Here is a 144,179-nt window from a genome sequence, read left to right as displayed (position 1 = left end):
AATATAATTTAAAGACTTCTAAGTGAAACAAAAAAGTTTAATAATCAAGTCAGAAGGATGCAATCTATACTCTCCTCCCAAATTTCTCTTTTAAAAATTGAGTCTTTTGTTAATGACCTCATTTTACTCAACTTCAATTCTTATAGCAAAAACAATGATAGACTACAGTGTCAGTCTAAATTCCACAAGCAACTTTTGCCATTGTAGAAACACTGATCTTAAGGTCAATCCATATGTATACATTTTATAAGAATTACTAAAGTATAACAAAAGCTTCATCTTTTGATCATAATACACGTACATAATACATTTTTCTAAGCATCTTATCAACAGCAGGTGTCACTGTTTAAATGTATTGGTAACATTTATCTCTCACAAATAAATTGTTTGATAGGTATTAGTATCAATCCCATTAGGTAGGTGAGAAGATAAAGACTTGGAGAAGCCGAATGGCCAGTCCAAAGTCCCATATCAACAAACAAGGGATGGAGTTAGGATTCCTAATTACAGGTCTGCTTTATCTTAGAGGACCTATGGTTGTAGATTTCACAAATGTACAAATCCCTGTGTTTATTACATATAAAGGAGAATGTGGAGTTGAGACAAATACTCAATACTCTTCTTTTTTTTTTTTTGGGGGGGGGGTAACCAGGGATTGAACCCAGGGGCACTTAACCACTGAGCCACATCCCCAGCCCTTTTTATATTTTAGTTAGAGATAGTGTCTCACTAAGTTGCTTAAGGCCTTGATAAATTGCTGAGGCTGGCTTTAAACTCATGATCCTCCTGCCTCAGCCTCCTGTGTTACTGGGATTACAAGCATGTGCCACCACATTCAGCTCAACATGCTTTTTAATCCATCTTTTCAGCGCAATTTTAATTACTGTCTTATTTATTAACATTACTTTTACATTAAAGTAATGATTAGAATGGCTGAAAATATCACCTAAACCCAAAGATAAATTTATCTGAGACAAGCTTGGGACATTTGAGTTGCACAATTGTATGGTATAACCCACCCAGATAGAAATGATTCAAAAACTACTTCAAGGGGTCATCTCTTTGGGCTTCTGAGTCTTGATTCTCCTAAATAGATAAAAATCTGCTCTAGCTGAAGAAGAAAGAGGAAAGAGAAGTAAAAGAAGAATTAGAAAACTTGAGCCCAGAGGGATGAACTATGGTTTCTTGTTTTCTCTCTTCCTGATGTTCTGGGATCTGGGGCCTCACTGACTGAGCAGGGACTGTGCCTCACAGGGTTAGTTAATTCCTAGGAATACCAGACAACTAGGAACAGCTCTCATACTGCAGATCCTGCTGGCATTACTCAAACTACCCAGTCCCAATCCTGCTAACCCTGCCTCGCCCATTCCTTCTGCCAAAACCATGATGCAAGCTGCTGTCTTGTCTTTCGTGTCCTTCCCCTGCCTTCTGACTGACCCTGCTATTTCCCCCCTCAACCGGGCATGATTTCCATGTTTCAAAGGTCACGGATAATCCAGGTATTTATTCCCTGTCAACTTCACAGCCAGGTTCAGAGTTTCTCAAAAGTATTAAATTGAAACAAAGATGGTGTAAGAAAAAGTCTCTATTCATAGAATTTTAAATAATGGCTCATGCAAGTTATAACAGTGATTTGGGATTCTTTTCAGTGGCAGATTTATCATTAATGATTGAAAGAGAAAAAAGAAAATCAACTTACCAGCTGGGGTGGATATATCCTTAATTTGCTGCAAACACAGTAAATGTGGAACAGTAATTCCTCGGAATTTGAGTCAAGAAATAAGGCAAAATTTAACCAAGAAATTTGCCTCAAATTCACCAATAGGTGTCACTGTTTAAATGTATTCCTAACATGTTTTCCTACAGAGTTCTGTGTGTGTGTGTGTGTGTGTGTGTGTGTGTGTGTGTGTATATATATATATATATATATATATATATATATATATATACACAAAACAAACAATTTTGAATAACTTACGACTTGTTCAAACCCACAAAGAGAACGCTTACAAATCCACATGCTTGCCTTCTAATTCAAAGTAGTAACTTCAGTTCTTATTGTTAAATTTTTAGAAAGCCATTATGAGCTTATAAGTGGAGGTATACCTACAAATAATTCAGATTTAACTTCAAAACATTTGCTATATTTTAAGACTTTTTAAAAAAATATAAAGACTCTAATGTGAAAGGTCTACTTTTTCAAGAAAACAATTCTGGGTTCTTAAGGAGGAAGAGAGACAAAGACTGAACTCAGTCTAATTAGTTATTGACTAAATAAAACAAAAATAAAACAATTGTCATATATATATATATATAGTCCATTCAACCGTGCTGTCCCCAAGCCCTCCTCCCCGCATCCCCGCTTGTACGGACAGACCTCCGCATCAGTGGACAGAGATTTCAGAAATGTCAACGTCATGAAAGTCAGAGATTGACGCTCTGACCCACACTGAAGAAGCCCAAGGAGAAGCGACAGGTAAAAGCAACACATTCTGAACAGGAACCACTGCTATAAAGACAATACTGAGACAGCTGGTAACGAAATCGGACCTGAGGATTATCAATGTTAATTTCCTAATTTTAGATGCTGCATTGGGGCATCTAGTCAGTATCTTACTCTTCAGTGATTCGAGGGGAGAAAGTTTTTTTACACTGCACTTGCAGTTTGTTGAAGGTCTTCGATTATTTTGATTTTTAAAATTTTGAGAGAGAAGGGGGGGGGGATTAGGTCACGTAGCTATTATTTTAAAACTCTAAATCCACAATTTGGATTGCATTTTAGAGCTATGGTGCCAGAGTCCTCTGCCTTCTAGGAGTTAATTGAAAAGTTGTGTGCACACGATTAATTGTGGTGATGGGGGGGGGGGGGTAATGAAGATGCTTCCTGATTTTTGTGCAGAGGCAGTTTGTAAATCGCGCTGCAGACCACAATCTTGCCCCGCCCTGCGGGGAAATGGGCCGGGCTGCGCGGGTGCCCCAGCCCAGCTGCGGTCCCTTTCCGCTACGTAGGGTTTGCGCTACCTCTAGTCAGAAGTCGGCATTTTCATTTGGGGGCGTAGTGTGCTTAGTGAGATTCCTATTTGGAAAATAAAATCTTTCTAAAAAGAGAAAAAGGACAACCTACCAGGAGTGGGGTTCGAACCCACGCGGACATATGTCCATTGGATCTTAAGTCCAACGCCTTAACCACTCGGCCATCCTGGTGCAGGCAAAGGTTCTCTCCTCGGCTCTTCCTACAAAGCGTATTCCACCGCCCTCTCGCACCCGCCCTTAGGAATGCTGAGGCGCCTCCACCACCTCTTCCAGCTTTCCCAGCCCGGGCTGGGAAGGCCTCCCTTCTTTTGCCTTGTTTTCCCGCCGCCATAGCTCTTTGTCGCCCCAGGCCTGCCGCGGCCAAGAAGGCAACTGCAGCAGAGCCGCACGCTCTCTGCTAGGGCGCCGGCGACGCTTGGCGGGCGGTTAGTTCAGAGCAGGACTCCGGCTCCGCGATGTTTGCTTTCAGTTTCGAGGTGCGCGGGCGCCGGAAACAAACAAGCTAGCAAACTTCTGGTTTCGTTGGAGGGTGTTTTGGAGGCGCTTGGCCGGTGGGGTAGGGACTGAGCCCAAAGGACTGCGTTTACTTTGTTTTATTCTAAATCGATATAATAAGCTTCAGGGACTGAGTTGCAAGGGCGGCAGTAGAGTTCTTGGTCCCTTGCACCCGTGAGTAGCCTTTATTCTTACCAGATGTCACAAATCACAGGGACAGGAAACTTTGTAGGAATTTGTGTGTATCCTGCCCCACGCACGTGCAGAGGATGTGGCTACCGCCCAGGTTCCCTCCTTGGTGCCTGCAGACACCTTAGCTATGGCAGAGCCTCAGATGCAGTGCGGTGGCTTCCTCTTTTTTGTCTCCAAGGCCCTAGAGTGAGCTTAGACGTCCAGGTTCCTTTATCTTAACTAGTTCATCAGTGCTCATGCAAATGTAAGAGACCTCCTAGACCTGCTGCCTGCGTTTCAAGGAACATCACAGAGTTTTGCCACCAATCAGGCCATCATATCCTCCATGATCAATGGCAATGCACTGTTTGAGTGTGTGTGTGTGTGCAATGTATACGTACAATACATACATACACCTACATGCCTATTGAAATGGTCCTCAGTTTCTTACCCAGGCTGGCCTTGATCTCACCATCAAGTGAGATCAACATGCCAAGTAACTAGGATTACAGGCATGTATAAATACGTCCAGCTTGGATGATATTTTTGTTTAATCCCAGACTTCTCTTCAAACAAACTCCTGGTATAAGACAGTTCTGAATAACACAGCCACATCATAGGACATCTCTTAGAAGCTCATCTTCTAATGCCTCCAGATTATATTAGATTTTTTTCATCTAGGGATGGGCCTAGAACACAAGTTACTTTAATCAAAACCACAGGTAGTTCTGAACTACTGGGAGACAGAAGATATCAGTCTGCTACACAAGCAGAGAGTACCACAATAAAATCTCCCATCCCACATATTCTTCTTCCAGCATGACTCTGACATTTCTCTCATTAATGGGTGGGCAAGTGAGGTTCTGTGTTCTTGCTCACTGAATCTAGAAAGGCTTTGTTTGAAGCAAAGTGACGCTCTGTAACTTCTAAGCCTAGGTCATAAACATGGAATAGTTGGCTGTCTTCTATTGGGAGGCTCACTCTTGGAACTTGGCCACCATGCTGTAAGGAAGCCCAAGTAGCTGCATGCAGTTGTTTGGCTGACAGCCCTCAGCCAGCAACCAACTGCTGCAAATGCCAATGAACAAAGCTTTAGATGGTTTCAGCTCCTCACCTTTGAGTCATTCCCGCTAGATACCCAGATGTCATAGAGAAGAATCAGGTCCTCTCACTGAACCCTTTTTCAATTTCTGATTCACAGAATCTCTGGATATAATAAAATCATTACTGTTTTGTACCACTAAGTTTATATGTTTGTTTTATGCAAAGCAATAGATAATGAAAATTCTTAAACTGATATGGTGGCAGCAGTGCCATGAAGCACTAGGAACATTTAGTTGAGACAGGCTATCTGAGAGCAAAGCCAAGAAGGGAAAGCAGAGTCCAGAGATGAAGAAAGTTCAAGGTCTGAGCCATCATTGGTGTCACCTCCTCCATTCTTACTGCAGACTAGATTTTGAGACAGGCTGTTGTCTTCCAAATCTCCATTTTCTGTGGGGTGTTTGAGTGGAAGAACAGATGTCCCATCCCTGGTTCTAGCTACAAGAGAGCTTAGGAAGCAAAGTTCTGCCTTCTGACTCAGGAAGCAGTCTTCACTATGGAGGAAAATCCCTACCACAGGAAAAGGGCATTCAAAAGATGCTGGCATGACAAATAGCCACTGGAGTGTTGGAACAAAGTGTGAAAAGCACTGTGAAGCAGCATTTGTTATAACTGGCAATATTAGAGAGTAATAACAATATTAAGACTGATTTTATAACATCAAAATGACTTCATGTTTAGGAAACTGCTTTTGACATGCTTTTTGCAGAGAAATGCTTCACACTATTCAAGCTATTCTTTCACTGTGTATGTGTGTTTATTTAAATCTTTTTAAAAAATTTTTTAAAAACATCTCTGGACATTGTACACAGCACCTTTAGTTTGTTTATTTATTTTTTATGTGGTGCTGAGGATCGAACCCAGGGCCTCGCAAGTGCTAAGCAAGTGCTCTACCACTGAGCCACAATCCCAGCCCCATAAATCTTGATATTCTGTATACTTGCGGTGGTAGTTTAAGAAATATGTCCATAAAGGCTTTGATACCCTCTCTTCAATTGGTAGAACCTAATTCCTTTCCCATTGAGGTTGAATGAAACCTGTTGACTCATTTTTAAAGAATAAAATAAAATGGAAATGATGTATGCAACCTTGGAGACCAGCTGATCATCATAAGGCACATAAGGCTGCCATCTTGGTTGCTCTCTGTTGGATTATTCCCTCTGGAGAAAGCCAGATGTTCTGTCATGAGCAATCCTCTGGAGAGGTCCCTAGTCAGTCATCATCAAGGAATGGAGGTCTCTATGAGTAAGTTTGGAAACACTTTTCAACTCAGTCAAAGCTTCAAATGTCTACAACCCTATCCAACAACTTGACTGCAACCTCATGGGACACCTGAGCCAGGTCTACTCAGCTAAGTACTAATGCCCTGATCTTCAGAAACTATATAAAGTAATGAACATATGTTGTTTTAGGCTGCTAGATTTATGTGAATTTTTCCTTAGATTGCTAATACACATCCCAGCCAAAGGTAGTTTCTCTGGCATTGGTAATGTATTCATAAGCCTAAATATTGTTTTTACACGTTTGTTTAAAAAGAATAATCTTGCTGGTTAACATCCAACTTTCCTTCTCCCATTTGTTTTCAATCTCTGGAATGGATAGCCCATACTTTCCAAGTCTACTCATTTATTTTTTGTGTTCACGAGAATCCCCTGTAATATGAGTTCTGTTATTCTCTTTCATAAGTTTATTTTTCCAGAAAATATCTTTGCTAAAATAGATTCAAGTTGTAAAAGTTGTATGAAGTTCAAACAATACATAGAAGTGAATGTAGTCAAATGTGAAACCTCTTGCTCACCACTCCTATAAACTCAGTCCCTTGAAGATACTAAAACAATTTCTGCCTCTCTTCACTTTTTCCTGTGCCTACTTTTCTCTACCTTCCAGGCCCCCCAAGTCCTATCTTGCCACCACACATAAAATTGTAAAGTTAATGAGTACATAAAAGCTACACTTATAAATATGAGGGCATATTAACTCAGGAAGCTTCAAAACAGACCTTACAAGTGTCCTTTTCACTCTGTGTTACCTTGTTTTTTTCTTTTAAATATAAATAAATTTATATATTTTTAGTTGTAGGTGGACACAATAATTTTATTATTTATTTATTTATATGTGGTGCTGAGGATCAAACCCGGGGCCTCACACATGCTAGAGGAGCACTCTACTGCTAAGCCATAACCCCAGCCCGTGACCTTGTTTTATTATAATAAAAACTAAAGTAGGTGATGTCCTTAGAAATATGTTATTCTTGATAATAGTATTGTCCAATGAAGTACTTATAGAATTTAAATTTTCATGTCAATTTTTGTAAAATATAGTTATATCTATCTTGTATCAGAAGCAAAATATAAATTAACCTTTTTGTATATAATTGAGAGTTGTCATTATTACAGAAATCATTTTCCTGAATGATAGATCAAACAAGAGGCAGAAATATATAGCAACATAAAGTATTGTTTATTATGAAATTAATGGACTTAGTTCAAATTTTGATTTTTTTTCCTACCTGTGTAAGCTATTTTTATAACCTCTTCAGGTCTCAGTTTCCTCATCTGTTAAGTGGGGATGAAATTATCTACCTCAGACAAATGTAAAAATTAAATACAATAGTGCATATAAAATAAGCTGCAGGGATTCTTATTTGATTCAGGCAGCAGGCAGAGGCTTCTTGATTTCTGGGAAGGTGGATGCTTTCCCCATCCCTGGGAATGAATCATTAGTAAACTAAACTAAAACTTGTCATCTCATCCCTTATCAATATGCGGTGTTGGGGTGTGGGGAGCCAGAGCAGTTCGTGATCCATTTTAGCCAATGAGAGATTTTGGAAAGTGGGCTGGGAGTTCTTAGGAAAAAAAATTCTTTCTGAATTAAAAAAATGAGCCTTGGGGGGCTGGGGATGTAGCTCAGATGGTAGAGTGCTTGTCCCATATACACAAGGCCCTGGGTTCAAACCCCAGCACTACAAAACAAAACAAAACAAAACAAAACTGAGCCTTGGGAAGTGAGTGGGATCATGTGAGGGTGAAATTCTTGGAACTGTGTTAGCCATGGGTAGGTGGGTGAGGGACACAAGCCTATGGGTAATAAGGAGCTTACACTAACACCCAAAGATGTCAGAATGGTAAATTAGAAGGAGATTTTGCCTTTAAAGATTTGATTGAGTCACATCCAACCACTTACTTCCAGTTTTTCTTTTTCTTTTGGTACTGGGGATTGAATTCGGCGACACTTGACCACTGAACCACATCCCCAGCACTATTTTGTATCTTATTTAGAGACAGGGTCTGCCTGAGTTGCTTAGTCCCTTGCTTTTGCTGAGGCTGGCTATGAACTTGTGATTCTCCTGCCTCAGGCTCCCGAGCCACTGGGATTACAGGCATGGGCCACTACACTGGCTCCGGTCTTCTTATACTGGATAATGAACATGTCTTTAAATGTCTTTAAATGTAAGGCAGCGGTGCTTAAATTGTCTTCCTCCATCAATTGCATGAAGATCATTTTCTGGTCCCACACCAAGCTTCTGAATCTGCATCCCAAAGTTTGGTGATTCTGAAGCATGCTTAAGTTTAGGATCCCCAAGCCCGGTTAACAGCAGGAGTTGGCCAAAGATAATCCTAGCTGAGTGCTCATGCAAATATGTGTAGACTAGATAAAGAATTCACAAGTATTCTCTAGAAGGTGGTTCCTTGATTTAGTCTCTGTTATTAACATGACCTCTTACCACTTGCTTTTTTCCAACAAACAATTTTTGTATGTGTATGTAAATTATGTTTTGCATATATGTAAAACATATTTAATCATATATTTAAATATACAATTTAGATGTGGAACCCTAAATCCGTCTTCCCCTAAGTGGTGCTCTTGTCTTTGATAGAATCTTCATTTTAAATTACCAGAAAATTTTCACTTCCTAGCATCATTCCATACCCTGGGACCTCGTCGACATTAGCTAACCTCCATATTTCTTTTAAACCCATTGGTCACATCAATTACAGTATAAAAAAAATGAGTGCACCACACATTTTTAGAATATTATCACTAAATAGCTTTAGTGCTTGGATAAATTCTTTCCAGTCAAGGTGAAAATGGGAGGCCATCTGTTGCTTACATAGGAAGCTGCGAAAATACTGATTGTACTTTTAGATTCCTGAGCATGCTCTTCTTCTGTTCCAAAGAACAGAGTTGGTGGCTGAGCCTGTGTGATGTCAATCAATGTCATTTGTAGAAAGACTCAACAGCTCTGGGTCCTCTTTGATAGATGTGATAAAGAGATACAAGGTTGCTGGGGACACAGACAGGGGCAGAGAGGAGGGAGTTTTTGCATTGAGTTTTGCCTTCTATCTCCGAGCTATAGAGGATCCAACTACAGTCACATTCTGCATAATGACATTTTGGTCAATTGTGGATAGCATCAGCCACTGTGGTCTTGTAAGATTATAATGGAGCCAGTCACAGTGGCACATACCTGTAATCCCAGTGACTCGGGAAGCTGAGGCAGGAGGATCACGAGTTCAAAGCCAGCCTCAGCAACAGTGAGGTGCTAAGCAACTCAGTGAGACCCTGTCTCTAAATAAAATACAAAAATAGGGCTGGGGATGTGGCTCAGTGGTTGAGTGCTCCTGAGTTCAATCCCTAATCCTCTCCCCACCAAAAAAAGGGGGGGCTAGGGATGTACCTCAGTAGTTAGGCGCTCCTGGGTTCAATCCCTGGTGCAAAAAAGATTATAATGGAGCTTAAAAATTCCTGTGGCCTAGTGATGTCATATCTTGCTGGCCCCAAACATTATTCACATGCTTGTGGTCATCCATCTCATTGTTACTGTATCTCTTGATTGCATCTCTCAGAACATTCCTGGTCCTGGTAATGCATGAATATAGAGAAGTCCTCCTTGGAATTTGGCCAAGGATACTGAGCTTACTTTTTTTTTTTTTTTAAAGAATTTTTTTTAATATTTATTTTTTAGTTATTGGCGGACACAACATCGTTGTTTGTATGTGGTGCTGAGGATCGAACCCGGGCTGCACGCACGCCAGACAAGCGCGCTACCGCTTGAGCCACATCCCCAGCCCCCTGAGCTTACTTTTAACAGGGCTCTTTCCTCCTTCCTTTCCTGTCTCTCCCCTCTTCTTTGTTTTCCAGTTCTATCAAAGACAAATTTTGTTTTATGGAGCAGTGTCTCAGCATCACTTTGCTGTGAGTGATATTTTACATGTATTATCTTATTTATTTTATTCAATTTCCCACATTTCAATTTTAGTGCTTCACTCTTTAAGTCTTCTACCTCAATCTTGTTTTCCTTATGTTATCTTTATTTATAGTCTGTTTAAAAATATTACCTTTGCATCCTTTTGAAATTCTGTGTGCTTCTAGTTCCTTTTAGAATTTTTCTTCCTAATTTCTGTTCATATTTTTAATTGTTTTCACATTTTGTTGCTTTTCTTGTCATTATTCGTGGTACTAGGGATCAAAGCCAGGGCTTCATCCAGGGCTGGGGGCAGGTACTCTACTGCTGAGCTATACCCTCGGCCCCATTCTGTAGTTTTTAATTTCCTTGATCTTAAATCAAATTATCTTATAATAGTTCGCTTTTCATTACATTTATACTTAAACTAACTTTAACTTTATATTTTAATTTTGATATTTCAGGTTTTCTTAATTTTCTCTATTTCTTTTGTAATTTTACTGTTAATTTGTCTTTCTTGCTTAGTTTATTTTGCTTTATGCTTTTGGCTAGTAAGTAAATGACCTTGGGAAGTGGCAGTGAAGAAAGTCTACATCCTCTGTCCCCATGAACTTGACACCAAGGAAGGGGGTAATCTAACAAAAAGCAGGGCCTTCCTGCAGCTCAAGATGGGAGCTCAGACTAAATTAGTTAGATAATCGAGGGCAGAGGGAGCTTAAAAAACCTCTAACAAGGGTACATCTGGATTACATATCATGGATGTGATGGCCTACTATACAGCTATTATCACCAAACATGGACATGTCTGAAAGTGAAAAAGCAAGTTATTCAAAATCATGCTGGGACAAGAGGCCTACAAGAAGCTGGTCTCAGGCAACTTACATATGTATAAGAGATCTGTCTGCAAGTTAGGACCAAAGTTAATTAATATCATCTCTGCAGATGATAGATATTTATTGACTGAATGATCAGTAAGCTCAGGGGTTATTTAAGTATAAAACAACATCCCCTGATGTGTGACTCACTTTCTTTCTTTCTTTTTTTTTTTTAAGAGAGAGTGAGAGATCAAGGAAGATGGTGGCCAAGGGAGTACAGCACACCAGTACGCTGCGCCACTGTGTGGGAGAAAGACGAGGTGAAATGGCTGAAGGCTACCTTGGTGGGAATCCCCAGTGAAATTGAAGTGCTCCAGAATCTAGAGGTCAAAATTCCAGCGCGCGGGATTCGGCTGCAGGGGCTTGGTAGCGGGCGATTTCTCCGAAGGGAGCGAAGCAGTACTTGGTCGGCGGACCGCCCAGTGGATGGAGTCTGGGACGCGCCCGAGTTAATTAGCCTCGAGGTACCAGAGAGGGATTACAGCGAAGCGGATTCTGCAGGCTCCTGCCAGTGGCACACTAGCCGCGCTGAGTGCTGAATTCCAGCTTTGAAATACAGGAGAGAATCGGTCCAGTTCGTTTCCCGACACCGGTCGGAACACGCAGGAGAACTGCGGCCGCCATCATGGAGAGCTGACGCAATCATCCCTGTTTTCTACGATCTCAGCTCATTCAACTACAGAACAGGTGATTCCAGGCTGGTATTTGCCTGCGTCGCGCAGACAGATCGCTCAGGCTCGGGTTTGGAAACTCTGAGGAGAATACTCTTCAGGCCTCACCCCTGGCAAGGCGGGCGCCGGGCTTTGAGCGGCCAGATTCTAGTTCCCCGGGTTGCTTTGGCGCAGGGCGGGAGATCCTTCTTGGCCCGGGGCTACGGAACCCGCGGCGACTGTGTCTTTGACCCTGCCCCTGTCTGAGCACACACTGAGCTGGGAGAGGTTGGAGCTGCCAGGCCCGGGCGGGGGCCGCCTAGGCCTGAGGCTGGGGTACCTCTGTGGAGCCTGCTCCGAGCAGAGTGTGGCAGGGATCGGAGAGGCTGGGTTCTGGCCCTCGTGGCTGCTTGAGCCCAGGGCCGCGGAGCCTGCGGGGACCGCGAGCTGAGGCCAGCCACAAGTGAAACTTGCGACGAGGGGCAGCGGGTCTCTGTCTCCTGGAACAGTTTTGACCCGGAGCTGGAGAGCCCGCGGGAAGTGCGTCTTAGACTCTGCTCCAAGGGGAGCGTACACCGAGCAGGGAGAGTTTGGTGCGGCCAGGCTTAGGCACCGAGCAGGGAGAGTCTGGTGCGGCCAGGCTTGGGCTCCCGGGGCGGCTCTGGCCTGGGTTTGGGGAACCCGCGGCGGTTGCCCTGAGGAGCCTGCTCCTAGCAGAAAGTGGCGGGGATCAGAGAGACCGGCTCCTGGCTCCCGAAGCGGCTCTGGCTCAGGGTTGGGGATCCTACAGGGACTGCTTCTTGGTCCGGGTCCTGCTGGGTACTGCGGGGGCCTGGAGGGCAGAGTGGAGCTGCCTCCTGTGCCCAGAGCAGGCTAAGGGTCCCGCCGGTGTGGTATCGCGACACCCCAACTGCAGCTGGGGCCGAGGAGAGTAGCCGCCCACGCCTGGAACAGGACCAGCGACCCGACGGCAGGGTAGCAAAGTCAACCCACTCGGAGTAGAGGCCGTGAAGAGCTGCCGTCTGACCCTGCAAGGTAGGCAGTCCTGCGTCCCACTGGCAGGACAGGCTCGGCAGCCGGCCAGTGTGGTGGACGAGTAGCATCAAGGCAGTCACGTCACACTGGTTGGAGTGGGGGTTGAACAGAGCCGCCGCCAGCATCCGGAAGGAGCCCAGAGACCCGTTGGAGAGGCAGTTAGGTACCCCCACTGGGAGTGGGGGTTGAGCAGAACTGTAGCCCAGGCCCGCAGGGTGGGCAGATCTGAGACCCACCGGCGGAACAGGCTTGGAGGCCGACCAGCGTGGTAGACACGTCACATCAATTGGAGTAGGGGTGGAGAAGAGCTGCTGCCCACGTCCGGATCAGGACCAACGATCTGAGGACGTGGTAGGAACGTCACCGCAATTGGAGTGGGGGCAGAGTAGAGCAGCCACCCGTGCCCGCAGGGCGGGCAGACCTACGACCAACCAGCGTAGTATATAGATCACCCTGATTAGAGGAGGATCACAGCCACTACCCGCCCTACAAGAGAGATATCCCAAATATACAAGAGCAACAAAAATAAACAGGGGGAAAAATTTCAAAAACACAACAGTTTCACGAAGCAGAAAGAAACGCAAGCAACATGAAAAGACAAGGAAAGAAAGGACCACAAGCAATGCAGGTCAACTCAACCCTAGAAGAGGTAATAGCTGCAACAGATGGAATGTCAGATAAAGAGTTCAGGATATACATGCTTCAGATGATCTGGACTCTCAAGGAAGACATGAGACAGCAAAATCAGACAATGAAAGATCACATTGACAAGGAACTACAGAAACAAATCCAGGAAGTAAAAGATCAATTTCACAGGGAGCTAGAAGTAATAAAGAACAAACAAATAGAAATCCTAGAAATGCAGGAAGCAATAAACCAACTTAAAACCTCAATTGATAATACTACCAGCAGAATAGATCACTTAGAAGATAGAACATCAGACAATGAAGACAAAGTATTTCAACTTGAGAAGAACATAGACAGTTCAGCAAGACTGCTAAGAAACCATGAGCAGAACATCCAAGAGATATGGGATAACATTAAAAGGCCAAACTTAAGAGTCATTGGGATACAGGAGGGCACAGAGCTCCAAACCAGAGGAATGAACAATCTATTCAATGAAATAATACGAGAAAACTTCCCAGACTTGAAGAATGAAACAGAATCCCATATCCTAGAAGCCTACAGGACGCCAAAAGTGCAAAATCATAAGAGATCCACACCTAGACACATTATAATGAAGATGCCCAACATACAGAATAAGGAGAGAATTTTAAAAGCTACAAGAGAAAGAAAGCAGATTATATTTAGGGGCAAACCAATCAGGATAACAGCTGATCTCTCAACACAGACTCTGAAAGCTAGAAGATCCTGGAATAACATATTTCAAACACTGAAAGAAAATGGGCTCCAACCAAGAATCGTGTATCCGGCGAAATTAAGCTTCAGGATGGAAGATGAAATTAAAACCTTTCACGATAAACAAAAGTTAAAAGAATTCGCAGCTAGAAAACCATCTCTTCAAAAAATCCTTGGCAAAACATTACAGGAAGAGGAAACTGAAAATAACATTGAAAACCATCAGTGGGAGATAGGACAGTAAAGGGGGGAAAGTAACCAAAGAGGAAAACTAATCAGGTTTAGTAACATAAATAAACAAATATGACTGGAGGAACAAACCTAATCTCAATAATAACCCTAAATGTTAATGGCTTAAACTCACCAATTAAGAGACACAGGCTAGTCAAATGGATCACAAAACAAGATCCAACAATATGTTGCCTACAGGAGACGCATTTGATAGGAAAAGATATACATAGACTGAAGGTGAAAGGCTGGGAAAAATCATTCCACTCATATGGACTGCGGAAACAAGCAGGAGTGTCCATACTCATATCAAACAAAATAGATTTCAAGCCAAAATTAATCAAAAAGGATAAAGAGGGACACTGCATACTGCTCAAGGGAACCATACACCAACAAGACATAACAATCATAAATATATATGCCCCAAACAATGGTGCACCTACGTTCATCAAGCAAACTCTTCTCAAGTACAAGAGTCTAATAGACCACCATACAATAATCATGGGAGACTTCAACACACCTCTCTCACCACTGGACAGATCTTCCAAACAAAAGTTAAATAAGGAAACTATAGAACTCAACAACACAATTAACAACCTAGACTTAATTGACATATATAGAATATACCACCCAACATCAAGTAGTTACACATTTTTCTCAGCAGCACATGGATCCTTCACAAAAATAGATCATATATTATGTCACAGGGCAACTCTTAGACAATATAAAGGAGTAGAAATAATACCATGCATCCTATCTGATCATAATGGAATGAAACTGAAAATCAACGATAAAAGAAGGAAGGAAAAATCATGCACCACGTGGAGAATGAACAATAGGTTACTGAATGACCAATGGGTCATAGAAGACATCAAGGAGGAAATTAAAAAATTCTTAGAGATAAATGAAAACACTGACACAACATATCGGAATATATGGGACACATTGAAAGCAGTTTTAAGAGGAAAATTCATTGCTTGGAGTTCATTCCTTAAAAAAAGAAAAAAACCAACAAATAAATGATCTCATACTTCATCTCAAAATCCTAGAAAAAGAAGAGCAAAATAACAGCAAAAGAAGTAGAAGGCAAGAAATAATTAAAATCAGAGCTGAAATTAATGAAATTGAAACAAAAGAAACAATTGAAAAAATTGACAAAACCAAAAGTTGGTTCTTTGAAAAAATAAATAAAATTGACAGACCCTTAGCCATGCTAACGAAGAGAAGAAGAGAGAGAACCCAAATTACTAGCATACGGGATGAAAAAGGCAATATCACAACAGACACTTCAGAAATACAGAAGATAATCAGAAATTACTTTGAATCCTTATACTCCAATAAAATAGAAGATAGTGAAGGCATCGATAAATTTCTTAAGTCATATGATCTGCCCAGATTGAGTCAGGAAGATATAGACAACCTAAACAGACCAATAACAATAGAGGAAATAGAAGAAACCATCAAAAGACTACCAACTAAGAAAAGCCCAGGACCGGATGGGTATACAGCAGAATTTTACAAAACCTTTAAAGAGGAACTAACACCAATACTTTTCAAGTTATTTCAGGAAATAGAAAAAGAGGGAGAACTTCCAAATACATTCTACGAGGCCAACATCACCCTGATTCCTAAACCAGACAAAGACACTTCAAAGAAAGAAAACTACAGACCAATATCTCTAATGAACCTAGATGCAAAAATCCTCAATAAAATTCTGGCGAATCGGATTCAAAAACATATCAAAAAAATTATACACCATGATCAAGTAGGATTCATCCCTGGGATGCAAGGCTGGTTCAATATACGGAAATCAATAAATGTTATTCACCACATCAATAGACTTAAAAATAAGAACCATATGATCATCTCGATAGATGCAGAAAAGGCATTCGACAAAGTACAGCATCCCTTTATGTTCAAAACTCTAGAAAAATTAGGGATAACAGGATCATACCTCAACATTGTTAAAGCAATCTATGATAAGCCACAGGCCAGCATCATCCTGAATGGAGAAAAATTGAAGGCATTCCCTCTAAGATCTGGTACAAGACAGGGATGCCCTCTCTCACCACTTCTGTTCAACATAGTCCTCGAAACACTGGCCAGAGCAATTAGACAGACGAAAGAAATTAAAGGCATAAAAATAGGAAAAGAAGAACTTAAATTATCACTATTTGCAGACGATATGATTCTATACCTAACAGACCCAAAAGGGTCTACAAAGAAACTATTAGAGTTAATAAATGAATTCAGCAAAGTGGCGGGATAAAAAATCAACACGCATAAATCAAATGCATTCCTGTATATCAGCGACAAATCCTCTGAAACAGAAATGAGGACAACTACTCCATTCACAATATCCCCCCAAAAAATAAAATACCTGGGAATCAATCTAACAAAAGAGGTGAAAGACCTATACAATGAAAACTACAGAACCCTAAAAAGAGACATAGAAGAAGACCTCAGAAGATGGAAAAATATACCCTGCTCATGGATAGGCAGAACTAACATCATCAAAATGGCGATATTACCAAAAGTTCTCTATAAGTTCAATGCTATCCCAATCAAAATCCCAACAGCATTTCTTGTAGAAATAGATAAAACAATCAGGAAATTCATATGGAATAATAAAAGACCCAGAATAGCAAAAACAATGCTAAGCAGGAAGTGTGAATCAGGCGGTATAGCGATACCAGACTTCAAACTATACTACAGAGCAATAGTAACAAAAACAGCATGGTACTGGTACCAAAACAGGCGAGTGGACCAATGGTACAGAATAGAAGACACAGTAACCAATCCGCAAAACTACAACTATCTTATATTTGATAAAGGGGCTAAAAGCATGCAATGGAGGAAGGATAGCATCTTCAACAAATGGTGCTGGGAAAACTGGAAATCCATTTGCATCAAAATGAAACTGAATCCCTTTCTCTCGCCATGCACAAAAGTTAACTCAAAATGGATCAAGGAGCTCGATATTAGATCAGAGACACGGCGTCTGATAGAAGAAAAAGTCGGCTATGATCTACATACTGTGGGGTCAGGCCCCCAATTCCTCAATAGGACACCCATAGCGCAAGAGTTAACAACCAGAATCAACAAATGGGACTTACTCAAACTAAGAAGTTTTCTCTCAACAAAAGAAACAATAAGAGAGATAAACAGGGAGCCTACATCCTGGGAACAAATCTTTACCCCACACACTTCAGATAGAGCCCTAATATCCAGAGTATACAAAGAACTCAAAAAATTAGATAATAAGATAACAAATAACCCAATCAACAAATGGGCCAAGGACCTGAACAGACACTTCTCAGAGGAGGACATACAATCAATCAACAAGTACATGAAAAAATGCTCACCATCTCTAGCAGTCAAAGAAATGCAAATCAAAACCACCCTAAGATACCATCTCACTCCAGTAAGATTGGCAGCCATTAAGAAATCCAACAACAACAAGTGATGGCGAGGATGCGGGGAAATGGGTACACTTGTTCATTGTTGGTGGGACTGCAAAATGGTGCAGCCAATTTGGAAAGCAGTATGGAGATTTCTTGGAAAGTTGGGAATGGAACCACCATTTGACCCAGCTATTCCCCTCCTCGGTCTATTCCCTAAAGACCTAACAAGAGCATGCTACAGGGACACTGCTATATCGATGTTCATAGCAGCACAATTCACGATAGCAAGATTGTGGAACCAACCTAGAAGCCCTTCAATAGATGAATGGATTAAAAAAATGTGGCATTTATACACAATGGAGTATTACTCTGCAATAAGAAATGACAAAATCATAGAATTTGGAGGGAAATGGATGGCATTAGAGCAGATTATGCTAAGTGAAGCTAGCCAATCCTTAAAAAACAAATGTCAAATGTCTTCTTTGGTATAAGGGGAGTAACCAAGGACAGGGTAGAGACGAAGAGCTGGAGAAGAAGAATAACATTAAACAGGGATGATAGGCGGGAGGGAAAGTGAGAGTTAAGGGAAATTGCATGGAACTGGAAGGTGAGCCTCAGGGTTATACACAATTACATATAAGAGGAAAGGAGGAGTAGGAGAAAAATTATATAAGTGGAAGAAACGATTTATAGTAGAGGGGATGGAAAGAGAGTAGGGGAGGGGAGGGGAGGGGAGGGGTGAGGGGACAGTGGAGAATGGGATAGACAGCAGAATACATCAGTCACTAGAAAGGCAATTTGTAAATCAATGGAAATGTAACTGATGTGACACAGCAATCTGTATACGGGGTAAAAATGGGAGTTCATAACCCACTTGAATCAATCTGTGAAATATGGTATAATAAGAACTATGTAATGTTTTGAACAACCAACAATAAAATAATTAAAAAAAAAAGAGAGAGAGTGAGAGAGGAGAGAGAGTGAGAGAGAGAGAGAGAATTTTTTTTTTTAATATTTATTTTTTAGTTCTCGGCGGACACAACATCTTTGTTGGTATGTGGTGCTGAGGATCAAACCCGGGCCGCACGCATGCCAGGCGAGCGCACTACTGCTTGAGCCACATCCCCAGCCCAATGACTCACTTTCTTGCTGGGTCAATGAGACAAATGCAGACAGGAAATTGTGTTGCCTTTACAACTAAAGTGGTTGGTTTGCATTTTAGATTACTTAAGCACTTATAGCACACAGATGTTAACTTTTTTGGTATTATTTAATTGTATTTGGTTCTGGAGGAGAGGATGGAACCCAAGATCATTCTGATCTTTTGCCTCTAGATAACTGGCAGAATAATGATTCCATTAAGCAGAGGTAGCCCCAAGGATGAAGAACAGAATGCTGAGGTTTTTTTTTTTTTCCTAAATACTTTTTAGTTGTAGATGGACCTTTATTTTATTTATTTATTTTTATGTGGTGCTGAGGATAGTACCCAGTGCCTCATACATGTTAGGCAAGTGCTCTACCATTGAGCTACAACCCAGCCCCCAGAATGCTGAGTTTGAGGAGTCTGTGGGGCATTTAGAAGAGAGGTCAAGTAGATGATAGGATAGAGAAATCTGGAGCCCTAGCAACATAGGCTTTAGCCTAGATCTTTGGATACAGATTATTGAGTGAACAGCTCAGTCAAATGGCCCAGGTGTCACATGGTGCAGGCTGGAACCACGGGAGAGGGCAGCCTAGGATAATGCCCGTGTGATCTCTTGACATCCCCATGACATGTGTGGACAGGTCCCAGCTGAATGCATGGTAAGCTGACCCCCAGCTCCTCAAACCAATCTTTTTCAAAAGTGAGATTGTGAGTGGTCCCATAAGCAGAGCAAAATGAGTCTGGCTCAAGGGCCAGCTGGGACACTGCCTACTCATCCTGATAGCAGGTGGGGATCTGGGGTGATCCTGAGACTGCTAGTTTGACTGTGTCATCCAAACTAAGGAGAACTGTTTAGTCATCTGTGATCAATCTTACGTCCATCAAAGTTTGGAAACTATCACCATAAGGCAGCAACATCTTGGATGAATGAGGTTACCTGAAAAGAAGAGTTAAATGCAGCATTGGCCATTTCATGTGTCCATGAGTGAGCAAACTCATTTGAGTTCATGAAATATATAGAGAGAAACCTGTTTTTTTATGCTCCTGAGCACTGGGAAGCATTAAACGTCCCTCCGACTTTTCCTTGGTTGCTTCAACAATCTGATGACTTATTGCTGCATAGTGTGCAGGTGTAAGTAGCTCAGGGCAGGGCAAGTACTGCCAACCAAGCCCACACAGGGCATGCAGGTCTTTGGCACTTCACAGCTTCTTTCTCCTGTCAAATAAATCACAAGGGGCTGGGGTTTTGGCTCAGTGGTAGAGCGCTTGCGTAGAATGTGCGAGGCCCTGGGCTCCACCCTCAGCATCACATAAAAGTAAATACATAAAATAAAGGTATTGTGTCCAACTACAACTAAAAAATAAATATTAAAAAAAATGAATCCGAAGACTTGCTATTATAAATTTGAATGCACAAATATTTCCTTTTAGTTGTCTATTTCAATAAAGTCTAAGGTGGAATTCAATCACTGAGAAGCTACATAATATATCTTTAACTTTATTTGAAGTATAAGCTATAGTATTTATTTTGTTTTTAAGAATTGCTGGTAGTTTTAAAGATGAAAAAAATGTTTTTGAAATTTATTCTAAATAAAAAAGTAAACCTAGGAAAGAAAAAATGGACTAAATGAAATGAAAACCATCATTCTCTCCAGATTTATCTGTTAAAAGATAAAAAATCAGGAACACAGAAAAAAAGGAATAACATGTATATCTTATCAGACTGTGAAAGTGGCAGGCCTTTAATTGTTTTTTATAAAAAAGACAAAGGAAAATAAATTAATGTGCAGATGAATATAAAAGCTTTGAGTTAGAATCTATAAATGCCTTTAAATGTTAGGCACAATTTCCAAAGTTTTTGTTCTACTTACTATAGATTTATACCATAGATTATCATAATATATAATTTTATCCACTTATTCACAGGGCAGGAAAAAAGAAAATCCACCAGTTTTTGATTATTACCATTGACATGATCTGCTGCCAAATGAGCCCTTGTGATTTCCATTTATTGGTACACAGATGAAAACACATTGAGTTCGTTCACAGAAAGATCTACTTTTAATATTTTCAGCTTCCCCTTTCTACATGTTGACCCACCGTAGCCATCACTGGTTCCTACCCTGTCCCCCTGGGGGTCCAGGCTCTCTTGCTTTCTGACCTACTTCCTACATAGGAACAGTCCTTCTTTCTTCCTTCTTCTCTCCCTCCCTTCTTCCTTCCTTCCTTCCTTTTTTATTTGATTCAGTAACTCAAATTCATTTATATCACTAAATCTATTCCTTCCCAAAATATTTTTTAAGTCTTCTGACTCCGCGTTCTCTCTCTTTCCCCACCCTCCCCTCTCTCTCCCCGTGCTGGAGACGGAACCTGGGGCCCCATGCCTGCTAGGCGAAAGTCCTTCTGTCTCTCATCCAGAAGGAAAGGATTCCTTTACTATTGCCAGGTCCTCAGTGCATCCTGCCTGTGCATGTTTAATGTAGCACTGGAATCCACACTGGTGAGAAGAGAGGCATCTTTTTCTAACAAGGCAGTGGTTTCCTTTTGGAAATGAGAACTGGCTGCAGAGTCGCTTCAAATATTAATAATGGTCAACGCAAGGAGTCAAACGTGAGAGGCTTCTCTCCCAATGGGTGCAGCATCAGCACAGGTGATTTCTTACCTCTCTCAGGTGGCTCCCTCCTCCCAAGAGCGTGTTCTAACATCTTGCCACTAGGTAGCATTTCTTGTTTGACAGGTTCCTTCCATAAACCAGATTACAACGATGAGTGAAGACTATGAAGACAGACTGTTACCTCATCTATGCCCTTTTAAGGGGGCATTAGCCCAGGGTAAACCACAGGGCAAGGCAAAAGAATGAACTAGTCAAACATTCCTACTGGCAAGAGAAATTCCTGTCTTAGTCACATGGAGGCTAAGTAATTTCTTTTTATCTCCCGGTGACATTCCTTGTATTTGCTCTCTACCCACTGGAGAGTCAATGCTTGATTTGGTTAGAAACAGGGTTTTAAAAGAGTTGCAGCCCGGGCTGCTGGCTGCAGAGTGGCACCTGGTGCCAGACAGCAGATCTGCTGGGCCAGGCAGAGTCTGGGGCCTTGCAGCCCAGCTGAGTCCACGATGCTACAAGCAAGGACAGTCTAGAGCTCACCATTCTCCCCTTGTTCTTTAGCCTCTGTGGGGAAGGGACAGCCTTGCAGCTGTTTTTCTGTAAAATATGCCGCAGTGAAGCATCTTTGTATTGAATAAGCATATGGATCCCTAAACAGTGTATGGGGGACGACTACCCTGATATATTCACCTAAATGGATAGTGGCATCTCAGGCTGTCCTCACACACAGTGACTTAAGTGATTGTTAGGACATGAAGTCCAAAGCTGCCACCCTGAAGCACAGCCGGTAGGCAAGTAGCATACATAAATTAAATCTCTTTTTTGGGTGCTGGGGATCTAGTCCAGGGCCTTGCGCATATAAAGCTCGTGTTTTACCACTGAGCGACACACCCAGCCCGCAAAAATCTTTTCAAAAATGTTTCATTTCATTGGAAGGATAAAAAGAAGGAGAATTCACTTACAGATTAAGCATAGTTTTACAACTTTATCTGCAATCAACTGAGTTTATACCTTTCCTAAGATATTTCTTCTAGGACCTGCCTCACAGCACTGTATGCCAGCCTCTGTCCCCAGTCTTGCTTGTGCCTGTGACATTCAATATCTGTGTTCAGCCTTTTCCGACTGCCCGCTTTCCTGAACCACCTGTGCTATGATTTGAATACATCTGTGCCCATCAAAACTTACCTCAAGGTTTGGACCCCAGAGAGGCAGTGTTAGGAGGTGGGGCCTAGCACCATGAGGGTAGAGCCCTTGGGAGCAGATTGATGCCTTTTTTGTAGGAATGAACCAGAAATTCGGTCAGTTTATTATTCAGTGGAAATTCATTCACTGGATTAGTTCTCGCTACAGTGAGTTGTTATAAAACACATGGCCTCCCCTGTCCCCTCTCTCTTTGCATACACTTTGCTGGCTTCCCTTCCACCTTTCTGCCATGCGTGGAAGAGCTGAAGACACTTATCAGAAGCTGAGCAGATGTCAGCACCAGATCTTGTGCTTCCAGTCTCCAGAACTATGAGCTACATAAACCTCCTTCCTTTATACATTATCCAGTCTCATATTCTGTTATAGCAACAGAAAATGGGCAAAGACTGTCTGCCTCTCTCCAGGTACTTTTTTCTCCATTTCCTTATCCCGTCCCCTTGAGGAGACTGACGCCTGTTCCTGGAAACCACCCCCATGCTGGTCCCAGTGTCCCAGCACAGGGATCCTCCATGAGAGGGCAGACCAGATACTGTGCTTTAGGCTATAAAACTGACTCGTTCACAAAGGTATTTAAAAATCACTTATGACAGAAAACAAGTTTCAAATGTTTCTATATCAAAACCACAAATATCTGAACATAGATTATATAAAAGATGTCATACAAAGTGCTAAGATCAAAAAACAAATAAGATGCTTTTTATGGTCCTTAAAAATCATAAAGCAGCCTAGTAGAGGAAGCACCCTAGCATGGTGAAGATGGGTTCATTGCTGGATCTAGGAAGGCAACTGACACAGATTCTGCTGCCATAGAATTAGCAGCGTTGGGGTGCAGGTTGGGGTGGGGCTGTGCTCTTAAATCCATGCATTTCCACTGAGTCCAGGTCTCCCAGCAATGATGGAGCAGCAGGGACACTAAGACACCTGGGAGATAGTGGACACCTGTGATGGTTGACCTTGATTCAAGGACTTACTGATGGCAGTCTAGAACTCTTCCACTTGACCTTCTCCCTCTGGTTTCTTCACTGGGGCCTGTCCTGGGTGGGAGTTGGAACCCACTTTCAGCCCAACCTGGATTCCCATTTCCCCCTCACAGGCATTGACCTTAATAAAATTGCTGCATCTTGACTCCCTCCTGGGGTCAGCTTCATAGAAGACTCTAACAGAGGGGCCACATCCAGAAAAATGGTGCAGGGGAAATAGCCAGCCAAAATAGCCAGAGATGAATAAAAAGAGAGTGTGCAATGAGATGTGTAAGGGCGAGGCTGAAAGCAGACAGGGATTGAATCCTGCAGGGATTCAATCCAGCCTCTCTAAGTTAGAGTTGGGATTTTATTCCAACAGCAATGGGCAGCCATCACAGAGTCTTAAGCAAATGACTGCACTATTCACAATAGCAAAAGGTAGAAGCAACCCAAATGTCCATCGACAGACAGAAGAATGGGATAGATAAAACATGGTACATATATATATAAATGATGGTTACTCAGTTTTAGAAAGGAAGGAAATTTGAATATGTACTGCAACATGGATGAATCTTGAAGGTATTTTGCTAAGTGAAACAAGTTAGACACAAAAGAACAAATATTGTATGATTCCACTTCTATGAGGTAGCAGAGTAGTCAAACTCCCAGAGATAGAAAGAGGGATGGTAGCTGCTGCCAGGCGGTAAGGAGTTGCTGTTTAATGGTTCCAACTTATCATGGCTCAACTTCTGACTTTTTGACTTTACTATGGTGTGAGATTCATCTGCATTCAGCTGAAATCATACTTTAAATTTGAATCCTTACCTGGGCTCATGATACAGGGCAGTGGCCATGAGCTGCCCCTCCCATCCAGCCACACAATCACCAGGGAAAAACAACCCAAATTCTATGGTGGGTTGGGTTACTCAGCTATGATGCTTAGAGGTTATGTGGATTAAATGCATTTTCTACTTCAGGTGTTTCAATTTACAATGAATTTATTGGGACAGAATCCCATCACACTTTGAAGTGCATCTGTGTAGAGCTTCAATTTTGCAGGAGGAAAAAAGAGCTCTGGAGATTGGCTGTTCAACAATATGAATGTACTGAACAATGGAACTGCATACTTAAAAATATCTAAGATGATAAACTATGTTATGCACATTTTACCTCAATTTAAAACAACAACATTGGTGATGACAACAACAAAAAAACACCATGACCATAGTTTGATATGGAGAGTGGACTGCAGGGTCACAACTAGAGGCCAGGTGGAAGCTTCCACGCAATTGTGATCAAAATAACAGAGGCGAGAGGAAGACTGTCTGACCTGGGTGAGTGGGTAGGAGGGAGAGCATGCATGGATTTTAGGAGAGAGAGGTAGGGGAGAAAGGAGGCTATAGCAGGTAGGCTGGTTTGGGCAGTGGAGTAAAAAGTTATCAGTGCTGCCATTTGCAAGGTAGGGTAACCGGAGAAGCAGGTGATAGGGGATGATGGTGGGGGTCTTTAGATTTAGATAAATTGTAGACAGACATGTGAGTGCATGTATATATATAATCTTGTATGCTCTGTTATTTTTTATTTACTTTATTTTTCATTGCTAAAAATCCAATTCATGGTTCTGCACACACTAGGCAAGTATTCCATCTCTGAGATAACCTTTCAGCCCCACATACTCTGTTGTTTTTACTCACTATTGAATATTGTCGGAAGCTAGGATATAGAGCAAGGGATATATCTCGAGAGTTGGCTGTAGGCCTGCTGTGGTGGTGAATGCCTGTAATTCCAGCAACTGTGGAGAGCAGTGATTTGAATCCTGGTCTTTCTGACTTCCTCCTGGCTGCATTTGCACTGGGAACTGCCTGTTCAAAAGTGCAGTCAAGATGACCCAGTTGCTATGGTGACACCAGCCAGAGGAAACTCTATGCAAAGTCTCAGAGTTATCAGTTGGGACCTTGAGTTTAGCCACCAACTCCCAGGGATAGCAAGATGACCCTGATGTCTCATCAGTCCTACGTCCTTCAGATTGCCTGCTTTGCTGAAACTTTCCCATAAATAACCTTTTGATGAAACCTATGTAATAGGTGCTGAGCTAGCTCTGACTCACTGCTTCTCAGTCAGAGAGCAGTGTCTCACCTGGCCCCACCTTTTTCTCTCTCTGTGTGTGTGTGTGTGTGTGTGTGCGTGTGTTTATCTTTTTTTCATCCCCCATCTCCCCTCATCTGGTATTTCCTTAATTAATGGCCACTGGATGAGAGAGATAAGAGGGCCGCAGGCAGGCAACTCAGGAGGCTGAGGCAGAAGGATTACAGGTTCGAGGCCAGGCTCAACTGAAAGAGACCCTAAACAACTTAGCAAGACCTTGTCTGAAAATAAAAAATAAAATTTATAAAGGAAAGAGGATGTGGCTCAAAGGTTAAGTGCTCCTGTATTAAATCCTTTGTTTAAGTCAGTTTTTTTTTCTACTGTGACTAAAATATCTGACCAGAATAATTGTAGAAGAGAAAAAGCTTCTTAGGGGTCCATACACAGCTAGCTCCATTCCACTGCGCTTAAGGTGAAGCTGAGCATCATGAGCATCATGGAGTCAACTGTTAACTTTGATTATAACTGGATGTTTCAAACTATCATACTGATTAAAAATGAATGGAGTACTTGATGTAGTTGGGGATACTTTGCATATTTCAACAGAAAGCAGAAATATGTTTAATGGTAGATGATAGAATGCTGAGATTTATTCTTAATAACAAGACCATCATTATTTTGTGGTGTGGTAAAGGGAAGTAGCTCACATGATAATCAGACAGCAGAGACTCCACTTGCCAAATACAAATGTATGCCCCAAAGCCACACCCCCAATTCCCCACCTCCTCCAGCCACACCCCACCTGCCTCCAGTTACCACCCAGTTAATCCCATTAGGGATTAATTCACTGATTAGTTTAAGGCTCTCCCAGCCCAATTGTTTCTTCTCTGAACCCTCTCACATTGTCTCCAACATGAGCTTTTGGCGACACCTCACATCCAAACCATAATATCTCTGGTAGAAAGAAAAGAAAAGAAAGGAAAGAAGGAAGAAATTATTTTGGAGGCTTAAAGTTAAAATAATGACAGAAAGTATATTGTATTCTTTAGAAAGACCATTAAGAATTTTCAAAGGATAACATTGAGGTCTTGATACTCATTTTTTTTTTCCCCAGGATGCTACTGGTTTCAAAGCATCCCTTATAGTCTCACTCAGAATATCAGTTCAGAACATCTTCTTTCTTACCAGTAAACAGAAAGTAGAAATAGTTGATAATAGATGCTGAGATTTATTCCTAATAACAAGACCATCATTATTTTATTATTTAAAAGATATGCACAGTATTCAGTAGTTTCTTGTCAAGATTTGAACTTTTTATGGTACAACTGGAAAAATATTTGTATATGACATTGAACTTACTCTTTTTAAGTGTAAAGGCATTGGGTTAAAAAAAATGCACTATTCTCTTTCCATGTTGTTATCTTGAAAGGTCACAAAATTATTCCTATCATGTCATGGACCAAATATTTTTCAGTGATCTGTCATCTTACCCTGAACACCAATACATCTTAGGTGAGCCCCTTTCCCTCTCAGGATGTTTCTGGTGTTGTCATCTACAATCCATGGCTTGGCCATGGCTGTAAGGTTTGGCATTTGGCTAATTGGAAGTAGTCACTACATATGAAACACCTTTAGAAGATTTCCACTTTCTGCTATTTAAGATAGGCTGCTTTTTGTGATTGTTTCTTGTCCTACACTAAATGATGTTTGTGTTTGAAATTTGTACAATTTCTCACCCAAAGTCACCCTTCAGAGATTCATCAAGTGAGCCTCACATGGTTGGGGAAAGTCAACTCTGCAGCATCTCTTGGTGACCCTAAAGTACCTTTTCCAGAGGAAAAAAACTGGCATATCACCTGCTGCCTGGGTTGGCAGTCAGAGCCTGGAGGATTGGGCAAGGGTTTGGGCTGGGACAACTGATGCCTTCTCCATGAGTCTGTGATCCAGCCTTGACAACCCAGACCTTCATCAGGGACTCTCTGACTCACATCTTGGGAAAACATTAGGAGAAAGCACTTGGCCAAACTGAGCAGAGTAGCTCCCTTCTGTTTTCCTGCTTTCTATGGAACATATTTCTTTTTCAAACATAGGAGTGCAAAGGACTTCAAATACCACTATGAAATACCATCATTAAAAAAAAAATTTATCATTGTAGGGAAAAAACTCCAATGTTCAAATAAGATAGGATCTTGGGTTATTTATTCCATTTTATTAAAGACTGTTAACAGAAGAATAAGTTCTTTATTTTTTTTCTTCCAAACTTCATACCTATTTATTTACTTGGGTCACTAAGAGCTCTCTCAGTTGAAGAGAAAATTCTGTAACAATAATGAAACACAATGTTTAACATGTGCCAAGCACTGTTTTCCACACTTTTACATTTTTGGTTATTTACTTCTCATAACAGCTCTGTTAAGGTAGGTGCTATTATTCCCATTGTATTGATAGGAAACTGAGGCTTGAATAATGTGCTCAAGTCATATAGCTAGTATATGGCAGTCAGGCTTTAAACCTCAGCATGGGGTCCATAAGCTATAATACTACCATCATGCCACACTCAGGTGGTTACTAACCAGGACAAAGAAAAATCCTTCAATTTCCATAGGCTACAGTCTTCTCATTCTCTTGGTACAATCAAGTGAAGCCTTTACTTAATTCTCCAAGTTCAAATGAAGAATTTTAAATAAAGAATTTTAAAAATACACAGAGCCTAAACATGTTTACTTTTTTCTATCAATAAATATTTATTGAATTAAACAAAATATTTGTACATCACTTTTAACAATTTTCTTTTTCCAAAATACTCATTTTGATGGAAAAAAATCTTGTTAAAGGTATTATTTTTAAGAAAAACTGAATATAGAAAATGGACAGCAAAAGATCAAAATGCATCTCCTGTCACTTGATTTTGTGACCACACAATATTATTTTGGGAGCACAAACATTGACACTGTATTCAGCAAATGTATTTATTTTTCTTTAAATGATCCTGCACATTTTTAAAAATCCCATATTGATAACTCTATTACTTTTTTTTTTACAAATGCCTATTTATAGGCATTACTTGTGCCATTTAAAATTTCAGAAAAATAATGTCTGCATTTCTGTCATCTCTGGATCAATTTGTATCAGCAAAGACAAAATTAGTGAAACTATTTCTATGAAAACTGAAGCCACTGCTAGTATTGTTTTGTAATGAATACTTTGTCCTGTCTGGAGTGAACAACAACAACAACAGACGTATACAGTAAATATTTAAAAATATAACTTAAACCCTTAGTAGTTCAGAAAGTCAATCTTTCCAGTTTACTATAAGAATTAGGATAATTCATATAAATACATGATTTACAAATTATAAAATACTCTAACATATTTACTTTTATGATGATTCTAAGCAAAAAAATTTTAGGGTTTATATATTTTTTTATTTTGAGTTTTATTTATTTATTTATTTGCAGTACTGGGGATAGAACCCAGAGCCTCCCTCATGCTAGGTATATTAGGGTTCAAATGAGTTCAGTGGGAAGAGGCTGGAGGTCTCCATTTATTTTATATATGTATAAAATTCTCCATTTATTTAATATATATATATATATATATATATATATATTTTTTTTTTTTTTTTTTTTTTTTTTTTTGGTCTACAGTGAAAACTACCACAATGGAACTGTATGAAAACTCTTTCCCTTGCTCTAGAGAGGAGGGTATTAAGTCAAAGGGGAAACATATCCTTGGAGTTAGCTGGAAAGAAACTGAGAGAAATCTGAGAAAAGTTTGGTGGGACCCAGTTTCTACAATTGTCATATTTACACCATGAAATATGTTGTAGGGCTAGACTTACCTGGTCTTAAGCAGGTCAGGCAGTGAGCCCCAAAGAGTTCACATTCTACTCTTTCAAAAAATCTCGTCTTTTGGAGGGCCTGAGAAATATGACTGCTGACTAAAATTGCTTCTGTATTAAATAAGGGGTAAAAAGAGTTAAGAGTTGACTCAGAAGAAACACTAGAAGCATGGTAAATGAAACCAAATCTCTAAAACCTGATGACTTTGCTAAGCTGTTGTAACTCAGGAGAGAAAGCAAGACACCTGTAGCTAAATTCTTTGAGTTTATCATTTCCCCCCTGTGCTCAGAGATCCATCTAGATGGTGTAGCCTCAAGTAGCCTAGTGGGGGAGAAAATTAGAAATAATTGAAAAAGTAAGCCGAGATTTAAATGGTCAAGATACAAATGTTTAAAATGGATATTTATGTTTTAAAGTTTACTTGAAAAACAGAATTATTTCATTTTAAATTACTCCATCTTAATGTACAAAAGGAATGGTCTACCATTAAAACAAAAGTACTATTTCCAAGAACATAATTTTATTGTCTCTGGTTCCATATGTTTTTAGCCTTTAACACCTGTCTTTACTAACATAACCAACGCAGAGTTTTTCAAAATATAATTTGGATCCAAATTGGACTATGAAGAAGCAGATTGGAGGGAGATAAACTCAAACAAGCAAACTAACACCAACAGCCAGGAAAAGTGTTTTTCTTAATATTTATATACATATTTACAAAATAAAGATAAAGCCAATTGGTCATTATGTACACGTTAGTGAATATTAGTATTTTACATTTACATACATTTGTGTATATGCAATCAAGTAAAAAAAGTAAATTTTAAATAAATCTTATCTGTGAAAATACATAAAATATGACTGATATATACTTCTATTTGAGTGCTTCTTGAATATTCAGTGCTTAAAATTATTTGGAAAAGTAATCACAAAATCTATTGGGTGGAAGGTATTAAAAGAGAAAGTTATGGGATAGTAAGCGTTCCATGTGGGTTTTATTGATAGGGGAGGTGAGGAGAAAGGTCTACCTCTAGGCCCAAATCATATATCATAAATCAGATGAAATGCAGAAAGCCCATTTTTTTCCCAAGATCAATTTCACCGGAAATTGGACAGAACCAACACTTTCAGGACAAGACAAACGAATTTAAGTTTTGATGATGAGTTCATACTGTGAGTGGATGTAAAATCGACCTTCTCCTTGAGCTTCAACAGGAAGCGTGCTTTGGACATCAACCCTATTGTGAGCTCCAACTGACGTTCCTTAACCTTTGGTGGGAGAGGAAAGATGCAGTGTCATTTAATAATGCAGTGTCACACAACTTCACTAGTAATCTGTCTTTACCGAAAAAACCTTGGAAGGTATCAGCTATCTCCTTCCGCAAGAGCTGGGTTCCAATTCTTGAGGCTCTCGTTTCTTCTTTTCTAAGGATTTGGGAGCCTCTCAGCCCAGTGCAGAGGACCTGGCCACTGATGGTCCTTTCCAGGGTGGCTCGGGCTAGGGATGGGTGGTGGAGGTGTGGGCCAGCTGCTAGTTGAGGCACGGGCAGCAGCAGCAGCAGATGGTCCAGCAGGGGGCCTTCCTCTTGTACTGCAGGGTCTTCCGCACCTGCGCCTTGGCCTCGCCCGTGTAGTCCAGAGTCTTCTGCACATTGAGCTCGATGACATTCAGCGTGTCTGCCTGCTCCTCCACCAACACTGCCATCTGCAAGAAGAGCTCATGCACGTCGCGGATGCGGTTCTCCAGTCGCAGCAGCTCACGGTGGCGGCTTTCGATCTCGTTGAGGGCCGCCCGCGCGCCCTTCACATCGGCCAGCAGGTTCTCGGAGAACACGTCCCACTTGCCCTGCTCAAACATGTCCTCGATCTGGTCGCTCGAGACGTCTTTGCCCATGATCTCCAGCTGGCGCTGGATGCGGATCTTGCAGTTTTCGCGTTGCTTCATCTCCGCCTGGTTGTACTCGTGCATGGCCTGCTGGAAGGTGCGGGTGAGCGCGCTGTACTGCGCCTGCGAGATGCGCGCCACCGCTGAGTTTGCGCCGTTCTGGGCCTCGGCGGCCTGGCTCAGCTCCTTCATGGCGCGCAGCTTGCGGTGGATGCTCTCGCCCCGAGTCTTGATGGCCTTGGCAATGGAGTTGGTATCGCGTTTGATGCTGCTGAGGCGCCGCATCGACGTGAGGAAGCGGACATTCTGCTTTCCCAGCCGCTTCACGTCGGCCATCAGCAGCTGGTTTTCATCCTGAATGTCCTGGATGTCTCGGTACAAGGACTCCAGGATGTGGTCGGTCTCAAACACGAAGTCCTCATGGGGCAAATCGAACTCATCATCCGCATCTGGGAACTGCTGGTCATAACTCTTGGACAACTCCAGAAGTTCTGCTAGCCGGTCCTTCATGTTGCCTGCAAAAAGAGAGGCAGAGGTTAAATTCCTCTAGCTACAGTCAAACATTTGCATTCAGGGGACTTGAAGCTTAAAGAAAAGTTCTGATCAGTGCTCCTAATTCAGTGCACCGAAGAAGCTAGATGTTCTCTAGCATTTTGCTCACAATTAAAAAAAATATATGACTCAAAGGCATGAACAGTTGTGTTTTTACAGCCTATAGGCTTCTGCAGTTCAATATCACAGGCCAGCAGAACTCAATCAGCAATTGAAAATTTTAGATTGCTTTGGGAAACAATTTCTTTTTCTTGCCTTCCAATCATTGCAATCAAAACAGATACAGAAAAAAATATGAAAAGTCTTGTAAACATAGGAATATTTCCCCCTCCTTTTTTCTTCCTTTCCTCCTTTCCATCCTTCCTTCTTCCTTCCTTCCTTCTGCCTGCTCACTCTCTCTTTCTCTTTCTTTCTATTTTACCCCCAGAGCCACTAGCATGCTATGCAAGCACTCTGCCACTGAGCTACACCCAAGCCCCACTGGGACTTTTGAATAAGAACAATTTATAAGGTCTTGGGACCAACACTAAATGTTCCTAATTTTGTGTTAGTATTAGTGAGCATTCCTTCCTGTACAGAATAACTCTTAAAGTAGTTATCATATAAATCACAGCTTAAATTTTTTTCTCTTAAAATATTGTGAAAGTGAAACATTCTTGAAGTAAAACAACAAAAATGTAAACAGATGAAATCTAATAAGAAAGTACAGTACAAAATTTGGAAATAGATGCCAGGTGTGCGCTGGGGATATATAGCTTAGTTGGTCGAGTGCTTGCCTCACATGCACAAGACCCTGGGTTCAATCCCCAGCAACCCCCCCCCCCCCAAAAAAAAAAGCCAGGTGTAATGGCCAACACCCATAGTCCCAGCATCTGGTAAAGCTGAGGTGGGATTAGTGAGTTTAGGCTCAGCCTGGCCAACATAGACACACACAGTATCAAAAAAAAAATTGACATTTTCTTACCCCTGACCCTAATATCATTCCCTAATTCCCTAATGATAAACATCACTAACAAAAATGTTTTTTAGAAAAACTTTTTATATGAAAACTTCAATCATATATAGCCTTACAGCAATAATATAACCACTCTCATTTATACATCATGCAGCAATATTTGCCTACTTTTAATGTTTTTTTTGTAACATAACAAGTTGGCAGCTCAAGCAGAATTTCTGATAATTTCCCTGCTTGTCAAGGCAAAAATGATATTCTCTATATGCATATTTTTCTAGTGAAGTAACAAACTTTTATTTTTAGTACCCTGTATATATGCCAAAGTAGGAGATATTTGGCCCTCATACGTGAGACTTCATGGCTAAAGAGATTCTCTTACTATATAATTTGCAGGAAAAAAAAAGGGGGGGAAAGTAGTAGTGCTTAATGGCTGTAAAATCTATCAGCAATTTTGATCTCAAATTAAAAGCTTCTTTCAAGCTGAGGTAATCAATTTTATATAGCACCACTAATGGAATGCTGACAAGCTGGATTTAGTGGTAAATGGAAACTTGTGACATATTAACCACAGCCTCCCATCTACCATGATCATTATTTACATAAATTAAGCAGAAGCGTTATTCTATGGTAGTGATTTTAAAGGTAATACATTTTCCTGCTTAAAATGTCATTTCTGCTATCTGGTGACTAAAATCAATACCAGACCATCTCAACAAAGGGGAGAGCAACTCCCATTTCAGTCTGATTGAGAGGGGGAAAAAAAAACCCAGCCTGGGCCAAAACTATGCCTTATTCTGACCTGAATGTCTTGATATTAAAATATTTTCTCACTTGGAACAAAAACATCTTTTCTCTTCCTAGATTTTTTATTGTTGCATTATAATTATACACAAAGATGGGATTTGTTGTTACATATTCATACATGCATATAATATAATCTGGCCAATATCATTCCCCAGCACTTCCTCTCCCCTCTCCATCTTCCCCCCATCCCAGGTTCCTTTCCTTTACTGAGTTCCTTTTGATCTTCACGAGATCCCTGCCCTGTACCTTTCTTTTCTTTTTTCCTCTCTAGCTTCCACATATGAGAGAAAACAGGACCCCTGGCTTTTTGAATTTGGCTTATTTTGCTTAAAATAATGGTCTCCAGTTCCATCCTGCAAATGAAAATTTCATTTTTCTTTATGACTGAATAAAACTCCATTATATGTGTATATATACACATATGTGTGTGTTATGAGTGTGTGTATGAAATTTTCTTTGTACTTGGAACAAAATTTAAGCAAATCAGAATTTAGAGGGAAATGATAATATGAGGCAGATAGTAGGTTAGTTTGCTTAACCCATTAAAATTATTTTTTAAATTTGTTTTTGTTTTTTTTCTAAAAATTTTTTTTAGTTGTAGGTGGACACAATACCTACCTACCTTTCTCTCTCTCTCTCTTTCTTTCTTTCTTTCTTTCTTTCTTTCTCTTTCTTTTCTTTCTTTTTATGTGGTGCTGAGGATCAAACCCATTGCTTCATATATTCGAGGCAAGCACTATGCTACTGAGCCACAATCCCAGCCCTAAATTTATTTTTAATCGACACATTACATAATGGCTTAATCAATTTAAGCATATGTATCTCCTTAAATAGCATTTCTTTTTTTTAAAGAGAGAGAGGTAGAGAGAGAGAGAATTTTAATATTTATTTTTTAGTTATTGGTGGGCACAACATCTTTGTTTGTATGTGGTGCTGAGGATCGAACCCTGGCCGCACGCATGCCAGGCGAGCACGCTACCGCTTGAGCCACATCCCCAGCCCTAAATAGCATTTCTTTATGGTGAAAGCTTTCAAAATCCTTTCTTCTAGTTTTTTTAAACATAGAGTACGTATTTTTTTTAAACTAACAACAACAAAAAGCCCTAAAATACCAAGCACTTGTGCAAACACAATGCGAAGACATCTCATTTTAGGAAGAAATGTAAATGACAGAGATCATACAAGTAGCTGATACTTACTGTGTGCCTGGTACTTTCTGGGTACTTTTCATGTGATACCCTCCTCAGTCTTCATACAGACTATGAAGTAGGTCATAGTTAGTATCAGAAGATTCAGGAATTAATCCCAGGTCACCAGTAAATGAACAGTCAGACTCCAGGATAGTTCCACCTCACCATACACAAAAGAATCTTTGTAATGGTTAATTTGAATTGGCAACTTGATTGGATTAAGAGATGCTGATGGTTAACAGGCTTCTGGGGGTGTCATAAGGCTGTATCTAGGAATGACTGGCATGTGGGATAATAAACTGAAGTGGAGACCCTCCCTAAGTGTGGACAGCACCATCTGATAGGATGGTGGCTTGGATGGAATAAAAAAATGGAAGAACAAGGAAGCACAGCAGATGATAGCTCAATTCTTCTTGAAGGGGTTCTTGATTGCTGCTGCAATTGTCTGAGGATATCAGACTCTTGCTTCCTCACTTTTCCAAAGTGGACTCTGCCAGTGATTCTTGAGGGAGCTTCCAGAAGCCTTCAGTATTGAACTAGGGTAGCACTCTTGATCTCTCTTGTTTGGGGGCTTCAGCCTCTTGGATTGTGCAGCTATTGGTTCTACCAGCTCGCTAGCCTGTAGGTAGCCATTGTGGACGATCCAGCTTCTGGTCACCTAAGTCAACCTAATAAGCCTCTTTTTATAATCATATTTCCTGTTGATTCTGTTCCTCTAGAGAACCCTGACTGATATAATCTTTAACAAATGTATAAAAGTGCATTCATAAAGAATTTCACTATTAAACAGGAAATACAACTTAAATAGTTGAGAGACTTTTTCTTTTTTCCCCCACCAAATTAGCAGGAACTTTTAAAATAAAAAATATATATATTTTAAATGGGTAAGGATTCTGAGAACTCTCAAAAGCTTGCTGACAGGAAGGTAAATTGACAGAAACTTCCCAGAGGATGGCTTATCGATATGTACTGAAAGCTTTGAAAGTGTGCATTTGTTTTGACCTATGTGCAATGCACTCCAAGGTTATATGCAAAGAAGTGTGATGTTCATAACTATAAACATTTTTATCACCACGTTGCTTTTATAAAAATTAAAAAATGGGCTGCAATATAGCTCAGTTGGTAGAGTGCTTGCCTTGCATTCACAAGGCCCTGGGTTTGATCCCAAGCACCAAAAAGCACCACAAAAAAAAGAAAGAAATTAAAATGATTCAATGCATAATAATGAGACTGCTAAATGAATTGCAGCGTTTAGAAGGCTAGCTAATGACATGGAAAGCATAAATACTCTCTTAGGTAGAAAAAGAAATTAATCAGAAGAGAATGTGGAGAACTCCCACACATGTATTCTGAAATAAAGGGTTAAATAATACACATCAAAATGTTAATTCCAATTTTCTTTGTGTCACAAAATTCTAAAAGAGATTTTAATTATTTCCTTGTGCTTTTCCATACTTTCAAAACTTTTATGTCCATGAAGATTTCATAATTAGGGATAACCACATAGAAAACAAGAAGTTCTATTTGTTTTAAAGTTGAATCATTAACTTCTTCTTTAAGGTGTACACATTACAATCGGGTCCACAACTATGGTATCTGGAAAAGAACATTGGCTAGCTAGCATGGAGCTGATCTGCATGCATCTGCTTATGTTAGCTTCCAATACAGTCTATTGCTCGACAGATGGAAGGAATGAAATTTTGACAAACAAGGTAAGAATGGATGACAGATGCCTTCCTGACATCCTGGCCAAGGCTTACAAGGCACAACAATGGAAGGTAATGGGTGGTGACGGGGCAGTGCTACACACCAGGACAGTGAGGATCTGTCTCTAGCTATCCTACTGGTCTAGCCAGGTCCTGTGCTTTCTGCTGTTCTTCTAAATCCATGAAAAAGTTAAGTGGGGAAATCATCTCATTAACATTATAAGGAGCAAAGTACAGTTCAAATCATACAGAAAGTATTCTTGGAAGATGTTCAAGGGCAGTCAATCATTCCTTCTTGGGGTCTAACAACCCTGCCACTGTTAAGTCCTCAATCAGGTGAAGCTTAGGTTCATCTAAAGGCCCAAGTCCATGACTATAAGGAGAGAGAAAGGAAGGGCCAGGGGATATGGAGATCCTCTAGGGAAGTGCAGGCCAGGAAGAGGCCTTCCTGTTGCCTTCCCCTGCACCCTTCCTGGCCCAGCTCAACCCAGCCCCAAGGGAGTGGGTCTCACATACATAGAAGGTCTCCTGCTTGCCAGGGAGTGAACAAAAGGAAAGCTACTAAAAGCCACCTGATATTTCTGAAAATCTCTCCCAAAAAATTAGAAATATACACCTTGCTAAACTTATACCCCAAATATAGAAGTGGGCACAAAAAGAATATCAAAACAATGGTCATATCCAGCAGCTTGATTCTGTACTGAGATACTAAAAAGAGAAATATGGTAAATGACAAAGAAAACCTGAACGAATCCATTGGCCTGCATGTCTCATGTGATAAAAGACGATACAATAGACTTTGGCAAACTGTCTTCAAAGAGTTGCTAAAACAAGTCCTGTTTTGATTCACATGGAGGTGAAGAATACAAAAGAGTGTTGAGAGCCAACTGCTAAATCTGTCTGTGCTTTCCAGTATTCTTCTTAAGGACACATATAAGCTGTCTTGAAAACTAGATCCAATGGGAAGGAAGACAAAATTACTTAAGCCTCCTTTCTTTGAGCAATAAAATTTTATGTAAGAGAAAACAAAGGAACAAAGGGACTATGGTAGCTAAGTGGCTTTCAGAGCTTCAAACGCATCAGATGCCTGTGCCACCAGCCCTTCTGATCCAGTAGGTCTGGAATGATCCTCAGGTGATTCTAATGCGCACGTGAGCCATTCCACAGATACCCACTGTGGCAGACTTTAATCCTAAATGTCATGCATTTATGAAGAACTTTAATAGTCCCCAGGCCAGGCGCCATCTTAATGAACAGAGAATTGATAGGAAAGCAAAGGGGCAGAACTACTGGCCTTTCTTTCCTGTGAAAAGCCAGTGGCTTTCATAACAACTGTCTCCTTGCTCCTTGGGATGGACAGAGGGTGGATTACAAATCAAGGTCAATTGAGAGCTCACTTTCAATCTAGTGAGTCATGAAGACAATCTGAAGACCCAAAGGGAGAGTAACCAAGAATGTTAAAGAGAGTTTACTCCAACCCCTTTTTATGTACCAGTGATGGAACCCAGGGGTAATTAACCTCTGAGCCAGATCTCCAATGCTTTTTTATATTTTATTTAGAGACAGGATCTCACTGAGTTGCTTAGGGTCTCAGATAAGTTGCTGAGGCTGGCTTTGAACTCATGATACTTGTGTCCCAGCCTCCCGAGCTGCTGGGATTATAGATGTGCACCACCACGCCCAGCCCAACCTCTTTGTTTTTGAGTGAAAATTTGTAATTATTGCGGATGATGACCAAAAGGAACTATGAACAAAATTGAAGGTTGGGCTCTGCTATCACTCATTATGGTGTCTGAATAAGTTCTCTACCCGCATCACAGTGAACAATGATGGATGACAAACCCCATTAGCTAAATATACTGGCCTAGGATCTTGGGATCTAGATTCTGCCAGGAAGAATCTACTGTGCTTGGCACATAAAATCTTGATCTTTTCTTGTTTTTTTTTTTTTTTTTTTTTGGGGGGGGAGCAGTGCTAGAGATGAAACCCAGGGCTTCATGCATGCTAGGCAAACTCTCTACCACTAAGCTAAAATTCCAACTCTGTTGTGACATCTTCTTTCACATCAGGAAGAAAAGATTCAGAAAGCAAGTTTCTACATACCTTTGAAGATCAATGAATGGGGGTGATAACTACAAAATAACAAATACCCAGGATGCCACAAAGACCTACTGTAAAAGCCACTGTTCCCAATTTATCCCTAAGCAAACCACTTACAAACACTATGTACAGTCATATTTCTGATCATAAAAGAGACACTATGTGCCTACTTACTCTAGAGGAACAAGAAAAAAAATTGCTCAGTGCTGGGGTTATAGCTCTGCAAGCCATCACTTACTGTACCAGAGGCCCTGGGTTTGATATCAGTACTGCCCAAAACAAATGAACCAAAAGCAGAACAAGACAAAACAAAAATGGGAAGTGGGGGGGAGAGAAGAGGGAAAAGAGGAGAGAGAGAGAGAGAGAGAGAGAGAGAGAGAGAGAGAGAGAGAGAAGGAGGGAGGGAGGGAGGGAGAGAGAGAGAAAGAAGGAGGAGGAGGAGGAGGAGGAGGGGGGAGGAGGAGGAGGAGGAAGAGGAGGAGGAGGAGGAGGGGGAGGAAGAGGAGGAGGAGGGGGAGGAGGAGGAGGAGGAGGAGGAGGAGACTGTTCATATATTGTTACATGGTAAAATGTGTCCTTTTACTCCATATCCACCCCTATTCATGTGTAGAAGACCTAAGACTGGTATCTCATATGTGATTGAGGCCCAATACAGTATGATTATGTCCTCATAAGAAGAGAAAATTTGGACAGATGTGCACATACAGAGAGGAAGGACCATGTGAAGACAGAGGGGAAAGTGACTATTTGTAAGCCATGGAGAGAGACCTCAGAAGAAATCAACCCTGCCAGAACCTTGATCTTGAATTTCCAGCCTCCTGAACTATGAGAAAATAAATTTCATTCTTTAAGCACCCAGTCTGTAGTGATTTGTTATGGTAGCCCTCGTGTTAGAGTCTGGAAGTGAGGTGTTCCCTAAAATCTCACATGTGAGACAATGTAAGAAGGTTCAGAGGAGAAGTGACTGGGCGGGGGTGGTGGTGGTGGTAGTTGTGAGAGTCTTAACCCAATCAGTGAATTAATCCTCTGATAGAGATTAACAGTGGTAACTGAAGTAGTAGGGTGTGGCTGGAGGAGGTGGGAATTGGGGCGTGGCTTGGGGTATATATTTGGGTCTGGTGAGTGAACTCTGTCTGCTTTCTGATCATCGCGTGAGCTGCTTCCCTCTGCTACACTCTGCTGCTATGATGTTCTGCCTCACCTCCAGGCCCGAGGAATTGAGCCTGCTGTCTGTGGATGGAGACCTCTGAAACCGTGAGCCCTCAAATAAATCTTTCCTCAACATTTGTTCTGGTTGGGTCCTTTTGTCTCAGTGGTGAAAAAGCTGACTAAAACACCTAATAAATTAATACACACATTAAGTAAAATTTACCTAATACTAAGAAATAAATGTTTTCCCTGTTCCACAGCAATTTGTTGAAGTATTTTATAGTAGTGAGAAACCTCAGACATGTGGATATATGATGCAAAGCACAGCAAGGCACATATCAAATGATGGGAGGTTTGTTTCAGAGATCAATTTGTCGATTATAGGAAGTAAAAATAAACAAACAAACAAAACCCCCCAAAGCATGTAGAGTCCTTTCTTTCTGTATTTATGATAAAGAAATATTTTACATTTTAGTTTTCTTTAAGTTCTGAAAGTTTAGGATTCTAGTTTTAACAGGAGCTAAAGTGTACATTTAGACACACACATATCCACACGTGTGTGTTCTTTGCATATGGAATTGAGCAATGTATGAAGCAGAAAAGGTCTTTCCCCCAAGATGTATTCTCCATTGAGCATCTCCCAATACTGTTCATGTTCTGATTTTCAGATTCCATGATATGTGTCTCATAGGTCCTTATTTTATACCAATTTTCAGGTATTGTTAAAAGGGAATGATGATTACAAATCAGAAGGTCCACCACTTACCCATAGGGGCCTCTGCAGACCTTTGTGTGTAGGGCTTTGATAGTATTCCTGTGAAAATGACAAGAATACCCCTTTTTCTGGGTGGCTGAACCCTGGATCAGGGCATATGCCTGGGTTGCTGAACATGGTATGAATCACCAGCCTTTCCCTCATTGAAGAGATCACAACCTGTGTGGCTCTTTGTGGTCACTCTGTGTAATATATCTTAATCACCTGGTCCAGTCCCTCCTGCCTAACCATCCCACCACAGTGTCTGGTAGAGAATGGGAAATTCCATAGGTACCATGTCACAGTAACTTAGCAGTTACTTTTCAGCACACACCACGGTGACACCCTTAAAGGACAATGAATGCACTTTCCCTAGCATGCTGATTCAGATCCATATGTAATAATTTCATTCAACTGAGTAAAATTCAGTATTTCACCTTGTTCCTTGATTTTTAAAATAAGTCAGATCTAACAGACAAAAATTGTCCTTTGATCTTCTAAAATTATAGAAAAAAAAAAGAGCTCCTAAAAAGTCTTATTTTCTTCCTGCTCTAAAATAAATTTTTTTTAAAAATCCTGTGTTAGATCATAAAGTTCATTGGGCAAGAACACATTTATTGTTGGTGAGAATGTGGGTAAAAGGCACACTCATACATTGTTGATGGGACTTCAAAGTGCTGTAACCACTCTGAAAAGCAGTATGGAGATTCCTCAGAAAACTTGGAATGGAAACACCATTTGGCCCAGGTATCCCACTCCTTGGTTTATACCCAAAGGACTTCAAATCAGCATACTATAGTGACGTAGCCACATCAATGTTTCTAGCAGCTCAATTCATAATAGCTAAGTTCTGGAACCAACCTAGGTGCCCTTCAATAGATGAATAAAGAATAGAGTATTACTAAACCATAAAGAAGAATAACTTTATGACTTTTGCTGATAAATGGATGAATGTGGAGATTATCATGCTAAGTTAAATAAACCAATTCCAAAATAAAACAAAGGTCGAATGTTCTTTCTGATTTGTGTATGCTACACATAACAAGGAGCAGGAAAATAAAGTTCAGTGGATTAGATAAAAGAAAAGGAAGAGAAGTGAGGGATGGGAATGGGAAAGACAGTGGAATAAATGGACATAACTTTCCTATGTTCATATGAGTACACTACAGTGAAACCCCACATCATGCACAATCACAAGAATGGAATCCTAATTAGAATGAGTTATACTCCTTGTATATATGTCAGAATTTACACTCTATGGTCATGCAGATCTAAAAAGAACAAATAAAAAAAAGAACACAATTGATGTTTTCTTAGGATTCAAATTCAAGCACAATTTGAGAGTTTAAAGTGTTAATTGAAATGCATTATGACTACAAAAGTCAGAACTAGAAGAAATAATAAACGTCTCTTTTTTAACTCTTTACTCTGAAGCAACAACCAAGAAAGAATTCTTCAAAGCAGTCTCCACCTCTGCTCACTTGATACTCCCTGATGTTCCTACCTCTGAGTTCCTAGAATCAGAAGTGTCTGCCAATGTGTGAGCAGAAGTCAGCAGTATATTATGCAGAGTCAATAAACAGCCATCGAGCAATCAGGCTTTCACTTCTAGCCATATGCTTTCAGACACACTTTATAGAAATGCATCTTACATCAAAGCAGCTACCCAGTATAGATTTATAATTTTGCTTTATAGCTAATGTTGCAAGAAACTGTAAAGTGCAAAACAGTGATAAGCATCATGCAGATAGTAACTCATTTAACCCTACGAAGTATTAACATCATCCCCAGTTTACAGGTGAGGAAACTTGAAGCCTAAGGGGTGCAATAAACAATTTTCCTAAAGTCACACAGTTCATAAATGTGGAGCTGAGATATGAATTCTAAAAGCCTGACTCAAGAGTCCATCCACAATCCACAAAACCATGCTAGCTTATTTTCCTGAGACATCTAAAAGGTTTCCAAAATCTCTAATCTTAAGGGAACTTGTTCCCTGAGGTTTTATATTTGGAACAATTAGCAGCATCTAATAACCTAATCCAGATTATCATATCAAAACACTTTCGACATCAGAATCACTACTTTATTCTCTGCCCTAATTTCTTCATATGGGAGTTTCCTCAATTTTGCCACATTTCAGTTGTTGGGGCCCTCAGTCAGGCAATATGTCCCCACAACTTTCCAAAGCCCACAAAATAATTCTGAAATAAGAAAGGACAAACACTTGGAGATTGAAGTTTCTAAGTGAGGTGCACAGAAGTGATAGAGTAAGTGAGACAGTAAAGAGAGGCACAGCTTGGAGGTCAAGGCTCAGACAACCTGTATAAGTTTTTCCACTTTTACATTAGTATTTGAAAACAAAAAGAGTTGTATCTTCCATCTGATTTGGCTTTGGCCCTGGAAGTTGAGGCAAAGTATTGGTTGGAAAATAAAGAGATCTATGTAGAAAAAGCAATGGTTGGAACACACTTAGATTTCTGTTTGAAAATTGTATACCTTTAACTCATGCCACTGTATTTCATAACTATTCTCCAGAGTATCTCTTAAAAGAAGAGTTCAAAGGAGATTTCAGAATCATCAATTATCTTTTTTCTTTTCTAACCTGTAATACTAGGTAAGGGAAATTTTACATTCCTTTCTCTATTCCCCTTCCTCTCAAAGTCTTTGAGCCATTAATCTAACCTTGTTATTAAGATTAATCTAATTAATCTACCTAATCTATTCTGGTCATTCCACCTAAATTCTCCAAAAATAAAACAAATATTATTTTTGGCTGATAATTTTTACATGATATTATCCAACATCATAAATGCATGAGTTTTTTCCTTAGAAGTGACTTACAAGCCCTAAAGTTTCCTCCTTCAAATCTCAAATCTCTTCAAATCTCATACATTTCATTGCTTCCTTAAAGAGTGGACACAATTTATTGATAACTCTAATGGTCATTATTAACATCTTTGAACTGTGGGGTGATGCAGTTTTGTTTGCTTTCAAATGTTTCCCTCTCTCCAGAGTTAAAATGTCCACCACTGTCTCAGTTATCTCCATATACCAACACTGAGAATCTTCTCCTTCCCCTTACAGATTGTGGCAGGTTAACATATTAGATCAAGCATTTAATTATGATGAATTAGGACTGGACCAGCAACCCTCAAGAATCAAGCTGCTACCTAAAACAAGGAAGGAAAAACACTTGATTCACACACTGAATGTCCACTATGAACCAGTCACAGGGCTGGACAGTTGATGTACAATCCATCAACAAATTTCATGATAAACCTGTAAGGAGGATAACATCATTTTTAATGTACTATATCTGGGTCCCAGAAAGTTAAGTTCTTTTTTTTTAAAATTTTTTTTTTAATATTTATTTTTCAGTTATCGGCAGACACAACATCTTTGTATGTGGTGCTGAGGATCAAACCCGGGCCGCATGCATGCCAGGCTAGCGCGCTACCGCTTGAGCCACATCCCCAGCCCAGTTAAGTTCTTTATCTGGTTCACTAAGTAAGAAAGGAAGAACACTCTCCGACAGACTGCAACAATAAAACAGGTCTGTGTCTCCTAGGCTCTCCTAGGCTTTCCGGGGGAGGGAGTAGAATCAACCTAACAAAAGAGGTGAAAGATCTATACAATGAAAACTACAGAACCCTAAAGAGAGAGATAGAAGAAGATCTCAGAAGATGGAAAAATGTACCCTGTTCATGGATAGGCAGAACTAACATCATCAAAATGGCGATATTACCCAAAGTTCTCTACAGGTTTAATGCGATGCCAATCAAAATCCCAACAGCATTTCTTGTTGAAATAGATAAAGCAATCATGAAATTCATATGGAAAGACAAAAGACCCAGAATAGCAAAAGCAATTCTAAGCAGGAAGAGTGAATCTGGAGGTATAGCGATACCAGAGTTCAAACTGTACTACAGAGCAATAGTAACAAAAACAGCATGGTACTGGTACCAAAACAGGCAGGTGGACCAATGGTACAGAATAGAGGACACAGAGACTAATCCACAAAGTTACAACTATCTTATATTTGATAAAGGAGCTAAAAACATGCAATGGAGGAAGGATAGCATCTTCAACAAATGGTGCTGGGAAAATTGGAAATCCATATGCAACAAAATGAAATTGAATCCCTTTCTCTCGCCATCCACAAAAGTTAACTCAAAATGGATCAAGGAGCTAGATATCAAATCAGAGACGGTGCGTCTGATAGAAGAAAAAGTTGGCTCCGATCTACATATAGTGGGGTCAGGCTCCAAATTCCTTAATAGGACGCCCATAGCCCAAGAGTTAATAACAAGAATCAACAAATGGGACTTACTTAAACTAAAAAGTTTTTTCTCACCAAGAGAAACAATAAAAGAGGTAAATAGAGAGCCTACATCATGGGAACAAATTTTTACCCCTCACACCTCAGATAGAGCCCTAATATCCAGAATGTACAAAGAACTCAAAAAATTAAACAATAAGATAACAAACAACCCAATCAACAAATGGGCCAAGGACCTGAACAGACACTTCTCAGAGGAGGACATACAATCAATCAACAAGTACATGAAAAAATGCTCACCATCTCTAGCAATCAGAGAAATGCAAATCAAAACCACCCTAAGATACCATCTCACTCCAGTAAGATTGGCAGCCATTAGGAAGTCAAACAACAATAAGTGTTGGCGGGGATGTGGGGAAAAGGGTACACTTGTACACTGCTGGTAGGACTGCAAAATGGTGAGGCCAATTTGGAAAGCAGTATGGAGATTCCTGGGTAAGCTGGGAATGGATCCACCATTAGACCCAGCTATCGCCCTTCTCGGACTATTCCCTGAGGACCTTAAAAGAGCACACTATAGGGATATGGCCACATCAATGATTATAGCGGCACAATTCACAATAGCTAGACTGTGGAACCAACCCAGATGCCCTTCAACAGATGAATGGATAAAAAAAAATGTGGCATCTATACACAATGGAGTATTATGCAGCACTAAGAAATGGCAAAATCATAGAATTTGCAGGGAAATGGATGGCATTAGAGCAGATTATGCTAAGTGAAGCTAGCCAAGCCCTAAAAAACAAATGCCAAATGTCTTCTTTGATATAAAGAGAGCAACTAAGAACAGAACAGGAAGGAAGAGCATGAGGAAAAGACTACAGTAAACAAAGACGAATGGGGGGAGAGAAAGGGAGAGAGAAGGGAAAGCATATGGAAATGGTAGGAGACCTTCAATGATACACAAAATTATAAGAGATTATGAGGGGCAAGGGGGGGGGGGAAGGGGAGAGAATTGAACAACAGCAGAGGAGGTAGAGAGGGAAGATGGGAGGGGAGGGGAGGGGAGGGGGGATAGTAGGGGATAGGAAAGGTAGCAGAATACTACAGTCACTAATATGCCATTATGTAATATTGTGAGTATGTAACAGTTGTGATTCTGCAATCTGTATCTGGGGGTAAAAATGGGAGTTCAAAACCCAGTTGAGTCTAATGTATGAAAGACGATATATCATGAGCTCCGCAATGTTTTGAACAATCAATAAAAATAAATAAATAAATAAATAAATAAAGCTCAGGAAAAAAAAAGAAAGGAAGAAGCCTGGGATTTAAGCTCACATATTTCCAGGTCCTGCGTTCATGTCCTTGCCACCTGCACTGCAGCTGTGTGAAGATAGAGGGTGTGCTGTGTCAGTCACATTCTTCCCTGAATTTCCTTCCCATGTCTCTCTCTCTCTCTCTCTCTCTCTCTCTCTCTCTCTCTCTCCACATCTTTTTGCCAAGAGCAATGGAGTCACTTATCTCCAGGATGGATCTGGGAGAAACAGCCCCTGTTAGCCCAGCCTCTTCTTTCTCTTAGAAGTGGCTACCACACACCTGTGTTCCCCTCTGCTCTACTCCTGGTAAGGGTGGGAGAAGTCATCTCTGGCCAGAGCTACTAGGGGAGGGTAAGTCCATGGAATTCTGAGTTCAGGATCTAAAGCACATTTTCAGACATAAGCCACATCCCCCAGCCTGTCTCTCTCAGTAGCAAAGGTGGCATCTTGGCCTCCAACTGCTTTCTTCCTTCTCATTTCTCAACTGGAATGGAAATGGGGCAGGTAAGGATGGATACTTAATATTGTTCTCTCCTCAATCAAGCCAATAACCAAGCTGAATAAAATCAAAGAAAGTCAAAGCATAAAAAGACGATTATGATTATCTTGCACTGTGCCTTGATTTGAAAATGTGGAAAGAGAAGGTTGTTGCATTTAAGCAATCTACGAAAAAATGATGGAACAAGATTATTAGTGAAAATAGTCTAGAATTTTCATTAATCTTAAGTTAAGTAGGGGAATAATGGAATAGTATTTCCATTTGTAGCAATAAAATTTGAATATGGATAAAACATTTCATGAGGATGGCACATACTGGGATTTCAATAAATGACAACTATTATACTCAGGTAGTATACAAACCAGGAGGGCATCAGATTGTTTGACTATGTCCATCTATTTGCTTATGTGATGACCATAGATTTATATCCTACTTCCTTGAGCTGGTTCCCCAGTGCCCTGTTCTTCCTCTCAACCCATCTGTATGCACTTTTTGTGAAATCTTTCAAAAAGGAAAAGAAAGCAAGAAAAGGACTTAGTACGCAATCTTTGCTGCTCCTCTGATGAAGGGTGAAGATCTTTTTTCAACTTCCTGAATTTGAGGGTGGCCACAAGAGTGGGACTTGCTTTGGTCACTCATGTTTGTAAATGTAAACAGAGGTTTGCAAAGCACTTGTGTTAAAGGGTTGCTACTAATACAACTCTAAGAAGAAGCCTGGGCTAACCTTCAGGAAGATGCGGCCCAGCTGTGTCTGTGATCCAAGCTGAGCACAGCTCCAAGCATGTCCACCAAATGACTGAGTGTGCATAAGTGAAGGAGAGACCAGCATAGTGCCAATCACAGCACTGTGAGAAAGAATAAAACATATTTTTGGTTTGTTTTGGTACCAGGGATTGAACCACTGAGCCACATGCTCAGCTCTGTTTATGTTTTATTTTGAGACAGGGTCTTGCTCAGTTGCTTAAAGTCCTCACTAAATTGCTGAGGCTGGCTTTGAACTTGTGATCCTCCTGTCCCAGCCTCCTGACCACTGGGATTACAGGTGTGCACCACCACAAAACATTGTTTTTTAAGGCACCAAGATGCATAGCAGTTTCTTATGTGGCAAAAGCTAACCAATACAGAAATTGGTACTTAGAAGTGGCATCTAAAATATCTAAGACATTCAACATTGGCTTTGGACCCTGACAACTGGTGAAATGTTCTAAGGTAACTGTCAGCAAAAACTGGGAAGATGGCATGCACACTGTTAGAGCAGGCTGGGAAAGAGGTGAGGAGATACTAGAGCAGCCAGGGCAAAGGTAGTTGATGCTATGGTTGAGCAAAACAACTGGACATGTGGTCACCTATGGCATTGTGTAAAATTTGAAAATGCACAGTGAATTTTGATCAAGCTGCATGGATCTCCAGACTATTGAAAATGCTAATTGAGTGCTTCTAGCTACATTTAAGGTTCTGCAAGAGAGAGATGAGCTAAAAATTGAATTGTCTAGTTCATAAGCATTAGAGAAAATTGAAAGGAGCCAGACTTCTAAGATCGTAAAATAAAGCCATTTTAACTCTCCAGTCTCTTCAGCAGGAAAAGATTCTCAAAGTAAGAATGGGCCGCAGAGTGAAACCTTTGTTAAATTTAACGTAGACCATTGCAGTGAGACAAAAGGGGTTCTAAGACAAAAGTTGGGGACCTTCTTTTCAAAGGGCCTCTGGGTCCCCAAATTTTTATGAGCAGGAACTAATCCGAGGAAGCTGTGTAGAAACAACAATAAGCCATCTCTCCTGGGAGAGGAAGAGTGTCTCAGAGGGCAGAGTCAAGAGTCATAGAGAGGGGCTGGGGATGTGGCTCAAGCGGTGGCGCGCTCGCCTGGCATGCGTGCGGCCCGGGTTCGATCCTCAGCACCACATACCAACAAAGATGTTGTGTCCGCCGAGAACTAAAAAATAAATATTAAAATTCTCTCACTCTCTCTCCTCTCTCACTCTCTCTTAAAAAAAAAAAAAAAAAAAAAAAGAGTCATAGAGAACCTGAACCAGTGAGCTGCTTCTGAGGAGCCCAGCTGGATCCTCATCCAGGAGCCTCTCTAGGCCGAGCGGTGGGGCCCTGGCAGCACCTGCACATAACTGCTGTGGACCAGCTGTTGCATCCTATCCCTGTTCAGCTGTGTGCTTTCTCAAACAGAGTGTCTATTTTGGTTATCCTTTGCTCTATTCCTCCTTAAGTTCTGGGTGGATATGGGGGATGCAGCCTATCTTTTTAGTGTACCATCTCAGAATCAGGAAGCTCTGCATCTGAAGAGCCAGGTCAGAGGAGGTCTGTCCATATCTGGATCTTATGCAGTCCCAAGACAAATAACCCTCTGCATCTAGAGGCTAATACCATAATCACATGAGATTGTGGAAATTTTAGGATGGGAATTAGCATTTTTTTTTTCTTTCAGGAAAAGTGTGAGTAATTTTTGCCAAAGGCAGAATACACTTGACAAAATACAAGATCACAAATTCTTAGCAATACATCAGCCCCCACTTATCTGTGGGAAATGCATTCTAAGTCGTTTTGCAGATGATCAAACTAGAGTGTAGCAAACCCTTTATATACTCTATCTTTCCTATGTGTACATACATATGATGAGATTTAATTTATAAATGATACACAGGGAGAGATTAACAATAGCAACTAATAATGAAATAGAACAACTGTAACAAAATTGGGTAATAATAAGTTACTGAAAACTAATGAATTATTTATTTCTGGAATATGCCATTTGATATTTTTAATAGACCACACTTGATTACAAGTACTGAAATCATTGAAAGAAAAACTGCAGGTAAGGGAGGACTTCAATACCTCCCATCAAAACAAAAAACAAAAAAAACAGTGTTAGTTCCTCTGTTCTTTGAATCTGGATTTGGCCACAAAACTTGCTTCAACCAAGAAGACAGGAGAACTCATACATGATGCAAACAGTTGCTTAAATAGTACAAGCACGTTGGGGCTGGCCCCTCTGACCACAGGGAGCACTGGAAGGAAGCTCAAGTGAGGTTCCTGGAGGAAGGGGACCACATGGAGAGAGAGGCCAGCCCCCAGCTGGCCCCTACTACAGCACTATGACTAAGCCCAATTGAGGCCAGGACCCAGAGCCTGCTATCTGCCAGATTCTACTGCAGATGCCTGATGTGGATCATCTCAGGATAAATAATGAATTGTTATTTGGGGGTGATTTGTTATGCTAAGAAAGCTAATGGATGCATCATCTTTGGGTTTCTCTATAAGATTGCTCTATAAGGTTGCTCTGTAAGATGCATTCCTTAAAGAAAAATTAAGAAGCTGATATGAATCATTGGACAAAAAACTTAATTTTTTTGGAAATTATATTCTCATGCATTTTAAACAAAAGTTTATTGCTACAATTTAAACAAACAAACATAAGCAGCAAGTGCCAAATAGTTGTCCTAATGGTGTATGTTACCTACCTGCTGATTATGGTCTAAATTATATATCTGATTTTAATTCAGTATGCATTTATTATATTCTATTCCTATTTATGCAAAAGTTAAAATGAAGCATATCCTCTTTTTTAAAGCATATGTTTCTTAAATGTCTGAGGACAGCCCTTCCTTTCCTTTAGAGGATTGTGTTCAATCATGATGAACAGCTAAATAATGATGATCCCACACACAAGCACCCTCCACAAAAATGCTCTGAGAGATTGTTTGATGTACAGTATGTTACAAAAGATCCTTGAGCTGTGGGGTCAGGATAGCACACAGATACCTGGTGGTTTTAACCTTAGCCAAGGTTCAGTCTGATAAGAGGTTTTGAGAACTCGAAGAGCCAGCTTTGAAAAGGAGGTGGGTAGGTTCAAGTGTATCACAAGACTGTTGCTAGATCACCCAAATATAAAGAGTAGAGGACAGGCACAGTGTGACTTTCTGATAAAGTGTCTCTACTGCCATTAAAAACTGGGCCACAGAAGTTTTTTGCCATCACACCATAAAGAACAGAAATTAGTGGATGTGAGCTAGCTGGATGAGGAATGTCATGGGTTGATTAGGGCCTCGTTCACCCTTCAGAATGTTACAGGGAATCAGGACACTTGTTTTTAGAGCTGTGGGATCTACTTAGAATTCTAAGCCTACTCAGAAGCAGAAGAAAGTGGCCACAGATGTAGCCTAGGGAGGCATACAGAGCCATATTCGGCCCCACCCTGCCATTGTTGGGCCTCACCTGGGTTTCTTGGCTGGTTTCAGGGATCCCATAGTTAGAGGGAAAATTCTAACAGAAAGGTGTGATTCTTAGTAAATTAGTGCTTTTCAAGCCTGGGCTTATGCCACCTTTCTTTGTAAACCATCTTCTCTAAACCTGGTCTTTTCTGTGTACCTGTAGCTGTTCCTGGCAGACAGTAACCCCTCTGTATATGCTACCCAGTCTCATCTACTCATATGATTTTAATACACTCAACTAATGTAGTTCCAATAGCCACCTGCATAAATAATGCATTTTTTAATTAAATAACTTCTTTTCCAATGACCTTATGTAAAATCCTTTCTGATTATAAAAGCAATCCATGCTCTTTGTAACAATAATAAATCAAATAACACAAACTTGTTTGACATGAAAAGTAAACATTTTCCTTACTCCAACACAATGATGCATAGTAACTATGAAAGCAATCAATAATAAAGATTGAATATATTCTTCCAGATTCTTTTCTTTGGTAGCAGGTTGTAAACAGGTAAGAGACAGTAGTCACAAGAATGGACCCTGTTCCTGTGAAATATAGAACATTTTCCTGGAAAACCACAGTTCTCAGGTTTCGCATCCCTCAGAGATATAGGGCCACAGAAAAAGTCACACTGAACATTCTACCAATTAAATTTTGTGAAGGTGAAATCACATAAAAAGAATACTGAGGGCAACCAGGAAAAGAAAAATTCTAGAAAAGAGAATATTCATGTGTGCGTTCATGTTTAAGAATCTGAGGGTGGTATCCACAACTCTGCATACCTCAGAATCACAAAAATATCTGGAAGAGCCTCAGCCAGTTTGAAGACTTCATGTTTAGTACTTATGAAGTCTAGGACTAGGGTTTCTTTTGGGAGGAGATTAACAATTTTAGCTTAATAGGCATCTATAAGATGCATTCTTTAAAGACAAACTAGGAAGCTGATATAAATCATGGGGAAAAAATCTCCATAATTTTTGGAAAGTAAATTCTCATGCATTTAAAACAAAAGCTTATTGCTACAATTTAAACAAAAACAAACAAACATAAGCAGAAGTGCCAAATAATTGTCCTGATGGTATAAACATCAGTGCCTCAGAAAGGGAAGGTTCCCCTCCCACCCAATTAATTAATGAGGATTTATTGTTAGTGGCTGTATATGGTGCAAAAGTAACACATAGTCAGTAGAAACAGTACTTTGAGTTTTGTATTTTGGTCTTTTTTCAGGCTAGTTCTATGCAGTACCATTGTCCCTCATGATGCTGGACAATGATAGTGAGCCATAGCTCCCAGTCAGCCACAGGGTCATGCATGGGAATAACCCAAATTCTAAAGATTCTTGCAGTGCTAAACTGCAATGTTCAGTAGGTCATATGTGCTAAATGCATTTTTGACTTCCGGTATTTTAACTCCATTGTAGGAACCTAACCCCATTGTAGGTTGAAGAGCATCTATGTTTTGAACTCCTGCCATCCACAACAGTTCCTCTCACTGGGTAGTTTATTCACAATCCTACAATTACTCTTCCTTTGGAAGAATGCACAGACCCTATGATCTAAAATGATCCTATGAAACCAAATCATTATCGCTATTCTGTTTTCAGTTTCCGTATTACTCTTCTAACTCAGGTGACAGAACATGAATGTCCCATATTTAATAAACACCTCGGGGAAGTATAAGTTAGATGACTTGCACAAAAGAGGGTCAAGAAAACAAACTCACTTATCAGAATGACATTTTAATTTCAAAGTGAATGTCTACTATGATACCCATCAAAGAGGACAGTAAAATTGCTCTTTATAGGGAGGAAAAAAAACCCCTAAAATGCAACAGCTGACCAAATTTTATACACATGACCTAAATGTACTCTGTTCCTTGCAGCAATCGTTCTGTTTAGAGCTATATGGAATTAACACCTATGGGTGTTGGGGTTGGGGGGTGGAGGCAACACCTGTACACTATGTAAACTTCTATTTTGGATAAAAGGATGGATATGTTTGCAGTGGTATTGGCAATGTTCATAATAGGAATCAGTGAATAACTTCCTATCCATCTGAAGGCACAGAAAATCCTTGTAGCTAAAGAACAGGTTATGAGTATCCATGCAGAATAATTCCTACCAACCATGAAATGCATACACATCAAACATCAGAACTCATTTTTCTTACTGTTGAGTAATCTTTGTAATTAGATTTTAACACAACATTAAAATACCTCAATTTTATCAGCTAAAATATGTGCAACAGCATAGAAATAAAAATGTAAAATTTTCAATAAAAATAGAAATTAAAATGTTAGAAGTTTAAAATAAGATTGATGAAATATTTAAATATAGACACAGCTGAAACTAAAACTGACTTATGTAACTTCCCCATCATCAACTGCCTAGCAAAGGCTTACAACACAGTGAAAGACAACTGGAAAGGTCACGGGGTTACATACCTTCAGTTTCCTGTGTATTTAGAAGAGATTTCTTAATTCAATCATCTAATAGCTTCAGGTTTAAATGAGGCTGCTGCTGGGCATGGCGGTGCGTGCCTGTAATCCCAGCAGCTCAGGAGGCTAAGGCAAGTTCAAAGCCAGCCTCAGCAACTTAGCAAAGCCCTAAGCAACTTAGTAAAATCCTGTCTCAAAATAAAAAAAAAATAAAAATAAAAAGAGCTGGGGATGTGGCTTAGTGGTTAAGTGTCCCTGGGTTCAATCCCTGATATAAAAATAAAATAAAATAAATGAGGCTGCAAAGTCAGAAAAACCAGCATGAACTCCAAGTTTTAGGCAAATTAGAGTAACAACAAGTAAGGACCTCAGGAGGTCCCTACTCACAGTGTGTGACCCACAGTGTTGGATTCTCCACCAGTGCAAGTGGTTCCTTAGATAATGCTTACATTTCTACTCATGTTGATAAATTCGAACATTTTCTGTGAACGTTGACAGGTAAAACTGCAAATGACAGTTGAGTCACACGCATCCCCCCAACCCCTTGATCCATTCTCCTCTAGAAAAATTCGATTCTGGATGTCACCTCATCCTGCTTTCCTTCTGAAGGTGCCCTCCAAGCAGAGATGCTCTCGCCACCCCTACTCCCTGGTCAAATTCAACCTTGCCCACTTAAACATCCCAGTCCTATGTTTTGTCCTCTGTGTTTAAGATAATAAAGAACAATTTGGGGAAATATATCTGCTTGTATACACAAATAGCATATGTACTACTGTACCCAGAAAATAAGCATGTATTTGTAAAGATGCCTTTCTCTATTCTGGGTAAAATGGCAAACTGGATGTTACTTTTGCTCCCATACAAAACCCCACTGAGGGAACTCTCTCAAAGGTATAAGCCAATAGGGATTTTTAAAAAATAGGAGAGAAGAGAGTAGCAACACAATTTTGGAAGTTTTAAGGCAAATGAACAATTGATAACTAATTTAGTAGCTTTAAGAAAGCTGAATCCTCAGCTAGCAGTGGAAAAGGACAAGAAACAACCTAAGTTACCCAGGAATCAGAATGAAAGGCTGGGTGCCTATGGGAAAGGGGTGAAGGTGGGGAATAACAAATTGGTTCAGTTAGAGGCTTTGTTAAGAAGTGGAACTGTCTTCCAACCCCTGTTCCACATGCACAGAAAACTATATTCTGAATAGGGTAAAAGAGAATACTGGGGTAGACATACTCAGCAAGAGACAGGAGGCTTAACTGGATCCATGAGATGTTGGACACCAGATATGTTTGGGGGGTTGGGGGATACCAGAGATTGAACTCAGTGGGAATCAACCACTGAGCCACATCCCCAGCCCTATTTTGTATTTCATTTAGAGACAGAATTGAATTGCTTAACACCTCGCTTTTGCTGAGGCTGGCTTTGAACTCATGATCCTCCTGTCTCAGCCTCTGGAGCTGCTGGGATTACAGGCTTGCACCACTGCGCCCGGCTGGCACCAGATTTTTTTTTTACTTATTTTTTATTACCTGTAACTTTGAGGCAGGAAAATAAATGTTCCTCGTCTATAGAGCAGAAAGACAGAAAAAGAAAGGTAAAGAATGTGGAGGGCTAGTTCTTCACGTTCAAATTCTAAATGATAAGAATTCCAGGGAATGAATATCCTATGAGAAGGGGAAAGAAGAACAGAGAGGAGAGGGGGGCAGAGAGAGAGAGAGAGAGAGAGAGAGAGAGAGAGAGAGAGATAGGGGAAAGAAGAACAGAGAGGAGAGGGGGGCAGAGAGAGAGAGAGAGAGAGAGAGAGAGAGAAAGGGAGAGGGTGGAGAGATGGAGAGGGAAAGGAAGACAGAGAAAGGGAGGAGAGAAAAGAGAGAAAGAGAAGGGGAAAGAAAGAGGAGAGAGAGGCAAAAGGGGGAGAGGGAGAAGAAAAGTGAGAGATAGAGGGAGATCTTATTTGTAAACATTAGGAGCCAAAATGCCTTGGATTTATACAAAGCAACATTGGAAACTAAAAAATAGTTTAACAATGCTTTAAACTTTTAAGGAAATGTGTCTCCAACCCAGAATTGTATACCCAGTCAAGATATTAAGCAAATGTAAAGACTGAATAGAAACTTCAGATATACCGTCTCAGAAGATTTTACAACCTATGGTAAATCATAAACTTTTTTTTTCTCAGAAAAAGAACAAGCAATGCTTTTCAACAAAACAAGGAAGCACAGCAAAAAAGATACAAGGTGTAGAATCCTAACAAGAGATGCAGGAGGGGATGCATATGCCTCTCAGGGTGATGGAAAAGGGAAACTCTAAAGCCACAGTGGTGCACTTGACCAATAAGACTACTGTCCAGATGAGGAAGGAAGTTACAGATTTGTTCAGAAAGATGAAATTGATAGAATATTCCATGCATCAAAATTTCTGAAGAGATTTACACAATCTGGAGTTGATGAGTTTATAGGTATGACCAAGTTAAAAAAAGAAAGAAAAAAAGAACAGATAATTAACTTCCAGGAAAGAAAAAATATTATGTAGTTATGGGAAACTCATCATAGTACAATGCATAGCTCAGCTGTAATTAGTATTTTCATAATAAGAAAAATGTGATCATTCAAGATTGATCTAACTTAAATTATGATAGAGTTGTATTGGCGGGATGGGGCAGGCAGTGTGCACCCCATATGGAGAAGCAATAGCTAATGCCCAGCAATGAATGACCAAGAAATAGTTAATAGAAGGGTGTCACTTAGAGATGTGAAGTACCAAGATGGTTGAAGAGTTTTGCTTTTCATGAGGTGGAAATGGGAAAGAAGGTTGACTTTTTTCCTTAGACTTTCATTTTTCGCTAAATGTCTTACAGAACGAAGTATACATAAATTTGATAAAATTAAAAACTAGAAAGAAGAAGAACAACCAAACCAAAAGCAGCAGCAGCAGCTGGGCCTGGTGGCACATGCCTGTAATCCTAGCTACCTGGGAGGCTGAGGCAGGAGGATTAGAATGTTTAAGACCAGCCTCAGCAATTTAAGGGAGACCCTGTCTCAAAAGAAATAGAAAGGGCTGGGGTTGTAACTCAGCAGTAGAGCATCCCCTGGTTCAGTCCCCAGTATGTGGTGAAGCCAGCAGCAGGGGTTTTCTGGAAACACAAACCACCAACCACAAGAGCAATCCTGTGAATTTTGGCTTGGGGGTAACCAAGAATTCTTTAGGAGGTCTCTGTCTCTCTGTTCGTTTTTCTCTCTCACATTAATATCTCTTTACAGATTCCACTTTAGAATTAACATGTATTCATATTTACAAGTGGAATCGGAAACTCTCCCCAAGTTAATTTTTTGATTAAACTAAATCCAAACTTTCCACCAGGGTTTAAATAAAACATCTGAAAAAGAAAACGATCCTAAAATCAATCTCAAATAATAAGTGATTCATTTTTTATAAATTGAAAAGAACATAGTAATGGCAAATTGAGGGAAGTACTAGCAGACATTAACACTTTCATAAAACAGTAATAAAAATAATAAAAATGACACTTCGGCAAACATAAAAATAATAGAGACAAACAGACATGAATAAAACATTGAAAAATAGACCAATTTAAAATGTTACTATATGTCAGTATAACATTAAAAATGTTAGTATATGAACAAGAAGCCATCAAAATAATATGGTAAAAAAAATGTAAGCAGGGCTGGGATGGAGCTCAGTGATAAGAGTGTTTGCTTAGCATGTGTAAGGTCCTGGGTTTGATTCCCAGTCTCTCTCTCAAAAAAAAAAAAAAAATATATATATATATATATATATATATATATATATATATATCAATGCATATGCAACCAAGCTGGCTTATTTAGTTAGACAAAACTTCATTCTCTTTAATCCTTACCATAAACCCATAATAAGCCTCAGAGTTATCAAAGAATTAAAAATGCAAAATCAATAACAAAATATTAATAGAAAATAAAGGCAAATTTACCAATATTTTAGGAAAATAATAAGTTTCTATGAAATTTGTGGCTGTGGAAGATATGTCAAAGAGAAAACCAACCAAATTCTATGCATAAAATTTGAAATTTCTGTGTGGGCATGGTGGCACACAACTGTAATACCAGTGACTCAGGAAGCTGAGGCAGGAGGATCACAAATTAGAGGCCAATCACAGCAATTAAGTGAGACACTCTCAAAATAAATAGGGCTGGGGATGTAGCTCAGTGATAAAGGGCCCCTGAGTTCAATTCCTAACACACATACACTCAAAAATTGAGATTTCTGAACAACCAAAAAAAAAAAAAAAAAGAATACATAACATTAAAAATTAAAGGAGAGATTGAGAAAAAAAATGTTTTTACCAAAATAGACATAATGAAAATAATCACTATTGCATAAAGAGATAATCCCAACTAATAAGAAAATTATATAATAATAAAAATGGGGCAAATATGCAGAAAGACAATCTTTAAGAGACAAAATAGTCTCAAAAATGTGAAATATTATCAGCTATTTAACAAAGAAATATGAATTAAAAATAAGATCCTAGTTTAGACTTACTAACTTAGCAAAAAATGACAAAATATGACCAGAATGACCAGAATACACAATTTATCTATGCTTTAGTTGCTGGGACTAGATTGAAATAATAAAAACGAATATATTTATTGTGTTTATGCTGCTGCTAACAGTGGTGGGTGTATTTAAACTTAGATGTCAACAGAAAGGAGAAACGTATAGCACCCAAAGTTTCAGCATAATTAATAACTTGAGAAATCTTCCAACTAAACAACAAAAATATGCTGACTAAGCAGGACTTTCCTCTGCCAACAGTTAATCTTTTCAGGTGAGTTGACACTACTATAATCTGAGTCCTTGATAAATACGCTCCATCCTCTAAAGTGCCATGCATTTTCAAAGAGAAAAGATTCCATTTTGCCACCACAGCCTTTATCAAAAAGTTCAAATTCAAGATTTCGACTGGATTCAGAATGGCTAAACCCATTACCCTAGACTTTAGCAACCTACACACAATAGAAAATTTAAGAACAAATGTCTAGAATTATTTCCTGATCATTCAAATGCTCCTTTTATACAGTATTTACAATAAAATCAAGACATAAGAAATAAGACCATAAACTAAATAATACTTGAACTAAACTGAAGGAATACGTAAAGGATGGACAAAAGACGTGCAAATCCTTGACAGGCCATAGGACAGCATGGAAAGGCATCCATTCACTTAACGCATACTTCGAGGCTGACTTACACATCCTCTTGCCTTCTGTTTTTTAATTCCATCTTTTGGGTGTCTGTTCTGGAGATGCTGGAGTTCAAATTGACTTACATGGGACACAGCAGAGCATTACACACCCCTCACCTATGCCAGCAAAGTGTGGCTTCATGGTGACTTCATCTGTGCTTACCTGCGATTAGTCAACTGGGAAGTTTTCAAGGTAGAAAATCAGAGATTAAATATGCACATGTTAGCAGTTGGCATATTCAATTTGTGATGTCAGGTTAAACAAGAAATGTTTTTGTTTGTTTGTTTGTTTAGTACTGGGGATTTGAACCCAGAAGCTCTCTACCACTGAGTTACATCCCTAGCCCTATCTTTCTACTTTTATTTTGAGATAGGGTCTAGCTAAGTTGCCCAGGCTGACCTCAAACTTGTGATCCTCCTGCCTCTCAGCTCTCGAGTTGTTGAGATTATAGGCATGTATCACCATGTCAATCTGGTTTCTTTTTCAACCCAAGGGCTGCCTGTTCATTTAGATAGTAACTTTAGGATTGTTCATTTATTGAATATAATAAATGTAAGTACATTGCAACAAAAATACTGCAAAAATTCAAAGGTTAAAAAAATCAAGGATAAGGAAAATATAGGTTCATCAAAATACACTATTCAGTCTCTCAGAGGGGGGAACCTCCTATCATTTGTGACAGAATGGATGAACCTGGAGGACATTATGCTAAGTGAAAAATGTCAGGCACAGAAAGAAAAATATCACATGATCTTCCTTATATGAAACCTAATACAATTGAACTCAGAAATAGAGCAGAGTGATGGTTAATGGATCCCAGGGAGGGGGAAAATGATGGAATTGTTGCTCAAAAGGTACAAAGTTCCAGATAGACAGAAGAAAGAGGTTTTGAGATCTTGTATGACTATAATCAATAATGTATTGTGTATTCAAAATAAGAGAGCAAATTTAAAATGTTTCACCATAAAAAATGATAGGCAAACAAGGTGATGGATCTGTTAATTAGCTTGATTTACTCATCCCACATTGTATACACCTATAAAAGTCACACTATGTCCCACAAATGAATAAAATATGATGTGCCAATCAAAAATAACTTACGAATAATATTTAATCAAAAAGTTAAATCCTGCTGGATGCAGTGGTACATGCTTGAATCCCAGTGGCTTGGGAGGGAGGCTGAGGCAGGAGGATCACAAGTTCAAGATCAGCCTCAGCAACTGAGTGAGATTCTGTCTGAAAATGAAAAATAAAAAGAGGTGGAGATGTAGCTCAGTGTTCAAGTGCCCCTGGGTTCAACCAAAAAGTAGTTGTTCCTATACCCAATTAAGCTTACAACTTACTGTGAGAAATAAGAAGGAATAATAATAATAATAATAATAACAGAGCAAGATGTGGTCACCAAAGGAGAAAAAGGAGCCAGCGTGAGCTGCTAAACTGGGTGGAGACTATGAATTGCTACACCAGTGTTGCTGCCTCTCTCAGGAAGCATCGGAGGTGAAGTGAAAAGATGAGAAGTCAGAACAGACACCCTCCTCTGAGTAGATGTGCTTCCCCGATGTCCCCCAACAAAACCCAAAGGCTGATCTGTCAAGCACCTTCCTAGGCTGAACAATCAGATCCTTAAAATTAATTTTCTAAAATCTGTAATGAAAGTTTATATGTTCAGAGCTGTCAGTTTATTTTCCTGCACTGCATATTACATATTGATGAACAAACTCACTTCTAATAATGACACAAAAATTGAGCAAGACACACAAAAACTCCTTGTTTCTTACTGTCGGTTTTACTCAATAAATGGAAGAGTCCTTTTCTTGTTGTCTCCTTGCCAACATGTGTGCTCACATACTGGACACTTACACGTGAAAGATTTATCAATGTTTTTGAACTAGATAGACCCAAAGATCTTCCTTTGTTAAAAAGAGGTCCCCTGATGCTGGTTGGAGAGACACAGACCTGTAATCCCAGCAACTAGGGAGGCTGAGCCTGGAGGATCTCAAGTTCAAAGCCAACCTCAACAACAGTGAGGCACTAAGCAACTTAGTGAGACTCTGTCTCTAAATAAAATACAAAATAGGGACTGGGGATGTGGCTCAGTGGCCGAGTGCCCCAGTTACCCCCCCCCCCAAAAAAAGAGATTCCCTGTCTTGTAACAAAAGTCAGCCTCCTAGCTTCTATTTTGATATAAGTTATGTTTCATGAGAATGAGACATTTTCTTCAACCTTAGGCTAGGCTGGGTTCCCAGCTCTACAACAGCATAGTGTCTTCTTAATTCTTCTTTTTTTTTCTTTAATGCTCACCCATAAGCTCCCCAGGGGCAGGGGCTGTACCTGTTGTGTTTGCAATGCACTCTAAGCATCCAGTATCTAGGAAATCCTCAATAGATATTTGATGAATAAATATGCTCACTGAATGCTTATTTTCATTTAATTTTTTATGAGGCTAGTTTTTTTGTACACAGAGATGAGAAAGGCATTCCTTGTCCTCACAGGCTGGAAGGGAGAATAATGATAATAAATGCAATAATAGAGAGATCTATGGGAGCACTTTGACAGCTCAGTGGAAGACGTCAAACTCAATCGCCCTGATGGGGAGGAAAGCTTCCTAGAGAAGATGGTGTCTGAGCTCATTCAAAGTGTTTTAACAGGCGTTAGCTGGGTAGAGAGAAGGGGAAGGGGACCCAGACAGAGACAACCTGATCAGAGGCATGAAGCATGGAGGGAATAGAAACGACAGCAGTTTGGTGCTGCAGAAGGGAATAAGACACACCAAAGTGTGCTAGCAGTTTATCAGATTATTCTTTGAGTAACTAACATTTCCTGCAATGATATGACTCAAAATTGACAGGCTTAAGTGCTTTCCCCTTTAAAGAAAAATTATTGCCTATTTCAGTGACTTAGACAATATATTTGCCTGCATTTATGAATGTTTAACCTTCCTTCCAGAAGATTCGCTGATCCTATTAGATGGTCATTGAAGTTTTATGATAATACCTCAAAACTTCATCTGGCTTAAGAGTTCCCAGAACCTCCCAATACTCTAGAAAGTTTACTAATTCCTGTAAATTCCCCTCCTTTGTCTGCAGCCATTGGGCAAGTCTTGTCCTGCTACCCAAGATAGTGAAAGGTCAAGCCAGGGGCGAACCTCCCCATCACCTCCCCTCCCTTCCTCTCCCCCCTTCCTCCTCCTCCTCCTCCTTCTTCCTCTTCTTCTTCTTCCTATTCCTCCCCCTCCTTTTTCCCCTTCCCCTCCTCGTTCTCCTCCTCATCCTGTTGCTACGGCTTCTTCTTCTTCTTGCTAGCCAAAAAATTTGGACTAGACTCTTTCTTGTTCACTTCAGGAATTTGAATGGAAAGCAAGGGACGACTCTCACTGTATCAAGCCTGCTGGAACTCAGCAGGCTCAAGTCTGCTCCTCTGTTGTCCCACAGACCCCAGGGCTTCTAGGCAATTTGAAAAATCCCAACATGCCTGGCTGTCATCAAAGGCATAAGGTTTTAGAGCAATAGTTCTCAAATTAGAGCATGTGTCAGAATCATCTGGGGAAAACCTGCTGAAAATGTGAATTCACGGGCTTCACCCATAGGTTGTTCCAGTGGATCTAGAATGTGGCCCTGGACTTTTGTTTTCTGGATTTTTCTTTCTCTTTTTGTTTGGTATTTTAGTTTTTGTTTTGAGATAGTCTACGTAATTCTGATGTTTTATAATTTATAGGTTACACACTAAGATTCACTGGACAGGTTTGGGACCGATCAAGGGTTTAGGAAAAAAGGGGTTGAGGGGGGGGGAGAACTGTAGCCTAATGTAGTTATACACTATCTAACAACATTTTGCTCACAGACAGGCAGCTGTATGAGCATGGTCCCATAAGATTACAATGGAGCTGAGAAATTACTACAGCCTGGTGAGCCTACAGCTGAAGCAGAAGCAAAGAGAAAAGGGAAATGCAGAAGAAAAGAAGAATCACCAAGAACATTCACAGTAAATGGTATATAGAAGCTTCTGCAGACCTCAACAGGTCCCTTAAAAAAGTCTAAAAATATGGACTCCAACATCAAAAGGCTTTCATTAATAGAGAGGAATGTTCATGGTACACTATCTGCTTTTGAGCAAATCTATGATTAAAACAACAAACCAACCAAGCAACTCACCACCAATGTATTTCTGATAAAAGTAACAATATCTCAAGAACAGCCTTGGGAAGATCCTTCAGCAGGAGCTTCAGAAGAAGGCCTTGTGACCATAGCAGGTGACAGTTCCAAGCCTGTCATTGCCCCTGAAGACCTTCCAGTGGTATAAGATGTGGAGGTGGAAGGCAGTAACAGTGGTGATCCCAACCCTGCCCAGGCCTAGACCAATGTGTGTTTGCATCCTGGTTTTAAACAAACAAACAAACAAAAATTAAACGCCAAAAAATAAAAATAAATAAACACAATAAAATTAAATTGAAAAACAGAAATAAAGCTTATAGAATGAGGCCATAAAGAAACAAATGTATACAGCTGTACCATGTACATGTGTTTTAAGCTGTTATTACAAGAGTCAAAAATTGTTTAAAGATGTAAAAGTTTATATTAAAAAAGCTACAATAAGATAAGTTTAATTTATTGTTGAAAGAAGAAAAATATTCTAAAAATAAATTTAACGTCTGGGTGTGGTGGCACATGCCTGTAATCCCAGCGCCTCAGAAGGCTGAGACAGGAGGATTGGGAGTTCAGTGCCAGCCTCAGCAAAAGCGAAGCACTAAGCAACTCAGCGAGACTTTATCTCTAAATAAAATACAAAAATAGGGCTGGGATGTGGCTCAGTGGTCGAGTGCCCCTGAGTTCAAACCCTGGTACAAAAAATTAATTAATTAATTAATTAACATAGCCTAAGTGCTATAGCTTCTTCTTCTTCTTGCTAGCCAAAAAAAACTGTGTTTGTAAAGTCTCTGGTACATCCAGTCACATCCTAGGCCTCCATATTTGCTCACTTGGAGCAACTTTCAGTCCTACAAGCTCCATTCACAGCAAATACCCTATAAGGGTGCAGCGTTTTAAAATCTTTTATCCTGCTTTTTTACAGTTCCTTTGTTATGTTTAGATATATAAATACCCACTATTGTTTTACAATTGCCCACTGCCTACAACATTCAGTCCCATAACATGATATACAGGTTTGCAGTCTAGCACACTTGCTTCATGGTGGCAAAACAATTCTGAAGGCCATCCCAGCCCCAAAGCTTAGAGTTGTGCACACACTGATATTCCATTTCTCCCTCTAAGCAATCCTTCCATTTCCCCTCTCTATCCTGTGTCATCCCCAGATCATTTCCTAATAAAAACTTCCTATGCAAATCTCAGAGTCTCATGGTGTCTGCTTCCTGGGAACTTGTCCTGCAACAGTGAACTTGCCCCTTTCCATCAAGAACTGACAGAATAATGTAGCTGACCTCTGCACACAACTTCTAGGGTATGAGGTGGTCACTCAATTTCTCTGGAGCTTCCTTCCTCTATTAAACATTAATACAGCCACAACAACAACAATAGTAATACTGTTTTTCAGGCTGTTATGAGAATTAAAAGAGAATACATATGGGAAAAGTTTGTAAATAATATAGACCTATATAATATTGTCACCTAAACATATTATGTTGGTTTACCATACAGTGATCAGGGAATAGGGGAGGGGGAGGGGGGAAATACAGAAATATTATGAAATTCAGTTTACACACTATATCTTACTGTACCCCAAATCAATAGATTTGTGTCACCAATCAATATGACAAGTTAGATAGTAGAAAATTATAACTAAAACCAGGAGAAGAGATGTGCATGACTGTAAGCCTAAAATGGAGAAACAGACAGAACAATACTTGTGTCACATGGAAACTCTCAGTTTCCATATGAAGAGTAATTTCCACTATTCCAAAAAGCTGAAATTGTACATCATTACCCAATAAGTTACGCAAGGAACATTGCTCCATATCTTTGGATAGGGAAACAAGTAGAACACCTGGGTATATGCTATGGAATTACTACTCTGGGAGACTTGGCACCTGAATTATCTTAGTATTCACTAAAAAGATAAACAAACAACTTTCAGTTAAAAAAAACATTTAATTATCTCAAAGGTAATTGAGAATTACCCATTCTAAAACTCTGATTTACACTAAAAATTAGGAAATTATGAAGCTTTACAAGGAACCTGAGTGAGACACACAGCCAATGGATGGTATTGAGAGGTTCAGAAGAAGTGGACCACAAGGGCTCAGCTGACAGAGCGCTTCACTGCCAGGGAAAATCATAGAATGGTTAGCACTGGGAGGGGACTCAGATCTACCAGAGTGCTCAATTCCAGCAATTCCCATCTCTCAGAAAAACCAAAGAAGTGAAGAAGCAGGACAAATCCACATGAAATATTGGCTGAAACCTTTCCCTTTCTTATTATCCAAGCACTGAATGGATTATAGCTGGACACACAGAATCAAAACCGAGGGACAGGTGTGTGGATCACCCCAGAAAGCTTTCTGTTGCTCTCATACAGTGGGCAATTAACAACATCTTGATCTCCTGGTAAATCTGAAGAAATGTCAAATGAAACACGTAATTCATATGAGAAGAAAACTTTTAAAACTTTAAGTTTTAGATATCTGAACATTTTAGAGCTTAAAATTTCCAGCAACTTTGCTGATTCAGTTGGGGTACAATATTAAAACTCCTTTTAAAAACTCCTTTTTTTTCCGTACCAGGGATTGAACCTTGGGGCGCTTAACCACATCCCCAGACCTTTTTGTGTTTTATTTTGAGACAGAGTCTTACGAAATTGCTTAGGACCTTGCTAAATTGCTGAGCCTGGCTTTGAATTCATAATCCTCCTGCCTCAGTCTCCTAAGCCTATTAGATTACATGCATGTGCCACCGTGCCCAGCCATTGTTTATAATTCTTAATTGGTCCAAACTGACAGTCTTTGAGGAAAAGATAATCAGACCCTGCTTTCTGAACAAAAATCAGGGTGTCAACCCAAATCAGGGTAGCTTGAATCATCAAACAGAATAGTGATGAATTTGGGCTAGACATTTTGATGGGTAGTGGGAGGGATAGGGTTGTTGTTCCAAATGCCTTTTGGGGGACCAAGGCATCTACTTAGATACCTCAAATAGAAATCAAGACCTGATTTGAAGTTGGTGTGTCCCTACCTACTTTTGCTAGGTGACTCTTCTACCAATAGCCCAATCCATAGATTAATAACCTCCTGTCCAGCCAGCCTTCCTGCCTCCCTGTGGAAGAGCTTAGCAACAAAATACACCTAAGAAACACAAAAAGCTGCCAGCTAAAGTGAACACACATACATCTCTAATCCCAGCCACTCAGGAGCTGAGACAGGATGATGCAAGTCTGAGGCCAGCCTCCGCAACTTGGTGAGAGGCTAGCTCAAAATAAAATAAAAAGATCTGGGGTATAGCTTAGTGGTCGACAGCTTACCTGGCATGCACAAGACCCTAGGTTCAATAGACAGTACCCCAAAAGAAAAAAGAAACATCAAGAGCTGAACATACAATGCTGGGAAAGTATGGTAACCAAGACAGCCCTGTGGAAACAATGGTTCAAGTTCTGGGAAACTTCAGGTCCTGTGAGTCTCCATTAAAATGTTTAAATTCCCAGGAGAAATTTCTGATATCTCCACGTTTATTCCTAGATCAATTGTGTATTTTTTGGAATGATGGTGATGAAGGGGTGCCATATGGCACAAGAGGGCCTCTGGGGGCCCATCTTGTGTATTGGGGGTATTCCCGGCAGGGGAAGAATTGCTGGGATGAGGAGAATGACTCCAACTTGGGTTCACATAGTCCAAAACCTCATTTGTTCACTGAGAAGCATATTAGAGCAGAGTGGTTAGAATGCATGCTTTGGTGCTTGGGATCAATTCCTGGCTCTGTCAACTATTAACATTGCACTTTTTCCAACCGTCAAGGTAGCTTCTTCTCTCACAGGATTCCTGTAAGGAGTAAAGGACTTAATCCACGTAATGAACTTAGGACAGTATCTAGCACAGGTATTTAGCTATTATTAACCATCCAAAACTGCTTAAGGAGAGCACTGATTATATGTCAAGTACTGTGCAAGCTACTCATCATCCACCAGCCCAAACCTTTTCTTCCACTTAATAGGATGATCCTATCCTGTCATTAACTAGAAATACAGGTACCATCTTAACTCCTCCCCCTTTCTCACTGTACACTTTAAAACTGCAACTGGGTTCTACCCATTGCACATCTCTCAGCTCCTTCCCCCCTTTTCCATTGCTCACTGTCACTGCCTCATTAAAGCCTTCTTTAATTTCTCACCTCGGATATTATAATAATGTAAGGTCAAGGTCACTTTCAGCTATTCTACTCTATGCCTTATTTCCCTAAATTGTTTTGTTTTTTAAACATGTGTCTGACAACACCATCCGTTTGTTCAAAGGTATCTAGGATAAAACCACAGCTCTTACCTGGCACATGGACCTTGGTGATCTGGCCCTGCCTGTCTCTCCAGCCCTCCCCCAGTGCCCACAGGCTGGAGTTTCCTGACCACACAATGCTGTTGCACTCTGCTGTACGTGTTCTTCCTTCTTTGGGGTCTCCTACCTCTCTATCTACCAAACAGCTCCTCCTCTCATGTAAGGTTCATTATTCAAATCAATAAATACTTCTTATACCTGTCATGACTCAGGCCTTTGTCAAGATCAGGGAGCACAGTGATAAATAAAACTCTTAACCTTTTTTTTTCCTCATAGAAAATGTAACTTTGAGAGTCTCAAAGGAGAAATTAAATGTGAAAATTTAAGTAAAAATTTAGCATTGGTTCCTCTTCTGGTTGACTATCTCAGAGAAATGGGAAATTTTAACATATAGTAGTTCCATTTATCCTTGAAAAATATGGTCTGAGGACTCCCAGTGGATGCCTAAAACTGGATAATATTCATCCCATATATACTGTATTTTTATACACATACTTATGATAAAGTTTAATTTATACATTAGGCACAGGAAGAGATTAATCATAATATTAAGGTATTATGATACCTTAATATTATGATAATATTGTAATAAAATTTATGTGAATATGGCCTCTCTTCCTCTCTCTTTGTCTCTCAAAATGCTTTATTATTTGTGAAGTTTTATTTAATATTTTGGAGCTCAGTTGACCCCAGGGAACTGAAGTCATGGAAAGCCAAACCTCAGATCAGGACAGACTTCTGTACAAGAATAATGAGCATAAAGTTGCTTCAACATAGTGTTATAAAGTTATAAGCTATTAATTAGTCACTCCGTTTGTTAAAAGGCACATAACTGAAAGTGCCTGCAATTATCCAGGGGTGATAATAGATGGTATATTTTTATATGGTCATTAGGTATTATGAAATATGGTTAACTCAAATTCCTTAAAATCATACCTCTCAAGTGTATTTTTAAACCACTTGTTGAAGGAAGAATAGGCTGCCTACAAAGATAAGCTGATGACTCAACTAAAACCTTCCCTGTTCTTTCAGCAATGACCTAATGCATTCCAAATCCCAGAACTGCAGAAACATCAGTAAGACTGGGACAGAAACTCCACGTTGGTTGTAGACTTATGATAGCACCCCCCCTTGCTATATTGAATTTTCCAATATAACTTGCCGGACTTCCCTGAATCTTTAGGCCCTGGGCTGGTTGTACAACCAGAGCTAGGTAAAGAAGCTGGCACAGAGGGTGCCTGGGAACTGTTGTCTCAGGTGGAACTCAGCTCAAGTCAGCTCCCAGGGAGTTGACAGTTCCTTCTCCCTACTGTGTGTTGACATCCTGTAGGGTCCCTTTCTAAAAGCTACAGTGGAACTTGTCTGCTTTAACAATTTAATTTCTCAACTCTGATATCTACCTTCTTCAACAATTTTCATGTGATTCTAGCACCAATTTAATAAAGACAAACTGTCTGAAATATCTGATTTCAGAGGACTTACAATCACTTCATAAAATGACTTATTTTTACCATACTGTGAAGTAATAGTAAAACGGTACTAAATGATGAAATTAATTTTCTCTTGGGCTTTGTGGCAAAGCACATGATTTTAAGAGTTATCTTAGATCAGCTTAGTGACTGTAGCTGGTATGTTGTCCCATTAGGCACTTTGAGAAACTGAAAACTTGAATAGTTACTTTCTACCCGGCCTGCCCCAGTTTGGCAGCACAGGTATTTCACATCTGTAGTTTTATTTTAAATATGGTTGTGGGGGAAGGGGGGAAGGAGATGAAGCACGGAGCACAAACTTTTCAAAAGTTCATTAACAAAGTCTCACAATTAAGAAAGCAGTCCTGTGAGTCATTTTTGGATACTCATGTGCAAATAACAACTCCTCCCTTTGCTGAGAAATGGCTTGAACAAGTGCGTGAGAACCACAGGAAGTCATGCACATCTCTGCTGTCAGTGGAGAGTAGAAAAGGAGAGAATTCCCTCCCGGTACAATGTGGTTCTAGGCGCTGCCACTACTTCTCTCTATTAACGAAAAAAAGGCTTTCTGTGGAAACTGTTTCAAGGCCGTATCAATGTCTCCGTGTTTCCTGGTTCCTGAGTCATATCAAGTTCATGTCAAGGAGTATTCACTCTGGTGTTTTTGAGAAAGAGCACCCCATAGGAAGTGAAGATGTGATCGAACTGAAATGCAGTCCCCCTTAATTAAAACAATAACACTTCCACCTTTCAACTTAAAATTGGTCTTAGTTAGATGCTTAAGAAATGCTGCCTCTCAACAGGTAGGCTTGAAATAATTCCTACGAAGCACTAAATCCTCAATCCCTTGTCCTCTATAATTTAAAAATAATAATAATGAAGATTTAAAAGGCATTCCTCTCTACAGGAGAAACCCAATGCCGTGTGTCCCCAACATACCTAGAGGCGGCGTGGGGACCTGGCAGATCCGTAATCCTACCTACCGTACAGCATCCGGTACCCAGCAGCTGGAGTCCCGGCCGCACCCCGCGCTCTGCGCTCAGCGGGACAGGCGCGTCCTGGCTCCGGGCGAGTTAGGGAGAGGAAAGAGACCCACAAAGAAAAAAACCAACCACGATCCGGGGCGAGCGTGCGAGGCGACAAGTCCGTGCTGCTCGGGCGCACGTCCCGCGGTGGGCGCCGCGACGCCGGGGAAACCTGTTGCGCGCCTCCCCCCCGCTCCGCTCTTCGTGACTCCCGCCGCCGCCGAGGCTGGGATCATCCACTGCCGCCCGAGCTCCGCGCCACCGCGGCAGCATCTGGGCGCCGCCGGCCCAGCCCCCGCCGCTTGGGGAAGCCACCACAGCTGGGGATCAGGCCCCGCCCCGGGACGGCAGCGCTCTCCGCGCGCCGGTTCCCGCCCCAACTGCAGTCAGCGCCCTGCTGACTGCCCGGAACCCCGGACACGCGGTGGCCTCACCCGTGCGCCCCCAGACGCTGCCGTGGGCGGCTTGGTCAAGCCCGTGAGAGTGTTTTCCGCTTCAGGCATTCCCTCCCCTCTTCTCTAGCGCCCAGGCCAGGAAGGTGGGCCCGATCCGGGGCACTGGACTTGCCCGGGGAAACCCCGCTGAGCTGGTGACATTTGCAGTCCAGTGCGTTTCTGTGGCCAGGACGCTTGAAACTGTTGGGAGGTGGGTGTGGCTGTCAGAGGCTGTACCCGGCCCAGAGTCAGCCCCGACCTGCGAGGCGGAGGCCCGGGAGGCGGGGGTCACAGCAACCTGTATGCAGCCTTCCCATGGCCAGCCTAGAACAGGCCAAGTGAACCTCGATACCAGCCCTGTCCATTCATTCACTGGATAACACTAAGGCTGCCACTGTGGTAAAAGTCCTGCCAAGATTTCCCCCTCAAGGCTCTGGCAGTAAATTTAGTGTAGAGAGAGAAACAGAGAAAGTGTGTCTTATGTAAAACACACACACACACACACACACACACACACACACACACACACACCCTGCGTTGATGGGGGAATGTCAAACCACGCAGGGAAGGACTAAAAGAGCTCCTGTGGCCAAAGATGAGAACAATTTGTACACCGGATTGCAACTCAACGTAAAAAATATTCGTGAGTCCATTTTCATATGAATAAATTATTGAATAAATAAATGGGAAGAGAAGACACCCCCCCCCCAGAATTCCGAATATTTTCTGTAGATACTCTGCTCCTAAGGAAGAGACTCTCCATTCTAAGTTTGGGCTGTGCATAGTGTCTCCCTCCAAAAACTACAGCATGGAAAGGATGAAAAGTAGTTTTACAGGAGAAACCCGAGAAACACTACCTTATCCAAGTGCTCGAGGTCAACATCAACTGCCACAAATCATATTGATGCTCTGTACCTTTGATATGGTGAGGAAATGGTACTTTCCCTCTATGGTCTTCCTTCCCAAACCCATAACCCTGGTCTTATGAGGAGAAAAAGTCAAGTACCCAGAGGGAAGCCCTTTAAAATCCCAATCAATATTCCTCAAAGATGTCAAAGTCATCAAAAACAAGGAAAGTCTGAAAAACCACCACAACCTAAAGGACCTGAAAACTAAATATAATGTGATATCCTACATGGGATACTGGGACAGAAGGACATTAGGTAAAAAGTGAGGAAGTCCAAATGAAGTATGAGCTTTTGTTAATCAAATATCATGATTGGTTCATTCGTGTGATAAGAATATCATACTAAGGTAAGATGGTAATAATAGGAGGAACTGGGAACAGAGTTTATGAGAATTCCCTGTACATTTTGCATTATTTTTGTAAATCTAAAACTGTTCTAAAATACAATTAACTTAAAAGAAGGAAAATATAAGGGGTGAGGAGTGCTACATTTTAAAAATGGATTTATTGCAAAGGCCTTTAAGATAAGAAAATCATTGAGGGAGGAAACAGTGTGCATTTTTGGATTAAGACCACTTTAAGCTTACAGGTATGCAGATATAAAGACTCTGAGGCAAGAGCCTGATTGGCTTTTTGGAGAAACATGTTTGGGAAGAATAGAGTAAGAGAGGGTGGGGCTAGAGATGGAGAACCTAACCTATAGGGCCTTAGTGGTCATGGTAGTTTTTAAATTTTACTTTAATCAAGGTAGGAGACATCTAGAGAATTTTTAGCAGAGGTGTGACATGATGTGTCTGAACTGTTGTAATGAGGATAGACTAAGGGACCAAGATGGAAGCAGGTAGCCACGATAATTTTATGCATCAACTTGACTGGGCCATGGCATGCTTAGATATTTGGCTAGACATTATTCTGGGTATAACTATAAGTGTGTTTTTGGATGAGATTAAAATTTGGTAGATTTAGTGAAGCAAATTGCCCTCCCCCAAGCAAGTGGGCCTCATCCAACCCACTGAAGGCCTGAATAAAACAAAAAGGCTGAGTACAGGACCATGCATTCTCTCTCTGCCTGTCTTTGAAATGAGATGTCAGTCTTCTCCCACCTTGGACTTGGACTCAGACTGAAACTTATACCATTGGCTCTCTTGCTTCTCAGGCCTGTGGGCTCAGACTGGAACTCCACTATCAACTCTTCTGGGTCTCCAGCTTGCTGAATGCTGTCTTGAGACTTCTTGGCCTCCATAACTAAGCCAATTCCTCATAAATACATTTGTATGTGCATTAGCTAGCTAGCTATTCTCTTGATTGTTTCTGTAGAAAGTGCTGACTAATATGAAGCCATAATAGTGGAGCTGAGAAGTGGTCAGGTTCTGCTAGGACTTGCTGATCAATGAAATGTAGGATGTGATAAAGAAGAGTCAAAGAGTTAAGTTTTTACTCAGGGCAGCTAGAAGAAAAGAGGCCCTTATGTTGAGATGGGGAAGACCGCCAGAGATGTAGGTAATGGGGTGGTGGGAGGTGGCAAGGAGAGGATTGCTGGGAATTAAGAGTTCTATTTCTGATACTCTTAGTTTGAAGTTGTCAGTAAGGCAGTTTGCTACCAAAATCCCTGGTTGGTCTTCTTGGATTTTTTCTTGGATTTTTTCTGCATTTGATTTTGCAGAGATGGCATAGAACCCATGGCCTTGTGCATGCTAAGCAAGTGCTTCACCACTGAGCTTCACCGTCAGCTTGTCTTCTTTCTTATAAATTTTGTTGAAAAGTTGGCTCTTACCTCCAGTTTGGTTCTTGGTCTTATTGTTGTTTTGGTTTTTGTTTTAAGAAATGGAAACTCATGAGGACTATAGATAGTTCCGCAAGGCCAACACTTAGAGAGGGACATGGTGCCATATGAAAACTTGTCATCATGGACACCATTGGCATTCCAAATTTTCAGGGTTTGTAAAGCCATCAGATCTCAGGAGTGGGAGGTCATTTAACGAAACCACCCATCTGAACTGCATGTGACACTGCCACAGCCTTCAGCCAAGTGTTAATCCTACTTCCCCACACCATGTAGTAATCATCAACTACCATTTTGTTTGTTCCATGCTAGAGAATGTGTTTAACCTCTCCTCTTTTATTCTGATATATATATATATAAAATAAATTTCACCATTGTAACCATTTATGATATACAATTCTACAGCATCAAATCCATTCACATTGTCAGGTAACTGCCACTGCACATCTCCAGAGCTTTTTCATGCTCCCCAACTGAAACTCTGTACCCATTAAATACCAACTCCCTATTCTCCCCACCAACCCTTCACAACCACCATTTTACTTTGGCTCTATGAATTTAACTACTTTCAGTACCTCATATAAGTGGAATCATATATTTATCTTTTTGTGATTGGTCTACTTCGTTTAGCATAAAGTCTTTAATGTTCATCCACATCATAGAATGCATCAGAATTTGTTTCCTTTTTAAGCCTTAATAAATATTCCATTGTCTGAGTGTGTTTGTGTGTGTATAATCTTAATTTTATGGTATGTATATATATTTTTGTACATATAAATATATGCTATATAATACATATATCATATATAAATATAAATATATATGATACATGTATATTGTTTATGCATTCATCATCAGTGGACACTTGGGTTGCTTCCATCTGTTAGCTATTGTGAATAATGCTGCTAAGAACATGATACAAACACCTCTTTGAATCCCTGCCTTCATTTCTCCTGAGTACGTACATAGAAGTGGAATTGCTGGGTCATACAATAATTCTACGTTTAATTTTTTGCAGAAGCATCATACCATTTTGACAACAGAAGCACCATTTTCCATTCATACCAGCAAGATGCAAGAGTTTCAATTTCTCTACCTCCTAACACTTGTTATTTTATTAGCCTGTCTTTGATTTCTCCCTATTTGATACCCTGCACAGCACATGATGTTATGTGTGTGAGTGTGTGTGGGGGGAGAAATGGTTATCAACCCTGTCTGAAAGGAAAGGAAGTTAAATGAAGCAGCTGTGCTCAGCAAGCCCCAGCTAACATATCTTGTTCTAGATCTGCACTGTATCTTACCATACCCACATGTGGCTAATTAAATTTAATTAAACTTAAACAAAGTTTAAAATTCAGTTCCCCAGTCTCATTAGCAGCATTTCAAGTGCTTCATAGTCCCCACCATGAGTGGCTACTATTTTAGGTAGTGCAGAATAGAACAATTCTTTTAATGTGGACAGTTCTTTGGCTACTTTATTGGAGAGTTTTCTAGATCCTCGTAGCCATACTGTCTTGTCTCACAAACCACATTTGGATATATTTTTCCAGAACAGGCTTACTTAAAATTTGAGTTGAAGATGTTTCTTTTGGGAGGGAGGAAATGCACTGCTTAAAAACCCTTTGTACATTGCTGGCTGCTCTGCAGTTCTAATTTTTATGTGTAAATATTATACTTGGACACTTGGTGGTCCCGTGTTCTGTAGCACTTGATGGGGACCTTCATGAATCCAATCTATGAAACTATTTAAGTCTTTCGCTGCATCATTTGCCTCCCTTACCTACTAGACTATAAACTTCAAAAGGGCAGGGATTGTGTCTGTTTTATGTACTACTTTTTTCTCAAAGCCTCACACAATGCCCAGATATTGGGGACTGTCAATACAATTTGTTGAAAAAGTTGTAGATCTGCGCTGTATCTTACCATGGTCACATGTGAAAGAGAGCTTAGGGCCCTGAATGCCTTTTTAGAGGGACATACTCAGACCTAATGAGACGTACAACTATCTCTCTCGCTTTCCTATAGAAAACAGTCTTTTATTTTTTATAGAATGTAGACTTTAAATTCCTAGTTCCCTCTCCCCATTGTTCTTTCCTCTCTGGTAAAGACAAAAACAAAAACACCTTAAAACTAAATTTCTCTGAAGATCTTATACAGCGCATGTTTATAAACACTTGCCAATGCTGAATATAGGGGGAAAATAAATCCTATATTTCTATAAAATGCTGGCGTATAAAAAAAATGCTGGTGTATGAGTGACATCTTCTGCTTGCCCCTCTAAATCCATCTTGTCCCTGCCTCCACCCGGCTTTTGGCCCAGGGATGCTGATCTGAATGGGTTATTCTAACGGGTACCTGTGCCCCATGGCTTCCGTTTGGTTTGGCCAGTAGAGAACTCTGGCAGGAGGACAGAGGCACGGGTTGGGCTCAGGGAATCAATTTCAAACAGCAGGACCGCCTGTGCCCCTCCATAGAAGGTCAGGGCTTCTCTGAGCTGGTCTGCTGTGCATGACTCTCCTCCTCCTGGTTCCAGAGATCCTTTTCCAGTGTTCCACTATAAGCCTTATCCCTGATTTTATAATAGTCCCCTTATTTATAAACCATGCTTCAATTATCCAAATTAGAATGTGCCATCATTTCCCTTTGGGATCCTAACAGAAGCAATATCCTTAATTAGTAGCAAGATTATATAGTCTCTAAAGCCCATCTCTGAAAATTTTCTAACTATGGTCCTTACAAAAAGGTTCCTTGATAATATTATCATATTCTTATGTCAATCCACTGGTTATCCTTATGAAGCAACCATATTGTGTGCCATATAAGATTTATATAAAATTTTCTCTAGTCCACTCAGGCTCAGAAAAATATCCACAGACAAATTCTTTTTGTATAGAACTTCTCTACACATAATGTAATTTATGGCAATACAAAAATGAGAATTGTGAAGCAGGTTGTTAAGGTTTTAAGTATTTAAATATCTAATAAGCTTTAAAGTGTTTATAGATATGTATTGAAATCTGCAAAATCGTCAGTACTGCAAATGAACCATCATTATTATATATAGCCTTATCAGAGAATGCAGATTCTAAAATTTGAAGTGCAAAATTTAAATGTGAATGTATTATTAGCAAATGCCAGAATCCTAAAAAAAAAAAAAAACTCAGAATGCTAATGCCAATGTTAAAGCTAGCAATACTTGTTGTTCCCGTACAGTGTACCAAACACTGCATTCACATTTTCATATAACATCTCATTTAACTCTCTACAAATTTAAGAGGCACATAAAACTCAACCCCATTTGACAGAGGAGTAACTGGAGCCTTAGGGACACCTGTCCACCATTCAGGCAAATAGACATACTAGATTTAAATTCAGGGTCTGACACAAAAGTCCGTGTTTTTAACCATTAATAAAGAATCCAAGAACACCACCAAAGATTTACAGAAGAACCAAAACCAAGGACTTTCCAAAGCAAATTACTTTTATCTTGTTATCTGCTCTCAAAGAACATTGTGGAACACTAAATAGACTGGGAAAAGTTATTTTAATACAAAGATGGATACAACATATTTCCATGAGATATTTCTATGAAATAACTCTCACAGTAAAGCAAATTTCTTGTTGTTTATAGGAAGCTCATTTTCTTTGTGCATGGTACACAAAGAGGGTTAGAAAATGAAAAGTGGAAATTGTTTTATTTTTGGTATCCATTAAATTTTATCCCTGCATACAAATCCCTGAAATGACACTCAGGACTTTTTTATTTGAACCTAAATTTCAAGTAAATGAAAACTCTCCTCCCAAATATTTGCATACTTGTTTTAAGAGACCTGATGTTGAATACATGCTGGCTGCTCCATGCATTCAAACAAACCAATCCTCTGTGACAGAAAATGGGTCAAAAAAAAAAATCAAGTCCAGAGATAGTATAGTCAATCTGCTAAATAATTCTTCATTGAAACCAATTTTTCTGCAACTACGACTTTACATAACAAGTTGCTAGCATATTTTAAAATAAGACTGTTTCTCAATAGTCATTTCTGGTAAACTTTTTGCATCATTGTCCTCTCCTGCGGAACTGATAAAAAGTGAAACAGAAAAGCATACACAAACTGTAACAAAGAAGTCATGCATTTTGCAAAAACTATTTCAGTCTTCAGACTCTAGATGCTGGCTTTGCATAGGAATAATTAAGTTAGCTCTCAAAAGGTGTCCTTTTCACAGATAGGGTAAAAGTTTTTATATCATTTTGTTCATTTAGATGAACTCACGGCACCCATTGAGAAAGGATGCACTCTGCACCAAAAAGCCTTACCCTGAGGCGGAGACCTGGTTTTCCTCTCTTTTTCCTCCCCTTCTTCCATCTCATCTCCTTGCCGCAGTTCCATCTCTTTATTCGTCTCTCTCCCTTTCACACACTACTCAGATGGACCAATTCTTTCTCCTCTGATGGTTTATCATTTCTGTGAGTCCATGGACCACAGCCTGTGAGCATTACTTCTGTGATCCTAAAGAAAATTTAAGAGTATGGTATTGGCACCACAAAAACCAAAAGCATTTCAAATGAGGAACTGATTAAAAGTGACATAATGAAACAGGTGTCTGAGCAGTGAACTCACAGTTGTAACCCGGAGAGTCTTCCCTGGATGATATCTGCCTGGGGTGATGATCTTGTGGAGAAGAACTTAAGAAGCAGATAGGCGTACGTTCCCCTTTGTCCCCTGTCTCCTTACCTTACTCCAGTGCCCAAGGATGAGGAAGAAATCTGTGGAAGGGGCTGCCTGGCCTTATGTCACTAGGGCTGCTTGTTGAAAGCGGACTGTCCCGGTGAGATTGCTTGAAACCCGCTGTTCTCAAGTGGGTGATGGACAAAGATAAATTATGAAACAGGAACTTTTGCTACAACTCTGCATCCCTAGTTGCAAAGGAACATTTACAAAACAAAAGTCCTCCCCCATGCAAATCAGAATGCATAACTGATTGCGCTGCAAAAGTGGGTGCTGCAAATAATTTATTCATGCCTTATTTCTTCCATGAACCTGGTACAGCATCTCTCTGACTTAATGGATGATCAGGAACTTCTTCAAAGAAATATATATATATGGCTATGGCACCCAGTGTTGTTGAATCATTTCTACAATAATGTTGTTTTAATATAATGTAAATACAATGTCACTTAAATGTAAATATTTTATAAATTCCTTATGGCTACAGATCCTTTAAAAAAACCATAAGATCCAAAACACACACACACATTATACTAAGTGAAATAAGCCAATGCAAAAAAAAAAAAAAAAAAGGCCAAATGTTTTCTTTGATAAGTGAATGCTGATCCATAGTGGGGGGGATAGGGAAGAATGAAGGAATTTTGGATGGTGCAGAGGGGAGGGGGGAGGAAGGCTGTGGGGATGGGGAGGACGGTAGAATGAGACAGACATTATTACCCTGTATACATGTATGATTACACTACTGGTGTGACTCAGCACCCTGTACTGCCAGAGGAATGAGAAGTTGTGCTATCTTGGGGTACAACGTGTCAAAATGTATTCTACTGCCATGTATAACGAATTAGAACAAATTAAAAAAAAAAAGGTACCTCCCCTTTCCCTTCCCTTCCTGCCCCTGATCTCCTTGTTCTATTGTACTGGTCTCCCTTCTATTTATTTTTTTAAATTTGTTTAACATGTACACTCAGAAAAATGAGAAATTATACCCCATCTATGTATGATATATCAAAGTGCATAAATGCATTCTACTGTCATGTATAACTGATTAAAACAAATAAAAAAAGAAATTGATGAAATTATGTTGTTTTATTGTGTGCACATATGAATATATTATAATAAATTCCACTGTTATGTATAATTATAATGTGCCAATAAAAAGGAAAAAATACACACATTAAAACTACAAAATTACTAATATATAGTATCAATTTAATGTCATTTTGATGAATCAAAATCACAAAGCTTTGTCCTAAAGGTAGAAAAGCACTTTTGGACATTTTTGTATTTCACTTGTTGATGATTTATTTTTTAGTTTGAACACAATAAACACTCATTTGAGTGATCCCTCTTTCTCCTTGTCATGGTTTTTCCTTTTAAACTATAGATTCATCTTGAATCATCCATCCATGATTTATGAATGAGTCCATTATTAATTAAAACTCTCCCTGTATTAGCTTTTCATTGCTGTGACTGAGATACCTGACAAGAACAACTTAGAAGAAGGAAAGTTTATTTTGAGCTCAGGGTTCAGAGGTCTCAGTCCATGGTCATCTGACTCCATGAGGCTCTGGGTCTGAAGTGAGGCAGAGCAACATGGCAGAAGAGAAGCACAGTGAGGAGCCATGGACAAGATACATAATACCCAAGGGTATGCCCCAGTGACACAGTTCCTCCAGCCATACCCCTCCTGCCTATAGGTACCACCCAGGAATCCATTCAAATTATTAATTCACCAAGTGGATTAATCCACAATGCAGTTACAACTCTCAGAACCTAATCATTTCACCTCTGAACATTCCTGCATTGCCTAACATGAGCTTTTTGGGGGGACTCCTTGTATCCAAACCATAACACTCCCTAAAACAAAATACCAAAATAAGTTTATTTTAATGAAAATGTTTTTATTGAATAATTCCTGTTCTAGTCAGCTTTTTCACTGCTGCAACCAAAAGGCCTGAAAGGAACAATTAGAGGAGGAAAAGTTTATTTGAGGGCTCATGGTTTCAGAGGTCTCAGTCCATAGAAGGCTGGCTCCATTCCTTAGGGCTCAAGGTGAGGCAGAACATCATGATGGAAGAAAGTGGTGAAGGAAAGAGACTCAGGCATTGCATAAAGGAGAGAGAGGGAGAGCAAGGGGGTGAAGGAGGAGGAGGAGGAGAGAGAGAGAGAGAGAGAGAGAGAGAGAGAGAGAGAGAGAGAGAAAATAACTCTGTTCAGATATATTTTTTTTAATGTGGTACTGGAGATTAGAACCCAGGGCCTTGTGTATGCTAGGCAAGCACTCTACCAACTGAGCTATATCCCCAGCCCAAGAGCACTCTGTTCAACAAGGACAAAATACAAACCCCTAAAGCACACTCCCAGGGACCCACCTCACCCAGCCACAACCTATCTGCCTACAGTTATCACCCAGTTAATCCCTATAATGAAATTCACCCACTGATTATGTTAAGGATCTCATAAATCAGTCACTTCACCTCTAAACCGTCTTGCATTGTGTCACACATGAGCTTTTGGGGGACACCTCATATCTAAACCATAACAGATACAATCATATCTTGGGCTAGAGAACTGAAAGACCGAGTATGACGCATCTCCCCTCCCCTCTCTCATTGTGATTTCAACATAGTTCTGAGGCATAAGTTCTATGTGTGGTTCACACCTACCTTGGTATGAGCTGTGTAGAGGCTCAGCTGGACCCCACTTTTCTTTAGGCTACAGGTAACCCTGCAATCATTTGAACTTTAGTTGGAGGTCAGTCTTTGATTTGTTGCTCTGCAGTTGTCAACACAGATGCTAATGGTGAGACTACATACTTAGAAAGTTGAGTATGATGATAATCCTGAGTTATAATTATTTATATTATTATCAAAATGAAATTTCAAATTTGTAGAACAATTGGATCCCTGCAAACGTCAATAATAGTTGGAAACACTGGCCTGGTATATGGTTGTGCTACATTGAAAATGACGGTACAGAGGAAAGGAGACTGGATTAGTGACTGAGTTCTCACCTGGTATTCCAAGACTGCCATGGTCTAATCCCAATGCATCTGACAGAGAGGCAAGACATCAGCCAGGAATGGTGGCCTGTAATCCCAGGGGATCAGGAAGCTGAGGCAGGATGATCATGACTTCAAAGCCAGCCTCAGCAATGTCAAGGTACTAAGCAACTCAGTGAGACCCTGTCTCTAAATAAAATACAAATTAGGTCTGGGATGTGGCTCAGTGGCCCAGTACCCCTGAGTTCAATCTCCGGTAATCCCCCTGACACCAAAAAAAAAAAAAAAAAAAAAAAAAAAGGGCAGGACATTCTAGCAGACAGGAATGCTGGTCTGGAATAAGGCCGCCTGAGTTTGTATCTTGCTCATGTGTTCTTGTGAGAAGGACTGGATGCCCAACTGCTGGAAAGCAAACAGAAGGCAGCGTCTAGCTGTCAGTGCCCTCTGTCTGCTCAGCTACAGAAGAGATGCTTCACCTGAGATTACACTGTCCCTGTGTGTCCTGTGCTAGAGATGAAGGCCAGGCCATTTCCACTCTGTGCTGGACACTATGATAAGCACTATTTGCTCTAGAGCTCCTGGCCACGTTCATCAAGGCGCTGTCAGGTCTGCACCATGTTTGACTTCTTCCTCTGCCTCGTTCTACTTTTGGTGTCCTCCTTTTATGGGTGCTTATCCCTAATAAGCATCCTGCATCCCAAATTCTCTTTCTGCAGATTCTTCCGGAGGATCCAATCTGTGATACCACATCACAACTTTTTGATTGTTTTAATTTGACCAAGTTAATCAACCTCTGTGTGCCTTGATTTCTTAATCTGTAAAATGAAAATGTTAATATATTTTAATTAATCAAATGATTATTAATATATTGTACATAATGGTAAGAGGCACCTCTACATCATATGGCATTAAGAATGAAAAAAACTGCCAGGTGTGGTGGCGCACACTTGTAATCCCAGAGGCTCTGGAGGCTGAGACAGGAGGATCATGAGTTCAAAGCCAGACTCAGCAATGGTGAGGCACTTAGCAACTCAGTGAGACCTGTCTCTAAATAAAATACAAAATAGGGCCAGAGATGTGGTTCAGTGTTTGAGTGCTCCTGAGTTCAATCCCCAGTAACAATAACAACAAAAAAGAATGAAAAAAAACCTACCTGAGGGAGTTCTAATGAAAGACCTCTGTACAAAGCTGACACCAGAGTAAAGAAGAAATAAGCCCTTCATACAGAAGAGAATAATAGGGAAACACTTGATAGAAACATGAAGGAGAGTATACCAAGACACATAGCAACCAAATTGTTCAAAATCAATGACAATTTTGAACAACCAATAAAAAAAACCCAATGACAAAGAGAACATCTTTAAAGTAGTCAAAAGAACAGACACATTGTATAAAGAATAAAAAAGATAAGATTGAAAGCAAACTTCACATCAGAAATAATGCACCAAAGAACCTGTAATACTAAAAAAAAAATTACTAAACGAAAATAAATTGTCAACCTATATACCAAGTACACATTTCTTTCACAAATTTAGGTGAAATATTGATACTCTCAGACAGACAAAAAAAATGAAAGAATTCATTACTAACAAACTCTTACTATAAGATAGGTTAAAGGAAGTCATTCAGGCTAAAGCAAACTGATACCAGGTGGGAATATGGATCAACACACACACACACACACACACACACACACACACACACACACAAATGGAGACACCAGAAATGGTAACCACATGGGAAAATATAAATATTGTTTTCCTTATCACTAATTTTATATTTATTTATTTATTTATTTATTTATTTATTTATTTATTTATTTATTTATTAGTTTGGTACCGAGGATTGAACTCAGGGGCACTTAACCACTGAGCCACATCTCCAGACTTTTTTTGTATTTTATTTAGAAACAGGATCTCACTGAGTTTCTCAGGGCCTTGCTAAGTCACTGAGGCTGGCATTGAGCTTATCATCCCTCCTGCCTTAGCCTCCCAAGCTGCTGGGATTACAGGCATGCACCACCATGCCCAGTTCATTAATTATATTTTTAAAATAGTTAGCTTTTGGGAAAAAAAACCAATAAATGTAGTGTGGGTTTATAAACTATGTTAACACTAAGTGTATAAAAATAATAGTATAAAGTCTAGGATTGCAGAAATAGAAGCATACTACTATAAAGTTCTTATCCATATGCAAAGTGATAGTATATCTCTTAAAGGTAGATTTGGGGAAGTTAAACAGCAATACTATAAGTCCATAAGCAGTTACCAAAATGAAAAAATACTGAGTTATGTGTTAGCTTTTTATTTCTGTGACCAAGATATTTGACAAGAACAACTTAGAGGAGGAATTTTTTTTTTTTTTTTTTTTGGTTTTGTTTTTGGTGCCAGAGATTGAACCCAGGGTGGCTTAACTACTGAGCTACACCCTACCCCCAGCCACATCTCCAGGACCTCATTTTCTAAATTTAGAGACAGGATCTCACTAAATTGCCTAGGGCCTCACTAAATTATTGAGGCTGGCCTTGAACTTTCAATCCTCCTTTATCAGTTTCCAGAGCTGCTGGGATTACGAGCATGAGCCACCACACCCAGCTGGACAGGAGGGAAACTTTATTTGGACTCACGGTTCCAGAGGTTCAGTCCATGGTTGGCTGAGCCCATTGCTCTGGCCCTGAGATGAAGCAGAACATGATGATGGAAAGGCACAACAAAAGAGTGCTGCTCCATTCATGGCAGCCAGGAAGCAGAGAGGGACAAGGGACACCTCCTCCTGCTACACCCCATCTGCCTGCAGTTAACACCCAGTCAGTCCACTCAAACAAGGACTGCATTATGGTTTGGATGTGAGGTGTCCCCCAAAAGCTCACATGTGAGACAATGCAAGAAGGCTCAGAGGACAGATGAATAATAATCAGTAAATTAATCCCCTGGTAGGGATTAATTGAGTGGTAAGTGAAGTGGTAGGATGTGGCTGGAGGAGGTGGGATTTGGGGGCATGGGTTTGGGGTATATATTTGTATCTGGCAAGTGGAATCTATCTCTACTTCCTGGTCACCTTGTGCACTACTTCCCTGTGCCACACTCTTCCGCCACTCTTCTGCCTCAACTCAGGTCTCCAGGAATGGAACCTGTTGTCTATGGATGGAAACCTCTGAAACCACAAGCCCCTAAATAAACATTTCCTCCTTTAAAATTTTTCCAGTTAGGCACTGCTTGGCTGACCAGCACGGAAGCCAGGGCCCAGGGTAGGCCCAAGTTCATCCTACCACCTGCAGACCCCCTGGAGCTCAGGCCCCTATAACAACCTGTGTGGGAGCCCAGGCCCAGCGTAGGTCTGGGTCTTCCCACCCCACCACCACCTGGGAGCCCAGGTCTAATCCACTTCCATCTTGAGACACTGCAGCCATGCCCATAGCCTTCCCCACACAGTAGCCTCTACCTTGGGACAACAGACAGGGCCTAGAAGCAATGTCCATCCTGAGACACCAGCACAGTCTGGCAGCCTAACACTAAGGTGAGGTAGAGATAATCTGCACAGATATTACAAGATGATAGGGTAGAAACTGTAATACCCCAGATCCACATTGCAAGAAAGGAAATCACACAGACAATATGAAAAAACAAGGGAGGAAAGTGCCCCAAACAAACCAGGACACTACAATAACAGAACCCATGAACAGTGCAGTTGATGAGATGTCACAGATGGAGTTCAGAATGTTCATTATTAAAATTGTCTGTGAATTAAAGAATGACCTAAATGAGCAAATACAGACAAACATTGATCATTCCAAATCAGAAATCCTAGAAATGAAGGAAACAATAAACCAAATAAAAAACTCAATAGAAAGCATCACAAGAATTCTGTAAGATCTTTAAAGAAGAACTAATAATAATACTACTCAAATTATTTCATAAAATAGAAAAAGAGGGAGCACTTCCAAACTCATTTTATGAGGCCAATATCGCCCTGATTCCAAAACCATGCAAAGACACATCAAAAAAGAAAATTTCAGACCAATATCCCTCATGAACATAGATACAAAAATTCTCAATAAAATCCTGGCAAACTAGAGACAAAAACATATAAAAAAGATAGTGTACCATGATCAAGTGGGATTCATCCCAGGGATGCAAGTTTGGTTCAACATACAGAAATCAATAAATGTAATTATTCACATCAATAGACTTAAAGATAAGAACCATATGATCATCTCAATAGATGCAGGAAAAGCATTTCACAAAATACAGCACCCCTTCATGTTCAAAATGCTAGAAAAACTAGGGATAACAGGAACATATCTCAACATCATAAAAGCCATCTATGCTAAGCCCCAGGCTAACATCATTCTAAGTGGAGAAAAAATGAAAGCATTCACTCTAAAAAGTGGAACAAGACAGGGATGCCCTCTTTCACCACTTCTATTTAACATAGCTCTTGAAACACTGGCCAGAGCAATTAGACAGATGAAAGAAATTAAAGGGAAACAAATAGGAAAAGAAGAACTTAAATTAGCACTATTCTCTGATGATATGATTCTATACCTAGAAGACCCAAAAATTCTACCAGAAAACTTCTAGAACTAGTAAATAAATTCAACAAAGTAGCAGGATATAAAATCAACACCCATAAGTCAAAGGCGTTTCTGTATATTAGTGACAAATCCTCTGAAAGGGAAAAGAAGAAAACTACCCCATTTACAATAGCCTCGAAAAAATAAAATACTTGGGAATCAACTTAACAAAAGAGGTGAAAGACCTCTACAATGAAAACTACAGAACACTAAAGAGAGAAGTGAAAGAAAACCTTAGAAGATGAAAAGATCTCCCTTGTTCTTGGACAGGCAGAATTAACAATGTCAAAATGACCATACCATCAAAAGCACTATACACATTCAATGCAATCCCAATCAAAATCCCAATGACATTTCTCATAGAAATAGAAAAAACAGTCAGGAAATTCATCTGGAAAAAATAACAGACCCAGAATAGCTAAAACAATCCTTAGCAGGAAGAGTGAAGCAGGTGGCATCACTCTACTATACCTTGAACTTTACTGCAGAGCAATAGTAACAAAAACAGAATGGTATTGGCACCAAAATAGACTGGTAGACCAATGGTACAGAATAGAGGACACAGAGACAAACCCACATAATTAAATTTATCTTATATTAGACAAAGATGCCAAGAACATACATTGGAGAAAATATAGCCTCTTCAACAAATGGTGCTGGGAAAACTGGAAATCCATATGCAACGAAATGAAATTAAACCCTTATCTCTCACCATGTACAACACTCAATTCAAAGTGGATCAAGGACCTAGGAATTGAACCAGAGACTCAGCATCTAATAGAAGAAAAAGTAGGCCCAAATCTCCATCATTTTGTATTACACCCCAACTTTGTTAATAAGAGTCCTAAAGTATAAAAATTAAAATTAAGAATCAATAAATGGATGGATTCAAACAAAAAGCTTCTCAGCAAAAGAAACAATCAGTGAGGTGAATAGAGAGCCTACAATTTGAGAACAAATTTTTACTACACACATGTCAGATAAGACCACCAATCTCTAGGTTATATAAAGAATTCAAAAATCTTAACACCAAAAAAACCAAATAACCCAATCAATAAATGGGCCAAGGAACTGAACAGATACTTCTCAGTAGAAGATATACAATCAATCAACAAATATATGAAAAAATGCTCACCATCTCTAGCAGTTAGAGAAATGCAAATCAAAACTACTCTAAGATTTCATCTCACTCCAGTCAGAATGGCAGCTATTTTTTTTTATTGGTTGTTCACAACATTACAAAGCTCTTGACATATCATATTTCATACATTAGATTGAAGTGGGTTATGAACCCCCAATTTTACCCCAAATGCAGATTGCAGAATCACGTCGGTTACACATCCACAATTTTACATAATGCCCTATTAGTAATTGTTGTATTCTGCTACCTTTCCTATCCCCTGCTATCCTCCCTCCCCTCCCCTCCCATCTTCTCTCTCTACCCCATCTACTGTAATTCATTTCTCTCCTTGTTTATTTTCCCATTCCCCTCACAACTTCTTATATGTAATTTTGTATAGCAATGAGGGTCTCCCTTCATTTCCATGCAATTTCCCTTTTCTCTCTCTTTCCCTCCCATCTCATGTCTCTGTTTAATGTTAATCTTTTCTTCCTGCTCTGTTCATAGTTGCTCTCATTATATCAAAGAAGACATTTGGTATTTGTTTTTTAGGGATTGGCTAGCTTCACTAAGCATAATCTGCTCTAGTGCCATCCATTTCCCTGAAAATTCTATGATTTTGTCATTTTTTATTGCTGCATAGTACTCCATTGTGTATAGATGCCACATTTTTTTTATCCATTCATCTATTGAAGGGCATCTGGGTTGGTTCCACAGTCTAGCTATTGTGAATTGTGCTGCTATGAACATCGATGTGGCAGTATCCCTGTAGCATGCTCTCTTAAGGTCTTCAGGGAATAGTCCGAGAAGGGCAATAGCAGGGTCAAATGGTGGTTCCATTCCCAGCTTTCCCAGGAATCTCCAAACTGCTTTCCAAATTGGCCGCACCAATTTGCAGTCCCACCAGCAATGTACAAGAGTACCCTTTTCCCCACATCCTCGCCAGCACTTGTTGTTGTTTGACTTCATAATGGCTGCCAATCTTACTGGAGTGAGATGGTATCTTAGGGTGGTTTTGATTTGCATTTCTCTGACTGCTAGAGATGGTGAGCATTTTTTCATGTACTTGTTGATTGATTGTATGTCCTCCTCTGAGAAGTGTCTGTTCAGGTCCTTGGCCCATTTGTTGATTGGGTTATTTGTTATCTTATTGTCTAATTTTTTGAGTTCTTTGTATACTCTGGATATTAGGACTCTATCTGAAGTGTGAGGAGTAAAAATTTGTTCCCAGGATGTAGGCTCCCTATTTACCTCTCTTATTGTTTCTCTTGCTGAGAAAAAACTTTTAGTTTAAGTAAGTCCCATTTGTTGATTCTTGTTATTAACTCTTGTGCTATGGGTGTCCTATTAAGGAATTTGGAGCCCGACCCCACAATATGTAGATCGGAGCCAACTTTTTCTTCTATCAGACGCACCATCTCTGATTTGATATCAAGCTCCTTGATCCATTTTGAGTTAACTTTTGTGCATGGCGAGAGAAAGGGATTCAGTTTCATTTTGTTGCATATGGATTTCCAGTTTTCCCAACACCATTTGTTGAAGATGCTATCCTTCCTCCATTGCATGCTTTTAGCCCCTTTATCAAATATAAGATAGTTGTAACTTTGTGGATTAGTCTCTGTGTCCTCTATTCTATACCAGAATGGCAGCTATTAATAATACAAACAACAATAAGTGTTGTCGAGGATGTGGGGGAAAAGGCACACTCACACATTGCTGGTTGGACTGCAAATTGGTTCAGCCAATCTAGAAAGCAGTATGGAGAATCCTTGGAAAACTGGCATGGAACCAACATTTTACCCAGCTATCCTACTCCTTGGCTCATACATAAGTTCCTTATATTGGTGCTATCCATTTGTTACAATTGATGAGCCAATATTGGTACAGTCTTATTAACTAAAACCCATAACTTATGCTGGGCTCCACTCTTTTGAACTATATTGTATATTCTTAGGGGTGTGTGTGTGTGTGTGTGTGTGTGTGTGTGTGGTTTTTCTCTGGGTTTTACAAATGCATAATAACACAGTAAAAAACAAAAAAATAAACAGTACAATCACGCATACAATATCATAGAAAAGAGTTTTGCTGCCCTGAAACAGTCTATTATGCCCATATAATCATCCCTTCTTTTTCCCCCCCAAGAATCTGTGACACCCACTGGTCTTTTCACTGTCTCTACAGTTTTGCCTTCTCCAGAATGTCGTTGTGTAGCTGGAATCATACAATAGGTAGATTTTTCACATTGGTATCCTTTATTTAATAATATGCATTTTAAGTTCCTCTGTGTCTTTTCCTAGCTTGAGAGCTGATTTATTTTTCATTGGATGATATTCCATTTTGTGAATGTTCCTCAGCTTGTTTATCTATTCACCTACCTAAGGACATCGTGGTGGACTCCAGGTGTAAACAATTATGAGTAAAGCTGCCATAAACATTAGCGTGCAGGTTTTTGTATGAATGGGTTTTCTACTCATTTGGCACAATACCAGGAAGTATGATCACGGCATCATAGGGCAAGCATATGCTTAGTTTCGTGAGAAACTGCCAGACTGTCGTCCCAAGTAGTTGTACCATTTTGAACCCCCCAGTAAGCAACGAGTGAGAGTTCTTGTTGTTCCACATCCTTGTCAGCATTTGATGCTGTCAGTGGTTTGGATTTTAGCCATTCTAAGTTCTAAGCCATTGTAGTTGGTTTTAATTTTAATAAATAATATTAATGTCATTAGGTATTTTGAATTTTTACATTTACCTCATTTATATATTTTCTTTCTTGTTTTTTTTTTTGTTGTTGTTGTTTATTTGTTTTGTTTGTTTTCGCAGTACTGGGGATGAACTCAGAGGTGCCCTACCAGTGACCTACCTCCCCAGCCATGTTTATTTTTTATTTTTATTTTGAGATCAGGTCTCACTAAATTGCCCAGGCTGGCCTTGAACTTGTGATCCTCCTGCCTTGGCTCCTGAGTTTCTGGGATTACAAGTGAGTACCAGTATGCCCAATTTTTACATTTTTATAAAAGTAAATTTTGAATATCCTTACTGTTCACTTTTAACACTTGAGATCATCATGAATAGAACAAAATTGTAATTTTGTTGTAAATCTTATTATAACTAATATTTTGCTTAATGAAGGCAACAAAAACAAATTTATGGACTGGAGATGTAGCTCAGTGTATACAGAGTATGTGCTTTGTATATCCAAGGACCTGAGTTTGATCTCTAATACTACATACAAAAAAAAAAAAAATTTAGTGGTTTTTTATATTTTGCCAACTTTTAGTCACATATTTTCTAGTTTTATCATTGGGAGATCCTATTTGGCCAGGCAGAATGAAGACTATATTTAACAATTTCTTAGTTTTTTTTATAAATTGAAAATATTCAAATTGGCCTCTTTTTGGACTCTGGCTTCCGGCAGTCTGTGGAGGTAGAGGGATATCACAGTATTTTTGAGAATCATTGAGGACGTGGAATGTTCTCATTAGAAACTTGCACATGCAGAAATCCAGACAAAATTTTGTTTCCATTTCCAGTATCCATTCCTAAAACTCCATGCACCCCACAAATCCATCCACTGCAAGTCAGAAACCCCTGCTCCAAATTCCCTGCACATAACCCTATGTACAGTGGTGAGATTGTCCCCTCCTTCCTTAAAGGGGCTTCCATTTTTTAACCCCATAATTCCTCTGTCTTCTATTTAAAAGATTCAGCAATGTCAATTCAACTCACCTGTTAGACTCATCTCCCTAAATTCCCCGCATGTAGCCCAGGACTAAGTCACTGTCTATTCAGGTCACCTACTGTTCTCCAATGTATCTCTGGGATCCTGGCTTTTTCTGACTTTATATAATTTTTCCACCTTAAATTTCTTTATTCCCCCCTCACTTCTGTTCATTGGCACTTTACCATTATGAAAGGCTCCTTGAGTAAAGCTTTTCTTCCTACCCTGTTGACTCTGAAATCATCTCTTTCTCTGACATTTCTAAACACCTGTCTGTATACTCATCCTTCTTTCTTCCTTCGTCCCTTCATCAATTATTCAACCAACTTTGCAATCAACTTTGCAAAGTGTGTGTACCAGGCACTCTAGGGATCCCATATTTGTGGGAGCACATCTCAGGGGGACCTGATGAAGGCCTGGGCAGGAGGGCAGTCAGCAGCAGGGGCTGACAGACTGCCCAGGTTCAGAGCCTGGCTTGGCCGGTACTCACCAGGTGAGCTGGCTTCCCTTTGCCTGTTTCTTCACGGGTAAAATCAAGATTTTAAGGACAACTATCTCATAGGGTCTTTACTATATAAAGGCCTGAGAATAGCATTTAGTGAGTAGTCAGAACCCAATAAATACTATTATTGTCACTGTGAATGGTGAGAAAGAGGCAACTGAGTAGATGGTCCTGAAAAAGACAGCTGTTGCTTGTCTTCCCTGATCATTCTCAGTCAGTGTACCCAATGCTCTGAGGCAAAGGAGGCTGTGGCAGGAGACAGGTGGGTAGAATGAAGGTAGGCCAGGGTATTTCTCTGCTCCTTTCAGGTGACACCAAGTTTCTGGCATGCACTACTTCCCTGGCCACTCCAGCTCCTCTTGCATGGGCCTCTGGGGATAAAGACCTCCTGCTATTTATACTCTACTCTGCAGTGCTTGATGGAGAAGATTAAACAGACAAACACAGGCTTTTGACAGGACTCATTTTGAGCTGATTTAGGAGCTTGTGTGTGTTCAGGTGCATCTGATGACTTCTGACCCTGTAGTCAATTTATTGTCTCTTGACCTGAAGAGTGGCTTAGAGATCCTCACTCCTACGCGTTTTTGTTGTTGTTTTATCACTGTGAAGCTGTTTGCAAAAAGATTTTTAAATCTCTAAAGGCTATTTTATAAAGTTATATGGACACATTCCCCTTAGAAGCAGAGCATTCCCAGGAGTGAAGTCAGAAATTAGAAGGGCAGTATCTCAGGACTGACAGGTCATAGATGCAGTGCTTGAGTATAGAGTATAGGCTACTCAGCAAGAGTATAGGCTACTCAGCAAGCAAGCGAATGATCTTTTAAGGCATTTTCAAGTATTTAATTGAAGTAGGGAGAATTTGAAAGCAAGTGATGTGCTTTTTTATTTCATGGGTTGTGTCTTTCTAAGCTGAATAGAGTCGGGACCAGTTATGTCAACTTCCTGGGCCTCAGTTTCTCATCATCTGCATTATGGGAATAATACCTTTGTTTAGGAATAAATGCGTCAGTAAATATGAAAGTGCTTGAAATGGAGAGAAGAGGAAAGTAGGAAGCCCAAATTTACTGCAAATAGCCAGTTCTACATCTGACATTTTACAATGATACTTAAGGCAAGAGTGTACTTGAGTATACTCTTATTTTCTTGTGGCATTGACTGTATGAGTTTAGATCCACTAACTGTTCACACTAAGTGCTGTTAGGCCTTTGGCTTGAGCTGCTTGCTCTCTTTGAATAACATTAACTCATTACATACTTTCACCTTTAGAATAGCCAAATTGCATTTTCAGTGCCTGACTGTGAGTTATTGTGACTCAGAACACTTGAAGAAGTTGATTAACATGCAGAAAATTTATGAGTAACAGAGTGAGAATATGGCTGATTTCCACTTCTCACTTCTATTGAAAACTGAGTCAATCTTTGCTATGAAAGTAACTTACAGGGCAATGTTCCATTTGAGGAAAAAAAAATGTAAATTAATGGTATTTGTCAGGATGATGATGAATGTGCTTCAACATTAGTGACAAAGAACAAGGAAAGTGTAAACCCTACACCAGATTATTTTCATCATGACGATTTCAGGGTCTTTGGTAACATAGCAGTTTGGCTGATTTAGACATGACTCTCAGTACCAGCTGCTGCTTGTCTTCCCTGATCATTCTCAGTCAGTCTACCCAATACTCTGAGCCGAAGGAGGCTGTGGCAGGAGACAGGTGGGTAGAATGAAGGTAGGCCAGGGTATTTCTCTGCTCCTTCCAGGTGACACCAAGTTTCTGGCATGCACTACCTCCCTGGCCACTCCAGCTCCTCTTGCATGGGCCTCTGAGGATAAAGACCTCCTGCTGTTGCTTCTTCTGAGTACATCAGCTGTCCTTCTCAGTTTGCTTCAGTTCAACTTCTCCTGTGTATATTTAATAGTCTCCAAAATCACACCAGAGAAGGACTTGCTTTCTGTTGGGGGTCCAGCCAGTTATCTTCCCCATTAAGCAAAGTCTGTAAAATTTCTGGGCCACAGATCCCACAGTAAACTTCATCTAAGTCCATCAGACACGTGCGCTGCTTTTCCCGATGTCTTCAGACATCTTTAGCATCATGTTTGCTCTTAAAAATTTGCTAAAATAAACAGATCCCATGCGATGGCGGTGCCAGGTAACCTTTCCTGGAATTCCTTTTAGCGTACGTTTCTGATGAAGGAGGGCCACAGGGGAGTCTAGGGTAAAATCTGGAGGAAATGAAGCAGTGGAAAGTTTTTGTAGCTGACACCCATAGTCCTTCATCATCTGGGTCACATCTTTAATGTGAGGTGCAGCCAGGCCTTCAGCTGCTCCCTCTTTCCCGGGTTCCCCCTTTACCTGATCCACTTCTGAGACAGGAGTGTGTGTTTGGTTCCCTTACCAGGGATCTCGGATTCTGCAGGACACCCAGGCCACAAAGATCAGAGGCAGTGGGAATTGACTCTGTGTGTGTGTGTGTATAATAAAGGTTAATTGTTCCTTACTTGTTCCTCCCCTTTAGCACTTTAAGATACCCTCTGTTCCATGGTATTGTGGCTTGCCGGTAAAATTTTATCCTCTTCCTCTGGATGGACTGGACCTTTTTCTATAGCTACTTTAAGATGTTTCTCCATATTACCAACTTTCAGTAGGCAGATTTTGATAGACCTTGCCTTTTTGTTTTTGATTTTTTTTATTCTTTGCAATAGACCTGGGCAAGGAGTCTTGAGACACGTCACCCAAAGAATGACCCATAAAAAAGGGAATAATATCATAATTTAAAACGTCCATGCCATGGAAGATGTTGTGAAGAAGAATGAAAAGACAAGCCACAGAATGGGAGAAAATATGTGCAAACTATGCATCTGAAAAGTCCTATTATTTAGAATATAATAAAAACTATCAAAATTCAACAGCAAGCAACCCAGCTATAAACTAGGCAGAGGACATGAATGATATTTCATCAAAAAGGAAATAGTGATAGCATATAAGCACACAAAAAGATGTTCGCCATTATTTACAGTAAGGAAACAGATTAAAATCACGATGAGATCTCACTACATGCCTAAAATTAAAAATAGTGTTAAAAGCCTACATTTTATGATTCCAGTCATATGAAATGTCCAGAATGGACAAATATGTAAAGCAAAAATATATAGCTGGTTCCTAGAGTCTTGGGAGCAGCATGCCAAAGCTGCTAGTGAATATGGGCTTCCTTCTGAGGATAATTAAAATGTTTTGGAATTAGATAGTAGTGGTGGCCACACACCTTTATGACTACTGTCTTTACCCCTTTATTTTCTAATTAATTTTTGCAGTGCTTGGAATTGAACCCAGAGCTTTGAGCATGTTAGGCACTAGCTCTACCATGAAGCCACCTTCCCAGCCTCCTGGTTGTCCTCTTTAAAAGGATTGTGGCTTGTCATGCTATGTAAGTTATATTACAGTTAAAACATAATGACAATACCAAATGCTGGCAAGGATACAGAGAAACTGACACTTTACTTGTGGGAGTGTCAAATGATGTTGACATTCTGGAAAACACATTTTCAATGTCTTACAAAAGGAAATGTGTAGTTACCATATAACCCAGAAGTTGCATGCTTGGGAGTTAATCTTAGAGAAGCAAAATCCTACATTTATGCAAAAGTCTGTACTTGAGTGCTTATAGAAATTTTATTCATGATAACATAACTATGCAGAAAACCCACATCCTTCCTTGGGTGAAGAGTTCAACAAACGTATACATTCATAGAATGAAATATACTCACTAATTCAAAGGAATGAATGATCGACACATGCAACCACTTGGTGGACCTCAAGGGTAATGTGGCCAGTGGAAAATGTCACTCTCAGAAGGTTACACACAGTATTCATTCCATTTATAAAGTACTCTGGTAATGACAAAACGATAGGCACGCAAGAGATTAGTGCTCTCCAGGGCACAGGGAAGAAAGTGGAGGGATGGAATAGGTGAGTGATAGATGCAAATACCAGGTGGGAGGTCATGGAATCATTCTGTTTCTCTGCTGTGACACTGGTCACATGATCTGTAGATGGAATAAAATTATACGGAACCCTACAGATATAAGAGAGAACGGAAATTTTTTTAATGCTGAAGAAACGGAATAACAGTAGACTAGTTAAAATTAAACTTACCAATGTCCATTTCCTGCCTTAATACTGTACAGTTATATAAGACATCACAATGCGGGGAGGGCACATGGGACTCTGAGCTATTTGTGCGACTTCCTGTGAGTCTATAATTATTTTCTTTAAAGAAGTTAAAAAGGAAAACACTATTACAAAGTCATATCCCCAGGAATTAATTACTAAATTTGAACTTACAGAGTCCAAATACACTCATGTATGTCAAATGATTGATATGATATTTCAAACCCCAGGGGGAAGTGTGTACTATTATTCTTTCAGTTAACAGCATTAACTAGGTAGCCTGTGGAGAATAAAATGAAATGAAACAAACACTGTGTTGTTTTTTCATTTCCTGTAACAAAATGTAGAATGCAAATTTCAGAATAGGTGGTGACTACATATCTGTTGAGTGATGGGTACGTGCTTTAAATGTGTAAAAGGCATGCAGTGGGTTTGTTGTTGCTGAGGGATTGTGGCTGATACAGAAAGCTGACGTCAGCAGGTGTTAACCGCTCCTGCATGCTCCCTTCCAATGCCTCCAGCTCTGAGGGCAGCCCCCTGTCCACTGCCTCCTGAAGAAACGAGAGTCTAGACATCAATTTCACTGTAGGACAGGCAGGAGAGAGAGCTGGGGTGAGTCCAGGGTTCTTGGAAAGAGGCTATTCCTGTCTCAGAGATCATCAGAAGAGTCAATGAGATCATGCATAAAAAGGTGGTAGAGCATTTGCCTTGCCCGTGTGAGGCACTGGGTTCCATCCTCAGCACTGCATAAAAATAAATAAACAAAACAAAGATATTGTGTCCAACTATAACTAAATATTAAAAAAAAAGATTTAGCAAACTGCCCCGGGGCATAAGAAGTGGTCATGATAGCTCCTGGAGCACCTTGTCTGTCCCCAGAATTAGGAACAGCAAAAACACCATCAGTTTTGTTGATGCATTTGAAAAAGCAATAGCAGCATGAACAAATAAATGAGTGGACAAGCTTTTGTGGGAAAATATGTCTACGTGAGGATGTACACCATCTCACAGGACTAGGTAGGTCTTGAGGGTGAGGTCTTTCTCATCAGAGGGAATCATAGGAGCAAAAATGTAGGAGTTGGGCAGGTCAAGTGTGAACACTTGTGATCCCAGAAGCTCGGGGGCTGAGGTGAGAGGATTGCACATCCGAGGTCAGCCTCACAGGCTCACAGCCTTGCAGCTCAGTGAGACCCAGTCTCACAATTAAAAACAGAAATGGCCGTGGATGTAGTTCAGAAGTAAAGTACTGCTGAGTTCAATCCCCAGTACCAAAAGAAAAAATTTTAAAAAATAATAAATTTGAAAGGTTAAAGTTGCGACAGGGCTGTGGGCATCTTTGAGGGGGTGATATCACATGCCTCTTGTTTCCATTCCCACTCCCCCATATCAGGCCAAGCCAGACTGCCACAGTAGCTACTAAGGTGGGTCTGCCTGAAGCTGCCTGTCACCACTCCAGCTCTTTCAAGGCAAGAGAGAAATCTGTTGCATTAGATTATATTTGTAATTTGATTCCTACTTACCACCTTGTGGCTCTTCATAGGTCAGATATGGGTGGTATATTAATTAGGATTAGTATCAACAACAAGCTACAGAAAGTTCTGATAACCATGGGTTAAGCAACACAGCTTTTTCTTTCAGATAAAGTTCCTGAGGGTCTGGTATGGTGAGCCAGGCACTGGGGTGTCAGGATTCTTCTAGTTTGTTTCTATATCAGGCTGGGCTTCCATGTCTGAGTTTACCTCATGGCTCAAGACGGCTGCTCTAGTTCTAGACATCATCTACACTTCCAAACATAAGAAAGGAGAAAAAAAATTTTAAAAAAAGCAAATCTCTTTCTTGAACATCATTCCACAGAGCATACACAGGCTATTTCCATTTATATCCATTGGCCAGACCTCATTTCCCACCTACACTATTTTCCATAACCACCTAAAGGGTCTGTCTTCCTACATGCCCTAATTCTCCTAGGTCACTGTCATTAGTTATAAATTTAAAATACATGTTTAGTTAAATTACTCTCCTGACCCACAGTCTTCAATGCGTCCCATTTACTTGTAGATTGAAACCAGCCACTTTTGCTAATGTGGTTTTGCAAGTTCTCCACAGCAGCCTTTCAGCTTGATCTTGCCCCTCACCTGCCCTCCTGTCCTCTCTCCTCTTCTCTACTGCTGGCCACCCCTTCAATACCCCTGGAGCCTTCAGTCCTCCCTGACATCGCTCATGACAGAACTTCCACTAGAACCATCTCCCTCAAAGGCCACTACCAGCTTCCGAAACACACACTGACTTCCAAGCCCGTCCAGTGTTGTCTCTTTTATCAACCCCTTTTTATATATCTTTAGAAATAGTCCACCCCTGCCCTGACTAGGTACCGCTTTTATGCTTCCTTCTGTTGTAATAAATTATAAAATTTGCATGTTCCTAACCACGATCAGATGGTATACTATATATGTTCACTACATATTTATTCACCTTCATAGTCCTGGGAGTGCCTAGTCCCTGAATTTTTACCTAAAGGCTCCATAAAACGTATTTATTAAGTGGAATTGGTATGTAAGCCTTGAATATATAGAAGAAAAAAGAAAACAGCTCTCTTTCTAGGAAGCTTCCATTTAAACTGATGAAAGTCTTTATCAACAACCTCGTATCATTTAGCACACAATTCTCTATACATGCACTCATTTGCAATTGGTCTGTGTTAATAACACAAGACATAATATGGATTGGCATCAGAAAGAACAACTTGCAAGGGCTATTTTCAGCTCCAACACGGAAGTGACAGTTTTTCAATTTTTAGTAGAAGTGTTAAAACTTATCTCAGTCAAACATTTGTTGGGACATTTACTGTCACATGTGTTTTTAACTTTCTTTTTTAACCTCTCAGGACTATATGAAAATCAGAAAGAAAAGTACAGTTTAGATTGCTGCCAATTTTTCTGTGACAGAAAGCAAAAATGTTTGTTTCAATACTGAGCTGCCTTTCTGATAAAAGATGACCCCAGTTCTCTTACATTTGAATCTTTAGTCCATGTTGGCCAAATTCATTACTTCTTTATTAAGTTCAGACAGGAAAAAAATATTGCTATAGTATTTGAATTAAACAATAAACTCTCAAGATTAAGAAGTTATCAGAAAATAACCCACACATTGGCCTTATAAAGTCATCTTTTTTCTGAAAACTTGGACTTCATATTAACTCCTTCATGTATAGGTTACCTGCCCCTTGGAGCATCTCTTTTCTGTACCCTCTGATCCCTTTTTGTATCCATAGTTCTTTTTGTTTGTTCGTTTGAAGGTATGGGGATTGAACCTAGGGTGGCTTTATCACTTAATCACATTCCCAACTCTTTCATTTTTAAGACAGGGTTTCAAAACTAAGTTACTTAGGGCCCTGCTAAATTGCTGAGGATAGCCTCGAACTTGTGATCCTCCTGCCTCAGCCTCCCAAGCCACTGGGATTACAGGAATGCACCGCTGCACTTGGCTTGTAGCCATAGTTGTTTTTTCTGAGTGGATTGTAACTATCTCCTGTACTTTGTGCAGACCCTGGTTGTATGTGAAGAACTGGAACATCCATCAGAGGTCTTAAGGAAGCAGTCATGCCTAATGTAATGTTTTATGTTTAGGTCAATGCTGGTCCCATAAAATTATAATGAAGCTGAAAAATTCTTCATCACAGCCTTCATAATGTCAAAGCACAATGGATTCCTCATGTGTTTGTGGCGATGCTATCAAACAAACCTACTGATCTGCCAGTCATAAAAGTAATGCACATATGTTTATGCTTATGTTCAATACATAATACTTGATAGTGTTTATAAATGACCATGTTACTGGTTTATGTATTGACTGCACTCTCTCTCTCTCTCCATATATTTATGTGTGTGTATATGTATATATATGTATATATATATATTGGGGCGCCAGTACTAGGGATTGAACCCAGGGATGCTTCACCATGGAACCACATCCCAGCTCTTTTTATTTTGCTTATTATTATTATTTTTAAATTTTGAGACAGGATCTCACTAAGTTGCTGAGGGTCTTGCTAAATTGCTGAGGCTGGCCTCTAATTTGCAATCCTCCTGCCTTAGCCTCCCCAGTCGCTGGGATTATTGTAGTGCACTATTGCACCAGGCACCATACTATATTTTAATCCTTATTTTAGAATGTATTCTTTCTACATTTTAAAAAGAATCTCACTGTGAAATAGTCTGCTGTGTTACGCCCACAGCAAGCTCACGCATCCTGTGTTTATCACAACTCTGGACGGTGTCATTTTCTCTTGGTTAACTTAATCTCATGTTGTTTTGTTCATCATGGTCCTGGGAACAACAGGCTGTTTCACATAAATGCCACACAGCCTAAGTGTGCTGTGGCTCTGCCCTCTAAGTTGTGTGAGTGCCTCTATGATGCTCATGTAGCAACATCATTGCCTGGTGACCCCTTTCTTAGAACATATCCCATCAGCAGAGACTCAGGGCTCTACATTGGTGGAATGAAAGTAAACTACAAAGCTTATATTTTGGATTCTAACTCTATATCCAATGTTGAGTCGTCTTTTAATATAAGGATAGTTAGGCCAGACATGGTGGTGCACACCTGTAATCCCAGCAACTCAGGAGGCTGAGGCAGAAGGATTGCAAGTTCAAGGCCAACTTTGGCAACTTAAGCAACATAGCAAGGCTGTGTCTTGAAATAAGAAATAAAAAGGGCTGGGAATGTTAGTGGTAAAGCCCCCCCTTAGTTCGATCCCCAGTACCAAAACAACAGCAACATCAAAAACAAACATCTTTTGCAAAAGTTGTTTTCGAATACTGGTTTTTCCAGGTCATTTCATCCTCCATCCAAATTGAATAGGGATAGGAATTTAATAAAAAGTAATGTAGATTTTTCCAGAGACTCTGTCATTAAATCTAAGAATCTGTGAGAGTGTCTGGGAGCCAGAGTATTCCTTAAAATGTTAGTAGCTGAAATTTATATTTAAGGACTAGAGGTGTGGCTCAGTAATAGAGCATCTGCCTAGCCTGCATGAGGCCTTGGATTCTACCCTCAGCACCACAGGAAACAAATAAAAAAATTAATTGGCACCCTGGTGACAGAAAGGCAGCAGGGTTGTGGCACTGTTGAAGAGGTTAAGTGGAGGAGTTTTGCACCCTGCTGGGTGGCCTTGGCATGGTAGCACTGTAACCAGTGTCCCCAGACTTTGCCAGCCCTACACTGAAGATAGCCTTGGAGAATTTTAGGAGTTCCCAGAGGGCCCACACACTTCTCATCAATGTCTGCACCTGGACCTCCACCCAGGTCCTACAGGGTCCTAGCGCTATCTACCACGTACTTTCCCCTACAGCTGTCCCCTGTCAAGTACAGGCAATGACACCTTCAAGATGGCACAGCTGTTGATGTTCTGTGTTCAGTGGGAAGAACTTCCCCCCCACTATCCACCCCTGTTTCTGTAGAAGGCTTTGTTAGAAGAGTTCCAGAGCTGAGCTCCTCATTTCAGGTATATTTGAATCCTAAATAAATGCTCTTTTTGATTTTACCTATTTCCCCGAAACTTCTTCCATCTCAGACAGTCGAGCTCATCATGCCTGATCCTTGGCTCCCTTGGCATGACTTCTCTGCCCAAATGCTTCTTAATGCCAAGACATGAAGGAAGAGACTGCTGACAGGTCTCCTCTTCAACTTCACCTCTTTGAACCAGTCCAAACGCTCATGGCATTAAAAGAGTGTGATACACGAAAAACGCCGTCTCTGTCTGTCCCAGTGGCTGTAACAAACAGCACAGATTGTGGGGCTTGTAAACAACAGGAATTCATTGCCCATAGTTCCACAGTTCTGGAGGCTGGGAAGCCCAAGATCAAGCAGATTCGGCGTCTGGTAAGGACTTCTTTGTCATTGATGGCACATTCTTGCTGTGTCTTCTCACGGGTAAACGGGCGTGGTTTCTCTCTGAGGCCTCTATTATAATGGCACTAATTCCATTCATGAGGGTCTTCCCTTGTAATCTTATCACCTGTTCAAAGTCCCCAACTCTGGATGCAGTCACATTGGGCATTGAGTTTGCAGGGGGGAAACATTCAGACCATACTAAGCACTATAGTGTTTTCACGAATATTTGTAAGTAAGTGAATGTGTGAATCTCTGTAGATGTGTCTTCTCTGAGGAAGTTCCTCAATCTCTGTGCAAACAGGCTTCTGACAGGCTCAGTCAACTTATTTTCCAAACATCTTGGCATGTCTAAATTCCACTTACATTCAAGCCGTCAATCACTTGACTTCATTTACTTTGCAAATAAATCTGTGAACTATGTATTGATATCATTGATACCCAGTTCTATAGATGAAGGATACTTTGAAATGTTCGGGATCGGCCTCATCCCTAAAGCTTTCATCAGGCCAATGCATCACACCCCCACCCCAAGTTGCTTCAACCACTGGTTGCCATCCACTCATAGGTGCCCTTTTTTCTTCAGAGAATCACCCCCAGTTGAAGAGGAACCACCTCAGTGCAGAATTTAAATCCTCCTGGGCTGATAGCAGCCAGTGACTAACACCAGGATCCTAAGCCGTGAGTCCCTGCCTCAAGGTGGACAGAGCTCCCAGAGGATTAGGTTGAAGGCAATCCTCAGGAAGACTACCTCCTTGCTTCGCCTTTCCACTTGTCCTCACACCACTTTTTTCCTGAGGACACTGCTTCAGTAAATCTCTGCACAGGATCCTTGTCTCAAGCTCTGCTACTAGGAATCTCAACCTAAGATAATTGGTCCCGCAAACAATCCTAAACTGCAGACTCTGGGATGGGGGCCCAGACAGCAATGGGAACCCCAGCACTGGTGTAGAGGGCACAGGTAGCTCCTGGCAGGGGATAGAGATGAGCTTGTTAAGAGTTGTGTCTGTCGTGAATTTGATGGGATATAAAAGGAAAGCGCTACACCAGTCAGTGCATTGTCTCTGTAATTTGAGAATTATGGGAGAAATAATAACTAGAAGCTATGGGAGCGGGAGCCTACTGCTAAGTGTGACTACTACACTGAAGAGGAAAAAAATCATTGGTTCTAATGTATTAATCAGCTATTTAGAGCAAAGTGGGAGAGTCTGCCAGAATTTCAGGAGATTTTCATCTCTTGCAGCCAGAAGGAGATAGAGCACAGGGTCTAATGGTAGGAGGAGCAAAACTTCAGAGAAGGCTGAATTCACAGCCTAGCCAAGTGTCCTACTCTAGGGTCAGGGTCCTTACAGGAAAGGAGTAGGACCCTGAGGGTCTGCAGGACCTTTCTGGACAAACTCACAGGAGCATCTTGAGTCTCCATACTCTTCTTAACTCTCTGATTGTGTACAAGGGGCCAATTTTGCTTTGTTGGAAGATAGAGGCCATCTCTTGAAGATTTGGCAGGTGCCTCCAATGAAAAAAGATACCTTAAAAGACAATGCCATTGTATTCCTTAGAATCTGTAATCACCGGCCTCCCTGTCCCCCTAAATGATAACAAGGGCCAAATGACAACAAGACCACAATGAGAAAATATGCTAATGAAAGAGAGACCCTAGCACCAATGTTACTATAGAACCTTGCTAATGTGAACTGGTGGGAACGGGTAGAATGTGCCTGGGGTAAATCCAAGTGGTGCTAGATAGAGGTGTGTGTGTGGCGGGGCAGGGGGAATATAAAGCTCATTAAGAAAGAGTTTAGAAACATAGAGGCACTCCGCCAGGTCACCAGGTTTAGTATCCTCATTGGGTCCAAGGAGAGGGTTCTGATACCTAGCTGGGATAGACCCTGGGAGACTTTAAAAGCAATGGGACAACTTACATCAAGCAGAGGCACCAGAATTGCCAGGTAGACTGGAGGGAAGGTTTGAAAGACCCAGCAAAGTGTGAGTGCTCCAGGGTCTACTATATGAAACTGGGAAACTTAGCTAACTAGGGTCCTCAGAAGAACATGAATGGCTTTAAGATTTAAGACAATAAGGAAGTGGCAGAGAGATAGCACAGATCATTGCAGTGGCTCTCTTCTCTAGGCCAGAGTTGATGAGAGATGCTGCAGCAGAACCAAGACCCTAGTAGTCACGAGGATGACGGGGTCCCAGAGTAAGAGAGGCCAGAACATTTTACCACCCACACTGAATGGATGAGATCAGCTCCAGAGTCCTGAGAGTCAGGAGTCTGACTGGGCCAGTTTCCTCCTATAAAAAATGGGGATACCAGAGTGGATGGAAGGATTAAACGAGTTTCTATAGTTGCTTGATTTCTCTCTTGAGCCTTGTAGTAGGTAGAAGTGTATCTTCAAAAAATACATCCAAGTCTTAACCTCCAGGCCTTATTTGGAAGTAGGGTTATTATTAATGTAAATGTAAAAAGATTTGGTCAAACTACATTAGTATGGGTGCTGAATCTGATGGCTGGTATTACTAAAAGAGAGAAATGTGTACATACACATGGTGGTTCTCATTATATCCTAATATATTTCACCATCCGTCCCTGAAAAATCAAGTGAATCGGAGAGCATGACACTGACCTACTACAAACTTCTCCAAGAAGTGACCTTAGCCACATCTGCTGTATTAGATCTGTTATATTTAATCTACCAGATTAACACAGCTTCGGGTATGTGGTTTTGTGGCTATTTGTCAACTTTCTTTTCACTGTTTAAAAGAACAAAGAGCCAAAGCATGTACACTGGATACCAGTGTATATTCATGGTCTTGCCAAGTGCTATGTCAGTTCTCTTGTTTTTCTAGTTCTGGGCCATCTGAATTCAAGAGAACTTCACGTTGGGTCACTAAACGGGCAACATCATATTGTTTGGACTTATGAGGAAGAAGTGACAGTTACTCAGGAGGCCTTGCTAAAATATGCTATCTACTGGGCTCAATGGCACATGCCTGTAATCCCAGTGGCTTGGGAGGCTGGGACAAGAGGATCACAAGTTCAAAGTCAGCCTCAGCAACAGTGAGGCACTAAGCACCTCAGTGAGAACCTGTCTCTAAATAAAATACAAAATAGGCTTGGGGATGTGGCTAAATAGTGTGTGTGTGTGTATAATCTACTGAGATTTGGTGGCCTGACACTTTAATACAGTTTTTAGGTGTCACCACTCTGGAATACACTAAGACATCCCTTTCAGAGCAGAGGACAAGTTACTGTATTTCACACCTTGCTTTAGAGGACATTTTTGGTTTTAGAAGCAAAATATACCCCACCTGAAAATGCTGCTCTGATCCATGGGTGGAGCAAGTTGGAAAAGTGCTGTTTTGAGCTGGGCCAAGTAAAAAGGACTTTGAAGCAGGTCCCAGCTGTGTTGCAAGCAGCCCTGCTGATTGGGTCCAACTCGGTAACTCGCTCTCACCAGGGTCTCATCTACCTACTGCTGTGGCTGAATGTCCCACCTTCCAGCAATAGAGTCTTATGCTGAGTTCCTTCCTCTTCTCCCTGGCTTTACTGGGGTATGATTGACAATAAAATTGTGTATATTTAAGATATACAACACAGTGACTTTATATATATATATATATATATATATATATATATATATATATATATATGTGTGTGTGTGTGTATATATATATATAGAAATAATTACACAATCAAGCTAATTAATGCATCACCTCCCAGAGTTACTTTGTGTGTGTATGTGTTAAGAACGCTTAAGGTCTACACTTTTAGCAAATTTCAGGTATACAATACAGTATCCATTATAGTCACCCTGCTGTACATTATTACAACCCCAGAACTTATTTATTGCTCTCCAAGGTAACTAATAAGTCATTTGATGGCATTCTTCTATTATATCAGTTCCCTTCAACTCTGGAAAAGAAAATCTGTCTTGAATTGGATTGAAATTTTGGCCTTCTTTCTTATATTGCCTCAGCTGTCACACAGCTTTACCACTATGTGAAAGCTCATACAGTATATCATCTATAGACCTAAGATCACACCTGCCTGTCTTTGGACCAAAGAACCTTCTTTATAGCAAAGGTTGTCTTCATTCGTTTTGTATTGCTATAATAGAATCCTTGAGAATGGATCATTTATGAAGAAAGAATATTTTTCATAGTTCTAGAAGCTGAGAAGCCCTAGACTGAGGTGTCTGTATTTGGTGAGGACTGACTTTCTGCATCACCCTATGGTAGAGGACAGAAAGACAGGGTGTGGAGAGAGAGAGACATAGATGGAGACAAAGAGACAGAGACAGACCAAGAGAGAACCAAATTTTTTTTACCATCCACATTTATGATAACTAACAAGTTCCACAATTAACAACATTAATTAGTTCACAGGGCAGATTCATCATGACCCTGATCATATTGAAATGACTTGCTGCTCAACTCTATTCATTGGGGATTAAGTTCCAACCCATGAACTTCGGGGGACACCTTCAAGCCATTGACACATGACCCTGGATCATGCACCATCCAGAAACTGCCAGCTCAAAGAAGACAGTGAAATAGCCTCTCAAAGATACAGCTAAGGCACCATATTGGAGCTGGAACCCTGCAAAGGATGGGGAGCTATCCTTCAGGACAGACTACACCTTCAACCATTAGCCACCATATGATGCTGTTCTCCCAGCATGTAGAATACAAGGGTCTGGGAACTGACAAATGGAAGTTGGAGAGCTCCCATTATTACTCCCAGTGACTCACTGGGGAAATTATGCTTCTCACTCCCACAACTCCAGGCTGTGCTTTGGGATCATCCCAAAGTATTTTCCAAAGTGGCTGCACAATTTACAATCCCACCAAAACTTAGAATTCTTCACCAATACTTGATACCACGAAACTTTAAAAAGTATGTTAATATGGCGAGCATCCAGGAGCATTTCACTGCTTTAATTAGTGTCTCTCTGATTACTAACTATGCTAAGAACACTTCAATGTTTATTGACCATTTGGGTTTCCTCTATTTTGAAATATATAATCAAGTGACTTACCTATTTTTTCTATTAGATTTGCTGCCTTTTTTCTTTCCAATTTAAAATATATACATATGTATATACATACATATATATATATATTATACATGTATAAATATTATAAATATATTCCAATTCCATATGTATATTTGGAAGCAACCTTTTTCTTGTTAGTTGGTTACATAGGGTACAAATATCTTTTCCTAGTCCGTTGCTTGTACTTTTATTCTTCTAGTGGTATTTGTTGATGCACAGAAGTATTTTGTTTTAATGAAATTAAATTTACCTGGCTGGAGTTGTGGCTCAGAGGTAGAACATTTGCCTGGCACGTGTGAGGCCCTGGGTTTGCCTCTCAGCACTACAAATAAATAAATAAGTAAATTGACAGATAGATAGATAAATAAATAAATAAAATAAGGGTCCATCAACAACTAAAAAACATATATATACATATAAAAATTTACTATCTTTCTTTTATGGTTGGATACTTGAGTGTCTCATTTAAAAAAACTCTTCTCCACTCCAAGACCATGGAGATAATCTCCTGTTAATCACCAAATGGCTTTATAATCGGTAGCACACTAGATCTCATGTCCACATGGTACTGGTTTTGGTGTGTAGAGTGATTTAGGAATCCAGGATCCTCTTTTTCCTGTGGAACACAACTGTCCTTGTACTAGTTACTGGGGGACTGTATACACTCCACTGTCCTGCTGTGTACCTTTGTTGTGAACCAAGCATCCATTTATGTGTGGTCCATTTTATTCTTCTGTTGCTGAAATATAAAAATATTGTTACTTTCTCTTTTTTGACATTTTTTTTATTTTAAATGGACACAATGTCTTTAATTTATTTGTTCATTTTTATGTGGTGCTGAGGATCGAACCCAGTGCCTCACACATGTTAGGCAAACACTCTACCACTGAGCCACAGCCCTAGCCCTATTACCTTCTTATATTGATTTTGTATCCAGCAACCACACTTGAATATTTTGAACTGCATTAATGGGTTCAATATATTCAATTTACTTTTAGCATTTCAAATGCCTGACCAAGTATGATCTTAATAAGAAAAACCTTCCAAAGTGTTCCAAAGTCTTTTGTAAATCTAAATTTAACTTATAAATTTAGCAAACCTATTTCTCTTAAATGCTAGAATGGCTCTGACAGACTTGTTCACATTCATACTTTTTTAAACGTGAAACTATAAGCCAATTATGTTTTTAAATAAATGAAATCATAAGACATTTGTCAGGTAGTCTAATATGCCTGTCTTTTAAATATTTCAAACAGTCTGAATAAGAGCATTAACAGATTATCCCCAAGTCTAATATGAAAATATTAATAGCAGTGATATGATTTAACCATTTTTGTATCTAGTTATAAATCTTTGGTTTATTGTAAAGCACTTACCTATTCAAATAGCTTTAACATCACAGGTAATCAGAAATTGCATTTCAGGAAAAAAATAAGTTATTCCCAGGAGCAAGTCATTGTTACTAAGTATATAACTTATGATCATAAGATTCCTACCAGGAAGAAACTTGAGATAGAGATAGCAAGATGGAGAAAGTTCAGGAACAGAGTTGTCTTTTCTGAACCACGATTAGACACCTAAGTCCATTTAAAAATCATTTCTTAAGAGGGAGCTCTAAGCCCAAACCATTTAAGTGGAATCTCTCAGCCTGCCTCTCTGAACTCACAAGTTAAACATCCCAGCCCAAATGAGTCCCCCAGCTTGCTGCAGGCCCAGAGGTGCACAGCAGCAGCAAAGCATCCTTTGGGCAGAGAGACAAGAGAAGAAGCCTGCAGGGGCTTGGAAGAAGGCTTGGGGCCATTGGAATTTGTTTCTAAACTACCTGCATGTGGGGGAGCCAGCAGTTAGGGGAATAGGCAGCAGTGTGTGGGTTGACTCTAAATAGGTATGTCCCCTTGACCTACAGATTTTGCAACCAGAGGGGAGCCACAGCAGGTCCCTCCAAAGTGAGGGGTCCAGGGCAAGGCCCATGCTAACCTTTGTCTCAGGGCAGAATTGCACTGAAACTGGGATGAATCTGCAGGTGTTTTTCTTACTTTGTAAACTAAAAAGATCAAGGCAAACACAGGGACCACCCTGGGAAAGCAAGAGACATAAAAACAGGATACAAGGGTACACCAAAGCAGGATTTTGCTATCTTGAGGACCCTCCAGAGATAGGGCTCTGACTGGGAATATTTTTATATCTGTCACAGAATAAAGCAGTTCCTCAAATAAGTATAGTGGTTAACTCACCAAAACTCCTTGTTAGACTAGTTTTGCAGCCCAGAGCCAGAATTTCTTTATTAAACAGACTTAGAGGCAGATATTTACTCAGAAGTAGGGAGACTTGAAATGGTTGTGCATAGAGGTTGACATAAGCTGTGGAAAATGCCCAAAGACCGGGTGGGGAAGTAGCACCAGTGGTACTTAGCCGTGGCTCTGTGTGCCAATCTGCCTCACCCCCAAATTCTTTTCTGGATTTAAGTTTCCATAAACAAATGAAGGCAGTAAAAAGATCAAGTTTGTTTCTGTGTCATCGTTCTTGGGGACCACTGAAGACAGCACATTGAACCCAGATCGTTTCTAAGTTAGAAAACCATGTGGAACAAATAAAACACAAATAAATAAACTCACAAAAGTACAGGTAGATTTTGAAGTATGGTCATCTTTAGAAAGAAAGCATAGCTGGTGAAACATGAAAGCAAGCCCCCTTTAATGAGGATGTCCCTGTTGTTGCTTCTACACATGACTATCAAAGAACTTCCCTGTGTTGACTTAACGGAATGACATTCAACCCTCTCTGAAAACTAGGCAAAGTTACACCTGCCCAGATTCAAATCAAAGAAAAGGTGTAAGCTCAGCTGTTTTCTCACGGGCCCACCTGTGACTTTTACCCTAGGCAGACAATAATGAATGACATGTTAAAGTGCATACCTGAAGTGGTCAATATTTGCACAGCAGAAGATCAGTCCCATCCATTAAAACTCTGTTCTCACATCTGTATTCCCATTTGTAATCACTACTATTCAAGGCCCTGAGCTGAACCAACTTAGCTATCAAAGTCTATTCCATGAAAGCTATATAACTACCTGACGCAACTCCATCACAGTGGAAATTCAGTGTGTTCATAATTTTGTAAATTCTTGTCATGGATCTTTTTCTCTGATGTTAACTCCACAGGGCAAAAATGTTTCCTTAAATTCCACATCTCTTAGGCTTAGGATACAGGGTGGTAGAGACTTTGAAGTGATTAACTCCTGGGGCTTGCTTTGAAATTGAGGTTATCTCCCTGCCTAATCCATTCAGAGAGCAATATTCTAAGTCACAAGTATATATTGAGTGCCTACTGTGGGAAAGTCAGTGTGCTAATATAATGGAGAACACAGTTTTAAATTGCACAGACATTTACATTCAGATCAGGACTAGTTTATAGGGGAGAGAAATCAAGGAAGTATTCAATAGGAAGTAAAATGCTAAAGTTGAGCCTTGAAGGATAACTAGAATTTTAACAGACTTTTCTCAACACAGGTTAAGACCATGAGAAAATACTGGACATTTTGTGTGGAAAAAAGAAATAATCCGCTCTGTGTTTTCTATTCTGATTTCAAGTTGAAGTATGACATACGCACAGAAAAGTGCACAAATTATAAGTGTACAGTCTGAAGAATTTTTACACAGTGAGAACACCAGCGAAACCAAAGCCAGACCAAAGAAACAGAACATTTCCAGTATCCCAAGGCCTTCTTGTGAACTAGTCACCTAGGCCCTCTCTTAAAAGTAACTGATCTCCTGAATTTATCACCATTCATTAATTCTGATTATTTTTTGAACTCTGTGTACATGAAATAATATAGTAAGTGCTCTTGTATGTCCAACTACTTTTGAAAAAACTTGGTTATGAGATTCAACCATATTATTCCAAGTAGCTATTGTTCATTTACCACCGTTACTCTGTATTATTCCATTGTATGAATATACCACAATCTATTTAACCCTTTTGCTGTTCATGGACATTCAAGTTGGTTTCCTTTGGTTTTCACATTCTGCTATGAATAGTTCTGCTATGAATAGTCTTGCTTGCTAATTTTGGATATTTGTGCACATTTGAGTGTATTTCTGTCAGTATATTTACTTCAGCTTTCACAGATACTGTTAAAAAAAAGTTCCAAATTGTATGAAAGTTTCAATTGCTCTACATTTTTGTCAACACATAGTATCATCCATATTTTAAGTTTTAATATGTTTTGGATGGTGTGGAGTGAAATTACTTTTGGGTTTTATATAATATTTTCATTTGATTTATTTTTCTTTGTTTCAAAGATAGGGCAAGCTGATTGAAAAAGATTAAACATACACATACACACACACATACACACACACACACACACACACACACACACACACACACACTCATACCCTCAATCTCCATCATTCCTAGAGGGAATATGTTAATAATTCCTCCAAACATTTTCCTCTGCAGATCTGAGAGTCTGGGAGGGCATAGGGTGGCTGGGTGGGTGAGTATGTATGTCTAAAAAGTGGGATTATATAATTTTCTTTAACTTCCTTTCATTGCTTAATATAAGTAAATAGCTTTTATTTGTTTATGAAAGAGCATTGCAGACAGGAGAAATGAGGAACAACCTGTGGTAGAGACACGGCTGCCCAGTGTGTCTGGAACAAGGGTTGGTCAATCATAGGACATTCTAGTACATGCATCTTTACACAAACCATGATGTAGGTAGTCTCTTCTTCACCCCCAAGACCTCCTTCTCTGCATATCAGGCCTCACAGTGCTCCTCTGGCTTCATATTCTACCTTTGCTTCCTCCAGGGTGTAAATTCAAACATGACTCTGCATTAGTGGCCCCTGCTCTCATCTCCACCCCCATCCAGTGGCACACTGTTTCCCTGTCTCTGTCCTCCAGTTACCATGTAGCTCCTAGAACACTTCAAGCTTCTCCCCACCCAGGGCCGTTGTTCTATGCCTGGAATGCTCTTCCAGAGTTCTTGGCAATTCTGGCTTGCTCTCACCCACAGGACACATGTAAATGTCACCTTCTAGAGTGACGTTGCCCTTCCCTTGAAGCCTCCCAACCCCCTTCCCCTCTATCATAGCATCCTGTTTATTCCTTCACTGAAGTTGCAATTGGTCAAATTCCCTTTTCTGTACCTGAAACAACAACTTCTTCTCCTTCTCCTTCTTCTTCTTCTTTTTTTTTTTTTTTTTTTTTTTGTACCAAGGATTGAACCCCAGGATACTTAACCACTGAGCCACAGTCCCGGTCCTTTTTGTATTTTATTTAGAGACAAGGTCTCACTGAGTTGTTTATGGCCTTGCTAAATTGCAATCCTCCAGCCTCAGCCTCCCCAGGTGCTGGGATTATAGGCCTACACCACCATGCCTGACTTGCACCTGAAACTTCTTACTGTCCATTTAATGAAGATCTCTCCTAGGAAAAACTGAAAATGACAAATTGTGGCACAACCATTTGCTATGGTGTAAATATTTGTGGCCCTCCCTCCATTCACATGTTGAAATCCTAACCCCAGAGTGATGGCATTAGGAAGTGGAGCCTTAGGCCAGTCATTAGGTCATGAGACAGAGCCTTCACCAGTGGTATGAGTGCCCTTAGACAACAGGCATAACAGAGACCCCTGCCCCTTCCACAGCTCTCTCTGAACCAGAAAGCAGGCCCTCATCAGACATCAAATTGCAGGCACCTTTATTTCACCCTCCAGAACTGTGAGAAATAAATTGCTGTGGTTATGAAGCTACCAGTCTCTAGTGTTTCATTATAGCAGCCTGAGCTAACTAAGACACTGTTGTTCCAATAAAAATCCTACCATAAAAAGTAATTTCATGTGACTGAAACAAATAGGACATCTGAAAAATGTTTCAAAATACCTCTGTAAAATTTATCCCATAAGAAATTGCTCAAAAATGGTACCAGCTTGTGATTTAACATTGTTACTAAAGAATGAGAGAGGTCCATCTATTAAACCTCAAATGAGTTTGGGAATAGATGTCTCAAATATCCACAAGAGAGGTGATAAAAATGGTCTATGCAATTTAATCTGTATAGTATAAACTCATTTAGGGGCAAAAACCTCCCTCAATTGAGAGTTTTAGATCTGCTTGGGTACATGAAATCCATGATAACTGGGAAAAGCATAAGCTAAAGATATTGTAACCATAGAAAAATAAAATCATAGCTAGCAAACATCTTTTTAAAATTCTCTACGTCAGGGCTGGGGATGTGTCTCAAGCGGTAGCGCACTCGCCTGGCATGCGTGCGGCCTGGGTTCGATCCTAAGCATCACATACCAACAAAGATGTTGTGTCCACTGAGAACTAAAAAATAAATATTAAAAAATTCTCTCTCTCTCTCAAAAAATTCTCTACGTCAAATTCCACATCACAACTTACTCTAAATAATAAAATTTGTATGATGACAAGGAAATTGTAGTTCGCTTTTCTTCTGAATCATCTGTCTTAGCTGCCTTTAAAAACCCAGCAAACCAGTTGGTCTCGGTGGGGTGGTGCACTCCTATAATCCCAGTGACTCGGGAGGCTGAGACAGGAGAATCACAGCTTCCAAGCCAGCATCAGCAATTTAGCTAAACACTTAGCTAATTAGTAAGACCTTGTCTCAAAAATTAAAAAAATAATAATAATAAAAAGAACTGGGGATAAAACTCAGTAATAAAGCACTCTTGGATTCAAACCCCAATGCCAAAAATAATTTTTAAAAGCCCGAAAACCAAAAAAACTCATCAAGGCAAGGTCTTATCTTATGCATCTCAGTCACAGGCACCTTTCTGATTGAGAAAGAAACTCAAGAATGCCTAATTATAAAAATGTGTTGAACCACTGATCTATTTGTTGGCTTTACATGTTGTTTTGGCGACACCTAGTGGGAAACATTGTACCAACACTCGCACATATTGAAAATCCTTTTACCATCTGCAAAAACAAAATTCTAAAACTTTTAGAAAAAAATAAAAGAAATTCTTGTTATGATCCCATAGTAGGAAAGGATTTTGTTTGATTTTAGTTTTTTAAACCAAATGCAAAATGCACAGACCATAAAGGAAGACTGGTAAATTTGACATTAAACTCCTGTACAACAAACGATATCATAAATGATGTTAAAAAAAGAAAAAAAGGCCAGCTGGATAAAGATACCCTATTGCATATAACTGGCAAGCCTAATATTCTAAATATCTAAAGAGCTCCTAAACATTAGTAAGAAAAAGACAAATATCCAATAGGAAATGAGCAAAAGATATGAATAAGCAATTCACAACAGAAAATAATAGGCCCATAAACAGGGATATGCAAATAAAAATTAACAATGAAATTTCATTCCATCCATGAGATTTGAAAAATTTTAAATATCTGATGACATAAAATATTGAGGAGTATGTGGAATAAACAAAATCCTCATTCTGTTGGTGGGAGCCCCGGTTGGGACCACCACTGTTAGGAGCAATTTGGCAATGGCTGGCAAAGCTTGAATATATCCCTAGCTCTCAACAATTTTATTCCTGTATATATGCTCTGAGAAACTTTCACTTGTATAAAAATATATCTAGAAGAATATTTATTACAGCATTCTTTTTATTAATATGTGTTAACTGTACATAAGAAGGGGTTCAGTGTGTTATTTCCATATCTGAATACAGTGTGCACTGACCAAACCCAACCACCCTTTTTGCGTTGTCGTCCTCTTCCCAGCATTGTTTCCAATAACAAAAATATGGTGGGAAATCTATTATTAAGATCGGATCAGTTATAGTATATTCATTCAGTGATAAAAATGAACTGAATAAACGTGTCAACAAGGATGTTGTTTAAAGGAAAAACAACTTTTGTAACAACATAGTATTATTTTTATAAAGCATTTTATCACATGCATAACAACATCTACTTATAGATACACAAACTTTTGATTAAAAAAAAAAAAGCCTCCAAATTCTGGATAATCATTCTGAGGGGACATGATTAGAGGCGTGGGGAATAAGACTTCAATCTTATTTGTATAATTTCCTTCCCTCCCTCCCTCCCTCCCTCCCTCCCTCCCTCCCTCCCTCCTTCCTTCCTTCCTTCCTTCCTTCCAGAGCAAAACAATCACATTGGCAGAAGGGCAAGGGGTGGTACATCTAGATAGTGAACTCGCAGTACGACATAATATTCCCTACATTTTCAGAACGAAACGTTTATTGTAACACAGTTTAAACAGAAGAATAGAACTACTGTATTTGGAAGTTGTCTCTCTCCTAGAGTCCCTTCTCTTTGGCTGTAATTGCTCTTTACCTTCCATCCAACAGTTTTTGGGACTACAATCTCCACCAGGTTATACGGATATCATTAAAGGATATCACAAAAGCAGCATAGGATTTTTTTTCCGCCTTTCAAGTAGTTTCTACGTGTCGGAAGAAGTGCTTAACTCCCCCAAAAAAGTAGGCCATAAAGCAATAATAAGGAAGAGACGCAAGACATGAAAAGAAGAAGAAAGCTTTACATCTGTCTGCAGGAGTCACCGCCGACTTCAAGGAAAAGCTTGTGAACAGCCTTAAAGGGAGTCGTGTTTGCCACGGGAACAAAGCTTTCCAGGTACAATTACAGGGGGTCAGCTCATAGGAGGAACTGGGGGCGCGCAGCACTCGCTACAGGCTGGGGCTGCAGAGGTGGGTGAAGAGCCCGGGGGCGCACAGCAAAGCGGGTGGAGGAGCTGGAGGTGTGCTGTGCTTTGCTTGCAAGCAGGAAACGATGGTCCTACTCCAGTTTTTGCTTATAAACAGGGGTCTCGCTGTGTTGCTCAGGCTGGCCTCGAACTTGCAGCCCTCCCACTCAGCCCGGAATAGATGGGATTGCAGGCGTGCGGCACCACAACCGGTTTCCCACCCTCCACTACCTCTAAGAGAGCAAGCCGGGACCAGAAGGCACATAAGCTGACTTTAAGGTGATCCATCCCTAGTTGGAAAAGACCACCGTGCCGCCAGGATACCGCCCATGGTCGGGAGCCCTGGCCTATGGTGTTTCCCATTCCTCAGCTCCCAACCGCCCGGAGATGCTCCCCACCTCCCGCACAGCCCTCCGCTGGGCCGCCAAGTCCTCTTAAAACGCGAGGGAGTCCCAGGAGCCTGTGCACGCGAACTCCCGCGATCACGGGTCTTAGTAAACCCGGTCCAGGTTAGAAAAGCGCCACCCAGTGGCCAATAAGCGGACCGTCAGGCAACGCTTTCAAGAAGGGACCGCTAGGTGATGGGGCGGCACAGTTGCTGCTGTCGTCTAGGCAAGTCCCATTCCGTAACGGAATGCACTTCCGCTTCCGCCTCCGTGCCCGACGGATGAGCGTTCACGCAGCGTCGCCTCCGTGACGCCATTCTGCTGCGACTGCGTGAGTGCGGGGCTTTCGTGTGGTGGTGTCCTCCTTGGCGGGAAACCCGAGAGCGGCTGTCTCTGGCTTTCGTCCTCTGATCTGAGCGCCGAGGGAAAAGTGGCGAGATGACCGACCGCTACACCATCCACAGCCAGCTGGAGCACCTCCAATCCAAGTACATCGGCACGGGCCATGCCGACACCACCAAGTGGGAGTGGCTGGTGAACCAGCACCGCGACTCGTACTGCTCCTACATGGGCCACTTCGACCTTCTCAACTACTTCGCCATTGCCGAGAATGAGAGCAAAGCGCGAGTCCGCTTCAACCTGATGGAGAAGATGCTGCAGCCTTGCGGGCCGCCGGCCGACAAGCCCGAGGAGAACTGAGCCCGGCGCCGGGACCTTCGCGGCCGCACCGCTCCCTGCCTTCTCCAGTTTGCTGTGGTTTCCTGCGTTTTCCCGCCTCCAGTGGGCAGAGTCTTTCCGTCTCGTGCTTTCGGTGCCAGAGGGGTTTGTCCCGGGGTGGCCCTCCTGACCCGCCTAAACGTGGACCCTTCAGAACATGGCATTGAGACACCGTCAGGACCCTGAGAACTGTGCGAGCGGAGAGGTCCTAGAGCCGACGAGCATTAGGGAGGACGACCCTGGAGTGAAATGGGACTTGGCTAGTTGTCTGTCATCGGTGCTTTTTCCATAAAGTTTAGAAATTGTCCTGTCTTTTGGTGTGACTCCTTTTGTTCCGGTGGAAGGGTTCGGGGAGAGGTTTGGGGACCTGGATTTCAGAGTTCGAGTAGGAATTGGTTCATTATCAGGCCCTTAAATTCTCTATGCAGACCTTTGTAATATTCCCCACCCTGAATCCCCAAGAGCGTTTTTTTTTTCATGCTTACAAGTATTGAGGTTTATGATTAATTTATCCCACCTTTTTTTCCCTCTCATTTCAAAATGGTTTGCTTTCATTGACTCCACGTCTCTGTAAATTGAATCCGCTCCCTTGGAATTTGTGGCCATGTCTTAAGAAATGACAGCTGGTAAAGGAGTATGTTCTTTCATACAACAAATTGTGTGTGTGTGGGGGGGGAGGGTCCATCCCCAGGTAGGGGGAATTAAATGCAAGGGCGCTTTACCACAGAGCTACATCCCCAGCCCTTTAAATTCTTTGACAGGGTTTCCCTGCTGGTGCTGGCCTAAAACTTGTGATCCTTCTGTCTCAGCGACCTGATGTTTGTCATTCTCAGAGGCAGGCTTTTTTTTTTTTTTTTTTTTTTTTTTTAGACTTTGGGGCTTAAATTATGCTAGTTGGAGAAGAGGGAGGCCAAACAAACTAGACATAAATGTTAGAAGATGCTGGTAGGTGGGAGCAGTTAGTAGGGTCACAATTTATATATATCATTCTCATATTTGGTTATTGAGATGATGTCATTTGAGTCCAGATTTTTTTTTTAAAGGAATTGAGAGAAATAGCCATGCAGAAAACTGGGAAATTGCTTTCATATAGAGGGAACTACTGGTGCATGGGACTAAGGCCAGGACAGTGTCTGACTAATTGTAGGTACTACAGAGAGACAAGTGTACTGGATGGAATGCAGGGACAGATAAAGGAGGGAAGAAAAGAGTAGATCTATGTAGTCAATACAAGAAAATCTGAAGAAGGTAGGAAAAGAAGCACTGGAGGGTCTCTAAGCAGAGAAGTGACATGATATGGCATTTAATTTTGCAGTGCTGAGGATCAAATCCAGGGTCCCATTCATGCTAGGTAAGCACACTACTGCCGAGTTACACTTCCAGCACCTGATATTTTAAGTCAGTGGTTCTCAAAATTTGGGTCATGGGATTCTGTTACACTTTAAAAAATGATCAGAGATCCCAAAGAGTCTTTGTGTGGGTGTTATAACTGTTGATATTTACCACAATTGAAATTAAAGCTGGGCTGGGGTTGTGGCTCAGTGATAGAGTGCTCACCTAGCATGTGCAGGGCCCTGGGTTGGATCCTCAGCACCACATATAAATAAAAAAATAAAAGGTATTGTGTCCAACCACAACTAAATAAAATATTTAAAAAAGAAAGCAGAAATTTTAAAAATATTTACTAAATCATTTAAAGTAACAACAAAAATTACATAATAAAACCATTTTTATGAAAAATAGCTAGTTTACAAAACAATTTACTGAAAAGAATGACTTTTTAAAAACATTTTGGAGAGCTCTTTGATATTTGGCTTAATTGTTGATTGGATTCTTATTCAATTCTTCATTCATTTATACTGTTGGGATACAAAGTTTTTGGTTTAAGTATGAGAAAATCCACTACTCATAAATCAGTAGTATGGGAAGAATAGTTAGCTTTATTAAATAATTATTCATTGATATTCTAGCAAATCTATCCAGTGGTAGTTTCTTAAAGATAGTTAAAACAGGGAATCTGAAATCAAAGTCAGTTAACTTTACAATTCTGTTACATTAAAATTTATTCACCTGCTGGGTGTGGTGACACGTGCATATAATCTTGGACAGAAGGATGCAAGTCTGAGGCTAGCCGGGCAACTTATAGAAACTCTGCCTCAAAATTTAAAAAAATAAATAAAAAGAGCTGTGAATATAGCCTAGTGATATAGCACCCTGGGTTCAATCCCTGAGAGAGAAGAAAAAAAGACACAGAAATTCACAATTGTGCCCATGTTTATAGCAGCACAAATCTCAATAGCTAAACTATGGAACCAGCCTAGGTGTCCATCAACAGATTAATGGATAAAGAAAATGTAAATATACAGAATGGAGTTTCATTCTGCCATATAGATAAATGAAATTATATTATTTTCAGGAAAATGGAACTAGAGACCATTATATTAAGCAAAATAATAATCTCAGAAGGTCAAGGATTTCATGTTCTTCTCTCATATGTGGAAGCTAGAGAGCAAAAAGGAAAAGAAAAGTGGCAGGGCTGTGGTGGGGATCTCATGAAAATCAAAGGAGATTAGTAGAGGAAAGGGACTAAGGGCTGGGAGGTGGGGAGTGAGAGAGTTAGTGGGTGGAGGGGGAGTGATGTTGGCCAAATTACATTGTTGCATTGTGTGCATGTATGGATATGTAACAATAAATCCCATAGTTATGTATCATTATAATACCCAATTTGAAAAAAAAAATGAGTGGGATGGAGATACATCTCAGTTGGTAGAGTGCTTGCCACCCCTGTACAAGGCCATGGGTTCAATTCCCATCATGGAAAAAAAAAAAAAAAATCAAACTGGGGGAAAAGAGGAAATTCCCAATGGTCTTTAGCAAGTTTAACTTTACTTGGAAGCTTGAATCTGATTACTGGTAGTAGATATATAATTCTCCTTGAAATGACAGGCCCATTTGCTTCCTTTTCAAGAATATGTCTACCAAATACCCCAAAACTATAGTTTATTGTCTGAAAACTATAGTTTATTGTCTAATGTGAACATAAGGAGTCTTAAAAAAGCAGAAGTTGAGTTCAGTTTACAATTCAAATAAGCACAAATGTTTTTCCTTGAGAAAACCACCATTCTCTGTAGGCAGCAGTAATTTTTTTTTTTTAAAGAGAGAGAGAAAGAGAGCTAGAGAGCGAGAGGGAGAGAATTTTTTTTTTTAAATTTTTAGTTTTTTGGTGGACACAACATCTTTATTTTTTATTTTTATGTGGTGCTGAGGATCGAACTCGGCGCCCCCCGGCATGCCAGGTGAGTGCATTACCGCTTGAGCCACATCCCCAGCCCACAGCAGTAATTCTTTATGAATACTACTAATTTTGTTACATGGAATATCAAACACATGACTTCAAGATTCCACAAAATCAGTAAGTGTTACTACTTCATTAAGACATTCTTAAGTGAAACAGTTTTTTGACTTTGTTTTGAGAGGACATGACAATACAATGATAACAAGTACAGTTTTGTGCCTCCACCTTGATTCATGTTAAGTGCTGGTAATATTACCACTCTAGCTTCTGGAACATCTGTGCAAGTGTTAACAGTGAAAGAGGCAAATAAAATCATGGTATTATGAAAATTGTTTTGACTTTATGGATTCTCTGAAATTCCTGTCCCACTTTTTTAATTAAAAGAATGATTTATAGTAGATTAAATTATAGTTATTTGCACTTTGGTATTAGCTGTTTGCTCAAAAATTAATGAAATGGACCATCTCTTTAAGAAAAGCAGATGAACTTCTTTACCAGCGAATCCTTCCTCTGGCCACTTTGTTGGGAATAGATGATGTAAAAAAAATTGATTATAATTATTAGCAATTAAATAAAAGTGGTGGCACTAATGTTTGTTTTCCCTTTTACCTTAGAGAGAAGTTAAACTGCAAATTACCATTCTTATAAAACTTAATAAAGGTTTACAATGTGTTAAGTTCCTGCCCCTAATAGGAGGCTGTAGCAGAAGACCAAGAAAGACATGTCTTTCATCAAGGATAAAGAGGAAAGGACTGAGTCTGTAGTATGGGATAGCATATTTGAGGAACTGAGTAATGTATACATTAGGAATTGCAAGACTTGAGAAATAAATTAGTAATGTAGAGAAAGAATTCCACAAACTCCTTAAGTTATACTGTTGGGTTACATAAGGGCAAAGTTATATTTTTTTGTTTTGTTCTGTTGTTGTTTTGCAATACTGGGAATAGAACCCAGGGGCCCTCTACCACTAGGCTGCATCCTTTTTATTTTTTATTTTGAGCTGATCTCACTAAGTTGCTCAAACTGGCCTTAAATTCCTGCTTCAATCTCCTGAGTAGCTAGGATTATAGGATTATGCCACCATGCCTGGCTCATCTTTTTTATTTAAGTAATTAAATTAATTAGCTTATTATTGTTTTAGAGTCTGGAGATAGAATCCAGGGGCACTTTACCACTGAGCTATATCCCCAGTCCTTTATTATTATTATTATTGTTTTTTGAAACAAGTTCTCACTAAATTGCTAAGGATTCTGCTAAATAGCAGAGGCTAACTTGGAATTTGCAATCCTCCTGCCTCAGTGTCCAGAGTTGCTGGGATTACTGGCACAAGCCACCATGACCGACTTGTCTATTTTGTTAACTAAGGTATCTTAGGTGTCTGGAACAGGGCCTGGCACATGCCACATGTTTGTTCAATAAATATTGAATGCACACAGGGAAGATAGGGCTTAATTCAATTAATATATTGCTAATTCATGTACAAAGGCAGCCTTCAACTTCACCAAGATAGGCAACACCAAAGAAAGGAGATATTTGAAAACATTTCCTATCATAGCAATAATAGCTTACATATATTGAGGGTTTTGATGGTGGGCCGAGCACTTTATCATATGTAATCTTTATGAAACAGGTTCAGAAAAGTTGATTTGCCCAAAGTCACACTTCTTGTTAGCTAAACCTCTCTAGTTCCAAAATACAAAGTCTCAAACATACTGTTGCCCCAAGTAGGTCTAGTAGATAGAAATAATAGCCAATCGTTTGATATCAATTATTGTCTCAGATTTTTAAAATGTAAATATTGAAATCTAAGTAGATGATTTATACTGAAGGAACATCAGTATAAATAATATAGGAATATGTGACATAATATTAAAGGCCTCATATTATTCCAAATAAAAAAATATAATTTGAAGCCAGGCTCAGTGGTGCATACCTATAATCCCAGGGACTCAGAGACTGAAGGAAAAGGATCACAAGTTCTAGGCCAGCCTCAGCCCCTTAATGAGAACCTGTCTCAAAATAGAAATAAATAAATAAAGGACAGGAGGTGGTATAGCTCAATGGTAGAGTACCTTTGGGTTTAATCTCCAGAACCAAAAAGAAACCATCCTGAAATACACTGAATAAAGATAATCATAGTAGGAGCGGTAAGTTTGTGTGGAAAAAATTTCATACAAGTATCTGAAAGTCAAGTGCAGACAGAATGAATGTAATTGAATCCATCATTCCTTTTCTTGTTGTTCTGGTATAGAATCATACCTGTATCAAGCACAGGAGGGCAGCAGATAATGCTCTGCTAGAAATTACTTTTGGAAACAGCTACAAATGTGTAAGTACCTCCTACCTTTCGAAAGGAATCAAGGCTTATGTATTTAGTCACAGTGATGATTGCAAGGGGGAAGCCACTTGAGGAATTATAAAATAATAGGAATGCTTTTTTAATTTGATAAATGTCTAATGATCCTTTTATGGATCAATGTTATTGCTTACAAAAATAGGACAAGCCATGGGTTCTGCCCTCAAAAGAATGCAAGTTGGGGAAATAAGTATAGCTGTACATAAATAACTGAGCCATCATAGCAAGTGCTGCATGCTGAAGAAAGATTTAAAAGATTTTCAGGAAAAGAGGATTGCAATTTGCCAGGGAGGGAGTGGGTGAGGACATTATTGATAAAGGCTTTTGAGCAAGCCCTAAATAATGGGTTTATATATATTATAGGACATATATATATATATGTCCTATAATATATATATATAGGATATATATATTAAAGGATATATAAATTATAGGATATATGTGTGGTGGGAAAAATATATATATATACAAACACACACACACACACACACACACACACACACAGGCCAGGCATTAAGACTTTCTCAGGAGGCTTCCTCAGAAAGGTAGGAGAATTCAAATCAATTTTTACTTAAAAACTATTCTGCCTGGGGAGGTAACCCACTCCTGTAATCTGAGGAGACTGAGACAGGAAGATCTTGAGTTCAAAGACAGCCTCAGCAATTTAGCAACCCCATAAGGAACTCTGTGAGACCCTGTCTCTAAATAAAATACAAGATAGGGCTGGGGATGTAGCTTAGTGGTTAAGTGTCCCTAAATTCAATCCCTAGTTACAAAACAAACAAACAACACTGTTCTATTACTGCTAATAACTTCTTATTGTAAATTCTCCTAATCTTTGCCCCCCCCCCCCCCCCCCGTGTCATAAGGGTGGAAAACCATGCTCTAAATCCCAGGAAGATAACAAGTATAATAGTTACTATTTACTGAGAACTCACTGTGTGCCAAAGACATAAATTATCTCAATTAATCTTCACAGCAAAGCTGAGAAAGTTGTTATCCCACCTCACCAACAAGCAAACACAGAGGAAGCAAAATGAAACTGTTTGCCTAATTTCCCTCAGCAAGTAAGTGGTAGGGCTGGGCCTCACCCTTGGATCTCACTCTGGCATCCAGGCTCTTCATAGATCAGAGCTTCACAGACTCTAATTCATTGAAAAATTACTACTGGTGGCTTTTTTTTTTTTTTTTTTTTTTTTGGTGGAGGGGGGGAGAGTTGTTTTTGTTTTTTAGGCATGCTGTGCAGGGAATATCTTGGTTAACTCAATTTCAGTAATGCCAAGTTAATACTGAGAAACATATTGGGGGCTGTCACTTTTGATAATGAAAGAATGGAAAAACAGATTCAACCCTGGACTTGAGGAAGACAGATTCGGAAGCAGTGCGTGGACTGGAACTCGTAGCCACAGATAGCTCCCTTCCTCTGGTTGTCATCTCACCTGCACTGTGAGCAGCTTTGGGAATGCAAGTTATTGGTTTTCAGCTCTGATTTCTTTCGTCTCTCTGAGGTTAGCACATTAAAGACATTATGTGAGAAAGGAAACATTAGCCATATTGCACAAATTAGTCTTGACTGTAAGTTCCATTAGAGTAAGGGGAAAACATATGTTTCTGAGGAATCTGGGTATTTCTGTTCACAAATTGTATTAGTAGCTGGAAGATGTATAGTGAGGACGTATCTGCAGTGGACGATCTGGCAACAGCTGGTCTATGTCAGAGAGATGACAATTTGTTCCTAATTTAATTGGCTTCTTCTCTCACATCCCACATTTCTTCCAGATTCTCCATGTCCTGTGCCATCCTTACCAGCATCACACATATCTGTGTCATCGTGAAACCTCCCACTCAGTCACTTAACCCAGACAGAGTGTAAACTACAGGGGGTGGGGAGGGCGCTGGGGGGAAACCAATATGTGGAGGAATCCATTGCATCTCAACAGGCACAAATGGCCTGCTACAGATGGCCCTTTGAAGTGCTATCTCTTTGATCTGGGTTACCTCAGAATCCTTCCTTTCTCTGCTTCCCTCATTTCCTATCCACAGTCCTCAGTTGTTACCTTGTCCCCTCCCTGTCCCCTCTTATCACTCTATTCCCTGCTTCAAAGAACCTGACCCTCACTTCCTTCCATGTCTTCTCACAGAAATAGTGACTTTCAAAGCAGAAATGTCCTCATAACATTAAAAATGGGGGATAGGGAGAATATAGTAGGTAGTTTGAGGGGCATCAAAACATTTAGGATCTTCAGCTGCCAGGCCTCCGTCTCCTCACTTTCAAGCCCTCCTTTAGCATACTCGTTTCTAGTCTGTCCTCATCTTGGATGCTGGTCCACTGCTGACTATTCTGTAATTCTGCTCCTTAAAATGTACTATCTCCTGCATCAATTTTTATATGAGGATCAAATGATATGACTTGTCATCTTTTTCTAATTAAAAAATAATAAAAGTATAGGGACTGGGGTTGTGGGTCATCTCTAGAGTGATTGCCTAGCACATGCGAGGCCCTGGGTTTGATCCTCAGCACCATATAAAAATAAATAAAGTATTGTGTCCATCTACAACTAAAAAAAAAATTTAAATAATAAAGCTATAAAAAATAATAAAACATGGATATTCCTTCTCCCTCGAATTAACAAGTCTATTTTTGGTCAAATTTCCTTCCCTTTTTGTATTTTAAAAATAATTTGGCAAATAATATATGTATATATGCCTCCTTTTAAAGAAACAAAATGAAGCATTACAGATAAAACAAATTTACCTCCTTTGAACCACACTTAGTAGTTTTTCTTCTTTCCGCACGTTGATCTCCATTCCCACCACCAAAATAATCACTTCTGTTGAATGTGCTTTTTCAGTATACTCATTATGTTTTTACAAACAAATATCTATATCCAGGATCCATTGTTATTATTAAGAAGTATTACTATGTTTTTAGAAATATGTAAATCTGTTTGATTGTTCTTCAAAAAGCTAAATAAAGAATTACCATATGATCCAGTAGTTTCATTGCTAGATATATCTCCAGGGGGATTGAAAGCAAGAATTCCAACAGATATTTATATGTTAATGTTCAATACAGCATTACAATAGTCAAAAGGCAGAAACAATCCAAGAGTCCACCAATAGATGAATGGATAAACAGAACTTGTCATATACACCCAATAGAATATTCTTGAGCCATAAAAAAGAAATAAAGTTCAGATACATGCTACAGAATAGATGAATTTGGAAGGCATTATGTTAAATGACATAAGTGAGATGCAAAAAAAATTACATGATTCCCCTTAGGTAGCTAGATAGGCAAATTGATAGAGACTGAAAATGATAAAGATTATAGGATTTTTGGAGCACGGCAATAGGAATTATTGCTTAAAGGTTATAGAATTTTTGTTTGGGGTTATTAAAAGGTTTTAGGGTCAGTAATCAGTGATTTGGGAGCCTGTAATCCTATTGGCTTGGGAGGCTGAGGCAAGAGGATTGTAAATTGAAGGCCAACATCAACAACTCAGTGAGGCTCAAGCAACTTAGTGAGACCCTATTTTAAAATAAAAATCAAAAAGAGCTTGGGATGTAGCTCAGTGGTAAAGCAGCCTGGGTTAAATCTCCAGTATCAAAAAAAAAAAAAAAGTTTTAGAACTTGTACAATGCTGCATGTGCTACAACATCGTGAATGTAATTAATAACCCTAAACATTTCTTTTTTGAAACAGAGTCTGTTTATGTTGCCCAGGCTGGCCTTGAACATCTGAACTTAAGGGATCCTCCTGCCTCAGTCACGTAAGTGCTGGGACTGCAGGTGCACACCACTGTACCTGGCTGTAACAATACTGAATTAATTGATGGTTAAAATGGCAGATTATATGTTATATATTTTACTGCAAATAAAAAATAATTATAAAAATTAATAATAAATATACCAGCAATCATTGAATTGTACACTTTAAGTGAGTGACTTGTATAGTAGGTGAAATATATCTTAATAAAACTATTTTAAATGTATGAACTTATTAGATTACACATATGATTTGATGTTTTTCACATATATTTTTGAGATCTACTCAACTTAAGGGATTTGTCTATACAGTTTGTTCCTTTTTAATGTTATGTCATGAAAATAAACCACAATTTATATGTTCATTTTCTAATTAAGAGCCCTTTGATTGACAGTGCTGCAATGAACATCTGCACACATGACTCTTTGGGTGTGGGCAAGGTGTCCCCCTGAGGGTACAAGTGAGCACCCTGTGTTTAGGAAAGTTTAAAGTATTACAAAAATGTGAGGTTCTTATTTTCAAAGATTAAATAATCTTTGCTGTTTATTTAGCAAATGTCTTTTGCACTTGTACCGAGGCAAATGGTATCACAGCTTTTGTGCGTCTTACCATCTATGGGGAAGAAGACAAATAATTGATTGATTAGACTGTATTATTCATCTGGACCCACCTTAACTTTTCCTTTTTCCTTACAAAATACATTCTACTGTCATGTATAACTCTGCCCCTTTCCCTCATGCTGTTTCTGTTGGTTATCTAATATCCCACCCCCAGCCTGCCTTTTAATTATCCTGACCTCTCTGTCAAAAGGTTCTTTTTAAAAAAAAAAAAAAAATTAGCTGTAAATGGACACAATACCTTTATTTATTTATATATGGTACTGAGGATTGAACCCAGTGCCTCAACATGTGCAAGGCAAGCGCTCTACCACTGAGCCACAACCACAGCCCCTCTGTCAAGATGTTCTTTATTCTACTCTTCTAGCACGCCTTGCAAAAGAAGTATAAGCCTTCAAAGAAATTTTTTCTAAAAAATAGTTTTTTTTAAAAAAAGCAAAATGTGTATTATTTTTCCATGACATCTAGGGCTGGAACATCTCTCATTGTGTCTTTTGGCTAGATAACTGGAACTTTATCATTTTTATTTTTTGGTACTGGGGAGTGTATCACTGAGCTACATCACTAGTTTGGTTTGGTTTGGTTTTGAAACAGAGTCTTACCAAGTTGCTCAGGGGCTAAATTGCTGAGGCTGGCTTTGCATTTGCAATCCTCCTGCTCAATCTCCTTGGCTGTTGAGATTACAGGCATACACCATCACGTCTTGTTAACTGGAACTTTAGATTATAAAGTATTACTAAGCAAGGACAGTATTTTAGTTGATGTTCATTATGTAGCTTAACATTCTATGTACTATATAGATACTTTAAAATATTAGTTGACCAATAACACTAATAGATTCTGTCAAAGACTGGGGATATAGTTCAGTTGGTAGAATGCTTGTCTTGCATGCATAAGGCTGTATGTTTAATCCCCAGCAGGAAGGAAGGAAGGAAGGAAGAAAAAAAGAAAGAAAGAAAGAGAGAGAGAGAGAAAGAAAGAGAGAAAGAAAGAAAATCGCTTTAGATTCTCTCACAAGACAATGTGAAACAGTCATCATTACTGAACAGGTACAAAGATGATCTCAAAGCTAGTAAAGGAGATGTAGAATACAAACTGTTATCCGGAATAGCACATGTCACACAGAGTGGACCCTCTACAAGTATTTGTCAAACAATGATTAAGTGAATAGATGAGCAAAAACTACCCAAGAAGCAATGAGGACTGAGGAAAATTGATATGGGTCAGAGAATGCCGCAGTCTTGGCTGGGCACAGAATCACGAGCCACTCAAGCAGGAACAAAACTTTATTTCGAAAAAACCGCCGCCGGCAAGCCAAACCCGGTCCTCCCACGCGGGCGTCCACCGGAACCACGCGTCTCCCAGAACCCGGGGTCCCCCGGACCTCCCCCGGAATTTCCTCCTACTATCCTTCCCCAACCAATGGGAACTCTCCAAGAGTCTGGTAACATGAGTCCGTAACATGAGTCCGGTAGCAGGCCAAGGTGAACAGCGGGAGTCCAATTTCCATAAGAATGTAAATCTTAACGTAATCATCTCAGTGGCTAGCTGGCGTCACGTCACTTTACAACCAAAGGTGCCATACATCGTATATTTGCTTGTGGCTCCTAGCAAGAGAAAAATGCTGAACATAATTTAATTATAGATTTTTCTACACTTTAGGTTAAAAATGGAACTCTGACGTTTTATGACACATTAAAAACTGTGCCTAAGTGATTTCAGTTTTATCAAATTTGTTTTTTCAACCCACAAGCCTCTCTCAAAGAAACACTTATCCATATTAGTGGACATATGAATAAGCAATATGAGAAATACCAATTACCCAAATAACTCGATAACTTTGCATTGAATAAAAACTCAATCTAAGTAAATCTCAAAATATACTTTTTATTAAATAAGAAATGTCACCATATCCATCACAGGGGAACTAGGTCCTTAAGGAAAGAATATTTTGCTAAAACCAATATCTTTCTCTTCTGTAGAAGAAACAATTATCAATTTATGGAAAATGAAATCTGAGCTAAATACATCTCAGTAAGTACACACTTTAGGAACAGTGGATATAGCATGGTAGCATAGGACTAAATATGAACCTTATTTTCCAGTTTCTTTCAATAGACTTGGAATTTTCACAGTGAATCAGTATATTTACATTCAAAAAGTTGAAAGCTGATTAAACATTCATTTTATATAGTATCTTCAGTATCTTTCTGATGTTATTTCTATCTCCTTTCCTATTTATTCCTTTTGATCTTACTATTTATTCCATGATAAACTTAACAGCTAAGGAATTTAGTGAGCCAATGAATGAATGCATTTTTAGCCCATTTCAGCCAGAGAACTTCTTTAGGATTCACATATTAACACGTGCAGTGCTAATTAAATTTCACACACTCCTGAAGTTTGTGTCATAGAAGCAGGAAATTTTAAGGTGACCATTAGGCATATTTGCATGAAGAATTCCATAGTTCAATAACACAAATGTATTTTGATAAAATACACATTATTTTGATAAAATGGAAAGTTGAACGCTAAATAATAGTTATATCCTTTTCTGGATACTGAGGAGGTTGTAGGGGTTCTTCATTTATATCAGGATTGTGTTCAATGCACGAATTGAATTTGAGCTGATTATTCAGGCTTCTATCTCAAAGAAATTTATCTTAAAAATTGAAGGATGGTGAGTTTATTTAATGAGAAGTATTTTTCAGATGAGTCTATAGTTGTAGGATTATTCGCTATTTCAGCTGGTAACTTTGCTCACTACAAATCCTGTAATGAAATACAAACACATCCCCATTAAGGCCAGGTGTCTAGGACTGTTTCTAACAGGAAGGCAGAAGGAACTCTTGGAATGCTGTTACCAGAAAGCCAGTCAGAAGTGTCCTACTAATAACATTGTGTGTACTGTCGGAGGCCAGAGTTGCCTCCTGATACTTTTTTTTTTGGTGGTGCCAGAAATCAAACCCAAAGACTTTTGGTTGCTAGGCAAGTACTCTACCACTGAGCTACATCCCCAGCCCACTCATTCTTTATAAAGTCCAAGTTTGGGGAGTAGTGTTTATTGTTTTTGTATTTCTGGAAGAAAGATTTCCATTTTTAAAAAAATATGTAATACATAGCTAATAATATGCACAGATGTCATCATACAGAGTTTATTTGATATTCAAAGCCTGTAAAATTACCTCAAATTTGTCCATTATCAGATTACAGCTGCCTCATGTCTTCCTGAACGTCATCTTTAGATATATTTGATTTAGCCTTGAGGAATTTCTCCTACACCTACATGATTTTAAGATAATTAAGGCCCCTTTCAATTCTAGTATATCACTTCTAATTTATACAAAAGCCTACTTTAGCCTCAGACACAAGGGTTTAGACCATTAATGTAGTCAAAATTGATTTCTTTTTTTCTTTTTAAAATTTTTTTTACAAAGGACACTAATTTTATTAAAATACAATTATCAAAATATGAAAATAACAATTTTTGACACAACATTTTTGTTTCTCGACCAGTGTAACTCCACATCATGTACAACCACGAAAATGGGAAGTTATACCCCATGTATGTATGATATGTCAAAATACATTCTACTGTCATGTATAACTAAAATGAATAAAAAACTTTAAACATAAACATTTTTGTTTTTCTATATATCTATCAAATAACTAGATTTCAGAATAATTTCAGTGGTCACCATAATTTACAATTATTATCATTACAAATTATACTTCAAGATATGAGACATGATCAAAACATTTCATGATCTGAAAAACCATAATCTAAAATATCATGTTAATATAACAAAAAAATATCCAAGATGTCTGTGTGCAACAAAGTCACAGGAATTGATAATACAGCTGAGTTTTGTTATTTACATTCATAGTTGAAGGAAACACCAAATTTCACTTAGGACTAATAAAATATATATATTTTTTGCCCAGTGAAGTGAATATACATCATGAATTCTATGCAGTCATAAAAATGTTTATATTAAAAAGGACTTTAGAAATTACATGCCCAGGATTCTAAACCCAGATGGGCACCACAACTAAAACAATATTAAAAAAATAAAAATTCCTGGAATCTGACCTTGAATTATGGAATTATGATCTCTGAGGTAAAACCCATGAATCAGTATTTAGATATTTTTTAATTGTTGCTAGACCTTTATTTTTTTATTCATTTACATGTGGTGCTGAAAATTAAACCCAGTGCCTCACACATGCCAGGCAAGTGCACTGCGGCTGAGCCACAGCCCCAGCCCTCAAAGTTGACTCTGAATGCACATATATAAGTTTCAAATAATAATAATGTATGTACAGATTTCTACTAGAACCCTGTGTTCCCACTTAAAATTTGATTTTTTTTTCAAAATTCCAATTAGCAACTAGATTATTTTTTCAAGTATGCATTTGAGAATACTGATTTTTATGAGCTTTAGGTAGTATAAATTTCTTCTACTTGGTCTAAATTGCTGAGATCTTTCCATGTCAGACTATTTATGGGAATTCTAAAATGCAATTTCATATGCTCAGCATGTTAATGATCAACATTGGCTGGCTTATCTCTACCATGTTAAGCATTGAAATGAATATAGCATTTATTTGTACAAGTGCTGTACAGATACGGCACATCTTTTCTTTAATCTTCAGCCTGATCTGCTGGATATTTTCTGTTCCAGATTTCCACCAAGTAACTGAACCTTGAACATCAAGTAGTGCGCAACACATAAACCTAAAAAGGATTTAATTGGAACTACCCTCTGCTTTCCATGGGGGTATCTTTAGTAACCCTTCTTTGAAACAGCAAGCTGGTTTTAAAAGATAATGTGAAATCTATGTTCTAAATGAATGTCGTGTCTAAGCTATTTATAACAAGAGATTATGATTATGAAAAAGATGCAGTTTATCACAAATACGTGGTTAATAAAAAACCACTTTGTATGTGTTACATAGCATACTTATAGAAATTCCTCCTGATGAAGGCACTTATACAAAATTAATCATGTTCAGGGTGTACAAAAGAGTTCAAGCAGAGTGCCAGACTAAACCGGTCAAGACTGGCAGAGGATTTTCTGTTCTGACCTACCAAGAGCTGGACAAAGAGACTATTTTTTGAATTTTCACAGCCCAGGATTTAGCACAGTGCCAGTCTATAGTAGGCATATAATAAATGTTTGTCGATGCGTCTCTATGCCTAGGTATTCACTTTCTGCATTCTGACGCAAGATGATTTGAATTGCAAAAGAAAAACATTGAAGTCCATACTTAGGGACTCATGTCACCAACCAGTTCAGGTGTTTTGAAATCCAGGATGTGAATAAGTCAAAAGAACTTTGCTTTTTCTCTCTTGGTTTCTTTTTTTTTTTTTTTTTAAGAGAGAGTAAGAGAGGAGAGAGAGAGAGAGAATTTTTAATATTTATTTTTTAGTTCTCGGTGGACACAACATCTTTGTTGGTATGTGGCGCTGAGGATTGAACCTGGGCCGCACGCATGCCAGGCGAGCGCGCCACCGCTTGAGCCACATCCCCAGCCCCTCTCTCTTGGTTTCTTAATTCTGATTCCTTGGTGTTGTCTCTGTGAAGTAATAGCTCTAGGAGCTGTATATGTCCTAGTTGAAATCCCACACTCTCCCTGGACAATTATTCTGGCCAGGACATCAACACATGATAAAATTTAGCTATTAGGCATGTGTTCCACCCTGGATCACAGATGCAGTAAATACCTCTAGAAGTACTTGAGCTCACAGCAAACAGAGATTAGATCCATCAAGAACAATAGAGGTTATCAGGAGATTGAACGCATCCTGGGCAAGAATAAGCCCTCGTTGTGCGTGATAGGTACTCAAAATATTTGTTAAACATCCAATCAACCACATGCTGCCTACTGCATTTCATTTAAGGCACACATTTTTTCCCCATTTTTATATCTCTGAAATCAGGTTGTACTGTGTAATTACTGTTGGTCCAACAACAGAGCTATGACTGTGCTCACGAAATGTCAAAAACTCCAACATCAATACCTGGGTGTCAGCAGTTTGGGGGGTGGGAATCCAGAGATGAATATTAGGGTATTACTTAGTTTTCAGTAATGGGCAAAGAGGTGGGGAGAAATGGTGCATCTGATATGCTTATCAATGTTTCTGAAGTTGGAGACCAAAAGAGGTTCTGTCTCTACACTTGCAAATTCAGCTTAAGAACCAGCACCCATGCCTTTTTGTTGTTTTGTGAAGTCTTTTAAGAAATGCTGCCTGGGCACAGTGGCAAATACCTGTAATCCCAGTGGCTCTGGAGCTGAGGCATGAGAATCTTTGCTGCCTCAGCAATTCAGCAAGACCCTGTCTCAAAATAGAAAATAAAAAAAGGTCTGGGGATGTAGCTCAGTGGTAGAGCATCTTGGATTCATTCCTCAGTATCAGAAAATAAAATAAAGAAATGCAGCATCACTAACACTCAGAAGACCCAGAGAATGATATAAAAAAGCATCACACTCTAGGCACAGAGGGTACATTTTTTCCTTCTGGTGATATATAAAACAACTGCATCCAACATCTGATAACATTTTAGATTTGATGAGATAAAGCAATTGTTTCATGTCAGGACTGGAAGGATTAAAAAGAGAAAAAAAAAAAAAAGAAAAGAAGGACACATCACAGTCTTGGTGCTTAAGGAATTTATACTCTAAATGGAAATTGAAGGCACCTAGGAAATGTGCCAGAGGCTTCCAAGAGAAGCCACATATGGTCAGCCAGACAGTGGCCCATCCTGGCAAGTGGCACCGCTGGTAGAGGAAAACTAAAGGAGCCAGGAGGCTTCACACATGTCCCTAGGAGTGATCTCCAAAAAAATCTCAGCTGACTCTTAAGACTAGATAGGAAAAAGGTCAGTTTTGACCAACTTGGTATTAAACGCCTGGCAGTAGAGTGAGCACAGTCCTACATGAACATTTAAAAGGAAAAACTACGATTTTTTAAATGTAACTTAAGATGTGCCCTTGTGTCAGCCCTACCAAAAGTAAGTAAAGCTGGAGGCTACAAAGGAAGTGTTCTTGTGTGAGAGTGCCTAATAATACTGATCACAAGAGTTGCAAATTTGTCCAGAGTTAATTTGAGTATGATTTCATAGACCTACAAATCTTCCTAACCTCCTACATTGATGAATTTAATCTATTTTACACTGATATGATTATGAGTGACTGTCCTTGTGATTTTCAGAGACTGGTTGAAATGCTAATTGTTTTGTGTTAATTATTTACAAAAAAGTAATGTTTGCTATCTTTATTGTTGTCTTAGCATGATCCCTGCCCTATGTATGCCTTGTCTAGTCATCTGCCATCTTCCACTATGGATCTCTCAACTCCTCTGATGCTGAATGCCCTTAATTGTTCATGCCCCACCTAATACAGAACAAGGACTTTGGGTTATTTCCACCAACTTCACACACTCTTTCAGCAGGAAGCAGTTTGGAGATGTCATCACCCATTTTTGTACTGAAGTGAAATGTAGAAATTGACAGTGGGGAAATGTAACACTGGTCCACTTTATACTTTGAATATAATCCTTGCTGCTCTGCCACAGCAACTTATTTTTAAAATGGACATGTTTCTTTCTCTTCCTCTTTTGCTGTTCCTCCTTATTCTCTCTCCCTCTCTAATCTTTAGGGAAACAGGATTACCTTTCTTCCCCATCCTAAGCAGAATTATCTGTCCCTGAGTACACACCCACCATAGGAATGAAGTAAACTAGACTTTGGGGTTGGTACCAGCAGATCTCAGAAATGACTGTCTCCTAAATTAACAAGTGAATTACAACTCCAGATAAGAATACACGGAAGGTAGACTTTGAATCCCTAATAAAAGCACCCTGTTCCTGCAAAGGGCAGAACCACAGCCTTTGGGACAGAAGTCCCCTGTGTTTCTCCTTTGCTAGCAAAGCAATAAACCTTCTTTTTCCTTTTTCTAAAGAAAAAGAGAGAGAGGGCGGGGGAGGGAGGGAGGGAGGGAGAGAGAGAGAACGGTGTCTATCAGCTGTATTCATATACAACCTTTAGTAGAAGACAGTGGGAAGCCCAGGTCAAGTGGAAGAGTTCTGAGGAGGCCATAATTGAAAGGACACTCGCAGAGTCCATACAAAGTCCAAAGACCACGCCACACACTGGAATCCCACGCAAGAGAATTATTGTCGGTAACATGAGGTATACCAACAAGGCTGACCCTCTGAGGACAGCAGCAGCCTGTGGGCACTCACAGAGCAGCTTTATAGCCCGTGAGAGGAATCTCATAAGCTGCTTAGGAGTTTAAGCTGGGGTGGGGTTGGTAGATAGCAATGATGATGGGAGGCAGTCACTCCTAGAAGTGAATCAGGGACCCTTTTTCCAAAAGAAGTGGGTCTTGAACATGGTATTTAAGCAAAGATGTGACTCAGGTAATCAAAAAGGAAAAAGACAGTGTATTCTACTAAAAAAAAGCCGGGGGTGGGGGTGGTGAATAAGTGGACAGGGAGAAAAGGAAGTAGACATGTACCTGAAAGGAAAGCCTGTGAAGAGTGGAGGGGGTCTTCAGGAAAGATCTGTTAGAGACTAGATTATAAAAGACCCCAAAATGCCAAATCAAGGCATCTAGACTCAATATTGGGAGTAATAGACATTGTGTGTTGAGGTTTCCTTGTTGAAAATTATGCTGCTAGAAGTCTAATCTGGAATCAATAGAGGGTTAGACAAAGGGAAAACAAGGTGGAAGGGATAGAGAACAGAACAGAGGATTAGAAAGTTGGGTCATTAGAGAACAAAGTAGGGCAAATATTCTAAAACAAAATAAAAAAACAAATAACAAGCTTTGCATGGTGATGCACCCCTGTAATCCCAGCAACTAGGGAGGCTAAGGTAGGAGGATGGCAAGTAGTTCAAGGCCAGTCTAGGCAATCTGAAAAGATCCTGTCTCAAAATAAAGTAAAATAGTCTGGGGATATAACTCAGTAGTAGAGCTCCCCTGGGTTCAATCCCCAGTATCGAGGCGCAGGGTGTAGGAAACAAAAAAAGTAAAACATTAATTTTTAACAAAAAATATGTTACAGGTATAATTGTATGCCCTCAAAAAGATAAGTTGAAGTCCTAACCTGCACTACCTCAGAGTGTGACCTATTTTGGAAATAGGATCTTTATGGAAGTAATCAAATTAAAAATGAGGTCATTAGGATGGGGCCCTAATCCAATATGGTTGTGTCTTTACTTATTTAGGTACTGGAGATTGCACCCAGGAGTGCTCCAACACTGAGCTATATCACCAGCCTTTTTTATTTTCTGAGACAGTGTCTTGCAAAGTTGGACAGGTTGGCCTTGATCTTATGAACCTCCTGCCTTAGCTTCTTGTGTAGTTGGAATTATAAGAATGTGCCATTGCACCTGGCTTTGATTTGTGTCTTTATAAAAAGAGGAAATTTGGCCCCAGAGACAGACACATAGGAAGAATACCACAGGAGCATGAAGACAGAGATGTGGTTGATAAACCAAGGAACACCAAAGATTGACAGCAACCCACTAGAAGCTCAAAGATGGGCATGGAACAGACTCTCCCTCAAAACTCCTAGAGGGAACCAACCTGTTAACACCTTTATCTCAGCCTTCTAGCCTCCAGGACTGTGAGATAATCATTGATAACTGTTGTGTAAGCCACCTGGCCCTGGTACTTCATCCTGGCATCCCTGGCCAACTCTTGCTAATAGACATACCAGTTTTTCAGGCGATGGAGAGTGTTTTCAGACACAGAGGGATGTCTTATAACAAAACAAAACCCAACCAGTCCAACTGCAATTCTGACAATGTCATCTAATCTAGATGGGCTTTCTTTGCAGAAGTCTTTGAAGATCTGAAGTGAACTATCAGCATCAAGCAAAAACATGTATGAGAAAGAAGCAACTTTCCACCAGAGTTAATTGCCTCCAAGCTAAACTTCAAATGCTACTTCCACATTCCTCCACGTTCTTGGAAGGTGTGGTGGACCTAGAAATGTGGCCTTAACCAAGCTTGGTCCTGATTCCCCCAAGGGCACTAACATTGGTGTCTGTCTCAACTTGCTGCAATTGCTATAAATGGACCAGTTCTGTCAGAAGGGAGAAGAAAGGAAAATGCTGGACTCTTTCAAGTTTTTCAGAGGCTGGGGACTTCCACTGCTCTATCCCACATTGCTGAGTTTGTACAGGGATTCCTGAAGCTCTTCTACACCTAGAGAAGTCCCGAGGAGCCACCTTTCTGCAAGCTTTGCACAGCCTGGAAACCACAGGCTGAGGCTCAGGGGCTAAGCTATCTGACCTCAAATCCTGGCTCTGGTGAAATAAAGACCCTGGAAAAGAAACCTAATCAATTTATGCTGCTGTTCCTCATCAAATGGGTCTAACTCTAGAGCCTAGTTCATAGAGTTTTGGTGACATTTAAGTGGCTTATCACACATAAAGAGTGGAAAGGAATACCCAGTACATTGTAGGTTCCCAATAAATGTAAGTAATTACAACTGTGTCATAACATGATGAAATTTTTGTGTGTTGAAAAGTTATCCTTAAGTCTAGATAAAATATTTAGAAACTCTATTTTGATGGAAAAAGTTACACATATTTATGACAAAAATATGATTCTAAAATCTGTATTCACTTGGGAAAGACATGACCTCACAAGTTCCAGTTTTTAACTCATGAAACACAAGATTTCCTGTATATACTACCAGGCATAATGTGTCAGAACAGACACAAGCTAAATCCCTCCAATTACTTGAAGATTTTTTTTCTTTATATCTAAAAACTTCAAAACCCAGTTTTCATCATAAAAAATGGTAATTGATGCCAGGCATGGTGGTAAACCTCTGTAATCATAGCAACTCTCTAGCTGAGAGGCAGGACGATCACAAGTTCAAAGCCAGTCTGGGCAACTTAGTGACAGCCTGTCATAAAAAGTAAAAAGGGTTGGGGATGTCGCTCAGTGATAAAGTACCTCTGGGTTCAATCCCCAGTAGTGGGGAAAGAAAGGAAAAAAAATATAAAAAAACAAATTGATTAGCACAAGTCTACAGGAAATAAGAGAATAGCAAGAATAGAGGAACAGATTGTTAAACTACACCAGCAGGTAGGAGGTAAACAGACAGACAAATTCAGAATGTGGGACATTTGGACAATGAAGGACCTGGTTTTGGTCACAAATCAATGATACGGAAAATAAAAAGACTAAAAAGGACTCAGGAGACATAAGGAAATGCAATGGGTGGAATTTGTGAGGTTGCTGAATAAAATAAAAAGAAACAAGACAAAAAATAAGCTGGTAAAACACATTATTGAGACAATAGAGAAAGTTTGAGAATTCACAATACCAAGTTACAACTGCCAATTTTGCTAGTGTGATAACAGTATTATAGCACTATCATGTGAAATAACCATGAATTAGCTTATGTGCTAATATAATATGTTCCTTTTATGTTAATACACTATTGTACTGGCATAGATGTAAGATGGTATAAAATAAATTAATAAATGGGGTTTGCTTTACTTAAACAAAGGAAAGAAAAGAAAAAATACATACATGTGCAAAATCTGTAGTTCTGGAACTAAAGAGATGTTTATACGGGGGTTTATTTTGCTATTTTTGTGAGGTTTAGATTTTTCATAATAAAATAAAACTTTTCAAAATTACTGACATATAGTGTTGAGAGCCACAGCCAAAGGGGCCCCAGCAAACTTCCAGCTGCCAGCAAACTTCCAGCTGCTGGCTGATGATTGGTTCACAGCGGCCCCAGCAACATCTAGCTGATTGGCTCCTCTGCGGTGATGTTCATTGGGCTATTTCCCCCCGCCCTTCAGACTGCAAAGCTGATGATTGGCTCACAGCGGCCCCAGCAACATCTAGCTGATTGGCTCCTCTGCGGTGATGTTCATTGGGCTGTTTCCCTGCCCTTTCAGACCACGGAGCTGCTCATTGGGGGACTTATTTGGCTCCGCCCACGTGACCCAGCCAATGGGCCTTAAGAGCAGGAGGATTGTGGGAGGTGGTGAGGCTTGTGTGGGTGAGAGGCTTGTGGGAAGCCGGAGGTGGCACTTGGGCTCTGAGGGTTTTTTCCTGAGGAGCTGTTTTGTTTGGTGTTTGTAGTTCTAAAAATAAATTTTGTTTCTTTTGACAAGTGGCTCCTGAATTGTGCCCAGCCAGACTGCAGGGCAATATAGTGTTAAAATGTTACTACTTTCTTACAGTTACTACTTTTCTTACAGTTACTACTTTCTTACAGGAAAAGTATAATAAATGTATGTAGCTTAAGCCTGTTGAAATTATTTGAGGTAGAAGTTGGGTTTTACATCTCATGCTTGTCAAAAATATATTTTTACAGAGCAAATAACATCACTAATATTAGCCTAACTATCTAAATAATATTTACTTTTTTTTCCAGATTTTCCTTAAGAGTATTCCATCTTACAAATTCAAGACAACCAAGTATCACAAGAATAAGTATGCCAAGCTTATTTTAAGTGCACTTTAATTTTCTTTAGTGCTGGAAATCAAACCTATGATCTCACACATGCTGGGAAAGTGCTCTACAAATTAAGCTATATCCCAGCCCTTAAGTATACTTTTGATAGAGTTTGGGGAACATGACAGGGAGAGAAGATTGAGAGGAAGCAGAGAGGCATCTGGGAGTTTAAGTATCTGGGAGAATGGTGTTCAATTAGAATTATGAAAATTGAAACATGAAGCTAGTTATCGTGCTCAGATGCTCAGTTCAGTGTGGAGTGTTGAGTGGATACCACAGTCAAAGAAGTTCAACAGGATGTAAAAAACAGGCATCTGTGACTCAGGGGCTGTCAGGGCTACAGATTTGGAATTTGTATGCCTGAAAATGATTTGTGATGTGCTTCCTAAGGACACAGGTGGAAAGGAGAATGAGAGGGTAAAGGAGAAGGTCTGAAGCTAGAGCACTGAAGGGCTACCACATTGAGAAAAGGAGGGGAGGGATGGATGGAGATAAAGAAGTAGTTTTGAAAGTCAAGGGGACCAGGAGATAGGGAATCATAAAAGCTAAGAGAAAAATTATTTTCTGCAGGACTGGCATTATTTCCTCAATGCAGAGATAATGGGTTTGAATGGACAGATAATTTCATATTTCCTTCCTTCCTTCCTTCCTTCCTTCCTTCCTTCCTTCCTTCCTTCCCTCCTTCCCTCCTTCCCTCCTTCCTTCCCTCCCTCCCTCTCTCCCTCCCTCCCTCCTTCCCTCCCTCCTTCCTTCCTTCCTTCCTTCCTTCCTTCCTTCCTTCCTTCCTTCCTTCCATACTAGGGATTGAACCCAGGGGCACTCAACCACTGAGCCACATCCCCCAGCCCTTTTTTTTTGTGTGTGTATTTTACTTAGAGACAGGATCTCATTGACATAAGCCAAAGGACTTTGGCTTAAAACCTTGCTAAATTGCTGAGGCTGGCTCTGAACTTGCGATCCTCCTGTCTCAGCCTCTTGAGCTGCTGGGATTACAGACACTTGCCACAGCACCTAGCTTCCCATGTTTCTTGATAATTGTTTTGCCTCTGCTTAAAGATGTAAGCTATTTCCTTAGAGCTATTTAAAACACTTCCTTCCTCTCTCAGTAGTACATAGAAAATATAAAGGCATATAAATTCTATCTCAGTTTAGGCTACTATAACAAAATGCCATTGAATGGTTGGCTTACAAACAGCAGAAATGTATTTCTCACAGGAGGTAAGTATCAGTGTGGGTGAGTTCTCTCACCAGAGAAGTAAGTACCTCTCACCAGAGGCTGGAATTCCAAGGTCAGGGTATCAGTATGGGTGAGTTCTACTGAGGGCCTTCCTCCTGGTTACAGTCTAGAATCTGATTATGTCTTCACAGGAAGAAAAACAATAGCAGAAAGTATTTCTGGAGCCCCTTTTTTAAGGGCACCAAATCATTTATGAGAGCTCCACCCTCATGACATCACGTTGAGGGTTAGGATTCAGTGTAAGATTTTTTTGAAGGAAAACAAACATTGATTCCATTGACAAATCTGCATACTTTTGGATACTGATGCATGATATGGGGTGCCCATGAAGTCTGGCTCCTCTGAAGAGTTCAAATTAGTAGATTATCAGAGGAAGCAAGACTGTTAAATAAGGACAGCCTCATATAACTGATAAGAAAATCCCTTGGCTTCATTTTTGAATAAAGGAACTTTGGGAAGAGATTGTGAAGGAGGAGGGACAGGTCAACATGATACATGGTTCAGAAATGTCCAGAGAGGTTCAAGACTGAGCCCAGTGGCTGGGCAGTCAGGACATCATTGTTGATTGCAAGAAAAGAGATAAATAAGAATAGTGGGACTGTCCAGTTTCCGTGGTGGATTCCTCCACCACACACTCTTCTGACATTTCTTTCTCACCTCAGGTCCCAAAGAGTGGAGCCAGCCATCTATGGACTAAAACCTTTGAAACCATGAGCCCCCAAATGAACTTCCTCCTCTAATTATTCTTGTCAGGTCTTTTAGTCACAGCAATGAAAAAGCTTACTGAAACATGTGCCTGGACAAAACTGGAGGTACTAAAATCAATAGTTTGAGGGAACTGCAGAATTTTGGAAATCTTTATATTAATTCTCTTACTATTTAAAGAATAATGAGAGATCTAAGATGGAAGGCAGTGATCTAAAACCCAACCTAGTGAAGGACTTTGAACAGGCAAGTAAATTGGGATAACTGATAGAGTCCAAATGTGGAGAAGGTGGAGGCTTTGTGTTTAAGGCTCAAGAGGACTGGCTTCTCACAGAGAAGGAAAAAGAAAGATCAATAATGAGAAGATGCAGAAATCTTTGTAGAAGCCCTGGCAAAGATACTTTGTGTTAATCAGCTCTTTGTCATCGTGACCAAAATATGCAACCAGCACAACTTAGAAGAGGAAAAATTTATTTATTTATGTATTTATTTTGGGGGTGGTACTAGGGATTGAACTACTGAGCCACATCCCAGCCCTATTTTGTATTTTATCTAGAGACAGGGTCTCACTAAGTTGCTTAGAGCCTTGATTTTGCTGAGGCTGGCTTTGAACTCATGATCTTTCTGCCTCAGCCTCCCAAGCCACTGGGATTACAGGTGTGTACCACTGCACCCAGCAGGAAAAGTTAATTTTGGCTTCTGGTTTCAGAGGTTCAGTCCAAGGTCAGCCAACTCCTGAGCTGAGGTGAGGCAGAGCATCGTGGCAGAAGGCATGGTACAGGTGCCCCCTAAGACCCATCTCCCCCATGGCACCCCACCTGGCTACAGATGTGAGAACGGAATTCTATAGTCTTGGAGAATTTGTTCACTAAGATAGTCCCTTTCACTGGTAACTAATGAATTTCTGGAAATCTATTCAAAAGGCAAAAGTATAAGGATAAAAAACAATGCAGATATTATAAAGGGTTCTCTTTACTAGCAAAAAGAAATGATTGCAAAATTCCTCACTATGGTTTCTTGCAACCCCAGGTTCCTTGAGGCTTTTTCAGCCAGGGAAGCAAGACAGTTACAGTCTCCCAGCCCCCACCCTGAAACCCCAAGTAGGAGATGGCTGCTGGTGTCAGGCCACCCAAACTGATTATCATCATCATACTAAGTTGGAACAGGGAAAGGGAACAAGGATCTTTTTTTTTCTTTATAGAAGATCTGGTTGTGTTAATTCACGAAGGGGTTGAGGCTGTCTGCAGAAGTGAACTCTCCCTACACCTGCACCTGGTAGAGCAGGGTCTAGGCACTTGGGACATGACCCCCAGCCTCCTTCATGAGTGCCATATGTGGAGAGGCAGAGGTCAAAGATGATGCTTTTTGGTATAGGCGGGGTAGACATTGAGACCACGAGCTCCCGAAACCTTTGTGTGGGTTTTGTTAAGCAGCTGAGAGCACCACTCTTTGTAGCAACTATCATCTCTCTACAGATGATGACTCAGTCTGAGATTCAACGTATAAAAGGTAGTTGAGGGTATATAAAGGTAGAGTACATAACTGGGCAAACTGTATGTAATTAAAGAAAATGCACTTGAAATTTGAGGAAAGCTGTATGTGCTAGTGACATTTGCAAATGAGGATAGTCCTAACTAGGTATGCAACCAAGAAAATCTGTACTCTCCATCTATGACTGGGGGATGAATTGCTTGCTCAAGAGCTTCACTTTTTCTGCAGGTCAATTAAGAAAGCACCCAGCGTTCCCTGACTTTCTATTTTCCATCCTGCAGTTTCTAGATGAGTCTAACTTGCTCTCCTGCAAAGTGTTTAGCAACATAAGTTAAAGAGTATGGGCTTTGGAGTCAGCTTGCTTGGATAAATGCTGAAACTAGATGTTATTCCCTTGATTAGAGCCACCATTCCATCCCCTCCTGATCTTCTGAAAAACCACCTATTCCTTGAAAGTTGTATGTATGGCCCCCTTTTTCACTTCCTTTATTGAATTTGTTTTTGAAAGTCTTTAAAAGTTCACTTCCTGCATGAATGCTTCCCTGCCAGAGGGAGAGGTGGCTAACTTGCTTTCCTTATTTAAACATGGGACTTCCATCCCCCACTCCAGCCAAAGCCACAGCAGGACTGCGTGTTGGGGGGGGGGGGAGTGGATGCAGGGCAGGGAATGGGGTAGACACAAAAAAAGTTTTTGTTTCTGTCTTGAGAAAATACTGCTCTTGAAAGCAGCAACACACTAAAAATCAAATGATGGCTTCCATTTCACAATTGAGTTAGTGCGCTTTTGCACTTTTTTCCCTTTTTCTGATAGATACACATTTTTTTCCCTTTGAGAAGAATTTCTCTACTTATTCTCCTTTCTCCCTTGCCCCCAGTCCTTTTATTCTTTGCTGTTCTTTCTTTCTTCCTTTACTCCCTTTAAAAAGTTGATCTGCCTCCTTTATTACCCACAATACCTAAGAGGGAAAAAATATAAAGGAGGGACCTCTTTCCTGTAGTCATTTTACAAAAATCACATCTATAAGGGTGTGACTTAACAGGCATCACTAAGTACCATTTTACTAATTCTTTCGTGCTTTGTTTAACAGGTGCCCTATTGTACCTGGTGCTGTAATAGGCACTTGCCCTTCCGTGCCTTAGAAAACTAAGTTGTGAGTTTAAATTTTGTTTAATTATCCTGCTATAGAAATTTAAAAATACTACCAGAATTTGATGTACCCTTTTCTTCCACTTGGCAAGATATAAATGACTTCATGTATTTTTAGTTAGTTTATTCTTTACTGCTCAGGGTGTAGAAAAAAAAAGAGCCAAGAATTAGGGTTGAGGCAAAATTAGGTTTAGATTCCGGCAATCGGTGTGAACTTAGACAAATTCATACACTTTTGAGCTTTCATCAGTTAATGGAGATAATTAAAACTACAGCAAAGAAAAGTGAAATTCAATGAGAAAAAGAGAAGTGCTTTCCACAGAGTTTCTTGCATTGTGCTGTTTTAGTTTATAAGTCTTTGGGGGATGGATTATAAAATCATTAATCGAATTGCAATATTATGAATAATTCATAGAAAACGTAAACACATTAAGGTAGTAGAGACGGCAAACATGTAACCTGAACACATTCAGGTGAAGCCATTTGCTGATTTTGCAGCAGGGTATTCACTTGCAGGGCAGCCCTTCATTTGCTGCTGTTCTGAGCTAGGGAAATTTTGCAGTGAAAGTTCATAAGTCGATATTTCTAAGGCCCTTTGTTCTCTCATAGGGAATTTCTTCTTGCCCCAACAAAAAGTTATGGTAACATATTTGCATATTAATATTTGTGAGATGGAACTGTGGAAAACCCAACTTGTAAGCCATGGCAGAGACCGTGGGCAAGTTACACTTCTCTGAGCCACACTTTTTGGAGCGTAGTGCTTATGCACACACGTTTGTGTATGAACTAAGCATAGTAGGTATTTCAAATATCTGGCACATGATTGACAATCAACGTTATTTTCTCCTTTCCCTGGTCACCCAGGCAGGTCACAGAAAAATGATGCTTATTACACAGCACCTGTTGGCGGGCCAGGCACTAGGCTAGGCCCCTCACAGGCTTGGCTCATTTAATTCCAGCAACAATCTTAGGAAAGTTACAGAAGCAGTTTGGAAACGTGAAGCTAATGAACGTTAAACTTTGGGCCTGCTCACTGGTACCCAAGCGACCTCCTCCAGCCAGGTGTTTCAAAAGTTTCAGGCGCGCAACACGTGGATTTGCTCCCGGATAAGTATTATCACTGTCTCTGCAGAAAGGGGTGAAAAGTGACCTAAACTCGGGTCCTTGCCAAGCAGTGGAGCAAGACCCAAGGCAGCCTGACTCTAGGCCACACTCTTAACCGCCCAAGGTGATGATAACAGTCTCGTGGGAAAGACAGAGTGGTAAACGCGGGGGCGGATAATAATCGCGCACCGGTCCCCAGGGCGGCTACCGTGAGCAGGCTGGGGTCAGGAGGGATCGCCCCGCCGCGGCGCCCGCCCCTTCCTCCCCTTCCCTTTTCCGCGCCGCCGAGTCACAGCCGCGCAGCTCGCCCTGAAGCCGCCCGACCCTCTCGTTGCCCTCCAAGTTCAACGGACCCGGGTCTGAGAACTTTCCAAGTGGGGGAAATTGGGCGGCGAGTCGCGGGGAAGCGCAGGTGAGGGGTGGGCGGGGAGGCGGCGGGAGCAGGAGCGCAGCGCTCCGACAGGCGCGCCGGGCGTCGCCGTCCCCAGGACCACAGGTGTCCACGTGCGACAGGCCTGGCGACACTGTCCTATTGAGGCTGTCGCCCTGCGTCCCGCGCGGCGACCAGGGGGACTCTGGCTGCCGCCTTGCTGCGGTTCGACGTGCTTCCCTTTTCTCCAGCGTCGGCTGCTCTGGGTCCTGGCGAGGGCGGGGCGGGTGACGTGCGAGGCGGGGAGCCGCCACCGTGCGCCCGCCCCGCGGTTCCCGCGCGGGGGGCGTGTTTTGCGGTCTCCCGGGTCCGCGCGCGCGGAGGCGGGGCGGGGGGCGAGGGGCGGTGCCTACGCTGGCTGCAGGCTGATAATTTCTGAACCACCCAAACGTGACAATTTCAAGTTCCGGCGTAGTCGGTCCCCTGAG

The 144,179-nt window shown here is 40.1% G+C and overlaps 2 protein-coding genes across 5 annotated transcripts; one reads left to right on the top strand and one right to left on the bottom strand.

The window, feature by feature from the left end:
- Positions 1-29,176: 29,176 nt before the first annotated feature.
- On the bottom strand, positions 29,177-76,959 carry STX11 (syntaxin 11; the record flags this gene model as incomplete). Of its 4 annotated transcripts, none has more annotated exons than XM_081295443.1 (2): positions 29,177-31,780; positions 76,887-76,959. In XM_081295443.1, 2 exons carry the CDS (start codon positions 76,957-76,959, stop codon positions 30,912-30,914), a joined length of 942 nt encoding a protein of 313 aa, XP_081151569.1. In that variant the 3' UTR covers positions 29,177-30,911. The 4 variants fall into 4 exon arrangements, with proteins under 4 accessions (XP_081151569.1, XP_081151572.1, XP_081151571.1 ...); XM_081295446.1 differs by lacking the exon at positions 76,887-76,959 and adding an exon at positions 69,882-69,934; XM_081295445.1 differs by lacking the exon at positions 76,887-76,959 and adding an exon at positions 69,535-69,790.
- A 37,737-nt stretch (positions 76,960-114,696) lies between these two features.
- On the top strand, positions 114,697-115,411 carry SF3B5 (splicing factor 3b subunit 5). The gene has a single exon (XM_081294631.1). It carries the CDS (start codon positions 114,821-114,823, stop codon positions 115,079-115,081), a length of 261 nt encoding a protein of 86 aa, XP_081150757.1. The 5' UTR covers positions 114,697-114,820; the 3' UTR covers positions 115,082-115,411.
- Positions 115,412-144,179: the final 28,768 nt, after the last annotated feature.

Source organism: Spermophilus citellus (genome assembly GCF_964194105.1).
Source record: "Spermophilus citellus genome assembly, chromosome: 5".
Lineage (NCBI taxonomy): Eukaryota > Metazoa > Chordata > Mammalia > Rodentia > Sciuridae > Spermophilus > Spermophilus citellus.
The sequence above is the reverse complement of the archived record's forward strand: the minus strand, read 5'-3'. Positions and strand labels throughout refer to the sequence as shown.

Bases quoted from the DNA above. Each gene is read 5' to 3' on its own strand.
- SF3B5 (XM_081294631.1), top strand. From the start codon at position 114,821: ATGACCGACCGCTACACCATCCACAGCCAGCTGGAGCACCTCCAATCC.